The sequence below is a fragment of the Chamaea fasciata genome, unplaced genomic scaffold (assembly GCF_029207755.1).
Source record: "Chamaea fasciata isolate MVZ Bird 193981 ecotype frontalis unplaced genomic scaffold, bChaFas1.0.hap1 SCAF_19, whole genome shotgun sequence".
NCBI classification, from domain to species: Eukaryota; Metazoa; Chordata; class Aves; order Passeriformes; family Sylviidae; genus Chamaea; species Chamaea fasciata.
The window spans coordinates 11160869-11277210 of NW_027094104.1; the positions used below are offsets into that span (position 1 = coordinate 11160869).

The 116342-nt window shown below is 60.9% G+C and overlaps 5 protein-coding genes across 7 annotated transcripts; 4 read left to right on the forward strand and 1 right to left on the reverse strand.

Annotated features, from left to right (window-relative positions):
• The first annotated feature begins 12333 nt into the window (after nucleotides 1-12333).
• PIK3R5 (phosphoinositide-3-kinase regulatory subunit 5) lies at nucleotides 12334-54957 on the forward strand. 2 transcript variants are annotated; one of them, XM_066200544.1, is made up of 19 exons: nucleotides 12334-12441; nucleotides 32541-32650; nucleotides 39302-39402; nucleotides 40539-40607; nucleotides 41260-41398; nucleotides 43230-43299; nucleotides 43853-44027; nucleotides 44928-45081; nucleotides 45472-45555; nucleotides 46212-46974; nucleotides 47048-47198; nucleotides 47310-47435; nucleotides 47916-48041; nucleotides 48981-49074; nucleotides 50400-50476; nucleotides 50995-51088; nucleotides 52242-52324; nucleotides 52479-52591; nucleotides 53208-54957. In XM_066200544.1, exons 2-19 carry the CDS (start codon nucleotides 32548-32550, stop codon nucleotides 53347-53349), a joined length of 2664 nt encoding a protein of 887 aa, XP_066056641.1. In that variant the 5' UTR covers nucleotides 12334-12441; nucleotides 32541-32547; the 3' UTR covers nucleotides 53350-54957. The 2 variants fall into 2 exon arrangements, with proteins under 2 accessions (XP_066056641.1, XP_066056642.1); XM_066200545.1 differs by having other exon boundaries at nucleotides 52482-52591.
• A 3597-nt stretch (nucleotides 54958-58554) lies between these two features.
• PIK3R6 (phosphoinositide-3-kinase regulatory subunit 6) lies at nucleotides 58555-78854 on the forward strand. The gene is made up of 20 exons (XM_066200632.1): nucleotides 58555-58862; nucleotides 65367-65451; nucleotides 65593-65676; nucleotides 66410-66501; nucleotides 67154-67222; nucleotides 67731-67863; nucleotides 68471-68540; nucleotides 69145-69328; nucleotides 69953-70091; nucleotides 70808-70894; nucleotides 71426-71873; nucleotides 72379-72463; nucleotides 73216-73332; nucleotides 74460-74570; nucleotides 75794-75884; nucleotides 76053-76123; nucleotides 76344-76434; nucleotides 76818-76888; nucleotides 77149-77261; nucleotides 77882-78854. The coding sequence occupies exons 2-20, from the start codon at nucleotides 65439-65441 to the stop codon at nucleotides 78036-78038; spliced, it is 2226 nt and encodes a 741-aa protein (XP_066056729.1). The 5' UTR covers nucleotides 58555-58862; nucleotides 65367-65438; the 3' UTR covers nucleotides 78039-78854.
• A 3410-nt stretch (nucleotides 78855-82264) lies between these two features.
• On the forward strand, nucleotides 82265-94113 carry LOC136299080 (bMERB domain-containing protein 1-like). Its single transcript, XM_066200394.1, has 7 exons — nucleotides 82265-82472; nucleotides 86148-86268; nucleotides 88188-88261; nucleotides 90499-90613; nucleotides 90744-90817; nucleotides 91781-91936; nucleotides 92925-94113. Exons 1-6 carry the CDS (start codon nucleotides 82397-82399, stop codon nucleotides 91900-91902), a joined length of 582 nt encoding a protein of 193 aa, XP_066056491.1. The 5' UTR covers nucleotides 82265-82396; the 3' UTR covers nucleotides 91903-91936; nucleotides 92925-94113.
• CCDC42 (coiled-coil domain containing 42) lies at nucleotides 94026-97946 on the reverse strand. 2 transcript variants are annotated; one of them, XM_066200391.1, is made up of 7 exons: nucleotides 97468-97946; nucleotides 97096-97201; nucleotides 96892-96996; nucleotides 96534-96731; nucleotides 95675-95896; nucleotides 95095-95253; nucleotides 94026-94253 (listed from the first exon to the last, which is right to left on the reverse strand). In XM_066200391.1, exons 1-7 carry the CDS (start codon nucleotides 97530-97532, stop codon nucleotides 94185-94187), a joined length of 924 nt encoding a protein of 307 aa, XP_066056488.1. In that variant the 5' UTR covers nucleotides 97533-97946; the 3' UTR covers nucleotides 94026-94184. The 2 variants fall into 2 exon arrangements, with proteins under 2 accessions (XP_066056488.1, XP_066056489.1); XM_066200392.1 differs by lacking the exon at nucleotides 94026-94253 and having other exon boundaries at nucleotides 95116-95253; nucleotides 95679-95896.
• Nucleotides 97947-101628: 3682 nt separating this feature from the next.
• LOC136299281 (TBC1 domain family member 24-like) lies at nucleotides 101629-106824 on the forward strand. Its single transcript, XM_066200743.1, has 7 exons — nucleotides 101629-101765; nucleotides 102042-103077; nucleotides 103183-103341; nucleotides 103654-103717; nucleotides 104395-104490; nucleotides 104667-104943; nucleotides 105951-106824. The coding sequence occupies exons 1-7, from the start codon at nucleotides 101669-101671 to the stop codon at nucleotides 106094-106096; spliced, it is 1875 nt and encodes a 624-aa protein (XP_066056840.1). The 5' UTR covers nucleotides 101629-101668; the 3' UTR covers nucleotides 106097-106824.
• Nucleotides 106825-116342: the final 9518 nt, after the last annotated feature.

Consider the following 116342-nt stretch of genomic DNA (forward strand, 5'->3'; position numbering starts at 1 on the left):
ACGCGCACAGGCCTCGGGGAGGGCGGCGGGGGGGGGGGGGGGATGGGAGTGGGACGGAGCCCGCCTCGACACGGCGGTGATGGGCGCCAGCTCCGCCGCGGGGCTCCCGAGGCGCCCCGAGGAGCCGGGCAAGGGCCCTTCTGCCGCCCCCCGCCCCTCTGTGCCCCGCCGGGGCGGGGGGAGCCGGGGCCTCCCGCACCCCCCGCAGCTGGGGATGCTCCGTGGGCGTGGAGCGCCAAGGGGGGGAAGCGGCCGGGAGGAGCCCCACGCCCACCTGTGGGGACGCCGGGGGGATCAGGATGGGGACATCTCCCGCCTGGTCCCTGCTGGCCTCCCCTCCGCTCTCCACCGGGCCGAACAGGGACTGGCCCCCTCAGCTGCATCGGCCCGAGCGGGCTCCCGCAGCCTTCGCCCCTGGGACAGAAAACCCGGGCCCGGGGAAGTTTAGTGGGGGAAAACAGCACGGGAACTGCCGGGCCTGGCGAGGCTCGGCAGGTTGTTTTAGGGGGCTGGTCTGGGCCGAGAGGGGCAGTCTCTGTGTCACAGCCCCGGCACAGGCCGGGCACGGGGGGCTGCGCGGCGCCTCTTGCCGCCCCCGCCTCGCTCTGCAGTCTGTCGGCTCTCCCGTTAAGGGGAGGAAGGGGTTAAAGGGCGGCACTTGTCCCAGCCCCGGTGTCCCCCTCCCACCCACCCTGCGGACCCCCGGCCGCCGACGGCCGCTTCCCCCCGGACCCACTCCGGCCCCGCTCTTCCCGGGGGTCCCGAGACCCCGGAGAGACGGTGCCGGGAGGGAGCCGAGAGTTTCCCTCCCTGGGCTCCCGGCCGCCCCGCTGGCCCCCCTCCGCTCCCTCTTTGATTAAAAGGGCACTTTTATTTTTCCAACGGAGGTGCCCTCTCTCGGAGCGCTGCCCACGCCGTGTCACTCAAGCGGCCGGGCCCTGGCACGGGGCGCCGTCCCCTCCCCGGAGAGGCTCGGCCCGAGGGGACGGGGGCTGCCCGAGGGGACGGGGGCTGCCCGGGCAGCGGCGAGCCCCGGGCCGGCCTCCGCCCCCTCCTCTCCGCCCGCCCCTCTCCCCGCTTTGAATTCCTTGCCACCGAGCTGAATAAAAGTGGTTGTTGTAAATTGAATTAGTGCCTGATTAATCTGCTCCCGGGCCTGCTAGCCCAGCGGGGCGTCTTTGGCAATGCAACCGCCTTCCCTGCAGGGCAGCGGGGCTCCGCAGCCTCCCTGCCCCCATCGCTCCCCCCGGACGCCCCCCCAGCCGCCCCCCGAGCCCCGCCGCTGCCGGGATTTGTTAACTCTTCCCCGGGAAATTGCCCCTCCATCGCCGGGGGAAGGGGAGGGCGGTGTGCGGATGGGGATGGGACTGGGGGGGTCCGGTCCCACTAGAGCCACCCAAGGGCTCGGCCGCAGCCCGGCGCACCCGGGACGCTCAGGGACAGTCCCGGGATAACCCAGCCCCGGAGAAAGTTTTAACCCCGCTCCTGAATCGCGGCCCCGTTTGCAGAATTGGGATGGGGGGGTCTGTGCTCCCGTCCAGCTCCGGGAGGGCGCCTCAGGGAGGGGATAACTCAGACTGAGCTGTCCCGGGCCGTGGGGGTCGGAGGCTGCGGGAGGCCCCGGCACATCACCGCCCGCTCCGGGCTCTCCCCAGCTCCGGGCGGGCTGTGCGGACAACGGGGATGAGAATCCCAGGCCCAGAGCCCCGAGCTCGGTCCCACAGACCCCTCCAGACTCCTGCCACGAGCATCTCCGCTCGTCGTCTGTGATCCCCGCTTTACTCGCCCGGCGCTTTTCCTTGAGGCCACGCGTGTCCGGGACCATCTGTCACCCTGTGCGCCCGTGCCCGGGCCGTGCGGGGCTGCAGAGGGACAGGGGGACGGCTCCTGTGCCCGGGAGGGACACGCGGGGCCCGCTCGGGGCGCAGCAGGTGCCGCTGCCGGGACCCGGTTATTCGGGGTAAGATCCGGGTTTGGCTCCGGACGGCCCCGGACCCTCTCGCCGGCCCGAGAGCGACCCCGGGAATGCCCTCGGTGCTCAGGGCAGGGCTGAAATGCCACCGTGGCCTTAAAACCCGTGAGGGTCTCTAAAAAGGTGGCCCGGCGGCCCCTCAAAGCCCGCACGGTCCTTCCCCGCCTTCCAGCAAAACTTGGGGTGACTCTGAGGAAAGCCGGCCCCCGCGGAACTCCCCCGCGAAGCCGAGGTGCTGCCTAATCCCATTAGCGGGGTGTTAATTTAACAACCTCCGGCGCTGCCGAGCGCGGGGCTCCGCGCTGCCCGCCGGCGGCTCCCGGGGCTGCGGCTCTCGCCTCCCTCCTGCCCTGCTCGCTGGGTTTATTCGGTGTTTCCCAACCCCCGGGGTTTGTAATGGCTCTTGCGGTCATTAACGTGATTTACTGAGGCTTTCTCCTCTAATTGCCTCGCCCTCGAGCTATTAAACGCATGTAAGCAGCTCCGCGGGGACCGAGGCGCAGCTCGCCGGGCCCGGGCCCGAGTCTGCCGGGCCCTGCCGGGGCCGTCCCGGGAGGACGGAACGGGGGATGCTCGGGGAGCCCGGCCTCGTTCCCACTTCCAGTTTGATTTTCCTGTCATGGAGCACCAGCCAGTCCCGGCCCCGTCCTGCCTCGGGACGGGACGGATCCTTGCCCTTCGGTGAGACGCCGAAGCATCTCCGGTACCAGCACCGGGACCGGAACCTCGCTGGGACCGGCACCGGGGGCGGAACACTGCTGGGACCACACCGGAGTGTCTCCGGTACCTACACCGGGGACGGAGAATCGCTGGGATCACACCGGAGCATCATCTCCGGTGCCCCGGTCCCTTCCCGGAGCGTGGCTGGTCCCCGTGCGGGCCCGGGCCGGGCCGGGCCGGGGCACAGCGGAACCGTCCCCGTTCCCCCGCGTTTGGCCCGGGAGAAGCCCCCGGAGGACGGAGAACCGGGAAAGGCTTTATTTCAGCGGGAACGGCGGCCCCGGCGCTCGGAGCCTGTTTTAAAAGTCAAATGGCTTCGGGTGCCGGAGCTCGTCCTCCTCCCCGGGAACAATGCGCTGCTCCTCGCCCACCTCCCCCTGCACCGCCCGGGCTCGGGGAAGGGAGGGGGAAAGGCCGAGCGGCTCTTCTCCTGCTCGGCTCTCGGGGGGCCGTTCCCCGGCGGGACCGAGAGCGCCTGGAAAAGCAGAGAAGACCCGGGTTGAAATAATCAGGAGCGATTTATTCCCCTGGAGTGACAGTTCTTTTGAGCAGTTGCCGAATGGCAGTTTCTGTCTTTCTGAAAGCTTTTCTTCCAGATTCTGTTCAGATTAGGCTGGGGAGATGAATGAGGCCATTATCCAGCCCAGTAGCTATTCTGAAATGCCAAATTAATTACCAAGGGCTAAATCAAGGCGATGGGGGCTGGAGGGGAGAGGGGGGGTGGGGGGGCGGCGGTTTGAGGTGTGAAAATATCTCCTCGATCTTTTAAACACGGGCACGGCGGGCGGCCCGGGCTGCTCCCCTCAAACCCCCCAAACTTTGGTCGGCAAGCTCGGGGGCAGCGGCGGCCGGAGCCGGGCGGAACGACCCAGGAGACGCCGGGGGTCCCGCTCCGGGTCTCCTGCCCCGGCCCTGGCACGACCCCGCCGCTGCCGCGTCTCTCACCTCCGGCGGGGCCGCCGGGCACGGCGGGGCTCCGGGCGGGGCCGCAGCCGCAGCCGAGGCCGCTTGTGCCGCTCACGGCTCCTGGGGCCCCTCCGGGCAGTCCCGGTCACCTCCCCGCTCCCCGTCACCGGGACTCTCGGTCACCTGTGCTCCGGGGCGCGGGGAGGAGCGGCCCCGCTGCCCCCAAACCCCTTGGCAGCGGTTCATGGGCACCTGAGCGGCCGCGGGGAGAGCCCGGGGCATCCCCGAATCCCCTCGGCTCCCAAGGGCCGCCTCGGGGCTGTGAAAACGATCAGCCGGTGGTTTCTTTGCGATGGAAGAAGGGAGGGCGAGGGGTTGTGCAGGGATGCTGATCCATAACTCGGTTCCCCGTCCTCGGCTTGGAGGGTCATAGGAACACCGGAGAAAAGGGAGACAGAGCGGTCCCAAGGCAATTAGGGAAGAGGGCACGCTGGCTCCTCTTTCCGGACTGAGGTCCCTGTGCCAGCACAGATGACAACATTTGCACATGACATTTAATCCTCCGCCCTAACGCTCCGTGGCTCCCGGCGGGCAGTTATTGTTATTATTGTCGCTCTAATATTTACGCTTTGCTCCCAAACAAGTGTCATTTCCCCGATCGCTCTGTAGGTCTTCGGCCCCTAATCCAGTTTTCTCTTCAGCTCCCGGGAGACCACACCTCTGGCTCCTCTCATTCATGGAGGGGGAACTAAAAATGAACGAATTTGACGTGAAAATGTCACCGTTTAGGGAAGGGCGGGTGGAGCCTGACGGTCAGTTTGGGATGGGGGAGTTGGGCATGGGGCTGACGCTGAACCCCCGGCAAATGCCCGCGGTCAGCGAGGGGCATCCCGCCTCAGCCTGGGCAGCGGCGGCAGCAGAGCCAGAAAAGACTTCTCCTCGCACTCGACCGTCCTTGCAAACGAGGGATAAGCACGGAGGAGATTTCCCAGGGGCTGAGAAGTGGGCTGGGGAAGGAATCGAGCCTTTAATGTAAATTGGCCGTGGCTGGCGGAGACCACTGAACACTGGGCTATTCAGCATCTCTGTGAACCTCTAATGATCAGCTCGGTTTTCAATTACACACCCACAATTGCCACCAAGTGAGATAAGCCTCCGGAATACTATATTTTCCTCTTGCAAAATGTTTTCTTTAGGGCGGGCAGGCTGGGAAGCTCAGTGAGCGATATTTGATTTATTTTCAGCAGAGCTGCGGGATGCCCGGCAGCCAGGAGAGCTCCCGGCTGGCCCGAACAGGAACTCGCAGGTGGATTCAGCTGCACTGTGGGTCCCAGATATTCCCAGGAAAACAGGGGGGCTCCTGGATGGCAAAACTGTCAAACCCTTTGATTTATTTGTGTGCTCCTCGCCGGAAACAAACGGCTTCCTTTGTGTGGGTGCAGACGGGGCACAGCACAGACATCCCAGGCTGGGAAACACTTCCGTGTGCTGGACATGCTGCCGGGGGCTCATCCAGGGAAAAGCGGGTCCAGGAACACCCAAACGGGAGGCCAGCCCCTCCTGCACCCCGAACAAGGCTACCCGACATTGGGGAACTGCTTCCCAGTCAAAATTCCTTTTCTGAGCAATGCATTACAGGGATGGGGCAAGAGTGACCTCACAACAATGTTCTGAGCTCCAGAGGAAAGGAATCCCCGAACTGGGAGTTCAGACCACTGGGAATGGCCCAGCACAGCTGGAGAAACCCCCCTGTACACCAGCTCTGAACTGGTGGAGGCCTGGCAGGAGCCCTGCACTGACAGAGGGCATATCCCCGCGGGTTTCTGTGACCCCGGTTTCGGGGATCTGCAGGACGGAGCCATCTGCAGGATTTCAGGGATCTGCTGCCGGGTGTGGGAGATGCGGGAATGCTCTCCCCTGTGAAAAGGAACTCGATCTCCTTAAGCTGGTGTAAGGTAAAGGTGGAACCTGGGCTGGGCCTCCAGGGGCGAGGGAGGGAGTGTGGCAGAGGCCGGGCCAGGGCAGGCAGGGCTAGGTGGATTTCAGCTGCCTGAGGAGCAGGATTATGGACACAAGGATCCCCCAGAGGCTCCGGATTCCCAGCTCTGGGTAACTCCATTTGCCAAATAATGACTTTGTTTAGAAATAATTATATAAACATATATATATTCCAGAAAGCGTCCTGTTCCCTGAGGGCAGGAGGGGCAGATTTGTAGGGATCGAGCCAGCAAGGCTGGCGCGGGGCAAAGGGGGTCACGCAACAGCCCCATCCCCGTTATGGGTTTGTATCATCCTTAAGGGAATCTCTGGATATCGGACAGGGCTGGGGCCTTCCTGGCACCCCAAAACCAGGGGAGGGTGCTGGAAGCCAGCCCTGGGCAGAGCCCTGCCGTCTGTCAGGACGAGTTTTCCAGGACCTTCCCCAGGGCGCTGCGCAGCGTTCGGGCTCCTTTTGGCAGCCATCCTAACCTAATTATAATTAAGGATGTATTAAGCGGGGATGAAGTGGCCTTCGAGTGCCTCTAACCTTCTAATGGAGGGGACAGGCGGCGGGAGCGGCTCCGGCCGGGCGCTGCGAGCCCAGACGGGGATTTGGGGATGGGGCACAGCTCCATCCTTGCCGAGGAACCTTCCCGGGACACAGAGCGCTCATCCCGCCCCATCCCAGGGCTGGGTTCATGCGGAGCCATCCCCGGTGCTGGCCTGAGCTCCGCGGGTTGACCTGGGCGCTCTGTCCGTCCTTCCCGCACCACTCACCGCCCTGGTGCCCCTGGGTGGGTCTGAGCGAGGGGAGCCCAAAGCCCCGGCACGGCTTTCCCTGAGTGAGCATCACCCCTGAGTCCAGCCGGGACCCCAGCCCCCGGGGACACCGCACCGGGACCCCCAGCCCCCGGGGACACCGCACCGGGACCCCAGCCCCCGGGGACACCGCACCGGGACCCCCAGCCCCCGGGGACACCGCACCGGGACCCCCAGCCCCCGGGGACACCGCCCCGGCCCCCGCGGCCCCCGCGGGGCTGCAGCAGCTGCGCAGCGCTGGTTTGCCGAGGCGGATTCCTCCCTGTCGGCCGCTGCTCAGCGGCACCCCGGCCTGCCTGGAAGCCGATCCCGGCGTGCCCGAGCGCCGGGAAGGCCGGAGGAGAGCGCGTGGGAAACACGAAGGGGAGGGGATTGAGGCGGTGGTGGGAGAAGGTGAACGGAGCGCTCCGGGGCTGCCTCAGTTTCCCCAGGCGTTGAGCAGATGCTCGCACCCTTGGGGAAGCTCTTGGCTGTCCGCGGCAGCAAAGGCAGCTCCGAACTTCAGCCGGGGGGGGCTGCAGGTCTGTCCCTGCTCCCGATGCCTCAGGAAGGAGCGGGAGGAGAAGGTGAAGCTCTTTTTTCTGTCCCTTCCCTCTACTGCTCCGCTAACCCCGCGCTGGTTTTCACTGTTCATCTTTCACCAGAGAGAAGCAAACCCATTCTCCCGGCACAGCGGCCGCTTTGGATTCCCTTGGATCCTCGTCTCCCGATCCCGCCTGGCCCGGGCACCCCGCTGGATGCACACAGGCGCTGCCCCTCGGAATTCCAGCCTTCAAACGCCGCTCCAGGCCCGTGCTGCCCCGTCGCACAGGTCATTTGGTGGCACCGTTAACTAAATGGTGACAGAAGCAGTCAGGTGTCGCTGCTCTGAGGGTTAATGAGGGCTGTGAGCTGTTCTCGTGGCACCCAAAAAACTGCACTGCCTGACACCTGGAGACGCCTGTACACATCCACCCTGCCGGCTTCTGATAAACCACGGGGTTGGGTTTACAATCTGCTTTAAACTCACCAATTTGCAGATTTAAGCCCGGACCCACTGATGGTAGGTCACTGTACGATTCGCTATAACTGTGAATTAAAGCATCAGGACGAAACTGGCCGCTGGGAATGGATGGGCGTTTCAGAGATTACGGGCAGCAGAGGGCCTGGGGTGCCTCCTGCTGTAGGTCCGGACCTACAGCGAATCTGGATTTGCTTAGCCCTCACTCAGAACCACCTGTGCCCTCCTGGGCACCTCCCCTGGTCCTGCCTGCTCTGCTGCCCCCGAAGGAGGATTGAGGACGGGCTGCTCCAGCCCGGCTCTGTCCTGCTTCCAGCCTCCTTCGCCTGGCTTGGGTGAGATCCTTGTCCCGTTTTTCCCGTTTACCCGAGGCCGAGATAAACCCCGTCCACAAACCCCATTTTCTGCTCAGGGCTGATGCGGGCACATCACTCAGGTGCCTGCAGGGGACACCGGGTTTGTCACCTGGGTGAGGTGCAGGGCAAATGTCCCTCTCCCAGCCCGGCTAATCCCAAGGTGCGTCTGCAGGGGATTTGCGCGGGGTGATCGCTTTTCTTTAAAGCAAGCAGGGGACAGAGGAAATTCGCGGAGAGAAACGCTCGGCGGGAGCTCACCCTGAGGCCCTGCTGCCATCTGCTGGGGTCGCAGCGCCGAGCCCACTGCGCCAGCCCGAGACGGGGATCGGGGACGGGTTCGGGGGCAGGGACCCCTCCAGGGGGATGCAAGGGGACGGGATCCCCGTCATTGCTTTTCTGGGCCTGGCCCTCTCCTGCTGCAGCCTCATTTGGGAGCAAAACCCCTCCGGAAAGGCCAAACAGCCCCAAGTGTCCCAGCTGAGGGTCTTGGCTGTCCCTGGCTCCTCTGGGATGTCCCTGGCTGAAGTATTTCAGCCCCGGAATCTGGGAAGGCAGAGCCCAGCTCGTGAGGGGTGCAGGAACCTGCGGTTTCTCCTCGGAGTTTCAGATTTACATCTGATTTAAAAGGTGTTGTCATAAAAGGTGCATCCAAAAGTGGAAGGACAATGGCAATGACAGGGGTGGCACATGGCAGTGGCAATGACGGGCTGGCACATGGCAGTGACAATGACAGGGGTGGGACACGGCAGTGGCAGTAACAGGGAAGGGTCTGGAGATTCAGAGGTGGCCGAGACGGAGGGCTGAGGGTCACCACAGCACAGATACCAAGGGAATTTCAGCACCCTCACATCGTCCCTCCCCCGGGCTGTCCCAGGCAGGCTGCCAGAGGCAGAGCACTCCCTGGGAAGTGTTTTCCAGCGATTCATTGGCCCTGGTGGGGCACAGGGCCGGCGGAGCTGCAGCCCCCGGGGTGCTGAACCCGCTCCATCAGTGCAGTTCTCCGGCAGGACACAGGGTGGAAACCTCCGCTCACGGGAAACGCTCCCAGCCCGGCTCTTCCCAGCGCTCTGCCCCTTCCCGGGGCTGCCGCCGCTCCTGCTGTCCCGGACAGGGATTGGGACTGGGATCCGGACAGGGATCCGGACAGGGATCCCCGGCTGTCAGGGCAGGCAGCTCTGAGTAGTGAGGAGAGGGGCTCCAGCCTCGGCTGAATCCTGCCCGGAGCCGGCAGCCCCGGATCAGCGCTCATCAGACTCCAGCCTCGGATCAGCGCAGATCGGACTCCAGCCTCGGATCAGTGCACATCAGACTCCAGCCTCGGATCAGTGCACATCAGACTTCAGCCTCGGATCAGCGCAGATCAGACTCATCTGCCCAAAGTGGGACAGCTCTGGAGCCTTCCCAGCCCAGGACCGGCCAGAAAACCTTTGACACCTCAGCAGATCGGGTCACGTAAAGTTCCATTGTCGCCTCCTCCATGGGAGGTGGAAGGTCTGGTGTCAGATCTGCCCGCAGCGAGGTCGCTGCCCCAGTTTCATTTCTCAGGGGCTGCAGAAGAGTCTGTCAGGATCCTCTGAGCGTGCACTGAGAAATGAAAAACACAAGTTGTGGGGAAAACCAGAGACAAGAAGGTTCCCTTTTCAGTGACGCTGCTTCCCCTTCCCTCCGAGGGACAGGAGGAGGGGACAGGCTGCAGAGCTGCCCTGCTGGGGCTGGGATGCTCCATTCCTGTGGAAACTCGGGGAGAGGGAAGCAGCGGGCTCACCTGGAGCCTGTGCAGCCCCAGCAGCACGCAGCGGCCTCGGGGGCTGTGTGAGGACAGGGTCAGCTGTCCCCAAGCTGCTGGAAAGCCTCGGTGTGGGCACAGGCAGCAGCACCCCAGGGAGATGTGCTGGGTGCAGCCTGCAGAACTCGGCCTGAGTGTAGAGCTGGTGACTTTATGGCACTTTTGGGGGCTGAAATGCTCAGTTCCCAGTGTGGGGCTGGGCTGGAGTTGCTGTTTCAGGGAGTATGTCTGGGTGTGGAGCAGAGAGGAATGGGAACAAGGCTGTGATGAACTGAACTTCAGTGTAAGGTGAACTTCTGTGTCCAAGGCCAGGTTGGACAGGCCTTGGAGCAATGTGTTCAGTTCAAGGTGTCCCTTCACCTGCCGGGGGTTTGGGACAAGATGAGCTTCAAGGTCCTTTCCAGCCCAACCCATTCTTTGACTGTGGGATGTTCACAGAGAAGTGAAAGGTGTAAATGAGCTCATCAGAGTCCAGCCTCAGCTTCCTCCTCCTGCTGAGGCTGGTTGGCGGCTCCAGGGGCAGGACCTGAGCTGGGATGTGCTGGAGCTGCCGGTGCCCCATGGCTCTGGCTGGAGCTCCAACAGCTTCGGCATCGTCGTTGGGGTCACCACAGCCAGGCTCAATGCTCCCTCCTCGGGGGTGGGAGCCACTGGGGATCCCATTCCTGCTCTCCCTGTGATCCCAAAAGCCACGTGGGATCACTTCCCACTGCCTCCTGTCACCCTGGTGTGGCATCCCCAGGATCCCCTGAACTCAGACCAGCCAGCAACACAGGAGGAGGAACACAGCTCGCAGCTCCAGGGAGCTCCCAGCTGGTGTCGGCATCCCTGGGAGGTGCCCCTGCTCCAGAGCCCTTTCCCCGAGCTGCCTGTGTCAGCCTGGAGGCCCCACGTGCTGTTTGTCACCGCTGCAGCCCTGGCACGGCCCCTCCCTGCCCTCCTCCGCTTCCTTCCGCCGCCACGAGCCCCCCCAGCCCATGCTTGGTAACTTCCTCAGCTGCTCCGGGCCCCCAGGAGCAAAACAAGGAGCTCCCAGTGCCTCAGGTGGGGAGGGGAGGGGGCAGGAGGGGACATGCTGCAGCCCCAGCAGCTAGAGGAGTGCGGCCTCCGCAGCTCTGGCCCTTCAGACACGTCCCAGTTCCTCCAGCTCAGGGGTCTGCCTGAAGAACTGGGTCTGGAAGGAGAATGGGAATGCGGCAGAAGGGCTGGGAAAGGTCGGATTGGCATCCCACACAGGCAGTGAAGAGCTCAGGCCAGGAGGAGCTGGGACAAAAAGCTCCACCTGAGCCCTTGGCTGGTCCCAGGTCAGTGCCTCGGGGCAGGTGGCACCGTGACACTGACACCAGACCTTCCCTGTCCTGCTATTTTTGCTGCCCCAGGATTTCTCCAGAACTGCTGGTGGCCACTCAGCTGGTGAGGCCGAGCCCATGTCCCTCCAGGGGGGTTTCACCTGGCGCAGGTGACACAGGCACTCGGGGCTCCCGTCCCACGCACTCTGCACAGCGGGAGTTCATCTCCCTGGGTCACCAATGAAAGGGGATTTCGGCTCTGACTGCGTTTGCTTTTTTTGAAATTCACTGGAATTTCACTGCGGAACCCACAGCTATTTTGGCCCCCGAGCAGGTTTCGAGTCTCAGAGCGGCAGCGCCAGCGGTCACTCTCTCGGACAAACCGAAATCCGCAGAGGAACCCGCCTGGATCCCCGCCCTCAGCCCTGGCGACACGCCCCGCGTGCAGGTGGGGCAGGGGACAGGGGACAGGTGTGGGGACAGAAATCAGAGTGGGCTGGGCCTCGGCTCAGGAGCAGCCACCAGGGCAACAGGAAAAGGCCATTTCCAGGTGCCACCAGGGCAGACACCGGCAGCACGTCCCCAGCCCGGTGTCACCAGCCTGGGCTGGGCACCGGCACAGAGGGCTTGCCCAGCAAAGGTGAGGAACAGGGCAGGGCAGGGCAGGGAGGGAAGGAAAACAGCATGGACAGGACCGAGGGATGGAGAGAGGGAGGGAGAGATGGAGAGGTGGATGGGTGGGAGGGAGGGAGGGAGGGAGGGAGGGACGGAGGGAGGGAGGGAGGGATGGATGGATGGATGGAGGGATGGATGGAGGGATGGATGGATGGATGAAGGGATGGATGGAGGGATGGATGGATGGATGGATGGAGGGATGGATGATGGATGGATGGATGGATGGATGGATGGATGGATGGATGGATGGAGGGATGGATGGATGGATGGAGGGATGGATGGATGGATGGATGGAGGGATAGATGGATGGATGGATGGATGGATGGATGGATGGATGGATGGATGGATGGATGAAGGGATGGATGGATGGAGGGATGGATGGAGGAATGGATGGATGGCGGAATGGATGAGTGGATGCAGTGGCAGCTGAAGGGCTGGAAAGGTGCATGGATGGATGGATGGAAAGAAGGACAGATTGATGGATGGAAAAGCAGATGGTGAACAGCAGGATGGTGGATGAATGCACGGGCCGATGAGGGGCAGAATGTCAGGAGCAAGGTACAGGAGAAGGGCTGGATGAATGGAAGAGTGAAGGGTGGAAGGGAACGTGCCGGTGGTGCCACGACAAATGGACCCACGGACGAGAGGATTCCGGCCGGGCTCTGGCAGCCAGGCAGGAGCAGAGCGGTGGCGGGATGAAGGGAGGCGAGCACGGCGGGCTGGGCGGGCGGAGGAAGCGGGGGGCGGGGGGCAGGTGCCGGGGCACGGCCGGGGCGGGGCGGACCGCACCGCGCACATGTACGGGGCGGACCCGCTGCCAACCCCGCCTGTCCCGGTGGTGCCGGTGCCGCCCGGCGCGGAGCGGAGCGGAGCCCGGCGAGAGCCCGGCGGCGCCGGCCGAGGATGGGCACGGAGCCCCGGCGGCAGCCGCCCCGCAGGTGGGAGAGGCGGGGAACGTGTGACCGGGGCGGGGGGACCGAGCCCGGGGTGTCCCTGTGCCCGGGGCGAGGGCACCGCGCACACACCGAGCCCGGGGTAACGGGGGCTGGGGGCTCCGTGCACCCCGTGCACACGGAGGAAGAGCTCCCTTGTGTTCCCGGCGTGTCCGTGAAGCCCGTGGGTTGGGCGTTGGTGCGCTGGGCACCGCCGTGCCCGCAGGGGGCTGTGCCGTCGGCGGGGGGTCGCTGTAAATGGGGTAACGGGAGGGGGACAGAGGCCGGCGCCATGCGGCGGTCCCGTGTGACGGGGGGCTTCCTCTTAAACCCGCCTGCGGGCTGTCCCGACCCGGGCTGGGGGTTTCTCTGCACCCTTGGAAGGGGTCCCCTGGCACCGCGTCCCCCTGCAGCCCGTGGCTGGTGTCACCCCGCGGGTGGGGACAGCCCGGCTCTCGTGACTCATTTCGGGACTCTGTGTTTGTTTTCCTCCGCGTGGCCCCACGGAGCTGCTGCTCGGGGCCAGGTGTGGGGCCCTGCCCGCCCCAGGGGACCACCGTGCCGTGGCGGGGTCCCCGGGAAATCCCGGGGGCTCTCCGCTGCCCGCCCGGAGTTTTGGCAGGGCGGCAGTGACTCAGCCCCGGTCACTGCAGCGGGAGCGGGTCCCTGAAGGGACCCAAAGGTCACAAGTCGCCTGTTGCTCCCTCCGCTGGGTCGCCGCAGCCCCAGGGAAGGCTCTGCTTTGGCAACAGGATGTGGTTTGGGATGTTACAAGCTCAGCAGCGTCACCTTTCCAGCATGGGGGGCTGGACACGCGCCAGCCCCGGGCCGTGCCCGGGCTGATTGTTGTACTTCCAAGGAGCATCTTCCACCCGGTGATTCTGCGGCCTCCCAGTGTCGCCAGTGTCACCCGGGCAGTGCCCGGCCTCGGGCCACTCACCCCGCTGCACCCGGAGGATGCTGAGCTGCTTTGGAGGTTGTGAGCCTTGAGGGAGGAAAAGGCTCTGCTGATTGAAATCACCAACGAAAGCGGGAGAAAAGGGCTTTCAGCCCTTTGTTGTCATGTTTGTGACAATCCGGCTGCTGTCACCCGGCACCCGTTAGCTCTGCTACGGGCTGGTTTCGGGGCCGTGCTGCTCCCGGTGCAGCGAAACTGCCCCGGCAGCTGCGGGCTGCTGCTGCTCCTGCTGCCTGCCCTGCTGCCGAACAGCTGCGATTTCTTTTGTTTTCCCATTTAGGTCCGTCTTCTAAATCTCGGTCCGCATAAACTCCAGGGATTATGCAGGATGTCGAGGCTGTAATTTTCCTGGCGGTCAAAAAGGTCTCTTGGTTTGGTGTTTGGGGTTTTTTTCTCTCGTTCAAAGCACAGACTCGGATGAAGTTGCGGAGCGTTTCCGAAACCCGGTTGCAAAGCGGTTTGGAGCTCTGGGTGTCGCTCAGATTAGAGCTCAGACACAGAAAGGTGCGAAGACAAGGAGCCAGAGCTGGGCTGTGGTGGTGGCAGTGGCTCAATCCCTCGGTCGCGGTGACCGCGTGAGGCCTGAGGGCTCAGGTGATGCCGGGGCAGCTCCACGGGTTTCTGGAGGAAGCAGCTGGGCAGAGCCAGGTGTGCTGCAGCGGGAGCCGGGATGGGAGCGTGCCCCGAGGGCAGCTGCAGCCTCTCCCCCGGTCCTGCTGGGCTGAGGCGGGCAGAGCCCAGTGCTCTCCCTCTCCCGGCTCTGTGGGACCACCCCTGTCCTGCTCCCGGCAGTTCTGCAGAGCTCGGGGCACAGCAAAGGGCATGAGGCGTGTTGGAGGCTCTTCCTCAGAGGGAGAAATTGGAATCCTGGTGTGCCTGGTTGGGTGAGGGGCACCCCACACCTCTGGGCTGTGGGAAGGTGCCGCTGGCTCTTCCCCAAGGGAGAGCCGAGCATCCAGCTGGGACAGAAACCAAAACCGGCCCCGTCTGCCTTTCTGCTGAAGGTGGAAATGAAGATGTGAGGTTTGCACTGCGAAAGAAGAACTGAGAGCAGTGGGAAGTGTTGGAGAGGAGCAGAGGCTGCTCCGGCAGGCTGAGCTGCTCTGGCCTGGCGAGCTGCCCGTGCTGCAGCAGCCCCAGGGCTGAGGGATGCCCAAACCAGTGCCCCGGCTCTGCTGGGCACCAGGGACACCCCAGCATGGCACGGGCACCTCGCCGTGCTGCAGCTCACCTCGAGTAGTTTCAACTTCTCTTTTTTTGGGTGCCCGCTGAGCACTGCAGGGCTGGGCAATTTTTGCTTTATTTTTCTGCAAGTGGAAAATTGTGCCTGGGGGTGTCAGGGAAAAGCGCTCAGGTGAGAGCCCCGGGTGCTTTTGAGCAGTGAGAGGCTCCTTTTGTGTCTGAACTCCGCTCCCAGCAGCGCTTTGAACTTCCAGATGGGAGGATGGGGAGGAAGGATGAGGTTTTTATGGAAGCTCTGCTCCCCTGGGCCTGGCAGTGCTGCCCGGCAGGTCTGCCGTCATCGCTGGGCTGGAAATGTCCCTACTCAGAAGAAAACGGGAGCTGTGGATGCGATCCAGGCTCCGCAGCTCTTTCCCTCCTCTCTCCTTTGCTGCTGCTTCCCTCAAAGGCCCGGGACTGCCCATCCTTGTCCGCTGTGGGGACAGGATCCCCCCCCCCATCCAAAGCCATCACCGGGGGCTCAGGGTGACCTCTGCAGCCCACCCAGGGCCGCGTCCACCCGCGGGTGGCTCAGGGTTGTTTGGTGACGGGGGTTTGGTATTCCCGGGGATCCGGAGCGCATCTCCGTGTGCCGCAGCCCGGAGGGGAGGACGGGATCTGTCACCAGAGCTCCCCGCTGGCACCGAGCCCCGGCCGCGGCCTCCTGGGTGGGATCCCGGGGAGCGGCCGCGGCTCCCGAGCGCCTTTCCCAGCGCGGAGCCCGAACCCCGCCGTCCCCGTCCCTCTGATCCGGCTTTGGCCGCCAATTAGCGCGACGTGAGAACTTGTCTCGCCGCTGACGCGCCCGTGTGACTCCTCAGATGCTTTAATTGCGGTGTTTTGGGCGGCCGGGCGCAATGAAATGGTAATTGTTGTGATTGTGTGGCGGGCGGGAACTGAGAGATGCAGCTCTTTGGCGAAGCCTAATTAGGAAATAGGGACACTGTTGGGAACGGCTCTGCGATGTGATTTTCGTAATGAAAGCCGCTGAATAGGCCGCCTTGTAATGAAGAACAGCCTCGCAAGGGCACTGCCAATTGCTCTTCTCTAGTGTTAATTTTGTATTTCCTCCCCATTGTTTCTAATACCCTCTTGGAAAAGCTTGAAGATAAAATGCTTTATTTCCTCGCGCCGCGTATCCTGTTTGGCAAGCGGCGATTGGAGCATGTGCATCTGGAATACATGAGAGGCCAGGCAGGAGCTCCTTCAGACTTGTTCAGCTCTGATTTCAAGCCCTGCCACTGGGGAAAAAAAAAAAAATTAAAAAAAAAAATCAACTTGAGCTTGCGGCTGCACAGCGGGAATGCCCGGCCGGGAGGGCAGATGTGCGGCTGGACCGGAGCAGCCGGAGCACAGCGATGCTCCGGGAGCGTGGCGGGGAGTTTGGAGCCCCAGGCTGGGCTGGTTTCACCTCAGCTCTGTTGAACCTGCAGGGGCTGAGAGCTGACCCACATTCTGGCTTGGGAAAGCCGAGCCTAGCGGAGCTGCCGGGGCAGCTGTGGCTCAGCGCTCCCACCTGGGCCGCTCCTTCCCGGAAGGCTCCGGGTGCCCGGGCACGGCCCCGCCGCTGCCTCCCCGCCTGTGCCGGCCAGGGAGAAGGGCCGCACGTGTTTGGGGGCGGCAGATGTGAGCGCCAGGCGCTGGCCGAGTGAAAAGGGGAATAGGGAAGCGCTCCCTGGCTGCCGGGGTGGTGTCGCTGGTCGTGACAACTCTCAGTGACAATTATCAATGGCAGTCGTCAGTGGCAACTATCAGTGACAATTTTCAGTGACTCGGCGTGCCGCAGGGGCTCTGTTGGTGTTTGTAGGAGAGATGGGGGCTGCGCCTTGGCTTCCCCTCTGTGCCATCGCCCCAAACCCCCGTAGTGCCAGGGCCGGGAGCAGCTCGGGCGCTCCCAAAGCGCTGCCGGTGTTTATTTTGGGGCGGGTTGCAGCGGGAGCGAGCAGGGCTGGCACGAGCAGCCCATGTGATGGGGGATGCAGGACACGGGGCCCCGGTCACGCCGTTCCCGGCTGTGCCCGGCGCTGTCTGAGCAGGAAGGGCTCAGCTTCTCGCCGATCTTGTGACTGCCCAGAGCAGCTGCGGGCGGAGGGAATTTGCCATGATTGTATCCGGCCTCGGGGGGTTTGCTCGGCCGCTCCGGGGTGTTTTCAGTCCCGTGCTCGCCGTGCGGGGCGGCGTGGATTGGGCACGGCCGCTGCGCGCACGCTTTGGGAAAGGCGCCGTCGTCCTGAGCCTGCACAAGTGTTTTTCATCCCTTCCACAAAGGCCCATTCTTTGTTGTCTCAAATTAGGATGAAACGCTTCCCCTTTCAGCTGCTTCCCCCGTCGCCGTGTGTCTATTTAAACCCTCGGCCCAGAGGCTTCTCGGCAAACAAGCTCCCATCCTTTCAGGTGGCATTTCCCTTTTCTCATTGTTTCTGGCACTCTGTGCATGTGAAACTCCGCTGATGTTTCTCCATTCTCGCCGTCTTTGTGTTGATAAACTCACGAATGGGCACGAGACGAGCGTGCAGCTGCCTGGAGGAGTCACAGCATCGCTCAGGTGCGGAGGCTTTGCAGCGGGAGTGAGGGAATTCCGGCCTGGGAGAGATCCCTGCTGCTCCTCCTCCAGTCCTGGGGATCCCGCCCGAGGCCTCCCTGCATCAATTAGCTGGGTCGCAATCAAGGCCACCAAGGCTAATGTTCCCCCAGGGCTGCTCATTAACTGGGACTTGCCCCCAGGCTGAGCGGGTCTCGATGCCAGGGGTGCTGCTCCCTTGGGGAGCTCCAGGATGTGGGGGAATGGCCGCAACTCCAATTTTGTGACCCAGAGCCTGGAAACTCCACCACCCTGAGCTGCCAGATCCCGGTGCTGGGTTTAGAAGCGATGGAGGATATTGAGAATTAAATGAGATCCCACCTGCTCCAGGGGAGGGTTAAACACCTGAGATCCCACCTGTTCCAGGTGGGCTCCAGCCAGGGCCTCAGCATGAGGGTGAAGCTTTAGGATGAAGGAAGGGCCTTTGGGAATTGGGTGTTTGGGGATGGAGAGTCACGGACGGGTTCTCCATGCGCAGAAGGGGGCAGCTCTTGCCTTGTGTCCTCCATGGGTTTTGGGGGTGCCAGGGATGGAGCTGTGGCTGTACAAGGCCAGCCCAAAGGATGGTCCAGCCCAGGGGCTTGTGGTGGGACTGTCCCAACCTCCCCAGTGGCAGCAGCTTCCCTCTGTGCCGCCTCCCCCTCACCTCGGCAGGTCTGGGACACGGGCGTGGCCTCCAGCACGGAGCCTGCAGCTGAACACGGGGCTGGGAAAGGTGTCAGGCTCTGGGCGCGCTGTTGTCCCTCACAAGGAGGTGTGGATGCTGCCGTGGCAGTTTGAGGGTGCTCAGGGGACGGAGCCTGCTGGGCTTGGTCACTGCTGGATGGGTGTCCCCCTCTCCTTGGGCTGTCCTCCCATTTGGGGACTTCCTTTCTTCCCCTGGCAGTGACGGGGACGCTGCTGTGGTTGTGTCAGGGCTCACACCCTCCCGTCAGATCTGTGAATCCCAGCCCCGCTGGCCCTCGGCCTGAGGGCGATGGGGACCGGCTGAAAACATCCCCGCCATCATCTGTCTTTTGTGCTACCGCAGCCAGCGGTGCTGGGCGTAAACTGCGGGCCTTGGGCAACCGAGGCGGGGACTGAAAAGGCTCCTGGGTTCCCAGCAGGGCCTCCACAATGGCAGGAAGCAACTTGTAAAGCTTCCTTTGGATACACAGGGCCTTGGGGGAAAGATTTACTTGCTTGTTTATGCTGGAAGTTAATCTGTTTAGTGGGTCTGGCATTAGAGCTCACAAAAAGCCCTCAGAAATGGTCACGCTGCTCGTTTGTAGGGCTTTGTCTCTCGCTCACTTTGTCTCACAGCTGGAGGAGTTAAGCACAGACAGAGCCAATTGAAATCTCACGTGTAAACTTGTTTTTTTCCCAACAGCCAGAAGGAATTAGGAGCAGCTCTCCCCTCCTGCATCACGAGGGAGCTGCAAGGGGGAGGCAGCGGGGCAGGGGTTGGGGTCCCCAGTGGGGGGGGACCCTTGTGCCACCTTGCTGGGATGGTCCCTGACCCCCTTCGGGCTGGGAGATGTTTTCTCAATCGAAAAAACCCCCAGCAGACCCATCCCTGCGAGCCTGGGGAGGAGAGGAAGGAGCCACGGGACATTTGTGGGGCGCAGGAAGCGTTGGGAAGGGTTTGGAGAGGCACAGGAAGGCGCTGGGTGAGCGGAACACGGGGTGGGTGATGAGCAGCTTTCCTGGTATGGCAGTGCTGGTGTTTCCCCTGAGTGTGACAGTGCCACCCACGCGTTACCTGGCACACCGGAGAGGGATTTTCCCCAGGGGCCACGGCCAGAGAAGGGCCTTGGATGGGGCTGTAGGACATGTGGGACACGGGGCTGTGCCCTCCTGATCCAAACTCTTCCTTGGAGCTTCTTCAGCTGCCAGGAGTCCATGGGAGGAGCTCGGCACCTGCTCCCTGTGGGCATGGACCCCACAGGGGTGTCCCACAGGCTTTTGGGGGGGTCTCCTGAGCAGGGAAACACTCAGGGTTTTACCACCTTCACCAGGTGAGTGGGCACAGACCCCCTCCCAGCAGGGATGTTCCCTCGTGTCCTGGCCCTGGAGGGTGTTGGGAGGAACCCCTGGCCACTGCTGTGTCCTTCAGTTCTTTCTCAGCAGGAGCAGCTGCTGTACTTCGGGAAACACCTTTTTTTTTTTTTTCCTCTCCAAGTGATGCACTTGCTGAATTTTTTATTTCCTCCCCCCACCCACCCCCGTCTCTCCTGTGACACAGGAACTCCTGTGCTGAACTTCCACCTTCCCTGGAGAGGAGCCCCGGGCTTTCCATCACGCCCAGCTGGTGACACCTGCCAGGCTGTGACCCCACCGCGGCTGTCCCCAGCCTAAATCCTCCCGGGATTTCACCTGGGGCCAGGAATTGATTGAGATGTCGGGGTGGAACTTCAGCCCTCACTGTGGCGACAGTGACTGGTAGAGGCTAAAATTAACTCTTGCATCATGTGGCCAGGGGTTTTCAGAATTGCTGCCAGGAACAAGAGCAGTTTCCTCTCTGCAAACCCAGCTAGAAAACTGGGCTGCTCTTACTCACATCAGATCCGTGTCATTTCTGTTGCCCTCGGGGTTTTTGGGGAGGGAAGCAGAGGCTGCTCTTGCCCTGGCTGGGTTTGGCCAAACTCTCCCAGCCTGGTGAGTGGGGAGGGCTTGGAGATGTCCCGGGGGGCCTCTCCACCCCCATGGATGTGGAGATTCCAGGCAGGGCTGGAGATGTTGCTGACTGCAGGGTTGCTGTTGCTGATGAGAGCAGGAGATGAGTTTGTCTCTGTGCTCCTGGGCAGAAAGCAAAGCCCGGGCTGCTGGAACCTGCCTGGTGGGTCTGAGGGAGGGAAAAGTGCTGCTGGAGGGGAGAGGAAAAGAAGCACAGGTTAGGGCTGGATCCCCACCCACCCATTTGTCATTTTCAGAAAGCCACCCTGAGTGTCAGTGTGTTCCTCACCTGAGGAATTCCCCGAGCCCTGTGGCTGCTGCTCTGCCCCAGGCAGTGGAGGGAAGGCTGGGAGGGCTCCGGGGGTCCCTCCCTGACCTGGGGACAGTGACCACGGCCCAGCGGTCCCTCTGACTCTGCTGCTGCCTTTCTGCCCTCAGGGCCGTGGGCACAGCTCTGTCTCTCACAGGAGCCTTTCTGTGGGAAGTCACTCCCATCTCCCACCTCCTGCAGGCCAGGGCACATGTTCTCCCCACCCTTCGATGTGAACCTTGTCCTTCAGCATCTCCAGGAACGGGACTTTTGGAGTTTCCTTCAACAGCGGTCTCCAAAAAGTGACCCCAGCCCCAGGGCTGGCTGTGCATGGCCAGGTGCTCTGTGCTCCCTGAGGAGTTAATTCACAGCGTGGTTTGACAACTCAATCCAACCAATCCTTGTCAGGATCAATATTTTTTGGGCCAGTAGTAGCAGTTTCCTTCCTTTAGCTGGTGGTGAGTGTGGACTTTAATCCCCCAGGGGTTTCTCCCTCTCCGAGCAGCTGCGCTTTGGGGAGTTTTTGGAGGGGAACTGGGTTTTCCTGCTGAATCCTCTCCTCTGGCAGGGCTGTGCTGCTCAGCAGTGACAGAACCTGAGCGACCCTGAACCTTCTCTGGGCTGCAGCTCCTTGTGGGAGCTGTGGGCAGCCCTGTCCCAGCCTGACCCTTCCCGCCAGGAATTTGTCCCCAGTGGGAGGGAAGAGGCTGGGTAGGTGAGGCCAGGGCTTGAACTCCCTCAGGAAAGACCTAAATGGCTCAGAAGGTGAATCTGCCCGTTTGTGTGACCAACCAGCCTAAAACTCCCTGATCTCACCCAGCCTTTCACACGGGCAGCTCCAGCCCTCAGGTTCAGGTTACCCCAGCTGGAAGGCTGAGGCTGTGTTGCCTGTTGAGGAGAATCGATGGCCACTGAGGCCAAAAGCAGCCAAATTTTCATTGTGCTTTATCCCAGAAGAGCAAATGTCACCATCCCTTATATCTTCACCACCCCCTCCAACCCATCAGGACTGGACGAGTTTCCTTCTCCACCTGCCTGTAGAGCTCCCAGTGAGTTTTGCTGTCCCTGAGGACTTGTTCCATCTCAGAAAGTTGTTTTTGAGGGGGGATGGAAGCCCTCAGAGGTGGCAGACCTTGTGTGTTGTTCCCTCAGTGGCTCCCAAGGAGCTGTGGATTCTGGGTGTTGTGTTCTCACCTCGGGACTGTTGGGATGCTCTCCCTGCTAATTAATGCCCTGTAATTCCACTGCTCACGGATATTCCCTCTGAAAATCCCTCCAGGCGCCTCTCTGGTGAGGAGCTAAGGAAGGAACCTGTGAATGTGTGAAGGGCTGAGCGGCTTTTAGGTGTGCTGGAGAAAGCTCCTGGTAACGGGGCTTATCCCTCCTGGGGAAGGGAAGCAGGAGATGTTTCCCTTTAAATGGGGATGAAGTTTCCGTTGTGGCAGCAGAACTCCAGGCTCCGAGGGCTGCCGGGAGAGGAGTGATGATTGAGGCTGGGAAACAGAGCCAGTGGGGCAAACTCGGCTGATGGACGGTGGGAAGAGCCTTTCCCTCAGCTCTTGGCTGCAGCTGCTGGGGATGGAGCTGTCCTGTCAGCATCCAGGCGGGAAGATCCAGCTCCATGGGCACAGGGAGGAGCGGCTCTCTTGGCTCAGCACCAGCCAGCGCTGCCTGGAGGGGAGCTGACCCCTCCGACAAGGAGGGAAGGCCCCGGGATTGCCTGAGCCCGGCTTGCCCATCACTTAGGCGAGCTCAGAGTGCCTGTTTAACCCCGGAGCTGCTTCCCTGTGTGTGCGTGCCCCGTGGGCTCGTTCCCTGCCGGGGTGTCTGGTGAGTACCAGGGACAGCCTGGCTATTTCTGACCTCACCAGTTGTGTGTGGGGCTCATTTCTGCCTTCTCTTGCTCATGGCTGTTGGTGTTCCTGGAACTGCCGGCCCCAAACCCAGAGCTGCCCCTCGGATGTGGCAGGAGCCTGAAATCCTCCTCCAGGCTAGGAAAGGGTGCCACAACTTCCCCCCGGCTCCCAGCACTTCTCCTTTCGGCGGGAGGCGGGGTAAGAAGAGCTCCGAAATTGCAGAAGGAAGGGTCGGTTGCCCTCGGGAACCGTGTCCCTGGGGAGGGGCATCCACGTGGGGATGGATCAGGATCCCGGCCTGGGGCTTCCTCCTCAAGTGGAGGTGTTGGGATGTGGGGAGAGCCAGAGCATGGGGGGCTGCAGGGACTCAGGGAATTCCCTTCTCCCATTTTCCCACTCTTGGGAACCACCATGTCGTGTCCTTGCTTGCGCATGGGTTGTTTGGGGTCTCATGGAATGCTGTTGGTTTCCAGGGGATCGTTCCCACTTTGTGGTAATTCCCTGGTGCTGCTGGGGCGGGAGAGCCCTCAGCCAGGGCCCAGCTGTTGGATATACTGAGCCATTCAATATCTGTGCATAAAAGCATACAACAATTGCAAAAAAAGTATAACCAAACCCAAAGAAAAATCAAAGAAAAATCATAGTTAAATAATCTGTCTAGTTAGCTAAATCTTACATCGTTGTAGAAAAAGCTTTTAAAAATCAGCATCCATGTGTTGGTTGTCATCATAGTTATCATGGTATTTATGCCTTACCTGCCTCAGTATATCCAACAAAAGTTTAACAAAAAAAGTTTAACAAAAGCTGTCAAAAACAGTTTTCATAGTTCAAACAAGAAGAGGAGGTGTTGGAACCCTGGGCACTGAAAATGTTAGGCTTTCTGTGCTAACAGACCCCCCAAAACCCACTGCATTTGACCTGAGGCCTCAGAGAAGGGTGATGCTCTTGGCTCTTCCCACCGAGGCTGCCGGGGTTTTGGCTGGGATTTTCCTTGACCTCATCTGATTAGCGAGCGCTACGTGCTCGGCACCGGGGCAGAACATCCCAGGGAAAGTAGCTTACGCAAAAACACCCTGGCCCGCAAAAACACCCTGGCCCGGTGCGCTTCCAGAGACACCCAGGACTGCCCAAGGTCACAGCACCGAGCCTGAGCCTGGCAACAGCTCCCCAGGGCGGCTGAGGGGGGACAGGAGGGGTTGGACCACGGGGCAGAGCAGCAGCACCTGGGGACGTGCCGTGGGTGGAGATGGCTGAGGGGGGTCACCTTGTCCCTGTGGGCTCTGGGGTCCCTCAGCAGCTCTTCCCCTCCCGCCTGGGCTCGGGCTGGGGGCTTTGGGGGCAGGAAGGGGGAGCATCCCCAGCGAGGGGAGCCCCCCGAGCCCCCCAGCTCTGCTGCTGCTGCAGCCAGGAGTTCTCCTGCTGCTCAGAGAGGAGGGGCTGGAGCAAAGCCGGGAGGGCGAGGAGAGGAGGTGCCAGCACAGGGAAGTGTCTGTGCGGGCTGGCAGCGGGCACGGGCGGAGTGGGGCTGTCCCGAGGGGCACAGGAGCTGCTGCAGCCCCTCGGGGCTCTCCCCACATCTCCGGGGGTGGCCCTGACACCTCGGGTGAGTTTTCTTCTCTCTCAGCTTTTCTCAAGCCTTTCTCCTGGCGCAGAGGAGCAGCAGATGCATGCTTGGGGCCAGAGCTCATCTTCACTTGGGATGAAGGATCAGGGTCAGCAGCAGCAAGGGGCCAGTGCTGGATCCCTTTGATTTAACCCCAAATCTCTTGGTCCTGCGAGGGCCCCTCAGAGCTGAGTCCTCCTGGGCCAGGTGATGCCTTGTCCTGGGGGTGAGCAGCTCTCCCAGCCTGGGGGGTCTCCCAAAGCTCCGTATTTCCGAAAGTTTGTTGGGATTGTTTTCCCCTCCCCCAGCTCGGTTGGATCTGCGCTGGGGATCAGCCCTTTGAAGCCTTAATTGCAATTATGAATCTTCCTCTGTTGCCAGGTCTCCCCTAATTGGCTTCCTGTGCGAACTTCCAGGGCTGGTGACAGCAGAGCTGCAGTTTTAGTGGGGGAGCGCAGCTACAGCCAGGCTCAGGCCGTGCTGCTGTGCCCAGATGCTCACAAGGCTGCCATTATGGCAAACCTAAGCTGATTTACATGCTTGCATTTCCCAAGTGCTAATCTAGTGGGGTTTTTTTTTTTTCTTTTTCTTTTTCTTTTTTTTTTCTTCTTTTCCCCCTCCTCTCGTTTTTCTTTTCAGCCCCCTCTAATCTCCTGCTCTCCCTGCCAGGTTCCCAGCTCCTTTGGCTGGAATAGGCCCCAGCTAAATCCTTTATCTGTCTGTTTGGCAGCCCTGGGTGCAGTAGTTAGCAAACGAGTGACACTTTTCCTGGCTCATTAATTAGATTTACTGAGCTGAGTGCTCGCTGCAGCAGCGAGAGCCCGGACAAGGCAGTTCTGTATTTTGTTTCTTGGAAATTTGGGGTTTAAAAAAAAAAAAAAAGACAACAAAACAACAAAGCAGTTCCAAGGCAAGTTCTGGTCCCAGTGGTGAAATCTGCAGCTCCCCTGCCTGCACTGCTGCTGGGAACACGTGGTTTTCTCGTGTGCAGCTTCGTTTCTGCAATTTGCTGCTGCATGGGCAGTTCTGGCTGCGGCGTGCTGTTGTTTTTGCTGCTCACAGTTTGGGGATGGGTGGCTGGGTGCTGGGCTCGCTGCCCCAGCAGGATATCTTGGTTAAGGCAAGTGGTTCTTGCGGCTTACAAATAACCTCGCTGAAGTGTTGGGATGTTTTCGTGTATTTATAAAAATGATTTTTTAAAATTTTTTTTGGCGTGTCCTGCTCTGCCAAGTTTGTAAATGGGATTGGGAAGGAGAGAAAAAGTGAGAGGATGAGTGAAAATTCGGGTTCACCTTTACCTGCCACTGCTGACTGTGCTGGACAGGAGGGGAAAATGAGGCACGGGAGGGGCTCACCGAACTCCGGGCTTTGGTTGTGGATTTGTGGTTCCCTCTGGGAGCGCTGGACAGCACCAGCTTTGCCTGGCTTTAGGGGCTGGGAGGGTGGCGAGTGTCGGGACTTTGTCACTCCCTGGGACACCCTGGGGGACGTTACAGATGGAGCTGGGAGAGGAAAAAACCCAACAAACTCTTGGAAACACGGAGCTTTAGGATACCCCCCCACCCCCAGAGCACCACGGGCAAGTCACGGGTTTCAGTTTTCGGTGCCAACAAAGTGCCCTGCCCAGGAGGGGCTCCAGCAGAGCTCAGCAGGTGTGCGGGGACAGAGCTGCTGCAGCGCCGGGAGGAGGTTTGGGGGCACAGAGCTGGGACAGGAGAGCAGGAATACCAGAGCAGGAATACCCGCGAGGTGTCCCAGAGCTGTGACAGGGCAGCAGGAACACCTACCAGGTGTCCCCGAGAGCACTTTGCGCCTCACCCCCGTGGGACTTGCCCTCCCGGAGCAGCAGCCAGTGTGTGTCCAGCACCGCCGGGACAGCGAATTGTCGCTAATTGGCCGCCTCTAATAGCACAGGGGCCAGGCCGCCTAATTAGCCGGGTCTTTACACCCCCCCCCGGTAATTTGGAGAGCGCGGGATGTTCCCGGAGGGAGCTGGACTTGCCGGGAGGTGATTCCCCAGCAGCTCGCCGAGCGTTTGATCCGTGCCGGCGGCTGCAGCTGGGAGCCTCAGCCTGAACTCCGGCAAAATAGCCTCGCAGGGTTTTTTGAAGTTAAAAAGCACAGGAATGACGTGGGGTCTCCCTGGAGGTAAGTGAGAAGGGAACTGGGGATGTGCCCCGAGCCTCCCTCTGTGCTGGCCGTGCTCTCACTTGGCTCAACCTGAGCTGTTTCTATTTTTTTAGAAAAATTAAATGTTTAAAAAAGTCCATCCAGGCACCTCACAGAGCCGGCCCCGAGCTCCCAACCGAATCCAGGTGTGAGCTGAGCTGTGAGTGCTGCAGGGTAAAACAGAAAAGGTGATAAAGCTGAGAGGGGCACAGGATAATAATTCTGGTGAGTGGGTTTCATAGCAGCTCCGAGGGGGAAATGCTCAGGGTTTCAGGTGCCCTCAGGATCCCAGGATGGGCCAGGCTGGGAGGGATCCCCGGGGCTCATCTCCAGCAGGGCCATCCCAGCGCTCAGGACTGTGCCCAGGCACCTTTGGAATTCCCCAGGGAGGAGACTCCGGCCCTGTCTGGGCTCTGCCCGGGGCAGGGGGATTGTTCCCCGTCCTGATCCGGGTGTTTCACCTGCCCTCACACGGGCAGGTGATCCCAGGAAGCCACCAGCGCTCCCACAGGGAGGGGCAGTGATGGGAGCTCTGCAGACACAGCAGCACAGTCAGGATTTTGGATGTCTCGGGGGTGCTGCAGGAGGGCAAACCAGCACAGGGGCATCCTTGGGGGCAGGTTCCCCCCTGGGTGCCACTTCTCCAGCTGGTGCCGGGCAGAGCTGGGGGCTTGTGCTTTGCCACGGGAACCTAAACTGGTGTGTGCAGCAAAAGGTCTCCTTCGATCAGAAGTTTCATTTATTCGGGCCTGACTTTTTTGCCTTTTGAATCACAGTCAAATGAGGTCAAACACTGTGTTGAGATGATGAGTTGCAAGGTTTCGTTCTGACTCCCTGAGGCTCTCCAGCTCTCCCCTGTGCACCCCTCAGGCAGATTCTTTCTTTTTTTTTACATCCTCTCCATTCACTGAGGAATTCCCTCACTCCAGAACAGTTTCTTGGATTATTTTGTCCTTTCTGCTGAGTCTCTGGTAGCCCTGGTTGTGCTGCTCCTGTGGTTCAGTTTGCTGCTCTGGCTGCACGCCCTTGGGACGACTCAATCCTAAATTTCAGGTCAGTCATCACCGAGGCTGCTCCTGAGGCAGGAGGGCCGAGGCAGAGGTGCCTCCCTGGCAGCAGGGCTGTGGTGCTGGCAGCCCCCAGGGGCTGGTTTTGCCCTGGGAGGGCTGTCAGTCCTGCTCCTGGTGCTCCAGCAGCGTCCCTGTGAGTTTTTCAGCTGGAGCACGGCTCGTCCCAGAGCAAAGGGCAGCTGAGGTGGGCGGTGCTGGGATCCTGCCCCTGATATTTGGGATTTTTTCCTTCCTTTCAGTGGGGCCTTTATCTCCAAATGTCCCAAAGAGCTGTTTTGGGGCTGTGGTTGTTTGTTTGCACCTCTCGGGTTTGGTTTTTTTGGGAGTTCACAGATCCTTCACCTCCCAAGCCCAGCCTTAAGCTCTGGCTGGGAGGGCAGGTAAACCTCAGGGCTGGGATCTAGGAAATCCCATTGAATAACTGCCCTTTGCAGGCTCGGATGGAGGGCTTTGAGTGGGGCTGACTCGTCTTAGGCTTTTCTGAGCCTCCTGTGGGTTTCCTGCTCTGGGCCTGGGCCCGGGGCTGCTGGAGGCCGGGAGGGGCTGGGGTGATGAAACCACGGGTGATAAACGAGCTCTGCCCTCCCGCAGCTCCTCTCTGCCCCACCGGGCTCACCCTCCCCTGGCCGTGCGCAGGGCGGCGGATTTGGGGCTTTTAAGGCGGCGTTGCTGGGGGTGACACCATGCTGACACCGCCGGTGTCACACACGTGTGGTTGTGCTGGCCCCTGTCCCCTTGTCACCCTCCCCGGGTGCCTCTCAGAGCTCCCTGGGCTGGTGTTCTCTGAGACGGGAGCACCGGAGAGACCCCGAGGAGGAGAGGTCAGTCCTGCTGCTGTGGGGTGAGGCCGTGTCTGGATTTGGGGTTTCGCCCCTGCCTGGCACCCAGGGCACAGAGCTCTCCCCATCCCCAGATTTCAGCTGGGGTGTGACGCCTTGGGGGTGGGTTTGCTGGTTAGACACAGCTGATGGCCAGAGGCTGCTCCCCTCAGGCAGAGAGAGCCCTTCCTAGATGTTGTTTCTGCCTTTCCCAGATGTTTCTACCTTTCCTAGATGTTTTTTCTGCCTCTCCCAGACGTCATTCTTCCCTTGCTCGGTTGATGAGCCATCCTTTGGTCACAGAGTGTTTTGAAGCTCTTTCCTAAGCTGGAGACCTTCCCCTGGGACTGCAGATCTTTGTTTCTGCCACATCCCTGTGCTGTGTGGGGCCGTGGTCAGCCTGACAGACAGGGCAGGGCAGGACTGACCACACACCTGCAGGTGTCAGGCTGGGCTTCAGTTCCCCCCCGTGTGACAGGGATCGGTGTCCTGGCCACGGAGTGACCATGGGGTGACCCTGGCCATGTCTGTGCCTTCCCACAGAGCCTTCTGCTTATGGCAGTGGGAATTCTGAGTTAATTTGGGTTTCTTTGGGCATCTCAGGGCTCAGATCCATGCTGGGCTCACCCAGTCCAGCGCAGCTACCAGCTGGGTAGTGTCGCCTTTGGTGGGGAGGAGCAGACAGGGCACGGTGCCCACCTTGCAGGTCCCTCAGAGGAGCTGAGCAGCCCCAGGGCCGGCCCACAGAGCTGTGTCACTGTGGCTGGTGGCAGTTTGGATGAATCATAGGTCACCTTTCAATTCCCGGGGCTGGGCTCATCCCCGTTCCTGCACTGCTGCTGAGGTGGGAGTTTGGATGAATCCCCTCTCAGTTCCCGGGGCTGGGCTCATCCCGATTTCTGCACTGCTGCCAAGGACACCCCCAGCCCCCCGTGCCCACTGTGGGTGCCCAGCTGGCGCAGGGGGAGCAGGCAGCCAGCCCGGGGTGTCAAACCCGCTGTGCCCCTGTTGTGTCACGTTCTGTCAGAGCTGTTTGACACTCAGAGAGCTCCGAAACTGCTGCGTACGTTGGGTGCTTTCCCTGCCCCGTGGTGGGAGCCTCTCCTGCAGCCTGGTTCTCAGAGACAGCCAGGGCAGGGAGTGAGCTCGGGCTCTGCACTTGGGGCTCTTTGGGAGCTCCCCAATCCTCACATTTTTGGTGTAAATGAGGCGCTGCAGCTCAGAAAGGCAGCCTGGGTAGGGCTTGGTGCTGTACTTTCTCCCCAGGTACCTCTCCTCTTCCCAAAACGCCATTTCCCACTAATAACTCCAGATTTAGCTTCCTCCTGTGAGCAGCGGGCTGTCCTGTGCCACTCCTGCCCCTCAGCACCGTTATCCTGCAGGCACAGGCACTCTCGTTACTCCAGAAGTAGATCTTCTTCTGGTGCCAGGAGTTTTGTCTTCTGCTTTAAGGTGAAATCACTGCCCGAACCTCACCTTGGGGGCGATTCTGTGTCCCTGCTCTGCTGCCCCTTGCCCTGTTGGCTCCGGGAGTGGGGGCTCAGGGAGTGAAGGTCCCTCTTGGTCCTTGTCCTCGGTGTCACAGCAGCCTCAGTGGGACAGGAACCCGGCCCTGTGAGGGGTTCGGATGGCACAGCCTCCTCTGCAGGCACCCCGGGAGGATGTTTGTCACACCAGCTGCCTCCTGGATGGCCTGGTACCTGCCTTGGTGTGGTTTGAGCGAACATCTTATCAGCCTCATCTCCTGCTCTGCCTCAGCAGCGCACCGGGACTGGAGCTTTTCTTGAAAAATCGCCGCTCTCTCCCCGCCCCGTGTTCTACAAAGGCTTCCTCCAGCGCTCCCTCCCTCGCTCCGCGTTTCTATCTTGGGCTGCTCTCTGGGGTGGAGGGGAGGCAGTAAAACCTCGCAAGCAAACAGCTGAAACTCAAGGTTTTCTTCTGCAATCTAAGAAAAAGCAGTTTCGCTGGAGGAGCAGGTAGCCCAGGGCACAGCGCCAGATCTTCCTCCGCAGTGAGGATGCACTTCCCAAAGCTCCTGTCCCGCCCCTCGGAGGATGAACTGGACGAGCAGAAAGCTGAGGAGCTCAAAGGGTTTGATGGCCGGCTGGGGAGCTTGGGTGAGGATCTTATCTTGTAAAAAGCTCTGGGTAGGATCGCTTTGTTTTAAACCAAATTAAGTGATTTTTTCTTCTAGTGCAGCATCAGCCCAAGCTCCCGTTTCCTTCAGCCTCATCAGGTTTCTTGTTCTGGTCCTCCCAGTGCCCAAAGTCCTCCAGCAGCAGCAGCAGCAGCATCGATCCGGGCGCTGAGCCACGTCCTGGCACCCCCTGCCGCTGTCCCCGAGCCCGGGCAGCGCTCAGAGCCGCTCCCGAGGGCCGAGGCCTTTGTCTTTCCTCTCCTGTGTCCTGCCAGGGATGCTCAGCCTGGGCACAACCGGGCAGGAAAGGGCGTTGTCCAGCCCCGAGGGCACCCGCCGCAGGATTCCCTCTGGAAAAGTCTCCGGCGAGTCCTTCGCTGCCCTCGGGCATCCCAGGGAGGTGCTGCGGGAGGGGAGATCTCAGCTGCTTCTGCCGGGGTTTGCTCTGTTCCAGGAGTGGATTTTGGAGCATTTTCTGCCCCCGGAGGAGCCCCCCAGCCTCGGGGGTTTGGGGGATCAGAGGTGTCCTGCAAAGGGGAGCTCTGATCCTCTTCACTCCTGAATTTTGGATCTTTGAGCTCTTTTCTCATCTTTTTTTTTCTCTCTGTTCTCATCTCCTGAGCTGCAGAAGGAGCTCGGAGAAGTTGTTGAGTGTTGAAGATGGGACTGAATAGGAGAAAAGGGATTTTCCTTGCTGGAAAGGCAGCTCTGTTCCCAACTGAGTGGAAAATCCCTGCCAGGGAGCTGGGATACCCCAAGGGCTTCCCCTGACCTCCAGTGGCTTCACGGCTCAGCAGGAAAAGACTTTTTTTAGTAATTCTTTTTCATGCTGTTTAAAACCTCTCTTTTTTTTCTTTTCCTTTTTTTTTTTTTCTTTGTTTTTCCCTTTCCCCCCTTTTTTTTCCCCTTTTTTTTCCCTTTTTCTTTTTTTACACATTTACAAACTTTTTGCCTCAAGCAGGACAAGGGAAAAATCTAAAACCAGTGGTCAGCAAGTTCCCATTTCCCACCAAGGAAGTAAATGTTTACCAGTTTGGTGTTAATTACCAGAAATGTTTAATTTGTCTGTAAACCTTTGCGACCCACAGGGATGAATGAAGTCTGTTAATTAAGGAATCTTGGGTGGAAATTCCCCAAGGATCTGGCACCCATGCAAGGACAATTTCCCAAATAATCTCGGGATAATTCCCAAGCTGAGCTTTGGTGTGTTGGACCTTTTCTCATTCCCTTTAATCAGTGCTTTTTTAGAAAATCATTTGTTAGAAAATGATTTAATTTTTTTTTATTTTAAATTATTTTAATTTAAAAAATATTTTAAATTATTATAAATTGCCCTTTTGGACACTCACACCTTCAGAGGGGATGGGTTCAGCCTTGCCCTGAGCCCTGACTCTGGGAATTGTTGAAAATGGGGCAAAACCTTGAGGCAGATGGGTTTCCCTGAGGGCTTGGGGCTCTTATTACCGGGTGTTGTCCCCGCAGTGTGGAGAGGGCTGTGCCACCACCGGGGTGCTCAACGCCCTCACGAAAAGCAAAACATTTTCCAAACCCTTGACCTCAGCACTTGTTTTTTCTTGGTGTTCTCAAGATGCTTAACGGAGCTGCTGAAAAGTCAGATTTTTGTTCTCCAGAACTGTCCCCTGCCCTGTCACCGTGCTCAGCGTGGGTGGGTGGCAGGGAAGGGGCAGCTGAGGGGAAAACACAGCAGGAAAGGTTTGCAGAGTTTGTGCTGTGGATGAGGCGAGGCATTTCCCACGGAAAATGCTTCCCCAAGCACTGCCCCGGGGGAGGAGGGCCGGCTTCATGTGTGGCCTGTGGCAAAGCAGGAAAAAAACCACCCAGAGAGTGTGTTCGGTGGTTGGAAAGGCAATCGCCAGGTGTATTTTATGGCCATATCTCAGTGTATTTTATGGTAATATCTCTGTGTATCTTATGCCAATATCTCGGTGTATTTTATGGCAACATCTCGGTGTATTTTATGGCAATATCTTGTCAATATCTCGGTGTATTTTATGGCAACATCTCGGTGTACTTTATGGCAATATCTTGTCAATATCTCGGTGTATTTTATGGCAACATCTCGGTGTACTTTATGGCAATATCTTGTCAATATCTCGGTGTATTTTATGGCAACATCTATCTTGTCAATATCTCGGTGTATTTTCTGGCAACATCTCGATGTATTTTAAGTTCCCTGCCTGTTGTGTGCTGGCGCACGTGGGAAGGGGTGCTGGGGCTGGTGTGGGGTGAGGAGCCCGCTCCCCTGGCAGCCCTGAGCTGTTTTCTGAGCTGGCCGTTGCGGAGGTGTCCGTGAGTCACTCGGGGCTCTCACTCACTCACCGCCTTTCTCCTGCCCCCAGTGTGCTCAGGGGAGGTGGCAGCGGCATTCCTGCTCCTGGTGTCCCAGCCCCGTGGGTGTGGGTTGGGTGGGATGAAATCCTCCCCAGCACGGGCTCTGCCAATCAAGGCTCCTGGGCCCCGGAGGAGAGGTGGGATGTGACAGGGCTGTCACGATTTCACAATGTCCTGGGCTGACGTCCCCTCGGTGTTTTCCCCCATTGCCACAGGGGCACGTGGACCTTTCCTGTCCAAGGTGTGGCAGCAAGGGGACAGCTCTGCAGCCTCCCCTGGCCACTTGGCGTGGGTTTGTGGCCACTGCCAGCGAGCCCCGGAGCCATCAAGGGCGACCCTTTATTAACTCTCCTCCTCCTTTCCTCTCGAACGCAGGAGATGAATGAAAATGCAGCACACCACGTGCACAGAGGACAGGATCTACCACGCTCTGGAGAGGTGTCTCCACGGGCTCAGCAGGGACGCCGTGTCCAGCAGATGGGCTGGTAGGTGGCCTTTCATTTACGCGTGGGTAAAGTAAATTAATTTAATCTGCGATGCCCCTGCTGGGCTGTCTCTGGGTTACAGGGAACTGATGTTCCTGGAGGCCTTTTCCCTCCCAGTGGGCAGAGTCAGAGGTCACGTCCAGCCTGCCCAGGCCTCCTGGAGGTTTTGCGGGGACGGGGAGATGTCCCTGAGCAGGTCAGGCCAGGTCTGAGCCGTGTCAGGGCTCGGCAGGGCAGTCGTGCGTGCTGCCAGCCGTCCCCGGGCAGAGGAGGAGGCTTTGTTCAGCACCGGGAAAGGCTCCTCTGTGCGATCAGCCGGCCCTGCCTGTGCTCAGAGCCCCCGGGGCAGGGCTGTGAGCCGGGCTGCATTGTCACACACGGATCAGAGGGGTTGTTATCGTTTAACCCCGGCGCAGATACCGTGGTGGCCATCAAGAGCCGAGCCTCGTTCAGGGGGCTGTGCAGGGACTGGGGCTGACTGGAGAGAGATCAGAAATGATTTCTGAGTGTCGTTTTGACCTTTCTCCCTCATAGCTGTGTCTGTGAGCTGGGATTAAATCACTGCCAGACCCTCCTGTGGATGGAGAATCTGGGGGCAGTCAGATTCTGATTCCTTTTGCTCTGGGCAGTTCTTCCAACCCTTCCTGCTTTTCTTTTTCCCTACAAGATCCACAAAGAGATGCAGACGGACACGAAAGAACCACACTCACACTGTCGGGTTGTCAGGATAGAAAAAGAGGAAGTTTATTTAGGATTTTGACTTACATAGTTTTTGGAGTTTGATCAGGAATTGGAGGACAAGGCTGACACTTCTTTGACCTCACTGGTCAAACTAGAAGCCGGTCAATTTGTCTTTCCCCCGAGAAGGAACCCGCAGCTTTCAAAACATTAATTCTTGTTTATGTTGCAACTGGAGAAAACTCCAGTACAAAAATGTAAACATCAGAAGGCTGAAAAAAATCAGAGCAACAACGCGGGCAGGATCCTCCTGCTGCCCAGCCCCAGAGGAATCCCTTTGCCATCCCCTCGCAGCCCCGGGGGTGACACCTCTTCCCGGCTGTGACATCCCCCGGGGGCTCGGCTGGGGCGGCTGTGCCCGTGGTTCCCGTGTCCTCTTCCTTCCCCCCGCCCTGGGAAGCGGGCCCCGGTGTGTGACCCACATTGCTGGCTCCTGGAATGGCCACCTCGTGCCTGGCACGGTGACAGCTCGTGGCCAGAGCTCACCTCCGCTGTAATTACCGTCAATCAGCCCCCGTGTCACTCAGCTCCAATCCCAGCCCTGGGCACTGCTCCCCGCCTTGCGGGAGCCTTTCAACAATGACTCCATCGCTTTTCCAGCTCGTCAGCAAAGCCTGGGGTGCGCAGGGCTGGGGCTGTGCTGGGACAGCCGTGTTGGGGCCCCGGGGTCCCGTCCCCAGTGATTCCCTGGGGTACCGTCCCCAGTGGATTCCTGGGGTCCCGTCCCCAGTGGATTCCTGGGGTCCCGTCCCCAGTGGTTCCCCGGGGCCCCGTCCCCAGTGGTTCCCCGGGGTCCCGTCCCCAGTGGTTCCCCGGGGTCCCGTCCCCAGTGGTTCCCCGGGGTCCCGTCCCCAGTGGTTCCCCGGGGTCCCGTCCCCAGTGGTTCCCCGGGGTCCCGTCCCCAGTGGTTCCCCGGGGTCCCGTCCCCAGTGATTCCCCGGGGTCCCGTCCCCAGTGGATTCCTGGGGTCCCGTCCCCAGTGGATTCCTGGGGTCCCGTCCCCAGTGGATTCCTGGGGTCCCGTCCCCAGTGGATTCCTGGGGTCCCGTCCCCAGTGGATTCCTCGGGTCCCGTCCCCAGTGGTTCCCCGGGGTCCCGTCCCCAGTGGATTCCTGGGGCCCCGTTCCCAGTGGTTCCCCGGGGTCCCGTCCCCAGTGCTTTCCCTGGCCCCTTCCTGCAGATCTCTGGGCTTTGGCAGAAGGGCCCGACACTCCTGGGAGGATTTTGGGCGTTTTGCACCTCAGAGATGTCCCCGCTCTCCTCCCCAGAGGGTTGGTGCTCTGCCAGGAATCTCCGGCGTGCCCTGGGGTGACTGTGGTGGCTTTGCTCTGCCCCAGCCCGGGGCTGCTGCTGGGGCCCCCAGGACCCCCCAGGAGCAGTTTGGTCGCTGTGGGGACAGGAGGGATCCAGGGAAAGCAGAGCTCGGTGCCCACAGCCCAGAGCTGTCCCCTCCTGCCTTTCCACACCGGAGCAGAGATGTTGTCACATCCTTCCCCAAGCCCCAATGACAGTTTCAGTCTTGCTGTCCTCGGCTGTTTGTGGCAGGGCTGACCTCACCAGTCACTGAATCCTTTCATCTTGCTCTTGGCTGGGCTGGAACCTTCACCTTCCTCATTTTTCACTTCTGTTTCCCAATTTCTTTGCTTTCCCCTATTTTTTTTACCCTTTCCATGCACCAAAATAACACAGGCCACGTCACAGCTCTTTGGGCTGAGACCTTGCTGAGTTTTGTTCGTTTTTAAACCTTTTAAAGCTTTATTATTTTTCTGTGCTGACTTTCACTCAAGGTTGCTCTGGAGAGGGTGAGTAATCGTTTCCAACACGTTGCATCCCCTGAGTAAGGGATGAGGAGCTGAGGGCTGTGAGGTCAGCAGGAAGGAGTTATGGCCATCCCACATTTACAGCCTGGTTGAGCCTGTGGCCAGCTCAGGGGTGGAAATAGATTTTTCTGCAGAATTTATTGGAGAAACCAAATCAAAATGAATTGTGTGTGACTCAAAAATCCCCTTTAGAAAAGGGAAGGGAAACCTTTTCCTCGTGGAGGAACCTCTTCAGGGCTGGCCTCGCTTTGTGCTGCAGGAGGGAGAACATGGTCAAATTAGAGTGTGAAAAACAAGAGACATGTTTTATTTCTTGCTGGTGAGCAGGAAAAAAAAAAAAAAAGAGATTTTGGTGAAGGAGAGCTCTGGGCTCGGCTGTGGTGGGGATGCCGGGCTGTGGAGTGAGAGGTGGGAGAGCTCCAGAGGTTCCTGGTGGATGGGAGATGCTGGAGAGCCTGGGGGGCTCCAGGGATGGACTGGGGGCACCCAGGGCCTGGAATGTTCCAGGGATGGACTGGGGGCACCCAGGGCCTGGAAGGTCTCTGGGATGGAATTGGGGGTACCCAGAGCCTGGAATGTTCCAGGGATGGGCAGGAGCTGCCGTGTCTCACTGCAGGATGCCGGTGAGGGTGGGACAGGTCACTGGGAGCTGGAGGAGCTCCATGGCCTGTCCCACCTGGTGCCCAGGGCTTGGCTCTGCTCAGCTCTGGTGGAGAGAAGCTGAAGGTCCTGGCAGTCCCTGACCACCCTGACAGGGGAGGGGCAGGATCTGGTGTGGGGCTTTGTCACTGAGCAATGTCTAAAGCACATCCCAGGATATTCCCAGCTGGAAGGACCCACCAGGAGCAGGCAGTGCAGGGAGTGGCTCCTGCAGGGGTTCAACCACAGCCTGGATGTTTCTAGCTGAGGCTCCTCTAGCTCTGGGTGCACAGTTAGGGCTCCTGGTCGGTAAATCTGGCAGGTTTTGGCCCTTGGGCTGATTTCTCCAGGTTTATGCCGGGTTTTCCTGTTGACGTCTCTGCCCAGGCTGGGTGGAAGTGCCGGGAGCTGCTGGTCATCCACACCCACACTGCAGCTGGGTTACTGCATTCCCAAGGGATGCTGTGCCTGTCCTGGGGCACCTCCAGCCTCCCTGTGCCAGCTGCCCCTTCCCGGGGGCACTCCTGGCACAACCACGTCCCTCTGGTGAGGGGATGGTGGCAGCGGCTCTGGGGGAGGAGGAAACGGAGTCTTCTCCTTTCCACGCCCGTGGGTGGCCGTGTCCCTGCTGTGGGTGGCTGTGCCACTCCTGGTGACAGCAGCAGCCGTGCCCAGCGCCGTGGGCAGCTCTGCCGGGGCCGTTCCTGCCTCTGCCCTTGCCACTCGGAGGGGAAATGCCACCCCCTGAGGCCAGGAGGGAGCTGCTCTGACAGGAGGAGGAGGAAGAGGGGGAAGAGGGCGTCTCGGGGCACTTCTCGGAAAAGAAATGGCAAAGCCTCCCTCCTCCTTCCGAGGCCGCCCACGGCGCTGCCGTGCCGGCTCTTGGCACCCTCGGGGCCGATAAGGATCAAAGCCGAGCCCGGGCGCCCCGAGCGGCCCCTGCCCGGCCCCTGCCGCCTGCTCGGGCCTTTGCCCTGCTCGCAGGATGCCCTTCGGCTCTGCAGAGGCTTTGCCCTCCCGAAAGGAGCTTTTGCTGGGCGTCACTCTCAGGCTGGGTTTAGTCCAGTCGTGCTCTGTGGGGTGCTGGGGTGAGCCCAGCTTAGTCCTGTCTTTGCCCCAGGTGTTCCCAGGGCTGCTGGCAGATAAACTCGACTCATCCTCTGTCTTAAGAAGGAGTAACTGGCGCTGGTTTAGTGGAGCAAAGCGGGATGGATGAGGAGGAGGGCAGGGGGGTGGCAGCAGCCCCTCAGCTCTGCTGCTCCCACTGCGCTGCTGGGGTGTCCTGGGCCTCCGGGGGCAGATTCCTTGGATTTAGGGACTGGCAGGTGCATCTTTCATGGTGATCTTGGCCCCTCCAGAGCTGTGGGCTGCTCTCCTCTCTGCTCCCCCCAGCTCCCGGGGGTCCTGTGCCCACAGCTGGGCTCTCAGAGGTGGAAGGATCCTGGAATGTGTTGGGAGGGACCTTAAATCCCACCCAGTGCCACCCCTGCCCTGGCAGGGACACCTCCCACTGTCCCAGGCTGCTCCAAGCCCAGTGTCCAGCCTGGCCTTGGGCACTGCCAGGGATCCAGGGGCAGCCACAGCTGCTCTGGGAATTCCATCCCAGCCCCTCCTTGCCCTCATGGGCGGATTTTTTTCCTCAATATCCCATCTAAATCTGCCTTCCTTCAGCTTCCCCCTTTTCTTGTCACTCCATGCCATTGTCCCAGGTCCCTCCCCAGCTCTCCTTGTGCCACTAGAAGGGGCTCTGAGGTGAATCCTCCTCCCAGCTGGAGCAGGATGGGTTTTCCAAGGCACCACACGAGTCCAGCAGCTCCTTGAGGAGGTCAGCAAAGCTCCCAGCAGCTCTGACCGCTCCTGCTGGGCCAGTTCTGCCTCGGCTCCCTGCCAGGGCCTGGGGCTTTCCCTGGAGGGTGCAGCGGTCTGGGACAATATTGATTTATTTGGACAATTTATTTGGATTTATTTGGAGCCATCCCACGGCTTCGTGCCACCGTGCTGTCCTGTGGAAGAGACCCAAAGGAAAACTGGAGCATCACGGAATTCCTGAATGGATGTGGCTGTTCCCTCACTGACAAGACACCCCGGGGTCTTGGGGGATGGCAGCAGGGCAGAGGAGAATTGAGAATTGCATCTGTAATTAGCAGCGAGTGCATCTGAGCTGTTTGGAAACCCTCCAGCGGGATCTTTCCCTGCTGGAAAACGTTGATTCATTGAAGTGAGGAGTTGTGTGGCAGCAGGGGGCTCTCCCTGCTGATTCAGCTGCAGGCCTGGCACAAGGCCACAGCCCGTGTCCCGCTGAGCAAACGCTTGTCCCCGCTGGGGGACGAGTGTGGCTTTGCAGCCTCAGCCCTGGTTGTGCTTGCCTTGCCTCTGGCCTTGTCCCCCGGGGCCGTGGCAGATCTCTGCGCTGGCTGGAATTCACCTTCCTCAGCGCCTGGACGGGGTGTAAAGGTGTCGGTGTGGCATTCCTGTGTCTGCTGAGTTTGTGGGCTCTGCAGCTGAAAGGACCTTTGAGTTGAGGCAGGGTGACCCGGGGGTTTGTGCTGAGTGTCCCCTGGCATTGTCCCCTCCTGGCTCCAGAGTGACAACCAGCACCCCTGGGAGTGTCCGTGGGGCAGTGAGTGACCCTGGCCATGGCAGTGACCATGGCTCTGTGGATGACCATGGGGCAGTGAGTGACCCTGGCCCTGACAGTGACCATGGCTCTGTGGATGACCATGGGGCAGTGAGTGACCCTGGCCCTGGCAGTGACCATGGCTCTGTGGATGACCATGGGGCAGTGAGTGACCCTGGCTGTGACAGTGACCATGGCTCTGTGGATGACCATGGGGCAGTGAGTGACCCTGGCTGTGACAGTGACCATGGCTCTGTGGATGACCATGGGGCAGTGAGTGACCCTGGCAGTGACCATGGCTCTGTGGATGACCGTGGGGCAGTGAGTGACCCTGGCAGTGACCATGGCTCTGTGGATGACCGTGGGGCAGTGAGTGACCCTGGCAGTGACCATGGCTCTGTGGATGACCGTGGGGCAGTGAGTGACCCTGGCTGTGACAGTGACCATGGCTCTGTGGATGACCATGGGGCAGTGAGTGACCCTGGCCCTGGCAGTGACCATGGCTCTGTGGATGACCGTGGGGCAGTGAGTGACCCTGGCTGTGACAGTGACCATGGCTCTGTGGATGACCATGGGGCAGTGAGTGACCCTGGCCCTGGCAGTGACCATGGCTCTGTGGATGACCATGGGGCAGTGAGTGACCCTGGCCCTGGCAGTGACCATGGCTCTGTGGATGACCGTGGGGCAGTGAGTGACCCTGGCCCTGGCAGTGACCATGGCTCTGTGAATGACCGTGGGGCAGTGAGTGACCCTGGCCCTGGCAGTGACCATGGCTCTGTGGATGACCGTGGGGCAGTGAGTGACCCTGGCAGTGACCATGTCTCTGTCCCCCTGCAGCCGGACTGTGCCTGAACTGCTGGAGCCTGCAGGAGCTGGTGAGCAGGGACGCCGGGAACTACCTCATCCTGGTGGAGAAGATCCTGGGCAAGACCAAGGAGGTGTGTGGGGCTGTCGGGGGGAGCTGCAGGCTCTGAGGCCGTGGCAGCCCCGTGGCTCGCTCAGGATGGGCCTTGGCAAAGCTGGGTGGGGGAATTTGGGCTCAGGAGATTTTGCTGGGGGCTGGTGCAGGGCTCTGGTGGCACCGGGGCTGCGTGTCCCACAGGGACCAGCCCGTGCCCATGTTTGGGCGGCCCTGAGGGTCCCCAGGGATGGGGTTTGATCCCCCAAAGCGCTGCTGGGCTCTGCAGATCCTCCAGCCTTCCCCAGCCCTGCCCATGGAGCTGCTGCTTTCCGTTCTCCAAATGGAAAACTTCCTGTTGTTTTTGGTGGGGAATTCTCTGCGGCTCTGCCGGGTTTCCTGTGGGGCTGGGGACCAGGGGCAGGATTGGCAGTGCACAGCAGCCTGGCAGGTGACAGTGGGCTCACAGCCAGGGGACAAAGCAGCAGCAGGGACAATCAGATGGACCTGCCACGGTCCCATCGTGTGCCAGGGGAGCTCGGAGCTCACTGCTCAGGCAGGGTCACCCTGGGCTGCAGCCAGGAGGGCCTTGGAGGAATCCCTGGATGTGGCAGGAAGTGGGGATGTGTTTCCCAAGCCCCCAGTGCTGGGATGGGTGTGAGGGGTAAATGCTGGTTTCCATTTTCTGGGGGCTGAGAGCAGTGCAGGTTATTCCTGCTTGTGTTTCAGTGGCTGGAGCCGCTCTGGGTGCGGAGTGCTTTGGTCCAGGGGGGTTTCAGTGAGGGTTTAGTGCACTTTGGGCTGTGCCAGGGTCTCCTTGAGCCCCCAGTGAGGGTTCTGCTGGCTGTTCCCTGGAATAAAGGCTGGGATTCCACCCCCTGGATTCCCGTCCTGCCCAGCCTCCCAGTGCCTGCCTGCTCTGAGCCACGTCCATGGAATTTTAAGGATCAGGAGCCCCAAAGGGTTGGGCCAGAGCTGGGACAAGGCAGAGCAGGAGGTTGTGCTGCCCTGCCTGTCCCACGCTGTGCCTGGGGGGGCTTTGGGGGCGGTTTTCCTGTGGAGATGAGGGAATCTCCCGCGTGTGGTGATGGGATGGTGGGGCTGGAGTCTCCCAGCAGCTCCAGGGGATTTTGGGCGCTGCTCCTGGCCAGCAGCTCATCCCTGTGCCCTCCACAGGTGCAGGAGAGGTGTGACTACGACCTGGTGACGCCCCTGGCCCTGCTCTTCTACTCGGCTGTGCTCTATGTAAGTGCTGAGGCTGCTGCCCCAGGCCAGCCCGGGGCAGGCACCAACATCAGCCTGGCTTTGGCTGGAGCATCCCAGATTTCATCAGGTCACCCCCAAAGGAAAGATTCTGGATGAATCCAGAGGGATCAGGATCGAGCACCCATTTCACGGACAGCTGAGAGACAAAGAAAACTGGCTTTGGGGTTTTTGAAGCAGTTTCCTTAAGGCTGGGCTGATCAGAAGGGGAGCTGGACAATAAAGGGGAATTTTTTTCTTTGCCCTTTACAGCTGGGCCAAACACACGGGCAACGTGAATGAAAAGCAGCAGAGCCTCCCCAGGAAATACTTTTTTTATTGTTATTATTTGCAGCACAATGCATCCTCATCACGAGGAAATCATTGCTGCCAGACCCTGCACAAGCACGGCCTGTGTGCAGTTCAGCCGTGGAGCTTAGAAGGGAATTTATATTTAGGCTTGGGCACGTGAGCCCAGCTTGGGGAGGTCGGGAAGGAGCTCCTTGGGGGGATCCTGGGGCCCTTCCTTGGGGGGAGATGGGGGGCACAGGGGGAGCCTCTGCTTTGCTTCTCCTCCTACACTTCCAGCCTGAACCCCAGAGTCCTCCCACGGGGGTGTCGGCTCATCCCGAGCCTCCTGTCCCTGTCCCCGCAGGCTCCTCACCTGCCCCCCGGCTCTGAGCTGCTCCTGAAGGCTGCCAGTGTCTACCACAGCTTCCTGACGTGGCCCGTGCCCTACTGTGACACCTTCCGCGAGCTGCTCACCTTCATCAGCAACGAGCTCAAGGCGCCAGGTGAGCGCTGCTGCCGCGGCCCTGGACTGTGCCAGCGCCAAACCCGGCCCTGGGCTGTGCCAGCACCAAACCCGGCCCTGGACTGTGCCAGCACCAAACCCGGCCCTGGGCTGTGCCAGCACCAAACCCGGCCCTGGGCTGTGCCAGCACCAAACCCGGCCCTGGGCTGTGCCAGCACCAAAACCCGGCCCTGGGCTGTGCCAGCACCAAAACCCGGCCCTGGGCTGTGCCAGCACCAAACCCGGCCCTGGCAGTGCCAGCACCAAACCCGGCCCTGGGCTGTGCCAGCACCAAACCCGGCCCTGGGCTGTGCCAGCGCCAAACCCGGCCCTGGGCTGTGCCAGCGCCAAACCCGGCCCTGGGCTGTGCCAGCACCAAACCCGGCCCTGGGCTGTGCCAGCACCAAAACCCAGCTCTGGGCTGTGCCAGCACAAACCCGGCCCTGTGCTGTGCCAGCACCAAACCCGGCCCTGGACTGTGCCAGCACCAAACCCGGCCCTGGGCTGTGCCAGCACCAAACCCGGCCCTGGGCTGTGCCAGCACCAAAACCCGGCCCTGGGCTGTGCCAGCACCAAACCCGGCCCTGGGCTGTGCCAGCACCAAACCCGGCCCTGGGCTGTGCCAGCACCAAACCTGGCCCTGGCAGTGCCAAACCTGGCTGTGCCAGCACCAAAACCAGCCCTGCCCAGGCTCTGCCAGTGCCAAACTCAGCTCTGGGCTCTGCTAGCTCCAAGCCCAGCTGTGCCAGCACCAAGAACAGACAGCTCTGGGCTTTGCCAGTGCCAAACCCAGCTCTGGCACTGCCAAACCCAGCCCTGGGCTCTGCCGGCACCAAACCCAGCCCTGCCCCGGGATCTGTCCCCCTGCCGCTTCTGTGGCATTCCCCCCTTGCCTCCAGAGCCCTGGGAGCGCAGTGTCCATCCCAAAGCTCGGCTTTTCCCGGGGTCAGGGCCCTGCCCTCCCCACCCCCGGCTGGTCCAGCCCAGGGTTCCCGTGGTGGTTCTGGTGGGTCCCTGGTGCGCAGGGAGCGTCCCAGGCTGTCCCAGCTGTGCTCAGAGGCAATCAGCCTCACGGGTAAGCATTTCCTGGCAGGTTTTCAGGCTGGGGGGCTTTTCCCCAGCAGAGCAGCCCCCCAGCCTGCCCTTTGTGCCGGGGGGACAGCAGCGGGGCCAGTCATGGGCATCAGGGGGGCTGGAGCCCCTCGGAGCCTGCTCTTCCATGGAGATTTCCACACCCTGGGTTGTTCTCTGCAGCCCAGACCCTCCTTGTGACCAGCTCTGGGCACAGGCACGGGCAGCACCAGTGCTCCTCTTAATTAGCGGCTCCTTGTGCATGTCCTGTGGTTCCCACTGGAGCAGCTCTTCCAATTATTTCTCAAAGCCTTTTTTTTGTTGGTTTTTTCCCCCTAATCTCCCTGCCTTTTGGGGGCTTTTGAAGAGCTGTTATCACACAGAGCACATTGCTGCCCGTGTTTAATCCTGGGCAGGGTTGGGGAGGCCCGAGAGGGGGCTGTGGCTGTGGCTGGGGGGGTCCGCACCCCCTCAGGCTGGGAAGGGCCTTGGGGAGCCCGGGGGGGTGTGAAATGTGGGGTCTCTGTCAGGGCAGCAATTCCTGCGAGGTGGGAGCTCAGGGGTGGGATGAAAGGTGCTTTCAAAGGAACAAAAAGATGGAAAAAATATATTTTTTTCCCCTTCCTGGTGCAGTGGGAGCTCTGGGCTGGCTGCTTTACCCCCAGCACGAATGGCCATGGTCACCAGGCCAGCTCAGGATTGCCCTGGGGACAGAGCAGCCTGCAGGGGTTCTGTGCCTCAGTGCTCTGCTCTCTCCGCAGGAATCACGTTCCAGAGGCTGGTGAGGACGGAGCAGGGGCTGCCTGTGAAGAACTACCAGAGCTCCACGGTGTAAGTGTGGCCCCGGGCGGTGCTGGGGGGTCCCTGTGGCATCCCGGGGGCTGGCACTGCTGCAGCACCACCCGGGGCAGGGCAGCCGGGCTGGGGAGCCGGGCTGAGCTCTGGGAAGGGCGAGGAGAGCGGCTGGGCCGTGTCCAGAGGGCTGGGACAGGGTCTGTGGGTGTGCCGGTGACCCTGCAGGGCTGCCGTGTGGGGAGGGCAGAGTCTCCTCCCCAGGGAGCTGCTGGTCTCAGCACACGCTGGGAAATGCTGTGATCCCTGATTTTGGGAGCCACCACCCCAAGAGGAGGCAGAAGTGAGCCCACCCCAGCCCCAGCGCAGCGAGGAGGGAAAGCTCTGCGCAGTCAGACTTTGCACCTTTGAACCTGCCCTGCCATCCTCAGTTGTAAACAGGGAAATGAGGCTGGGAAAACAGACCTGGGCCATCCTCAGAGCTTCTCCTCAGAGCTTCCCCTTCCAGGGGGGAGATGTTCCGGGTTCCCCGGTGCCCAGAGAGGCCCGTGTGGGCGCAGTGTCCCGGCCTGACCCGTGTCCCTGTCCCCAGGACGGTGCTGCTGCTGAACCGCTCGGAGGTGCAGAGCGAGTTCCTGTCCATCGCCCGGCGGCTGAGCTCCAGCGAGCCCCCCCAGCACTCCACGCTGGTGCTGCTCCTCCAGCACCTCTACCAGGCCAACTTCGGCACCTGCTGCGACCTGGACAGGCTGCAGCTCCTGCTCAAGGTGGGCTGGGGCAGAGCCCACCCCGGGCTGCCCCGGGAGGGGCGCAGTGCCCTCGGCTGATGGGCTTCCTACCCAAAACGGGGCTGCCTTGGCAAAGGAAAAGAGTCTTGGAAACGCTTCTTGGAGGGAAAATGCGCATTTTGCCCTTCTTGAGTTAGGCCTGAGGTGGGAAGTGTTTTGTGGAGTGCGTGCAGAGGGCTCAGTCCCCTTTTACCCTGTCACTCCTCTCCTGTCATTGTAAGGGCGGCCACGACACACAAAGTGACCCCATAAAAGTTCTGAAAGCTTCTCTTTATTATGGCCCCATGCTGTCCTTTATACAGCTTTTCCAAACCTCATGGGCAGCTTTAATTGATTAACAGCTTTCTTGTTAATTATTCTGTTGGTCAGTAAAAGGTATTTTACTTGTCCATCAAATCTATCTATTCTTGGCTTGTTCACATATTTTCTTTACTGATTCTCATGGGACAAATCTCTTGTTATTACAGGTGCATTTGTTTTTCACCCTCAGAACAGATTGTTGTGTTAAAGGAACTTCTCATTCTCAAAACAGCTCCATGTGGGAACTTGCAAATTCCTTGTTAGCTGCCCTGCAAAGAAATGACAGGCTGGATTTTTGCCCCTTCCCTACACTTTCCCATCCCAAAGTGGCGAGAGGAAGGGCTGATTTGAAAATCAGCAAAAGTGTTTGTTTGCCCAGAGAAACACTCAGGGGAGAGGCAAAAAAAAAAAAAAAAAATCATGAAGAAAAACCCCTGGAGTGTTTTTATTCAAAGTAATTTTTATTTTATTTGGAAAAGTTTGGGGGGGGACTCGAGGGGAGGGGAGAGAGTCACCCCGTTAGTGATGCTGCCCATGTGGAGGGAGCCCCTGACCGTGTCCCCTGGCTCTGCCCCGCAGTCCAAGCCCCTGGAGGAGCTCTCGGAGCTCTACGCCAGCGCTGCCGATGCTCAGGAGGCGGCGGCGGCCAGCAGCGACCCCGCGCTGGCCCGGGAGCGCCTCCAGGCCGTGCTGCGGGACATCGCCGGGGCCGCCTCCTTCCCCGCCATGGCAGGTGAGCATCGCCCGTCCCTCTCCTGCCCAGGGGTTCTGCCAGCTCGGCCCCTGCAGCAGCAGCAGCAGTTTTGCAGAGTCTCAGCCCAGTGCAATGATTGTGATAAAAAGGCGCCGGCCCAGGGTGTGTTTAATAACCACACCACGAGCCACGAGTGGGTTCAGTAAACAGCGCCCAAATGAGCTGTCCAGCCTTGGAACAGCCTAAGGGTGAGATGAAGGCGTTAAATCAGAGCCTGTGGTGGCTGTGACATCAGGTGTGAAGCGTCCCCGTGTCCCAGTGGCACCGCCTGCACCTGAGGACAGCAGGGGCTGGGTGGCACCTCCCAGGCTGGCAGGGGTGGCCCTGGGGGACCCTGCAAACCAGCTGCTGTGCCTCCTGTCCCCCCAGGCGAGGCCCAACCCCGCAAGCTGCAGCCCATCCCCCTGCCGCCTGCCCGCTGCTACACCTACAGCTGGGACCAGGACAACTTCGGTGAGTCGGGCCGTGGCCCAGCCCTCGGCAGCCTGGGACAAGTGGAAGGTTCCCCTTGTGCTGAGCTGGGGCAGCTTCCCCGCTCCTGGGGGGACCTTATCTGTTCTTGGGAAGGCTCCGTGTCCCTTCCCTGCCAGCCCCAGCAAGAGGGAGCAGAGCTCTGGCCCAGGCTGTGCAGTGCAAAGGAGACAGTGAGGCAGGATGGGCACTGTGGGGTTTGCTCAGCCAAAGGCTCGGCTTTGCCCCTGGGGCACTGTGGGATTTGGTTTGCTCAGCCAAAGGCTCAGCTTTGCCCCTGGGGCACTGTGGGGTTTGGTTTGCTCAGCCAAAGGCTCAGCTTTGCTCCTGCCCTCTGGTTAAACTCGGATCAGACGTGAGGATGTGGTGCAGGCTGGGTGGGAAGGAAGGAAAAGCCCAGCTGGAGTTTGACTTTTGAGAACGCAGCCAGAACCTCAAAGAGAAACACAGTTTTCTCTGCATTGCAATCGAGCCTTTTGGGGAAATCTAAAAACCCCGGGGAGGTTTCCAGCTCCTTGCTTGACAGCAGGATGGAGGAGAGCTTTAGCCATGACTGGCAGCGCTGTCTGGGGTCCCCACATTTGCCGTGGCTCTGCTGGAGCCCATGGCAGACACCTTCTCCCTCTGGTTGTTTCCAGACATCCTCAACGATGTCCTCAGCAAGGAGTGCAGCATTGTCGAGCCCCTGGCCTCAGAGAACGAGGAGGAGGATGATGAAGAGGAGGAGGAGGAGGAGGATGTGGAGACTGACGGCGGCTCCCCCGAGCAGGACTCGCTGCTGTCCCCTCTCTGCGCCATCTCCAGTGACTCTGTGTACTCCGAGCTGTCCGAGGAGGGCTCCAAGCCCTCGCGGGTGTCCCTCTTCACCTCCTCCAAGGAGTCCATCTCGGAGCTGACCGTGGTCTCCAGGAAATCCCTGAAGTCGTTCGTGTCCAGCCTGAAGGACTGCATGGACAGCGGCTACGCCGAGGACAGTGACGAGAGCTCTCTGGACACCGCGGGCCGGCCGGAGCTGCGGGCGGACCGGCCGCCCCCCAAGCACCGCCAGTCGCTGACCAACAGGCTCTACAAACTCCTCAAGAGCAAGAGCCAGCAGCTGGTGCTGCGCCGGGAGCTGCGGGACTGCTCGGGGCCGTGCTCGCTGTCTCTGCGGCGCGCCGAGAGCCTGTGCGCGTCCCCGGCGCAGCCGCGCGTCCCCGCGCGCTCCCGCCGCGCGCTCTCGCTGCCGCAGCACGGCCCGGGCCACCTGGGGCCGGCCCCGCTCGCCCCCCGGGCCCTGGGGCTCCCCCGCCGCCCCTTCCTCAGCTGCGACGAGGACGCCAAGGTGGGCACGCTGCGTGTGGTGGTGTTCGGCTCGGACCGCATCTCGGGCAAAGTGGCCCGCGCCTACCGCGACCTCAGGTGAGCCCGGCCACGGGTGGCTCGGTGCCAGCCCTGCCAGGAGCCTCTGCTGAGCCCCTCTGCCCCTCCCCAGGCTCAAGGAGAGCTCCTGCCCCTCGCTGACACGGTACTTCAGGCTGCTGTTTTTCTACGTGCCCGTGAAGAGGAGCTGCGCCGCTCCGTCCACCCCGCAGATGCACCATCACCCCTCGCCGGCCCTGGGGGACCCCCCAGCCCGGGCACAGGTGGGTGTCCCCTCCCCACGGGGTCAGTGGGGCTCTGCTCGGCCCGGGGGGGCTGTGTGGGGCGGGGCAGGCTGACGGGACCCTCGGGGTGACGGCGGCGTCTGGTTTCAGGACCCCTCTGTGGCCGGCATGGAGGGCAGCACCAACGACATCTCCCACTACATCGGCCTGCTGGACCCCTGGTACGAGCGCAACGTCCTGGGGCTGATGAAGCTGCCCATGGACGTCCTGTGCCAGGTGTGTGGGTGCCACGGGCAGGGCGGGGGCTGCCCCTTCCCCAGGGAGCTGGGGGAGATGTTTGGAGAACCTTCTGCTGTGCCACAGGGACACGGGATGCACTTGGGGCTCCTGGTGGTCAGTGGGAGGTTCCTGTCCCCAGTGGGGTGGGGTGGGCTGTCGCTGTTAGGGACACGAAAGAACCACACTCAGGTTGAGAGGTGAGCAGAGAAAGAGGAAGTTCATTATGATTTGGGGTTTAAATAGGGTTTGGGATTTGATCAAGGACTGGGAGATGAGAGGAACGCCTCCCTGACCCCAGTGGTCAAGCCAGCAGTCCATGGCAGACTGGAATGGAAACAATCTTCTTTGTAAGGGACTCCAGTAGAAAATATGTAAACACTATCAGAAGGCTGAAGAATCAGGGCCACAGCGGGCAGTTGTGGCTGGAGGTGCCACCCACCAGAAATGACCCATCTCTGCCCCGTTGTGCCGCCCCAGTGTGCCAAGCCCGAGGCTGAGCCCCAGGAGGACGCCCAGGAGCAGCTGCCCATCCTGGCAGACATGATCCTGTACTACTGTCGCTTCGCCACGCGCCCCGTGCTGCTGCAGCTCTACCACACCGAGGTGGGCAGGGGGAAACAGGGGTGGCCCTGCCTGTGGAGCACGGGGAGGTGGCACAGCCACCAGGGGCTGCCGGGGCACAGCTCGGTCCCCTTTGTCCCCTGGGTGGCCGTGGTGCCCTGGCTGGTGCTCGTGGCTCCGAGACTGAGAGCAGCTCGTGCCCAGACCGTGCAATCCCGCCCCAGCACAGCAGTTTTCCACCCCAGTACCTCTCCCCGTGGCACAAAGCAGTGCCTGGGAGCGCTGCCAGGTTTTCCACAGCGCTGGAATCTCTGCAGAGCTCTGCTTCCCAACCCCAGCCCCTCCATGAGGAGAGTTTTCCCCACCCCGCTGTGTGCCCGGGGCAGGTGTGCTGGGGAAGGTTCAGTCTGGGGCTGCAGCCCCTGCTTTGGGGCTGGGGACCAGCTGAGCAGAGCTGCATAGGAATTGTGCTCCCAAAGCAATTCCCAGACCCTGCTGTTGGGTCATTGTGGGTTGTTTTTTTTTTCCAGTATGAGTAGAGTTTTAAGTGAAAATGAGAGGTTTGGGTTATTTAGGGTTATTTATATTATTAAATATAAATATAATACTGTTATATTTACTAATATAAATATCGGTAAATACAATAATATTTATAAACAAATATATTTCATATTTATTTTATATTTAATATATAAGATATATTATTTAGTTATAATAATAACCCTAAAGAACCAAACATTTTGGTTATTTAATAATATTTTTGATATAATAATAATAAATATTTGATAATAATCCTAGTTAGTTAGGACTTTAGGCTTAGCAGTCAGAAGTCCAGCTAAAGGCAGGTGCCCTGCTGAGAGGTGCTTTGAGAACATGGAAGGGTTTTCCCAAAGTGCCCCATTCCCTAAGGGCTGGGAGGGGTGAAGCCTGGCCAGGCCGGGTCCCCTCACCCCCGCACGTCCCCTCGTGTCCCCCTGGCAGCTCACCTTCATCGGGGGGGAGAAGAGGACCGAGGTCTTCATCCACTCCCTGGAGCTGGGGCACTCGGCAGCCACCAGGGCCATCAAAGCCTCAGGTCTGTCACTGCTCCTGCTCCCACACCTGCCCTGGGGGGCTGAAACGGAAGGGAAGGGAAGGGAAGGGAAGGGAAGGGAAGGGAAGGGAAGGGAAGGGAAGGGAAGGGAAGGGAAGGGAAGGGAAGGGAAGGGAAGGGAAGGGAAGGGAAGGGAAGGGAAGGGAAGGGAAGGGAAGGGAAGGGAAGGGAAGGGAAGGGAAGGGAAGGGAAGGGAAGGGAAGGGAAGGGAAGGGAAGGGAAGGGAAGGGAAGGGAAGGGAAGGGAAGGCTGCAGGAGATGGCTGAGCCAGGATCCAGACAGCCCTTCACTGGTTTGGGACAGAAACATCCCAGTTCTGTATTCCCTCTGGAGTGAAACCATGGCAATGCCTGATTGTTTGTGCTGCTCCTAACTCTAGAATGGATTTACAATTAAACACTTCCAAGCCCGTTTCCTTCCTCTCATCAGCACCTGCCAAATGCAGCAGCTCCTAATCTTTCCTTTTTGCTGCTTTCTCTTTGTGCTTTGTCCAAAAGCGTCATTGATAAAATCCCTCCTTTCGTCTCCTTATTTTACTGGGCAAAGCCAGGTCTGTGTGTGTGCTTGGAGCCTTCTGCGTGTGATTTTTTGTGCTTTTACCTCCCGAATTTATAACATTGGTGGTATTAAGGGAGCAGGAGCAGCGGCAGGGACTTCTGGCTGCAGTTCCTGCCGGCACGGGAGGAGCAGCTCACACAGACACCTCATGGCCAGCCCCCAAAACTGCACCTGAGCACGTCCTTCTTGGCTTTAACCAGCGGCTTGGCTGTGAGCTCCACTTGTCCTTCGAAGCAGAGCCCAGAAAATACCCCCTATGAATACCCTGCTCCCCCAAAATCTTGGACAAAGAAACCACCAGTGCTGAATCTGACTTGTTCCCTTCGGCTTGTCTGGCACCACTGCACAGCTGCAAAAAAATTACTCAGGGGTGAAAAAACCCCCACAACAGTTAGGAAGTGTCAGGCGCAGTGTTTCAGGGGTGATTTAATGTGGGCAGAGATGTGCCTGAACAAACAGGAGCAGGGGGAGCCCTGTGCCCCTCATTGCTCTGTGTTTTCCCTGCAGCTCTGACCCCTCTGCACCGGCTCAGCCAGAGCCACTTTGAGTCCTGCAGGGCGGTTTTGTGTTGTCATTCCTCTCTGCTTTCTGCAGCTTTTGGCAGCTTTTAAGCCACCTTTTATCTTTTCTTTTTTTACTTTTTTTTTTTCCTTTTGCCCCAGAGCTGTGCTCAGCAAGGCCTTTCCCCCTTTCTGCAGGTCCTGGGATAAACCCCCCCCCGTGTGACATTTGTTCCTTGTTCCCTGCAGGTCCAGGCAGCAAAAGGCTGGGCATAGATGGAGACAGGGAAGCAATCCCACTGACACTACAGATTGCATACAGCAAGGTCTGTGCTGGCACTGCCGGGGCACCTCCAGGGTGGGGCCAGCTCTGGGACACTCATGGCAAGGACACCGAGGGGCTGGAGCGTGTCCAGGGCAGGGAACGGAGCTGGAAAAGGGAATGGAGCACGAGGAGGGGCTGAGGGAGCTGGGAAAGGGGCTCAGCCTGGAGAAAAGGAGGCTCAGGGGGGACCTTGTGGCTCTGCACAATTCCCTGACAGGAGGGGACAGCCGGGGGGTTGGGCTCTGCTCCCAGGGAACAGGGACAGGAGGAGAGGGAATGGCCTCAGGCTGCACCACAGGAAGTTTAGAATGGATATTCGAGACTATTTCTTCACTGAAAGGGTTTTCCAGCCCTGGCACAGCTGCCCACTGAGGCAGTGGTGGAGTCACCATCGCTGGGGATGCTTAAAAGGTGTGGGGTTGGTGTTTAAGGACTTGGCAGGGTTAGATTGAGGGTTGGACTTTTCCAAGCTGAACGGTCGTGTGCTTCTCTCCCCTGGGCTGTGGCTGGTGCCTGCAGACAGCTGCCAGTGGCAGGAGTCACTGGAATGACGTGGAGAAGGTCTGCACCTCCGTCAACCTCAGTAAGGCCTGCAGGAGGCACGAGGAGCTCGGTGGGTGCCCAGGGAAGGGTGGGAGGCACTGGGGGAGCGAGGGAACGGAGTGGATCTGGAGCAGATGGGGGAGCTGAGAATGCAGGAGACACCTGGGAGTGTCCTGGTGCTCCCTCAGCTGTGCTGCAGTCCTCACCACAGCAGGGACAAGGGACATGTCCTGTCCCACTGTCCCCAAACACCCGCTGGGGATGGGGCTGGGATGGCTCAGCCCCACTGGGGAGTGATGCTTTCCAGAAAAACGCTGATTTGGCTGGGAGGAGCAGCAGGTAAAACTCTTCAGATAAAGCAGGAGCCAGGGCCAGGTGCTTGTCCTGCACCCACAGCAGCCCTGCCTCACATGCAGCCCTGCCCAAGCTGCTGCTGCAGCTCAGACACAGCTCCCAGACACCTGCCTTGCCCTCAGAAGCCTTTTTTTTTTCTAATCAGGTTTCCAATTAATCAAGATTTGAGCCTTTGAACAGCTCCAAGGCTCGTGGTCCGTGTGTGTATTTGGTTTGCTCTTGTTTAAGAGCTGCTGGTTTGGCCATCAGTCACATCCTAGGAGACTGAGGGGCTTTGGGTGCTTTTTCCTCGTGTGCCTGGCAGGTGTTTGTCACCAGGATAATCAGGGGGATGGCTGCTACGACAGACAGGAGACATCCCTGCATGACCCGTGGAGCTCCCACTCTCCCTCCCCATCCATGGAGCTAATCCGGGGAGAAAAACATCAGGAATGGGATTCTCACCCCCTGTGAATGTTGAGGTGGATGTTGGTGCTCCAGTTCAGGGTTTGCATCAGGGGTGGCCTCAGCTCCTCCCCGTGAGTGAGGACTCGGATCCCCTTGGCTGCGCTGCTTTTCCCGTTCGGCGCTTCGGCCACAGGATGTCACTGTAATCCCAGGCACGAGCGGGCGCCTTCCAGGGGGCTCAGGACACTCGGGCTCTCCTCACGCCCCTGGGCGATGCTTTTGCTCCCATTTGCAGCCCAGGGTGCTCCAGCATTCTCTCCTGCTGTGTTTGGGAAGCCTCTGGAATTACAGAGGACGTTTAGCAGGATTCCCCCAGCGATGGGATCCTGCTGCAGCTCCAGCTCTGGGGTGCTCTGAGAGGTGCTGGGACCTCTTGTGTTCCCAGCAGAGCCCCAGGTCACGGCAGTTTCCTCCTGTTGCAGCCTCCAAGACAGAATGTCTCAACTTAACCGTGACCGAGGTGGTCAAGAGGCAGAACTCCAAATCCAAGAAAAGTTTCAATCAGGTAACTCCAGTCCTGGAGCTGTCACGTTTGGGGAGGTGAGGTAGGCCTGGCCCAGCTGGGAGGGGAGCAGGGCTGGAGAGAGCAGCTCCCCCCAGTCCTGCCCCTGGGGAATGTGCTGGGGCAGCAGCTCCCTCACTCCAGCCTTTCCTCTCAGCAGATCAGCGTGTCCCAGATCAAAGTGGACAAGGTCCAGATCATCGGGGTCCAGTCCTCCTTCGCCGTGTGCCTGGACCAGGACGAGCAGAAGATCCTGCAGAGCGTAACCAGGTGGAGTCTGCAGCCAGAGCTCCTGGGACGGGGCATCCTGACCTGTCCCTGAGCTGTGGGTGGGAGAGGGGCCGTGGGTTTGCAGCCCCATTCCCATTCCCTCTGGGTTTGCAGCCCCATTCCCATTCCCTCTGGGTTTGCAGCCCCATTCCCATTCCCTCTGGGTTTGCAGCCCCATTCCCATTCCCTCTGGGTTTGCAGCCCCATTCCCATTCCCTCTGGGTTTGCAGCCCCATTCCCATTCCCTCTGGGTTTGCAGCCCCATTCCCATTCCCTCTGGGTTTGCAACCCCATTCCCATTCCCTCTGGGTTTGCAGCCCCATTCCCATTCCCTCTGGGTTTGCAGCCCCATTCCCATTCCCTCTGGGTTTGCAGCCCCATTCCCATTCCCGCTGGGTTTGCAGCCCCATTCCCATTCCCTCTGGGTTTGCAGCCCCATTCCCATTCCCTCTGGGTTTGCAGCCCCATTCCCATTCCCGCTGGGTTTGCAGCCTCATTCCCTCTGGGTTTGCAGCCCCATTTCCATTCCCGCTGGGTTTGCAGCCCCATTCCTGCAGCCCCTGAGTGTTGTCAGCCCACAGCTCACCCAGAGCTTGTCCCCTTGTGTCCCCTGCAGGTGTGAGATCTCCGTGTGCTACAAGCCCCGGGACAGTGACCCGCTGGCCCCCCGAGGGTCCCCAGCGCCTGCCCAGGACCCCTCCGAGCTCCACTCCCTGCTGTGTTTGCCCATTGCCACCTTCAGCGGGGCGCTGCCCTAGGGGAGCCGTGTCCCTCCAGACCAGGCTCCGTCCCACGCCCGTCCAGCCTCAGGAGGAGGAAAAGGACACCCGGCCCTGCCTGGCCGAGAGCTCCTGCAGCTGCAGGGTCGCTGTGGTGTCAGTGGTGGCTGAGCTGCTCCGGCTCCAGGCTTGGCCCCTCCTCAGGAAATGGGATCGTTGTGCTCGGGTGTCTCTGGGGCTCCAAGCGAGGGGAGGAAGGATTCCTGGATATCTCCCTGTGGATCTGCAGATGCCAACACCTGGGTGGAAGGGCAGGGCAAGGACAGGGATGTTCCCTGCTGGAAAATGGTGCCAGGGGGATATTATTTGGGAAAAGCAATGTCCTTGGCTCAGTGGTGCCAGGTGTCTGTGGGAATTACAGATCCCATTGTGCTGGTGAAATACCCACCCCTGTCCTGGTGGTGTTTCACCTGTGACAGGTGCAGGATGCTCAGGGCAGTGTTTTGGGATGGGGACAGGTTTCCCAAGGTTTCCCTCCCCTTCTGGAGGTCCTGCAGCAGGGGCTGGCTGTGTCCCAGGGAACTGAGTGCAATAGGCCATCCATGTATTTCCTGTGCATCCAGGAGAGGAATTCCCATTCCTGCAGGACTCCAGCACTGAGCCGTACTCCCTGGTCTCACATCCTGCTCCCAGCACCGTGTGCCAGAGCCAGCCCAGGGCTGGACCCTCAGTGGGTGCTGGAAACCCCTCAGGGGCTGTGCTGGACTCCCAGCAGGGAGGAAAGTTCTGGGGAAAGCTCCAGGATTGCCTCAGGCCCAGCTGCAGAGTCACACTTGGAGAAGGACCCAGCACCAAACCCACCTGGTGACACCTGCAAGTGACAGCAGGGTTTGAGCTCCTCCCCCCACAAACATTCCGACCTCTTCCCCCTCTCTGCAGGGCTGTGGGTCCAGAAAGGTGCAATATTTGAGGATATTTAGGGGTCATCTGACCCCACGAGCAAAGCAATAGGACTGGAAAAGCCTCAGGCTGTTTCTGGGATGTTTTTGGGGATTGTGTCTGTGCTGGCAGCACGGGAGCTCACTGCCTGCAGCAGGCTCAAAGGAACTTGATCCCAAGGTTCTGTGTGCCCTGGATGTGTCTGGAAGGGACCCTGGCCCTGCTGGGGGCTGCAGGGCGCAGTCACAGTGGGGCCAGTCCAGGGCGTCCCTTGGTCCTCCAGCAAACAGGACCTGGTGACTCTCAGCACTGTCCCCAAGGGCTGCTGGCACGCTGGTGATTTTTTACATTCAGGGCTTTTAAACTGCACCTTATCCTGTCAAACTCTCTGGGATCTTGGTATCCGTGGCTGAACCCGTGCCAGGACATCAATCCCTCTGGGTTCAGTTGGCCCTACAGCAATCCTGGGGAAGAGAATTTCCCTCCCATAGAGAAAACCAAGCACAAACTCCAGGGACTCATAATCCTGGCCAAGGTTTTGACCTCTGATGCTTTCTGGAAATGAAAGAATTCCAGGGTTCTCTGGGGTCGTCTTTGTACATTTGTGTAGCCTCAGCAGATCTGTGTAAAGTCTGTGCTGACCTGTAAAATACTGTGCAGAGAACTTTTAAAGTAATTGTAAAATATTAAAAGTTGGTTTATTTCCAGTACAGGAGTCAAGGAGTTTGGTCAAGGAATTCCTGGGTGGGTGGGAGGAGGCTCCGAATCTCCCCAGGATGACCTGGGAGCACGAAAAGGCCCAGAGAGTGATTGGGACAAGACAATTCCAGCGCCCACCACAGGGCTGGGATTTTTTTTTCAGGTGCTCCAAAGTCTCCTGCTCACAGGTGGGTAACCTGGGCTTAACCAGCAGGTAGAACCTGCACAGTCTTTATCAAATGAGTTATATTTTCCACCCTCACAGGACACCCTGAGATGCTGCCCAGCAGCAAAAATTGATATGATAAATTATTATCATACTTTTATCTCCTTAGCGTGATTTTTTCAAGAAAAAAAAAAAAAAAGATGAGAAGGGTTGGAGATGACTCAGTTTAAAGAAATGAAAAAGGCAGCTTCAGCGCCACCAAACTCAGCTCGGCTTTCCAGATCTCCTCATCTTCTATATTTGCTGGAGCAGGACCAAAAATAGCTCTGGGCTGAAGGCCAGGGCAGAAAATAGAACCGCAGCATCAAACGTGTTTGCTTTGTGACCTGTTCCTTCCCAACTGTAAGGAAATCACCCGCGGCTGGCTCTGGCCGTGTGCCAGGGGCAGCTTTCCCTGCAGGACGGGCGCGGGGCTGGGACAGCTCCGCTGGCTTTGGCCAAACCCCGCTGCTCCCCTGGGAGCCCGACAGCCTCGTTGTTAAAGCAGCCCCGGAACGACGGGAAATAAAACTGGGGAAAGCGGAGTGTCCCTGAGGAGCAGGAGGGGCTGGCCCGGCTCCCCCCGCCGGGAGGGTGCGGGGCAGGGGCCGAAATTGGAACCGGGAGGAGGAGGAGAAACAGCCCCAGCCCTGCTGGGCACTGCCACTGCCACCCGGGCACTGCCACCGACCCCCGGGCACTGCCACCGACACCCCGGCACCACCAGCGACAGCCCCGGGGGCGCTGGTGGCAACTGAGTGGCTGCCACGGACACCGAGGGGCGGGAGTGTGAGCCCCAGGGGGGCCCAGCCCCGTGTGGGTGTCACAGTGGTGTCACCTCGGCCAGGAGCTGCCACTCCCAGCACGGGTTCAGGTGGCAGCGGGATCTGGGGAGCAGAGGCAGCTGTGGCTGCTGCCATGGCAGGACAGCCCCGTCCTGGGCCCCAAGGGCCTCTCCGGGCAGGACACCCCCTCGGGAATTAGTGCTTCAGGTGAGCTTTTTGTGTTTCATTGAATCCCACACTGGGCTGGGTTGGGAGGGACCTCAGAGCCCACCCAGTGCCCCCCCTGCCATGGCAGGGACACCTCCCACTGTCCCAGGGGCTCCAACCCCAATGTCCAGCCTGGCCTTGGGCACTGCCAGGGATCCAGGGGCACCACAGCTGCTCTGGGCACCTGTGCCAGGGCCTGCCCACCCTGCCAGGGGACAATTCCTACCCCAGATCCCATCCAGCCCTGCCCTCTGGCACTGGGAGCCATTCCCTGTGTCCTGTCCCTCCATCCCTTGTCCCCAGGCCCTCTCCAGCTCTCCTGGAGCCCCTTTAGGCCCTGCCCGGGGCTCTGAGCTCTCTCTGGATCTTCTCCTCTCCAGGTTAGCACCCCCAAGTCACCCAGCCTGGCTCCAGCCCTTGGAGTATCAGGAGATCACTTCAGGAGACAGAATTTTTCCATGTGAGGGAGATTCCAACTGCTTCAAAACCTCTCTGCACCCCACCCATGCACAGGCAGGGCTCCAAAATACCTGTAAATCCCAGAGCACGGCGTTTGCAGGGACAAAGAGCTGCTTTGTCCCCGGCCTGCCGCACAAGAGGTTCTTTCTCTGCTCCACTTTGGTTCTTCCCTTTTTTCCCCCCCAGTTTTCTGACTGAAGGCTTTGTGTGAGCAGGGTCATACCTGGCTCTTCCTCTCTCCGTGGCCGGGAGCTGATGTTATCTGGGGGGACCTGGCAGTTCCCTGGGCTGCTCTGAGGGTTTCTGTCAGCTGTGCGTTGGTGTTTAATGACATCAGGAGATACGGGGAACCAACCTCTTCCTCCCCCTTCCATGGGCTGCCGCGGGGAAATGTCACCCCACAGCAGGTCAGTGGTGCTCTGAGAGATGGAAAAGGCAGCAGGGCTGGGCTGAGGCTGAAGGCTCCCAGCAGGGCCCTGCAGCGAGATGGATTTTTTGGGTTGGGATCCCGAGCTCGGTGGCAATGAGGGGTGTGTGCTGTGGGCAGTGCCTGAGGGACATCTCTGGCCTCCTCAGAGTCCAGTTCTGGGGCAAAACAGGGGCTGGTGAAGGCTTGGGGCTGCAGTGACCCGCTGGGAGGGGAATGCAAATACCGGGAGCAGGTGGGAGAGCCCGGCCCCGGCAGGTGCAGCAGGGCAGGAGCACACCCGGCACGGAGCCCTGGCCCCGCTCCCGTGCCATGCAAAGCGTGGGGCTCACCCCAGTCCTGCCGGAGCCCTCTTCCCTCTGGGATTTGCATGGAAAACTGGAGAGCCTTGCCACAGCTCCTGCACGGTGCGACACTCCTGCCGAGGAGGGACAGGGCAGGGGGACAGGCACGGGCCAATGCACTCCCGGGCAGTGACACCCCAAACCTCTGTGACCCTGGCGGGGACAGCCGGCCTCCCGCGCGTGCCCCGCGGGGCCGGGAACGAGCACGGGCGGGGAAAACGGGGATGTTCTCATTGCCGCCGCTGCTCCCGGGGCCTTCCTGCCCGCGGGGCTCGGCACCAGCGCAGCGAGAGGGAATTGCCGGCGGGGGATGCCGAGAGCCCGAGCTGCCTCCTCCCGCCGCGCTGTCCCCTCAGGAAGGAAGGAAGGAAGGGGGTTATTTTTGGAGCCAGGTACGGAGCGGTACCGACGGGTTTTCCTCGTGCCAGAGAAATGGGAAGTGATGCAGCGTCAGCTGCAGTTCCCACGCCCCCCTCCAGAAGGATTTTCTTCCCCAAACTCCCCTTCTTCCCCTTCCCCTCCAGCAAAGCTCGAGGTACCAGGTGGGGCGAGGGGCTGATCCAGCAGGGCCCTGGCCACAGGAGGGGACAACTCACACCTGGGGGCACACACACCTGGGCACACACAGAAAATACCGGGGCACACCTGGGCACACACCGGGGGCACACGGGGCTCCAGCAGAGCCCAGCTCGTCCCATCCCCCCCTCACCCCGCAGGGAGCAGCGCTGCGCTCATCTCCGTATTTGGGCTGTGCGCTCCCGTGTGCCCGCCCGGGTTTGTGCCAGCCTGCAAACCGATCCCCGGGCACCGCCGGAGCCCTGAGCAGCCCCAGGCCGGGTCCCACAGGCGACAATGACACCCTGCAGAGCACGGCCGGACCTGCTCCAGGACAATCAAACCCAGGAGCGCATTCCCGAGGGGCCGGCCATCCCTGCCCGGGCTCTGAGCTAAGGCAGACGTGGGAGATGCTGCGGGCGGGAGGCGCCGGCGGGGGCACAGACACCGCGCCTGGAACGGGCGGCTGGAAAAGTGTCTTTGGGCGGACTCCCGGTGTCCCCGAGCAACGCTGTTTGTTGGGAGCATCCAGAGCGGGGTTGTCCCTGTGTGGGGTGGCGGTGCCAGGGCCGGGCCGGTGCCAGGGGCGGTGCCAGGGCTCGGAGACTCAGCCCACGGCAGCCCGACCTGCGGGGCTGGTTTGAGGGGATCGGAGCCAGGGCAGGGCTGAGCCTCCCTCCCTGCTCCCACCCTGTCACGGGGCGCCGGAGACGCTCACGGGGACAGCTCTGTCACCGCGGCACTGCTCCGCCAAAGAGGAAGTTGCCTCGAAATAACTCGCGCTTCCCTTTCTGCCCCGCACGCCCCTGCAGAGGCTGCAGAGCCCGGGAGCCGCCGATGTCCCCGGCGGGACTCCGCGGTGTCCCCCGCGCTGGCCGGGCCCCCGGGGGGGGCTGTGACTCCCTGGGCCCCCCGTGCCCGCCCTGAGGAAGGTGAGAGCCCCGGTGGGCGCGGTGCTCCGGCTGCGGGCGGGGGGAGTCCTGCGGCTCAGCCGCTCTCGGGGCTGCGGGGAGCTTTGGCTGGGGCTGGCACCGAGCGCTGAATGCCGCGGGTGGAAGAGCCTGGAGGGCCGTGGATGGGGGCAGAGCCATTCCTTTTCTCGGGAAGGATCGGGGGAGGGAACAGCGGCGGTGCGGGAGATCGGGAATGTGCTGCTAAAGGGGTTTTTGTGCCAGCTGCCCTGGCTGCCGGCGGGTGCCGCAGGGTACGGGGTTTGCCCTGGAGCCTGTCCCAGGCAGGAGCGGGGACGGGACACGCGGTGGGTTTGGTGGCGGCCCCTCGGCCACCCCTGCACGGCCGGCGGAGTCAGTGAGGGGGTCGCACCCCATCTCCCCCATCCCGGGGGCTGGTTGGCCTCGTTCTGTGCGGAACAAGAGCTGCAGAGGACAGCCACCTGCCCCGTACCCGGCGGGCTGTGCCGGGGGTTTCGGCCGGGCCGGGGGCGATGCACACCCTGGCCCCGGCTGTGTGCGCTCTGTGCCCGCCCAGCTCCCCTGCCCTCGGCCCGGCCGTCCCCCGGGGCCCCGAGCAGCGGGGACAGGGCCGATGGCAGCGGCGATAACGAGCACAGAGCACAGCCCCGGCCAGATAGGAAGCAAAAATCGGCGTGCTCGGGGCCCGGGCTGTGAACAAACGCAGGCAAGTCAACTGCAGCGGGCAGGACTCGGTCCTGCTGCCCTGAGCGCACCCTCGGTGCCCCCGGGCTGCTCGGAGCCGGCTCACCGTGACCATTTCCCTCCCGCGGGAGCTCTCCAAGCGTCTGGGCAGCTCAGCAGCCCCTTTTCCTTTCTGCCTTTCACTTAAAGCTTTGGCTCAGTGATCCTGGAGCTCTCTTCCATCCTAAACGATTCTGGGATTTTTTCTTCTTGTTGAGGCCTGAGCACAGCGTGCCGTGGTCACTCTGTGGTCACTCTGCTCATCCTGGTCCTGTCACCCCCAGGCCACTCCTCTGTGCCCTCCCCGAGTCACCCCTGCCATGGCCACCTGAGGGCTGGAGCTGCTCCGCTGTGCAGGGGACAGTCCTGTGACCCTGCACAGAGGACGGGACACTGTTCTGTGTGCAGGGGACAGTCCTGTGACCCTGCACAGGGGACGGGACACTGTTCTGTGTGCAGGGGACAGTCCTGTGACCCTGCACAGGGGACTGGAGACAGTTCTGTGGGCAGGGGACAGTCCTGTGACCCTGCACAGGGGACAGGACACTGTTCTGTGTGCAGGGGACAGTCCTGTGACGCTGCACAGGGGACAGGACACTGTTCTGTGTGCAGGGGACAGTCCTGTGACCCTGCACAGGGGACAGGACACTGTTCTGTGTGCAGGGGACAGTCCTGTGACGCTGTACAGGGGACAGGACACTGTTCTGTGTGCAGGGGACAGTCCTGTGACGCTGCACAGGGGACGGGACACTGTTCTGTGTGCAGGGGACAGTCCTGTGACCCTGCACAGGGGACGGGACACTGTTCTGTGTGCAGGGGACAGTCCTGTGACCCTGCACAGGGGACTGGAGACAGTTCTGTGGGCAGGGGACAGTCCTGTGACCCTGCACAGGGGACGGGACACTGTTCCGTCCCAGCCGGTGACACAGAGATGGCTGTGACAGTGCAGGGCTGTCCCCGTGCCCGTGCTGGTGACAGTCCTGCCCAGGGGATGGCTCAGGAGGGAGCCTGGGAACAGCCGTGCCACCCCACAGCCCCACCCAGCAGAGCAGCCCGGCCACTCCCGGGTTGGCCACACTGGGAAGTCTGGGCTCTCCTTGCTTTTATTTCCCTGCAGGTGGACGGTGCCTGCCTGGGTTGTTTGTGAGCACAATCCTGGCAGTGGCTTTCAAACCACACATATTTTTCCCCCCTGTGATTGTTTTTCCAAAGGCGACTCCAGGGATGGAAAGAGATGCTAAATGTAAGAAGCTGCTGTTTCCGGAAAACCCTTTCCTTTCCTTAGGGAGAATGAAATGTGACGTTGGCAAGGAAGTCTCCAAACAGTCGGTGGTGTCCAGGAAGCTGCTGGACTTCCACAGCTTCAGCAAAGGCCTGGGCGCTCCTCCGGAGCTGCTGGGCTGATGAGCGGGGCCAGTGAAGGTGTTTCATTGCTGAGCTGGCCCCAGGAGCTCTCCCGGTCCGTGGCAGGACTCCCCTGGCAGGGCTGCGGCCTCCCAGAGCAGCCAGCAGGCACATGGAGCCTCAAAGAGAAGCTGGAAAGCCGAGTCTGGGCTGGAGATTCTTCTCCTCGGCCGAGAGAGCCCGAGGGAGAGCATCTGCTTTCATCTCAGGGCTGTGTGCAGGCAGGGCCCTGCCGGGGCTGGAGTTAGAACTGGAAATCAGGAGTGGAGCTGGGGCTGGTGCTCCCAGCTCTCCTCAGGTCTGTCCAAAGGGGCAGGAAAAGGAGGAAAGGCACCTTTCTGTGGGCTTTGAGTCCCACACCCCGAGTCTGGCCTGGTTTTCACTGGAACTGAGAGCCCTTGGAGCCGGTGGAAGGGAGAGGAGCAGAGCCTGCCCTCGCTGTCCATCCTTGGCCAGGCTCCTCGGGGGACCCTGAAGCTGCTGCTGCTTGCCAGCCAGGAGGGCTGCAGGGGGGAAAGCTGCCCCTGTCCTGCTTCCCTTCCTGGGCTGGAGCTCGGGATCCAGGCCAGAAACTGCGGGTGCTGCACTGGCAGACGGACAGGCTGTGAGAGGAGGGAGCAAACAGGATCAGCACCTGCCCCTGCTGGGCTCCCCTGCAGCTCCAGCCTGGCCTGGGCTGAGGCTGGGAGGGGTGTGAGGGCTGGAAAGGATTAGGGGACGCGGGGCGTGAGGGATTAAGGGGCATCAGGGATGCTGCTGGAGCCATTTCTCAGCATTTGGGAGCCACCAGCTGCAGTCTGGGGCAGGCCAGAGGACGGTGACACCCGGGGCGGTGACAGGGGTGGGATGGGGACAGGGCACAGCCGCCCCCCTGTGCCGGAGCAGGTTCTTCTCTCTCTCTCTCTGAGTGTGGTGCAGCTGATATACAACGCCAGGAAAGCTCAGCCGTGCCCGGGCGGTGAGTTTGTGACTGAACACGGGCTGCAGAAGGTGTGGGGAGATGGTTTGGGAGCGGGTAAACAGAACCGGGAGAGGGCGAGGGGATGTGCCCCGTGTCCCGCAGTGGCACCGCTGTCCCCGGGCACACCGGAGCGGGGACAGGGACGTGCTGTGGCCAGCCCAGCTCCAGGGACCGGCGTTTGGGATCCAGGCAGGCTGGACGGGGAGCAGAGAGAGGATCCTGAGCGTGCTGGAGCCCCGTTTGCTGCCAGCCCGGCTCCCCCCGCCCAAGGCTTTGGGGTTAGGTTTTCTTCCGTGGCTTCGGCTATTTCTGCCTCGCTCCGGCTATTTCTGTGCCTCTCGTGTTTCACCTGGTGGGGGCGGTTTGGGGTTTGGTGATTTCCGACCGTGCTGACAGCATGTGAGACAGGGCAGGGGTGTTTTGTGGTGCCTGTGAGACAGAGCAGGGGGTTTCTGGGGAGCCTGTGCAGCCCCACACATTTCCAGGGGACAGCCCGAGTCACCACAGTGGGGCTGAAGGGATGGATGGATGGATGGATGGATGGATGGATGGATGGATGGATGGACAAGTCCCTGCCCCTCTCAATGGGATTTTCAGTCTCACCCCAAAGGTCTCACAAAGGGCTGAGCTTCAACCCCTGCCCCGGGGCTAAGGGGGAAATTCCCTTTTGTGGGGCCGGGGCTGTGCTTTCCTGCAGGGCTGAGCTGTTCCTCCAGCCATTCCTGACAGGGAATTCCTGTTTTCCTGGATCCACCTTCGGATCAGCCCAGCCTGGGCGGGGTGTGGGGACAGTGAGGGACAGTGACCTGCTGGCTGTACCTGCCCAGGACCCTCCAGACACGCCCTGAAGCCAACAGGATGATGTTTGATCTGCTGGAACTCACCTGGTGGCCGTGTCTTTGGTGCTTATGGTCAGCCCTTGGAGAAGGGAGAGGCCGCTTGGGGTGGTGCCCCTCGCATTTGGTGTCCTCAGCACTTGGGATAGTGTCCCCAGCATTCAGGCTGGTGTCCCCACTGTCCCCCCCTGCCTGTAAGGATTAGGGAAGGGACAGCCCTGGAGGGAGGTGACAATTTCCCTGAGCCCCCCTGGGCCTGAGCAAACAGGGATCCTGCTTAGGGGGAAGAAGCTGCAGTGGGCTGAGCAGGGGGAGGTGAGAGGGAGGCAGAGGTTGGGGGATCCCAAAATGGGACAGAACTTCACCTGGGAAACGCTGGGCTGAGACAGAGCGGGGGTTCAACAGGGCAGGAGCAGAGCCCGCACGGGGCTGGGGAGGCTCCGGGTGCTGCAGGAAACCTTTAACCCCCTTTGGGGGGTACAAACTGCTCCCCACCCTGCGCCCCCACGGCCGCTGCTGTGAGGAGGGGCTGAGGAGGGGTTTGTGGGTGCTCAGCACCCCGTGCTCAGCCAGGGCCTGCTCCTGCTGTCTCCAGCACCTGTAGTTTGGGACAGGAGGATTCCCTTTCACCCTGCAATTCCCTTTCACCCTGCTATTCCCTTTAACCCGTCAGTTTATCTGCCGGTGCCCAGGGTGAGCTGCACTTTCACTGCCAAGTCTTTCCTTTTTCAGAACAGAGCCAGGTGTTCCCCAAAACCACCCCAGACTCTTGGGGAAGGCGGCTTTGGGGTCATTTAGGGTTTTTTTGCACCATGAGTCTCAGAATTATTGAAACCCAAAGGGAGAATTGCCACTTCTCTTCTTGCCCTTCCTTTTTCATATTTATTTTTCCTCTGCAAAAGGAATCAAATCCAGCTGATGCCATGGGTATTTTAAGAATTGCAGAGGGGAAGTGGAGACTTACAGCTCTGCAAAGGAGTGGGATGAATGCAGAGAAGGCTCTGGCCTTGCTGAGCTGGCAGACGGCGAAGTCCCCGGTTGTGGGATGAGCTGTGCCTCGTGTCTGCTGCACGGGAGGGAGGAGATCCAGAGCAGAGAACCCTCCTGGTGTGGACCAGGGAACCTTCCCCGCCTTCTGGGGAGCAGGGAGGGGCCCCCAGGGAAAGGGGCTGAGCCCAGCAGGGCCTCAGTGCAGGCTCCATCCCCAGAAATGGGGACAATTCCCGTCCCTGGTGCCAGGGATCCGTTCAGGAGAGCTGTGGCAGACAGAGGGGCTGGCTGGAGTGGGGGGCTCTGGTGCCCAGTGCTGCCCTTCCCCTGGGCTGGCATCACCCCTGCCTGCCCTGCTGGGCCCTGGGGTGGGGCACAGCCAGGGTGGGGGGCTGTGCCCTCACCCTTGGGGGACACAGCCGCACAGAACATTCCCAGGGAAAAGGGGAATTTCTGCTCATTTGGGTTCTTCTGCTGGTCAAAAACATTCCTGGGAAAAGGGGGAGTTTCTGCTCATTTGGTTCCTGTGCTGGTCAGAAACATTCCCAGGGAAAAGGGGAATTTCTGCTCATTTGGGTTCCTGTGCTGACTAGAAACATTCCCAGGGAAAAGAGGAATTTCTGCTCATTTGGTGCCTGTGCTGCTCCCGGCCAAGGGGGATCCCGTGGCTGGACCCTGCCTGACCCCACTCTTCCTCAGGAGCTGTTCCTGTGCGTGTCCTGTCACCCTCTTCTCCCACGACACCTGCCCGTCCTCCTCTGGGCAGCGTGACTGGGTTCCCAATGTGCTGGGGACCGGTTTTTGTCACTTTATGTTGAATTTTCCCGGGACACCCGAGCACCGGGAGCCAGCAGGCGCACCGTGGGCTCGGCCTCAGCTGCTCCTGGCTGCCGGGGAGGAAGAGGAGCCTGTCGGAGCAGACAGGTGGAGCGAGCAGCAGTTCCTCAGGCAGTCGGAGCTCATGTTGGTCTTTGCTAAATTTGGCAGCTCTGGCAGCGCTCGCCCCCACAGTGCCAGGAGGATGCGGATGTGGGAAGCCACCGACACCTCCAGCCGCATTCAGCTGCTGCTTCCTCCGGCAGCGCGGCCGAGACGAGTCCCGGGGCAGGGCCGGGCGTCTCCCGCCGCTCCAGGGAGCCTGGAGCGTTCCCGGCAGGAATTTCCCAGCCCCGGTGTCCCGCTGCTGGTGGCCTTTGGTGCCTTGTGCAGGGCAGGGATTAGGAGACCATCCCTCTCCTTCTGCAGGCGGGGATTTCGGGGCGATCTGTGACTCTGGGGGTGAGGAGGATTGATGTTCCGGTGTGTCCCAGGCCGGCGCATCCCCGCGGGCTCATCCCGATGTTCCCGGCCGTGGCAGCAGCCCCGGGGCTGGGCTGAGCGGTGCCCCGGCTGTTGGGGCTCCTGTCCATGCCCACCGCCCTGCCCATGGGATCAGCTTGGAGCTGGGCGTTTCTGCCCCACACACAGCCTGTGCTCCCCCCGGGGCTCTGCCGCTGCCCCTCGGGGGTCCCGGTGACTTTGTGCCCTCCCAAGGTCCGTTCTGACTGACGTCCCCCCCACCTGAGCCAGGTGTGTCCTCATGTCCTGCAGGCACCATCCCGGAGCCGGGGCCATGCCCGAGCGCGGTGAGGAGCTCTGTGCAACTGCAGCCTCGGCCCGGCCATGGAGAGCTCAGGTGGGTGATGCTGAGCCCCCCGGGTGGGATGGAGCCCCTCTGTGCCTCCCCTCGCGGCTCCCCCGGGCTCTGGGGAGGGGGTTCTGTCCCCGTGTCCCCTCGGGGGGCTGGCCCGGCTCACGTCCCTGCTGTCCCTTGCAGAGGTGGAGTCGGACATCCTGCGGCGGGTGCGGGCGCTGCTGCGGGAGCTGGACGGGCACCACCCCTCCTGCCAGAGCGACAGAGGTGAGGGGGCCAGCCCTGCCCGGGCCGCGGGGCCCTGCCCGCCCCGACAGCCCCAGTCCCCTCGCAGGGGACACGGTGGGGACACGGTGGCTTTACTCTCCTGACCCTCAGGTGCCAAATCCTAAAGCAGCTGCATTCGTGCCCCAGCAGCTGCTGTCACCCTGCCTGTATCACCCTGCTTGTGTCACCCTCTGTCACCCCTGCACAGCCCCAGCAGCCTCTGTCACCCTCTTGTCCATCCTGAACAATCGATTTTACTCGGAACTCTCAGGGTATTTTACAGTTAATTAAATTTGATTTTCCCTGGAATGAGCTGTGGCACTCTCAGGGCTGGGAGGTTTCGTGGTCTCCACTCCAAGGGGGAGCTGGTGGCCGCCGGGGAGCAGCGCTGGGACCAGCGGGACCCCAAATTCCTTGGGGCAGGGGGGGAATGCAGCTGGGCACAAACAGAAACAAACTTCACATCCCTGCTTTTCTCCAGCCCCCAGCCCTGGGACCTGCAGGAGCCATTCCCAAGGGTTTCCCCTGTCTGGTTTCCCAGAATTAGGCCCCACACAGCAGCGCTGTATCCAGAGCCAGGGCGGGCCCTGCAGAGGGTCTCAGGTGCAGGCAGAGGGCAGAGGGCAGAGGAGGCTGCTTTGGGATTTTGGAACTCCAGGTCCCTGATCCCCCCGTGAACGTCACCCCGATCCCTCCCCTGGTGACCCACCCTTCCCCGGCTCTCCCTGCCCAGGAATGCTGCGATGGACCCTGCACAAGAAAATCCAGCAGAACCCCAGCACCAGCTGTGTCCTGGTCAGGATCCTGGTGAAGGAGCTGGAAAGGGTGAGTGTCACCTGAGAGAGGGCACTGTCACCTCAGGGAGGGCAATGCCACCTGAGAGACGTGCCCTGGGTGCAGGGCTGGCCCCTCTGTGCTGGGAGCTGGGTGAGGCAGAGGGATGGACTCAACTCCACCCCAAGCAGGGGTTTTAGGGTTTTTTAGCCCCCAGGCTGCTCCCCGCACACCAGCCCAACCCTCACGCTGCTGAACCCTCCCAGGCACCCCAAAGCTCCCCCACCCCACCCTGTGTGGCCTCAGGTAGAGCGGAAATTCCTCCCCCGCAACAGCTGAGGCTGTTGTTAGAGCAGGCTGCAGGGAGGGGCTGCAGCATCCCTGGATTCCCGTGGGGACACGGGATGGGAGCAGCTCCCTGTCCCCTCTGCTCCCACCCCACCAAACCCGAGACAGGCTTTCCCCGGGGGTTTGTGCTCCCACAGGAGCGGGAAGGAGCCCCGCCATGAGCTCACTCAGAAAGCTGTGCCCCTCCCCAGGGCCACCCTGCCCACCCTAAAAGCCCGGGGAGGATCCCAAACCCGGCTCTGGGATCAGCCCGGATGGATCCCCGTGCTCAGGGACAGGACCTGGCACACCTAGGGGGCTCTGGGGCTGCTCCTGCCAGGACCTGAGTGTCCTTCCCTGCCCTCTGCTCCCGCAGGCAGAGCGAGGGGACCTCCGGCACTACATCATCCCCCTGCTGCACACGTTGATGTACACCCTGATACAGGTGAGCTGTGCCTGGGTACAGGTGAGCTGTGCCTCAAACCTGCCCTGGGCCTCCCTGGGGCAGCATCCAGGGACACCGGGGAGGGTCCAGGGACACTGGAGGGCATCCAGGGACATCAGGGGCCACAGGAGAGGCCACCTGAAGCCCCTCACAACCTGGAACAGCCGCTCAGCACCACCCTGAGCTGGCGCCGGGTGCCTCAGTTGTGCACTTCCCATGTCCCTGGGACACCCAGAGCACCAGGTCCTTCCACCTCACCTGTTCTCTGGAGGGCTTTCACTGCCTGGTGGTGCAGGAAGCCACAAAAATGTCCCCAAGCTCCAGAGGGTGTTGCTGGAGGTTCCCAAACCACTCCAGGGCCTGACTGTGCCCCATGGTTTGGATTTAAATCCGTGCTGAATTTGGTGCAAGGGAATTTGGTGCCAGGAATTCGGTGCCCTCCCGGCCCCGGGGCTGTGTTGGAGCAGGTTTAGGGGTCACTGGCTGTCCCCTCCCTGTCCCCCTGCAGGCTCCCTGCATCCCTGACGAGCTCTGTGCCAGGGTCTATGACTTCTGCAAGAGGCTGCTGACCCTGCCCAAGCCCTTCTGCACCATCGGGCTGGACTATGCCAGCAGGCTGCAGGTGGAGAGGAGAGCCCCAGGTAAGGGGGGGCCAGGGGAGCCCCAGGTGAGGGGGGCCAGGAGAGCAGAGCAAGGTGCAGACACCCTGTGAGGGGGAGGCGGAACAGGAGAAACCTGGTGGGGGATTTTGGTGTCGTTTTGGGGGAGTCTCAGCCCTCCCCCGGCACCCCAAACACTCGTCCCCAGCCCTCCAAGGGGCACCTTTATCTCCCCTGATTTTTGGTCCAGGGATGGCTCAGTGTGCAGGGAGTGGATGTCCAGCAGGGCAGGATTCCCTGGAGGATTGTCCCCGAGCAGGGGCAGGGGATGGAGCCTCACCCAGGACAGGGGGAAGTGCCTCCCTCCTGATGCAGAGACCCCTGGTGCTCTGCAGCTGCCCCCAAACACCGTCCCCACGTGGTCCTGGGGACAGAGCTCCTCCTGCTGCCCCCAGCTCGGCTCCCAAGCTCAAAATGCCCTAAACAAAGGAAGGTTCTCGGCTGTTTTTAGCTCTGGCCCGATTCTTGGCTGTTTAACCTCATCTCAGTGGGTGTTCCCCGAGCTGGCAGAGCCACCTGAGCCTCTCGAGCCGGGAGCAGCCCCGGTTATTCCTGCAGCCCTCACTGCAGGTGTTTGTGCCCTCCCCAGGAACGTTGTACCACAGGATGGTGATTTCCGAGCACGGCCTGCCCAGCGCCCCCTTCCCGTACCGGGAGAGGTGAGTGCTGCCCCCGGGGAGGGGCTGGGGTTTGATTTCCTGCTCTCCTGGGGAAAGCCGGCCTCTTCCAACACTCGGAATTGGTCCTGGTTGGGATCGCCTGGGCCTGAGCCACGTGGGGGACGCAGCTGGGTGACATCCAGCACCTCACTGAACCCTGCACTGGGAGGGCACGTTCCTCCTGTGCCCAGAGTTTTTTGGGAGGGAGGGAGCTGTCGCTAGAGGACACTCGCCCGTCGGGATGTGAGGTGAGAAAAGGACTTTGTTTTTGGGTTCAGGGTTTAAATAGGGTCTGGACTTTGACCAGCGGCTGGGGGACAAGGTTAACACCCCTCTGACCCCACTGGTCAAGCCAGGAGCCCATCACAGAGAGGGATGAGAAAACAATTACTTTATGTTACAAGTGTGACAAAACTCCAGGAGAAATGAGAAACAATCAGAAGGCTGAACAATCAGGGCGACAGGAGCTGCCCCTGGGGGGGAGACAGGCTGGAGAAGGGGAATATCAACAGCATCAATGGAAAAAGTGAGATGTGAGCTGCTCCCGCCAGCCCTGATGTCGGTGATGTGAGTCTGCATCTTTCCCTCCTCTGCCTCCCCGCAGGATTTTCATCTTTGCTGACCCGGAGCTGCTGCCCGAGGCCATCTGCAAGGCGCTGCTCAGCGACACCGAGGCGGCCCGGGGGTCCCAGAGCCCCGGGGGCTGCATGAGCTGCGTGGTCTCCCACGCCCTGCAGGCGGCCCTGGGCGACTCCTGCGACATCCACGGCCTCAGGGCCCGGCTCCAGGTACTGCAGCAGCTGCTCCGGGGCTTTTCCAGTGCTCCTGCTCTGGCTGGATGCCTTGGAGAAGCAAAAGGTGGTTCAGCTCCTCAGTGCTGGTCTCCAGCCCAAGGACTGGGCTGGGCTGGGCCTCAAACACCCTTCTGATGGAAAGCAGTGGTACAGCAGAGCCAGAGTTTGGGGCCTTTATTCTGAGTGTTGGTTTTGCCCAGCAGAGCTGACACAGAGCCTCTGTTATCTCCTCTGAGCCCCCGGGCACTGCAGGAACCTCTCAGGGGAAAGGTTTCCATCAGTTTTCTCCAAAACCCCCTGGAAGGAGCTGTGGGGCCACAAATGCCTGGCCCAGAGACTGTGCAGAGGCTCTGGGCGATTTCCTCTCCCGGGACACCTCTGTGTGCCTGCTGTGCCCATCCCCGAGGGTCACTCCGAGTGCCAGCCCTGCCGAGGATGCCCCAAGGGACATGGTGCCCATCAGAGGCAAAAGGAGCTTTAAGCAGCCAGCGTCTCTCCCGGGGACAAGAGGACATTTGTGTCCCCACAGAAGCATTTTTTGCAGGGCTCGTTTGCTCTTTCTGCCCCTCCCGCGGCTCATTCCGCGTTTGCAGGGTCTCACAGCCGCTGTCCCCACAGGCGCTGTCCCCGGGGGACGTGGAGTGCTGGTTCCAGCAGGTGGTGGTGGCCGTGGAGGGCACGGCGGGCTCAGAGCGGGGCCAGCGCACGGAGCGGCTGGAGAGCATCTACCGCGGCCTCCTGGGCTCCGTGCCCGCAGGTGAGCCCCGGGCAGGCACCGCCACCCCCTGCCTCGTGTCCCCACCGTGTCCCTGCCAGCAGGAGCAGCCTACAGCGACCCCGCGGCCGGCACGGGGAGCTGGCCCTGGCAGGGAGATGTGTCACTGGGGAAAGGGACAGTGGGAATTCCTGCTGCTGGTTCAGCCTGGGTCTGGGTGGGCTTTAAAGTCCCTTCGTGCCCAGACCTTGCTCTGATGTGCTGAACGGTGGCACTGCCACCTCCTGCCACCTCCTGCCACCCCCTGCCATCCCCTGCCATCCCTGCCATCCCTGCCATCCCTGCCATCTCCTTTTGCCGTCACCTTTTGGGGCGGTGAGTGTTAAATTGTCCCACCATTGTCACGGAGCTCTCTGGGGTCAGAAGAGGCGGTGCAGGCGTGGTCAGAGGGTTCAGATCCCCGCGTGCACCGCGGGCCCAGGCCTGGAGGGATGTTTATTTACTCTACAGTCCCTCTGCCGGCTGCCAAGTGAGGTCCTTCCCTCCTGCCCGTGCCTCAGTTTCCCCCTTTTCATTTCTCCCTCCCGCCAATGGTGCAGACACCTGGCGATGGCTCCGTCTGTGGGAGCAGAGACCTCCCAGCCTCACACCTGGGCAGGAGCAGCCCCGAGGCTGCCTCAGCAGCACCCAGCACTGGGGGGCCGTGCCCCTGTGTGGGGAAACGCTCCCATGGGCTCCAAGGATCCTCCTTTCCCCAGGAAATGCTCCCCAGGAAGGGCTGCAGGGCACCCCCCTGCCCGACCCCAACATCAGCTTCCACCTGTGGACGGAGGACGAGCAGCTCTGTGAGTGCCCCGGGGTGGGGGTGGCTGGGGGGTCCTGTCCCACAGGGGTCCCCAGGACAGGGAGTTTGGGAGCCGTTGTCCCCAGGCCGGGCTGGTGGGATTTGTGCTGCCTGCCCTCGTCCCTGGGGGCTGCTGGGGCCGGCTCGGGGGGTCTGGGCTGGGCAGGGCTGAGGGAGGAGCTGGGGCGGCAGCAGGATGTGCCCAGACGTGGTTGTGGGTGCCCCTGGAGCCCCGAGGCCGGGCTGGATGGAGCCCTGGGCAGCCTGCTCTGTGAAAGGTGTCCCTGCCCAAGGCAGGGGGCGGGAACGGGATGAGCTTCAAGGTCCGTTCTAACCCCAAGCAGTTTGGGATTCTGGGATTCTGGGATTGGAGCGGCCCTGGGCTCTGTCCATGGGAAATGGGGCTGAGGGACTGACTGCCCTCGGGCCCGCTGGCAGAGATCTCAGCTTTGCGGTTCCCCGGGAGGAGGGGAGCCGGGGCAGGGCCGGGCTGTGCCCCGCTGTCCGTGCTGAGGCTGCGCCGCACCCGCAGGGAAGGAGCTGGTGCTGTTCCTCCGCCCGCTGTCGCAGAACTGCGAGCCCGAGTGCCCGGGGCAGGAGCCGGACGGCGCCGCGGAGGTGCAGGACGTGCTCGGGGACTGTGAGTGCTGCCGGCACAGCCGCTTCTCCGTGCTCTCCACCGACAGCGGCATCGAGCGCGACCTGCCCGCGCAGGACGAGCCCTGCGGGCCCTGCGCCGAGCGCTCCCGGCTCCACAGGAAGGGCGGCATCAAGAAGAAGCTGTCCCCGCTGGACAGCGTGGCCCTGCTGCAGGCTGGCAGCGCTGCCCCCGCGGGGAAAGGCCCCGGGAAGGCGCCCAGAGGGTCCGGACCGGCCCCGGAGCCCCCGGCCCCGCCGCAGAGGCTGCACACCGCCCGCGTGGTGCTGCTGGGGGACGATCGCCTGCTGGGCCGCCTGGCACAAGCCTTCCACTCCCTCAGGTACCCGCGGCTCTGGGGACAGCGGCACAGCCTGGCTGCTCTGCCCCTCGGGCTCTGGGTGGGGTTGGGCTCGGCCTCACCTGGGGTGGGCTGGGACCCACGTGTCCGGCTCCCAAACACACCGGACTGTCCCCCTGACTGTCCCCGGCTGTCCCCGGCCGCTCTCCCTGCCCAGGTGACACACACACAGAGTCCTCCCCTCTGCCCGTGGGCTCCCTTCAATGAACAGCCAGCAAGGCAGGTGTTCCCTCATGCCAAAGGGAAAAGCTCTGCAGAGAAGCTGTTTCCCGGCGTGGGCAGCCCGGGGAGCAGAGCTGTGGCTGCACAGGGACACCAGGCCCTGCCAAAAACCTCTCGGAGGCTCCCCGTCCCCTCGATGGGATTTGGGAGCCAGGGGCACGTCCAGGGAAAGGAGGCGGCGAGGGCCGAGCAGCCGCGGTGTCCTGGCACTGCCCGGGGCCGCGTCCTGCCCCTTCCCCCGGGGACATGTCCTTTGTCACCGCAGGAAACGGGAGGCCCGGCGGGTGTTCCTGACGGCCAGGCTGGACCTGCAGTTCTACCACATCCCCGTGGTGCCGGCACAGCCCCCGGTGAGCGCCTGGGGACGGGATTCTGGGGGCAGAGCGGGGGAATCTGGGAATCCCTGCCCATCCCTGCCCCGTTCCCACGGCACGGAGCTGCCGGGCTCAGTCTGGGGTCCAGCTCTGCCTCCAGGCCTCCGCTGCAGGAGGATCCGTGAGGTTTTTCCCTGCCTTTCCCACTTCCCCGAGGCTGAGGGGAAGCAGTCGCTGCTCACTGAGGGCTGTGCCTCCTTGGCCACGGCCCCGGGTTTAGGTCTGTGGGTCTTTCCTTGTGCTTTATGTCAGGCACATCCCTTCCCCTCAGACAGCCTCGAGGCACAGGCAAATAAACAATTGCATTTAGGATAGTTTAGAGCTGGCCCAGAGCTGGCTGGACCCCTGACAAACGGGCTGTTAAAAAATCAATGATCCTTCTTTTCAGTCCTCACTGGAGTTTTGTGCTTGAGCAGCTGCTAAATGAGTTTGCCAATTCTCTGGATGGAGCAGGGGTGGGGTGGGATGGGGTGGTGTGGGGTGGGGTGGGGTGGGATGGGATGGGATGGGATGGGATGGGGGAATGTCAAAGGTCTGATACAGGGAACCCCCCTGTTCCCCCTGGGCTGCAGGAAGCCACCCAGGAGTGTCAGCCAAGCCCCCCAGGAGCTGGATTTAGGGCTGGGAGTGGCTGGGAGGGCTTCTCCAGGACCTTCCCTTCATGTTTTGCTCCTCCCAGGCCCAGGAGAAGCAAACCCCGGTGACTGTGAGCTGTGTTTGCCCTGCAGGAGCACGCCGGCCCCGAGGAGCTGTGTGAGGTGGCCGGGTACCTGGGCAGGGCCGACCCCTGGTACGAGAGCAACATCCGCACCCTGTGCCACATGATCCCCAAGCTGGCCACCATGGTACGGGGAAAACCTCTTCCCATTTCCCAAAAATGCCTGCAGCACCTGAGGGGGGATCTGTGCCCCGCAGGGCTCCCCAGACACATTTTCCCTACAAACCCTCCCCAGGGCTCTCCATCCCCAGATTTTTCCTACAAACCCTCCCCAGGGCTCTCCATCCCCAGATTTTCCCCTACAAATCCTCCCCAGGGCTCTCCATCCCCAGATTTTCCCTACAAACCCTCCCCGGGGCTCTCCATCCCCAGATTTCCCCTACAAACTCTCCCCAGGGCTCTCCATCCCCAGATTTCCCCTACAAACTCTCCCCAGGGCTCTCCATCCCCAGATTTTCCCTACAAACCCTCCCCAGGGCTCTCCATCCCCAGATTTTCCCTACAAACTCTCCCCAGGGCTGTCCATCCCCAGATTTCCCCTACAAACTCTCCCCAGGGCTCTCCATCCCCAGATTTTCCCTACAAACCCTCCCCAGGGCTCTCCATCCCCAGATTTTCCCTACAAACCCTCCCAAAGCTCTGCCAGGACGTGCCCGTGTCTGGCACTGCCCCAGCCCACAAAAGCCATTTGCAGTGATGGGTTTTTTTGGGTTGTTTTTATTTTTGACCAAAGGGACAGGAAATGGCAGGTTTCGAGAAAGAAAAGTTTGCTGAAATCCCCCCCAGGTCTCATTTCCCGGCAGTTTGAGCCACCACTGGCAGCCCACACAGACAGGGCTCCTGTCGCTAGGACAGGAAAGAACCACACTCACCCGTCAGGTTGAGAAGGGAGGAGAGAAAGGGGGAGTTTATTATGATTTGGGGGTTTTATAGGGTTTGGAATTTGTTCAGGGATTGGGGGTCGGGAGTAACACCCCTCTGACCCCAGTGGTCAACTCAGAAGTCCATCAGTTTGTCCTTCCCCCTGGAAGGAATGTGTATTTACAAAACATCAGTCTTTACTTTTGTTACAAGTGTGAGAAAACTCCAGTCCAGGAATGAAAACATCAGGAGGCTGAAAAATCAGGGCCACAGGCTCCCACTGCCTGAGCAGAGCACAGCTCACCCCTCACCCTGCGCCCAGCCAGCTGTGGGGCTCTGCGTCGGGGTTTTTGGGGAGTGCCAGGGCTGAGCCAGGCTGTGCTTCATCCCCAGCCCTCGTCCCCCAGCCGGGCCCTGGTCACCGACCTCTTCCTCACCGACGTCATCGCCTACTACGCCCGCATGGGCAGCCAGCCCGTCGGCTTCCAGCTGCACGCTGTCAAGGTGGGTGCCACAGCTGCCACTGCCCCCAGCCCTTCAGTGACCCCACCAGGGCTGGGAGAGCTGGGCACGGCCAGCGGGCTCTGGGGGCTTCCTGCAGTTCCAAGCCTGGATCTCCATTCACCCTGCCTGGCCCTGGATCTGCATCCCCCCCACCCCATCCCTGGATCCCCTGAATTCCCCCACCCCATCCCTGGATCCCCATTTCCCCCCCGGATCTCCATTCCCCCCAGCCCTGGATCCCCATTCCCTCCCCTGGACCCCCATTCCCCCCTGGATTCCCCCCAGCCCTGGACCCCCATTCCCCCCTGGACCCCCATTCCCCCCGGGATCCCTGCCAGCCCTGGACCCCCATTCCCCCCCGGATCCCCATTCCCCATCCCTGGATCCCTGCCAGCCCCCAGAGCTCAGCTCAGCTGCAGCCCGTGGTCCTGGCCAGGCCATTCCAGGACCCCAGCTCAGCACAGGGAGCCTCGATGTCCCCGCAGGGTCACGGAATCCCTGCTCTGCTGGGTGTGGGCTGCTCAGGAGCCCTCCCTGGTGCCTCCTGCCGCTCTCGGTGCCGGGAGCGAACGGGGCTCTGCTGAGCAGCTTTGCCCGGAGCTCCCTGTACCGGCAGGCCTTTGCAGGGTTTCCTGCAGCACCCTTTGATTGATTTCCTGCCAGCTCTGCTCGGCACTGGTATCAGAGCCGCGCCTGGCGTTTGTCAGGGGGGCAAAGCAGGGCTGAATTCGGGCATGCAGCACCAGCCCTGCCCTCCCCGCTGCTCCAGCAGCAGTCCTCCAGGACCTGCTCCTCACCTCTTGCCCAGCACAAGCCCGTGAAAAGAAAATAATCCCGAGGGCTGGAGTGACCTGGTGATTTGGGTCGGATCAGAGAGAAACGGCGTCCCCTGGGGCTCGGCAGCGTTCCAGCCTGGCCGAGGGAGGTGGCGGGGAGCTGCCACATCTCTGAGGGCACAGTGACATCCAGTGGCAGGGGACACTGCCCGTGCCTCGGCTGGCCTCGTCCCTGGGGCTGCTGGCAAGGTCTGCCTCGCTCCTGGAGCTCGGGAGCAGAGCCGGGGCAGTTCCCCCATCCCACGGGAACCCCGAGTGCCCCGAGAAGGTCCCGGCTCCCCTGGGATGGTCTGGAGGAGCTGCCCATGCCACAAGCCTCGGGTGACACCGCAGGGGACAGAGGAGACAAATTCAGGGATGTTCCCTGAGGGATTTTCTCTCTCCCAGGTCCTGTTCCAGGACCCGGCACAGGACCCAGCTGAGGACGTGTTCCTCACGGAGCTGCTGGCCCAGGTGCAGGACAGCCCCTCGCACAGAGGTGTGTGTGTGTCCCCACAGAGGTGTGTGTGTCCCCCCAGGGGACAAGGTGGGACAGGAGGGACAAGGTGGGACACAAGGCCACTGTGTGAGCCCGTGTGGATCCCTCTCTGCTGAGCACAGACGGTGGGATGAGGGGAATTCATCCCTCCCTGTCCCCTCCTCGCAGAGCTGAGCACGGCCAAGAGGAAAGGCACCCTGGATGGCCCCGGCATCGACCTCACCGTCACCTACAGGAAGGTGAGTGGGGTTCCCTGCACCCCAAATCTCCTCTCCCAGGGATACCCAGCAGAGCACAGATCTCCTGAAAGGAGGCTGAGCCTCCCTCTCCTCTGGAACTGCTCTCCAGGCAAGGACAGAGGCTGTGGGGAGCCTGTTGGCTCACCCTGTGTTTGTGACAAGCTGTCCCCGTGCCCAGCCCTGCCAGGGGCACTGACAGGACCGTGTCCCTTGCTCGCAGGTTGTGCTCAGTGACCGGCAGAAGGAGCTGACGCTGTCCCTGCGCTCCACGGGCCTGCTGATGAAAGCCATCCCCGCTGAGGAGGCTCCAGGTGGGCTCCTCCTGCTCTGCTGAGGTTTCTGGTGCTCCCTGGGGCAAACCTGCCCACGGTCCCTGGTGCCTGCTGTGTCTGGGCTCTGGGGGTGGGATCAGTGACAGGAATGTTGGTGTCCCCACGGTCTGGTGGGGGCTTTCTCAGGAATGACGTGTCTGAGGCTCAGACAGGATTTGAGCATCTTCCCTCTGCTCCAGCCTTCCTCTTTCACCTGGCCCTTAGCACAGCCTCTGAGCTTCCCACCCCGAGCACGACCCCACACAGTGGAGCCTGCTGGAGCCCTGTGTGCCCAGCCAGTTCCCCCAGAGGTGGGGCAGGCCCCCCGGGGCTGAGCTGAGCTTGTGCCGTGGCCCCAGACCAACCCTGAGCTTCTGTCACAGGCCTGGGCTGTCTGAGCGTGACCATCACCGAAACCATCAGGACCAACCACCTGGCAGGGCGGTCGTTCGCAGTGAGTACCCGTGGGGCGCTGAGGGGGCAGGATCCCTCACAGCAGCAGGGAAAGGGCAGCCCCGCGGGGAGGAAGAGCCTTTGGGGACACCCTGGATGCCTGGGCTGCTGCTGGGGTTACCCTGTGACCACAGGGAGCGAGGGGAGGAATAAATCCTGGCCCCACCTGGGCCCGGGGCAGGGTCTGCAGTTCTGCCATCAGCTCCACCAGCTGCAGTGGCAGGGAGCCCTGAGCAGGCTCTCCCTCCTCTCCCCATCCAGGCTGTGGCAAACAGGCTCAAAACACGGAGTATCAAGGTCAGGAGCCCGGAGCAGAGACCCTTCACGGTGCGGCTGGACAAGGACAGCAGGAGAACCTACAGGGACGTGATCGGGTGAGAACCCCGGGGCTCCAGGCCCTGCACCCCCTCCTGTCTCCCTCATCCTCTTCCAGGACAAAAGTTCCATCCAGGGCACACGGGGCCTCCCCTACATTTGTATTTTTGGGTGGTGGTGTGAGGAACAAAATAGTTCTTTACACAAAAGGTGCTGCCGGTGAGACAGCAGGAAACCAGGCACCTCCAGGGACAAACAAAGCTCAGAACTCCTGAACTGTGACTTGTATGGTGATGCTGATGCTCTCTGCACTGAGGGCATCCCTCACCTGGGGGGCTCCAGCAGGTGCAGGTGGGGGAGAGGGCCCGGCCCTGTGGAAATCCCGGGATTAACGTGCCTGGAGCAGCTGCAGGGATGTGGGCTGTGCTGACGGTTCAAGGCCCAGCCTTGAACAAACTGAATCCCTGAGTCACGCTGAGCCAGGCTCAGGACCTCGGGGTGTGACACACTGACACACAGCAGCTCATCTCTGCAGTCAAGCCCAGCTGGGGAAAGCATCAAAGCAGCTGCACCTGGCAGGGGGAGAGGCCTCCCCCAGCGCAGGGTGCAGTGCAGGGAGCTGGGCTTCTCTGGGAGTTCGGATCTGAACGTGCAGGAAATGTGTTCTGTGCCCTTGCAGCCTGGAGGTGTCCCCCTGCCTCGAGCCCAGCTACTGCCTGCAGAAGAGCAGGACCATGAAATTCAGCCCTGACGGAACAGAAGACGTGGGGCTCGTGAAATACCTGCCCAAATCTCTGCTGCTGCCCATCAACACCTTCGCAGGAGTGGTCCAGTGAAGGAAACGGGACGAGGTGCTGTGAGCTGTGGCGTGGGCTCAGCACAGACGACACAGGAGAAGAAAGCGCACTGAAATCCACCAGTGGTGACTTTAAATGGCAACGGCTTGAAGAGCTGCCCCAGCAGAGTTGGGTGGACTCAGGGCACGGCCGTGCCCTGCTGGTGACAGTGTGACAGCCCTGCCAGGGGCACGGCCATGCTGCAGGACTGAGCTTTCCCTTTTGCACAAGTCAGGAAAAGCCCGGAGCTCCTCAGCTCGGGAGGATCCATGGCAGGGGTGTTGGCTGTCCAGCACAGCCCAGCACAGCCGGCTGCACCAATATTCATTTTGGAGAAGTCCCACAGCCCAGCGGGGATCGGGTTTTCACCTCACACCCCAGACACTGTTGGTGCTCCCCAGTGCCAGGCTCGGGCAGCAAACATCCTGGCCCTGAGGGAAGCAGGAGGGAGGCAGGAGCTCGTGGGGAACCCCTGCACCAGCAGCTGTTATTGTTGGGATAATGTGGGGTTTAGGGGTGACCACGGACTCTGCATCCCTCTGCCTCTTCGGGGCCTCCCTGTGGGGTTTGTACACACAAGGAAAATGCTCAGAAAGCCAAAAGGCTTTGAGCTGGGCTGGAGTGTGGGCTGTGCGACCAGAGTTTGTTCTGTACAGCTGTAAATTATTTGAATGGATGATAAATTATTTGTATAGGTGTGTATAGGTGTCAGGGATGACTTGTACCAGAGGGTGTGATCCTTTTAATGCCAGTGGAGAGAAACGAAGACAAACCCAAGCTGAAACTGCCAGCTGGTGGTTGTTGTGTGTTTGCACGTGGCGGGGGGGGCAGGTGCCCAGGAGTTCCACCTGAACACGATGTTCGGTTTGCTCCCTGTGCAGTGCCCAGCCCTGGGCAGGCTGTCCAGAGAAGGGCTGGAGTGTCCCATGTGGGACACTGCCATGTAAATACGGGATATTCCAGATCCGCCTGGGCACAATCCCGTTCCGTGTGCTTCCTGTCCGTGTCCCCCGTGTCCCCGGCGGGCCGGGATGAGGGTGAGCCCGGGGCTGGTCCCCTCCGAACCCGGCGGGACCGCAGCGGCCGCTGCCCGGCCTGTGCGGGGCGGAGGGGCCGGGTGAGCGCTGCGGCCGCGTCCAGCCCGAGCCAGCCCGGGGTCCTGCGGGACGGGGACCGTGCCGGTCCTGGGCCATTCCCGTGTCGGTCCCGGGCTATTCCCGTGCCGGTTTTGGCCCATTCCCGTGCCAGTCCAGTGCTGGTTTCAGGCCATTCCGGTGCCTGGCCTGATGACCATCCCTGTGCCACACCTGGGCACGGGTGCACAAGCAGAGAGCAGCACTCGGTCCATGCCAGAGGATCTCCTTCACTCTGAGGTATCCCAGGTTATTCCCAGCTGGAAGTCGCTGGTTCCCAGCCTTCCTCCTCTATCGCATTCCTGGGTTAAACCTCCTCACCTGCCCTGCCTCCACCTCCAAGGCGCAGGTTTCAGCCCCTCTCCAGGAGGTGAGTTTTGCTGATCAAGGAAAAACCGGTGGTCTGGTGTCACCACAAGCTCTTCAGTGGGGTTTAAAGGAGCCTTGTATTCCAAAGGCTGGTCAGGTATTCCTCGGTCAGGGAATCACATCATTCCTGTGCGGAGGGACGGATTTGAGTGGCTCACAAGCCCCGAGACAGGCAGCTGCAAAAAGCGGAATATTTATGGAAATGCCTATTTAATCCGGCACATGCAGATGGCCTGGCTGTGTCACCCTGCCGCGCCGCGCGCCCGCCAGGAAGCGCTGGAGACCAGGAAAGGACTCCCGGGCGGTAATTCCTTTCTCTGTATGCACGGATCCCGCATTATCTGCGCATCAGATGCACTCAGGGTAATTAGCTCCCTCTCCTCCTGGCACCGGTGCTCTGTGCCAGCACAATGCTCCGCTGGATTGGCTCTATAGATAGAATTGTCCCCGCGCCAAGAATAGCTGGAAGTTTTTATTAAGATGTTATCTTCTCCCAGGAATTCAAACGCGAGCGGAGCAATTTTGATGTCAAGGATTTTCTCCCGGTCTTATTGTCATGCAATACCTGAGGAACAAAGGGCGTTAATGGGGGATCTGCCTGCAGCCGGGCTCATCCCCCATTCGCAGCACATCCAGGGCCTTTGTGAGAGGCGCAGAAAGAGCTGGAAAGGTTTGAAATGCAGCTGCTGCTTCAGCTGCCAGCGCTGCCCTCGTTAGGAGCCGATTACCTGGGAGAGCTGTGCCCTTTTCATCCGCCTCGGCACAGCAGCAGCTGCTGGATTCCAGTTTCAGCAGGAAGGAGAAGCTTTGGAGTGACAAGTGCCGCCTGTCCATCCCGGAGCTCCGGAGAGGGGTGACTCCCCTGAGTCAGCACCGGACGTGGTTAATGGATTGATAATCTTTAAAAAAAAAACGACCAAAACCCTTATTGTGCAAGAAAATGACACCGACACTGAGCTTTTTTGGGCATTCCCCTAAATCCTGCCCCTTCACAGCACGAGCACATCTCCCTAAGGAGGAGCAGGGGAAGATCCCATTGAAACTTCTCAGCCCCAGAATTCCGGGACCTGGGCAGGGGAAGAAGCCCGGGCTGCTCCTGTCCCTGATTTTCCCTTCCCTCTGCACAGCGGGTTTGCCCAGGAGGCTTCCGTCCAACCCAGCAGATCCAGTGGTGTGTGAATTGTGACTCTGGGCCGCCTGATTTACGCCCCTGGTTTGATCAGGGATCAAGTGAGCGTATAAACTGCGTTAAACTCAAGTTCAGCCCCCAGCAGGTCTGGCTGCTCACAGTGAAAGTCATCCTGGAGGGTGTTTGCCTGCAGGCCTGATTAAAACATTTACAGGTTCATTTTCTGTGCGCTCTGGAGTGGCCAAAACAAGGTGAGTCACTGCAGCCCCGCTGGTTCCGGGGCTGCTGGGTGCTCATCATTTCATGAGTGAGAGGAGCCACGTCATGGCTCTCCTTCCCTGCACATCCAGACACCCAAACCAAGCCCGGGGTGGCCCTGTCCCCCAGCTGGGAGCTCCTTACAGACCCAAGGCGCTCCTGATCAATTCCCTGGAATGCTGGAACTCCCGTTTGTCATTCCAGCCCACCTCCATGGCCTCCTGCCCTTGTGCTGCTCCTGGGAGACGTGCTCCTGCATTTTCAGAGGAGTTCTGGAGCAAGAACTGCTGCTTTTCCATCCCAGAGCAGCAGCTCCCATGTCCTTTTTTCTCCCGTTTTGACATACAAACTCTTAATTTTTGCCTCCTCAATGTGTTTATATTCCAGTTTCCCCCAAAGAATGAAGCACCCTCTCTCTGGCACGTGCTCTGCTTCAAATCACTCGACTGGGTCAAAAGTCAGGAGCTCCTCTCTGGCTGTTGGAGGTGGGAATTCCAGGATTTTGCTCAGGTTTGTGTTTCACTGGCTGGAGATGAGGCTGCTGCCAGCAGAGCCCAGGGGCTGGTTCTGGGCTGGTCGCCCCACCCTGTCCCTGGTGTCACTGTGCCCCTGCTCCGTGACAGTGGCACTTCCCAAAGTGTCCCTGAGGCCCTGGACCTGTGCCTGTCACATCGGTGTCACCTAAAGGCCGAGAAGTGTCCCAGCGGAGGACACCCGTGCGTCCCCTCGTTGTGACTTGGGGAGGGGGCGCTGAGGCGTGTCCCTGCACAGCTGTGACTCCTCAGCCAGGTGCTCGGGGAGCACAGAGCCCTGGGAGCAGGAGCCTTTGCAGCCCCCGCCCGTCCCCACCAGCCCCCAGGACAGTGGCACTGTCACCGCTGTCCCGGCCAGAGGGAGGAGAGGCCACCAGGGTCCCGCTCAGGTGAGCGTCCCCCGCTGCTGCCACCCTGCTGGCTTTCAGCCCTCGGAGCGAGGCTCAAACTCTCGCTCTTGGGTTTTTCCGTGGGGAAAAGTTGCTTCTACAGGGAAGAGCAGCTGCCCCGGCTCACAGCGGGTTTTGGGGGGCTGTTGGGTGCCGTGCCTCGGCCCTGGCACCCCGTGTCCCACCCCCGTGTCCCCCAGAGCCGGGGCGCCTTCAGCGCTGCGCGTTTTGGGGTGAAACGGCCCCAGAGGGGTCGGGACGAGCCGGGGGCACGGCCCGGGTGGAGCCGCGGGGGTCGGGGGCTGCAGGCGGGGGGCGCGGAGGGGAGGGAGCGGCGGGAGCGGCGGGAGCCCCCGCCCCGGCGGAGCGGTGAGAGCGGAGGGAGTGGTGAGAGCAGCGGGAGAGGTGGGAGAGGTGGAAGCGGAGGGAGCAGCGGGAGCCCCCGCCCCGGCGGAGCGGTGGGAGCGGCGGGAGCAGCGGGAGCGGAGGGAGCGGAGGGAGCGGCGGGAGCCCCCGCCCCGGCGGAGCAGAGCGCGCTGGGCTGCGGATGGAGGGCAGCCGCCCTTCTCCTCGCTACGGATCCATGGAATCCACCCGCTGGCCGCCGGCCGGAGCGGGCCCAGGTGAGCGCGGCGGGACCGGCACCGCCCGAGCCCAACTTCCCCCGCCCCCGGGGCTCCGGGGAAATCCGGGCACCCGAGCCCCGGGAGCTGCCGGGGGACCGGCGGCTTCATCCAGCAAACGGAGCGCAGGCGGGGGTCCCCGGAGCGGCACCGTGGGGAGGGATGGATGGATGGAGGGATGGATGGATGGAGCGAGTGGCTGGAGCAGAGAAAGGACGGGGAGAAGGGGCTGTGTGGGAGGAAGGGGGGCACGGGGCATGTCTGGAGGGACACACCGGAGGAGCGCCGTCACATCCCGCTACTGCTGCCCGGCCGGACACGGCGCTGCTGCGCTGCCACGCGCGGCCCTGGGGGACAGGGGGCCTCGCCCTGCCCTACACCGCCCGTGCCCATTCTGTCTGCCCTGCTCCTCCAGCAGAACCCCGGGTGAGAAGAGCGGGGGATGCCGAGCAGGGGAATTGCCTTGAGCAGAGCCCTCGACCTTGGGCTGGGAGGAAGGGTCGCAGCGCCGGGCTGTGCGGAGGGGAGGCGCCTGCGGTTCCGCTGCTCTGCCACCCCTCCGACCTCTCCCCTTCCCTGTCCCTCCCTGCTCCCGTTTAGCCCCTGTCACATCCTGCTCGGTGCTCTTTGGGGGGCGTGTGGTGCCCACGAAGCTGCTCAGCCCCTGGGTGAGCTGTGGGAAGTTTCGCTCCTTTTCCTTCGTGCCTCTCCTGGCAGTGCGTATCCTCCCCTTCACCTCCCGTCGGGCTCTGAGCACCTTCATCACTGCTCCAGCAGCTGGTGACGCCGGGGTGGGCCAGGGGCTGGGCTCAGGGTGCTGGGCACGTCCTGGACACCCGCCATGGGTGCCGTGACCCCCATGGGTGCCTGTGAGCAGGGCTGTGTGGCTGTGATTTCGCCCGTTCAGTGCAGTTCTGTGAGCTCCCAGCTCCGGGGGACCTGGGCATGGGGTGAGAACTTTGGGACAGGTAAGAACGTGGCGACGACAATCCCTGTGTGCTGCTCGGGTGCTGCTCTGCTGCTTTGCTCCCAGCCAGCAAAGCTCAGACTGAACCTGTGCAGAGCTGAGCTCCTGGAGCCTCCTGTCCTGCTGGGGGTCAGGCTGGATGTCCCCTGTCCCTGCTGTCCCCTGTCCCTGCTGGCAGGAGCAGGAGCTGACTGGGACAGGCTGGATGTCCCCTGTCCCTGCTGTCCCCAGTCCCTGCTGTAGGAGCAGAGGAAAGCACACGGCTGAGTTCGAGGCTTCTCGGTCTGGTGCCCCCACAAAGAGCCCAGACCCCTCCACAGGGGGCTGCCAAATGATTGCCCAACTTCAATCACGAAGAAAATTGCCTGAAGCTCAGCCTGCCCCGCTGGCTGCGGTGACTCACGCCAGGCTGGCTGCTGCCTGCCCAAATGTCTTCCCAAACCGCCTGCAGTGGAAGTCTCTGGCCATCGCACTCCTCACCAGTGGAGGCCCCTCCCTGGGCTGCGTGTGACGAACAGAGCGTCTCCAAATTCCTGCCAAAGCTTTCTCCCGCTCCTTGCTCTGCCAGGCTGGAATGGTGCCAGGCAGGATCCCTTTGGCTCAGGCACCGGGGGGTTTCTCTGGGGAGTTTTCTGTATGGCTGTGCTGCTCTGGGACCAGAGGGACTCCTGGGCAGTGTAGCCACACTTGGGGCCGTCCCTGTCCGCCCCCAAAGGGAGATTTGGATTGGGTTTGATCCCAGCTTTAATGAACACCCTGCCCTGGGTGTCCCCTCCTCCAGGTGAACCCTCCCAGGGTTTGTGGGCATCATTCTCCAGGAGTTTTCTCCTGGCACTGCCCTGAGTTCAGCAGCTCCAGGGACACAAAGGTCCTGTCAGAGCTTCTTGTCCAGCACTGACTGCTTTGGGGAGCAGTTCCCTGGAATTCCTGAGGGATTCAGAGTGCCAGGACCTGACCACAGCAGCTGAAGGCACAGCCAAGGTGAGCTGAGCCCTGGGGCCCTGGCTGGGCTGTGACCTTCCCGCTGTCCCCATGTCACAGGACACTCCTGACCTGGTAAGTGTCCAGCAGAAAGGTGACTTGGGAGCGGTGTGTGAGGGCAAGGTGGTGTCCTCTGGTCCCTCGGACACAGCCTCTGGTCCCCTGGCAACTGCCTCTGGTCCCCTGGCAACCACCTCTGGTTCCTTGGCAACCGCTTGGTGATGCTGTTGCCACCACAGCCGGTCTCTTGGCAACCGCATCAGGAAAGGAGGCAGAGGGAGGGAGGGGCTGTGCAGAGGCCGCCCACCCAGCGCTTTGTCCGTCTGTCTGTCCTGGTCAAGCAGCGGCCCCTGGGAGCAGCCCAGGAACAGGGAAGGAGGGACGAATCATGCCCTGAGCGTGGCCTTTGCGCCTAGGGAGGGGGAGAGAACCTCTGGGAAATCCTCATGGGTTCCCAAGCCAGAAACAGCAGAAAACTCTTCTCCAAACCTCTCACACGAATCCAAACCATTGGATTTCCAACAATAAACCTTCCCTGCTGGAAGTCTTGGAAATACGTCCCACTCTGGGAATGGTTTCCTGAGCAGTGTTAGGTGACGGGGAGAGGACAGAGAGTGCAGAGTGTTCGGCCTCGTGCCTTCGGGCTTGTCTCCTCCTGCCCTGGAACCCTCAGCGCTGGCCTGGCTGCTGTTTGGAATGCCCACACCACACACCCAACATCCCTGCTGGGAGATTCCTGCTCCTGGAGCAGCTCCATGGCTGCGCCTTCCCCGCTCCGTGCACAGAGAAGGCCCCAGGGCTGCGGGAAGGCAACACCTCTGAGGGGAGATGTGTCCTGTGAAGGTTCAGAGGAAGCAGACTCAGCCCCTGCAGGCCTGTTTGGAAGGGTTTGGGATGTTCTCCCACAGCCTGGCTCTGCTGCAGCCCCTGGCCTCAGCACACCCCGGGAATGTCGGATGGGGTGGGATGAAGGTGCTGCTGCCTCCACTGGTGACAGGCTCAGCATCATGTCCGAGAGCCAGACCAGGCTGGGAGCTGGCCTGGAGCAAATCCTCGGCTTTTCCCATGGAACTGGCTGGGAGTCACTGCAGGATCCACACAGCCCCCACGGGGAAATCCACGGGACAGTCCGGAGCACACGAGTGGGATCTGTGTGTGTCACAGAGTCATAGAGGGCAGGCAGAGCTGCTGCTCAGAGCCACGGATGGAGGCAGATGGGATTTCACCCCATCCATCCCTCCAAAACATAAATCATTGCCCCTTTATCCCACATTTCCCTGTGAAGCTCCTGCCTCTTGCCCTGAGCAGGTGACCCTCCTTTCCCGGCCTCGGTTTCCCCAGGTGGGGGCTGGATGTGGTGCTCAGCACTGCCCAGGGTGAGGGAGCGGAACGGGGGGCTGGGAAGGTTGGGGGGTGTGATGGAGGGGGAGCAGCAGCAGGAGTTTCACCCCTGTGACTCTGAGCTTTGTGTGCCCGGGGTTCGGAGGGTGCTGGGCAGGCTCAGGTCTCTGTGCTGGACATGCTGGAGTATTCCAGCTCTGGAAAACAAAAGGGACAGTCCCATCCTTCCCTCCAGCATCTCCCTCCTGCTGCTCGGGGAGGGGGAGACCCCCGGGGATGAGGGGCTTTGTCCCAGCACAGTGCCATGAGCAGGGCGCGTGCTGCTGCTCCTCCTGCGGTCCCTGCTGCTCTCCCACCACCTCAGGCGCCTCCCGCTGCTTTTCCAGAGGAGGAGATCGTGTCCATGGCCGACTCCACCGCCACCATCGACGACATCGAGGGGGAGCTGTTCAGGATCGAGCGGATCCGGGAGATCCTGGTGCGTCGGGAGTCGGAGCTGCGCTACATGTGAGTGTCTGTCCTCCCTGCCAGGGCCAGCCCCGGGGATGGGCAGGGCTGGGGCTGCTCCTCGCCCGCTTCCATCCCAACAATCACACAAGTTCTGGAATAAGGTTCTCCAGACCTAAACCCCTGTGTGGAAATGGTGCCCAGCAGCACCTGGGGAAACACAGGCCGTTTCCCATGGGTGTGTCAGGAGATTCGATGTGTTTGGAGGAAAAGGCCTGACTAATATCCACAGTTTGGGTTGATTAGGTTTTTTGATAGGGCTGTAGTTATCCCAGCCCTCAGATCCCACCCTGCCAGCCCAGCACAAACCGGGATTTTGGCAAAGGTGATGTTTCCTGGGCTGAAGCACTTCCTGTGCTGCCTTTGTCCTGCACTGAGGGACCCGCAGCCTGGAAATCCCCGGGGAAATCCGGTGTGAGTGGGAGCTTTGAGCTGCTTCAGAGGCTCAGGTCTGGAGCCCCTTCGAGGCACGGTTCCCCCTGAGCTCATTGTTGAAAAGGATTTTTGGACATCATCAGAAGTGTAGTTCTCAAAGGCTTTCCATGGCAGCAGTGCCTGATCCTCCCAGGTGCTGTCAAACCCCAGCCCTGGTGTGCCTTTAACCCTTAGGTTGGTTCCTCCCTCGGGAACCAAAAGGAAATCTGCTGCAGAAATCTCCTGGTGGGCTTGGCTGCAGAAACAACCCCGTGGGTGCTGGGACACGCCAGGACTGCCCGGCTGGGAGGATTTGGGTGCCGTGGGAGCTCCAGCTCAGCCCTGCAGGGCCCAGGAGCGAGGCTGGGAAGGCTGAGGAGCATCCCAGGGCTGCTGGAGAAGGGGGATCCCGGAGCTGGGCTCCGCAGGGCAGGCTCCGGGAGGTGGGATGCAGGGGTTGCAAGGCCTTTTTGGATTCCCCAGTGCAGGGAAAAGGTGCTCAGGGTGGTTGGACTGCAGGGCTGAGGGAGATGGAAACCTCCTGGGCTGTGCAGATGAGCAGAGCAGTGACCTCGATAAAAACCAGGGTTTGCTCTTTGTTGGAAATGTCAGACCAAACCATTCCTGCGTTTCTGAGGTGTCTGCGCTCTGGAAAACAACAGGGCCCCAAACCCTTCTCCTTCACAGCGCAGAAGGAAAGGTCTGGGATTCCTGGGGGGGTTCAGCTCCACCCTGGTCCCTCAATGCTCCCTGGGACCAGCCAGGGACACCCGGCTCTGGCTGATGCTGCCACAGGTGTCACCAGCAGGGCTGGCACCAGCTAGGCTGGCACCAGCTGGGGTAGAAGCAGTCCGAGCCTCCTGGGTGCTTCTCCCTGCAACCCCTCCTAATTTTAATTGAAAAGAGAATTTATTATTTTTTATTCTCCCTATCAGGTCGTCCAGAATTAATTTCCATTTAAATGCAGTAATCATTCAGCCCTCATCTGGCTGTTCATTTTCATTTTAATCAGTGCAATCAGTTTAATCCCCAGCAGTCTCTGCTGTCCCTGCGCCCCCCCCCCCCCCCGGTGCTCTGCACACCCCCTGTTACATTTCATGGTTCTACCTTTATTTAATTCTGCAGGAAGTCAGGATAAAAAAGATCATTTTCTACGGCAGCAGCTTGCACTTCTTTTTGGATTTTGGGGATTACCTGGGGATTCTTTTTGGGGATTTTTGGGGGGGGGGGTATTTTCTGTGGGACCAGGAGAAACACAGCGGCTCCTGACTGGTGGATGGGCCAGGTTTTGATAAGGCTTTGTTGTCGGGAAGGTAATGAATCTTTCTCTCTGCCAATAAGCAGCGCCCCAAAAAACCTCTGGGATGAATTGGACTGGCATTTCCCAGGGGAAGGCAGGGAAATCTGGGATCCCCAGCACAGGCACTGCCTGGGTGTTGCTCCGGGGGTTTTGAAGCTCTTCTCCCCCAGCTTTCCCCTCAGAGGCTCCGTTTGTGTCCCTGCAGGATGGACGACATCCAGCTCTGTCAGGAGATCAGCCGGCTGAAGACGGAGCTGCAGAAGCTCCTGGCGCTGCCAGGTGAGGCTTCGGGCAGCTCCCCGAGGGCCAGGGCAGGCAGGGCCCAGCTGTGTCCCCTCAGTGCTGTGCCCGGGGCCACCCCAGAGCCCAGGGTGACCCTGGCAGGTGCCACTGCCGTGCTGGCCGTGCCAGGAGCCTTCAGCACGGAGAGAGAGCCCAGGTGCTGCTCACATTGACACTCGGGTCCTGCTCACTTCAGTAAAGCTGCCTCGGAGGCTCAGCCTGGCAGGAGAACATCCTGCCATAAAACCAGGAGCTCCTTGAAAAACAGACCCAAATCTCACGGGGGTTTTAATTCCAGCACCTTCCAGTCCATAAACCAAGACTTTCCCTAAGCCACGACTCAGAGCAGAGAGAAATCCGTCTTTTCTGCTGCTGGAGAAACGAGCCTGGCTTTCCTTCATCTGCTTTGGGCTTTCGTTTCTTGCCTTTTCAGCACTCCCAGACTCAGCTGAGAGCAGAAATTCCGCTCTTTTTGTCTTCTTTATGAGTTGACTCAGACCAGCCTGTGCTGGAAAAATCCTGCCCGTCCCTGTTGTTGTGAGACAGTCGCGGCAGCCTCGGGTTTGGATAAAGACGGGAACACGTCAGTGCTTACTCAGAGCCCAGCCAGGGCTGCAGATGTCCCCAGCCAAGGTGCCTCGAATGATTCACATCATCACCGTGCTCGTGCTGGGCTCTGACACCAGCTGGGGGAAGAAAGGGGCTCTGTTTGTCCAGCGGGACCCTAACCCTGCCAGCTTCTTCTTCCTGATTGCAGGCTGCTGATTAGCCGGTGTTAATTAACCCCAAATAGCCGGTGCTGGGGGCCGGTGCCTCCCCTTTGTGTGGTGGCCAAATGAAGCCACACGGAGTGGCCCAGGCCCAGCGGGCAGGCGACGGCCGCTCGGACACTGCCCGGGTGTCTCTGCACCGGTTCGGGGGGTGGGAGATTCCTGCTCCTCCAGCAGCTGGAACCTGCATCCAGCTGCTGCTTCCTCTGGGGTGGCTTTGCCCCCACACTCAGAGCAGAGCGGAACAGAGCAGGCCTGGCCTTGGCCGGGGGAATGGCCCCTGTGGGTGTGAGCTGTGTGAACTGTGAGTGTGAGTTGTGCTCTCTGTGAGTGTGAGCTGTGCTCTCTGTGAGTGTGAGCTGTGCTCCCTGAGTGTGAGCTGTGCTCTCTGTGTGTGAGCTGTGCTCTCTGTGGGTGTGAGCTGTGCTCCCTGAGTGTGAGCTGTGCTCCCTGAGTGTGAGCTGTGCTCTCTGTGAGTATGAGCTGTGCTCTCTGTGAGTGTGAGCTGTGCTCCCTGAGTGTGAGCTGTGCTCCCTGAGTGTGAGCTGTGCTCTCTGTGAGTGTGAGCTGTGTGAACTGTGAGTGTGAGCTGTGCTCTCTGTGAGTGTGAGCTGTGCTCTCTGTGAGTGTGAGCTGTGCTCCCTGTGGGTGTGAGCTGTGCTCCCTGTGAGTGTGAGCTGTGCTCTCTGTGAGTGTGAGCTGTGCTCTCTGTGAGTGTGAGCTGTGCTCCCTGAGTGTGAGCTGTGCTCTCTGTGAGTGTGAGCTGTGCTCTCTGTGAGTGTGAGCTGTGCTCCCTGAGTGTGAGCTGTGCTCCCTGAGTGTGAGCTGTGCTCCCTGTGGGTGTGAGCTGTGCTCTCTGTGGGTGTGAGCTGTGCTCCCTGAGTGTGAGCTGTGCTCCCTGAGTGTGAGCTGTGCTCCCTGTGAGTGTGAGCTGTGCTCTCTGTGAGTGTGAGCTGTGCTCTCTGTGAGTGTGAGCTGTGCTCCCTGAGTGTGAGCTGTGCTCTCTGTGAGTGTGAGCTGTGCTCTCTGTGAGTGTGAGCTGTGCTCTCTGTGAGTGTGAGCTGTGCTCCCTGAGTGTGAGCTGTGCTCCCTGAGTGTGAGCTGTGCTCCCTGTGGGTGTGAGCTGTGCTCCCTGTGGGTGTGAGCTGTGCTCCCTGAGTGTGAGCTGTGCTCCCTGAGTGTGAGCTGTGCTCCCTGTGGGTGTGAGCTGTGCTCCCTGAGTGTGAGCTGTGCTCCCTGAGTGTGAGCTGTGTGAACTGTGGGTGTGAGCTGTGTGAACTGTGAGTGTGAGCTGTGCTCCTCTCTGTGAGTGTGAGCTCTGCTCCCTGAGTGTGAGCTGTGCTCTCTGTGTGTGAGCTGTGTGAACTGTGAGTGTGAGCTGTGTGAACTGTGGGTGTGAACTCAGTTCCCTGTGGGTGTGAGCTGTGTGAACTGTGGGTGTGATCTCTCCTCCCTGTGCTGCAGAGAACCAGAAATCCAATGAGGAGAAGCAGAGGGAAGAGGAGCTGGTGCAGCAGATCCACAAGCTGGTGGAAACGCGGGATTTCCTGGTGGATGACGTGGAGTTTGAGAGGCTCAGGTAGCCGGTGTCACCTATTGCCAGTGCTGGGGACAGTGCAACCCGTCCTCTGAGCTGTGTGCCACCCTCCCAGAGCTCCTGGGGGCCTTGCTGCTCCTTTCCCGAGCAGTAACTGAGCTCTTTGTCACAGGGAAAGGGAAGAGGACAAGGAAATGGCCGAGTTCCTGCAGAGCAAGCTCTCCAAAAGCTACCTCCAGAGAGCAGGTGGGTGCTGATGGGGTTTATTCCTTACCCTGAACCTCCCTGGCCTTTGTCCCCTTCCCCAGCACTCTGAGATTTTCCTGCCTGCTCACCTGAAGGAGGGTGGGGAGATGGAACAGGGGGACGCTGGTGCTGGAGATCACAGCGTGGGAACACCTGGAATTGGGACAGAGTCAGGAATCCACTTCCCTCCTGGCACTTCCCACCACGTCCTGTGAGAACGGGGCCGGAGAGGGGCTCCCTCGGGGCCGGCAGACTTCAGCTGCCCCTTTAGCGTTGGCTCACAGCTCAGGGGGATGCAGCATGGGCACCACGTCCTCTGGTGACAGCCACCCCCTTCCCTGGGCTCTGTCACCTCCCCAGGGTGCTGGGAGGCATTCCCAGCCCTGGGGACACCCCAGAGCCCCCAGGGCAGTGTCCCCATGGTTCAGGAGCTCTGAGGGGACACCCCAGGGCAGTGTCCCATGGTGCAGGAGCTCTGAGGGGACACCCCAGAGCACCCAGAGCAGTGTCCCATGGTTCAGGAGCTCTGAGGGGACACCCCAGGGCAGTGTCCCATGGTGCAGGAGCTCTGAGGGGACACCCCAGGGCACCCAGGGCAGTGTCCCCGTGGTGCAGGAGCTCTGAGGGGACACCCCAGGGCACCCAGGGCAGTGTCCCCAGGGTTCAAAAGCTCTGAGGGGACACCCCAGGGCACCCAGGGCAGTGTCCCCGTGGTGCAGGAGCTCTGAGGGGACACCCCAGAGCCCCCAGGGCAGTGTCCCCATGGTTCAGAAGCTCTGAGGGGACACCCCAGGGCAGTGTCCCATGGTGCAGGAGCTCTGAGGGGACACCCCAGGGCACCCAGGGCAGTGTCCCCGTGGTGCAGGAGCTCTGAGGGGACAGCAGCAGCCCCAGAGGAGCTGTGAGCAGCAGCCCTGGGCTGTGCCCTGGCCCCCAGGCAGCCCCAAATCCCTCTCCCCGCAGCTCCTGTCCAAGAGAAGAAGAAGATGACATCGAGGGGACAGCAAACCTCGGCCCCCTACATGACCAAGACGGGGCTGACCCTGCTCAAGGAGTGCTGTGGCTTCACCTGCTCCATCATGTAGGCACTGCCGGCCCCTGGCACAGGACACAGCCGGGGTAAGGGCACATCTGGCACATCTGGCACGGTCAGGAGGGGCTGCCTTGGTGCTGGCCCCTCCTTGGAGCTGGTTGGTTGTTCCTGGAGAGCCCAACAGGGATGAGCCGTGATTTTGGGAACAGGGATTGCCCCGGGCAGTGGCACAGGACAATCGTGTGGCTGCTGAGCCAACCGAGCAGTTCCCATCCCCTGCCATCCTGAATTCCCTGGGAATGGCAGAGGCACAGAGGTGCTGCCTGCCCGTGCAGCCTGCCCTGGCCTCCCCAGGACACCCCAGGGGGAGGCTGAGGAGACTGACAGAGAGGGGCCTGGGATCCATGTCGCAAATCAGGACACGAATGAACCACGCTCAGTCAGGTTGGGAGGTGAGCAGAGAAAGAGAAAGCTCATTGTGATTTGGGGTTTAAATAGCATTGGGAATGTGATCAAGGATTGGGAGACGAGAGGAACACCTCTCTGACCCCAGTGGTCAACTCAGGTTTATCACCTTGTCCTTCCCCCTGGAAAGAATGTTCTTTACAAAACCGTCAGTCTTGTTTATGTTTAAATCGTGAGAAAGCTCCAGTAGAATGAGAAACAACCATTTGGCTGAAGGTCAGGGTGACACATCCCCCCTGGAGCACCTGTGCCTGTCTCTGCTGCACAGCGCCTGCTGCCCCACCTGGCCTTGGAGGTGCCGCCAGGGCTTGGGCAGGGCCTCACCCCGTGGGTGATGAGCACAGAGCCGCAGCCCCCCCGGCCCCGTGTGGGATGAGCTCTGCGGGAGGGGAAGGTGGCACCGCCGCAGGTCCAGGGGGCTGCAGCCCCGGGGGGAGGATTCATCTCGTGCCAGTGGAGATGTCGCTGTGGCCAGGGGCAGCCGGAGCCCATCCCAGGGCAGAGGGTGCTCTGGAAGGCAGGGCTGGCTCCGCGGCCCCTGCAGAGGGAGGCACTCGGGGATCTGGGGCTGGAATTCCTGCTCTGCCACCCGCTGCCTTTGCTCCCCAGGTGTGCAGCCAGAGTGTCCCCCCTGCTCTGCTCCGAGGGATCCAACGTCCAGCCCTGTCCACAGTCCCCTGCAGCAGCAGCACCGAGGGCCCAGGCTGGTCTGGCTGCTGGAGCAGGTCCTGGTGGCCCCACATCCCCCAGGGCAGCTCAGACACCACATCCCACCTTGTCCTGGGAGCCGTGACAGCAGCGGGGAGCCCAGGGTACAGGATGAAGCACCCCACACCGGGGCTGAGGGAGAAAAACCACTTGGAGTTGCTGTCTGGAGAGCACCCTGCTGCACCCGGGGGGTGTCTATGGGGTGGTCCCATCCTGGAGCTGATCCCATCCTGGGCCTCTCTGCTCCTCCAGAACCTCCCCAGGGCTGCTCGGCTTGGCCCACAGGGATTTGCTTGGATCCACGCACAGCAAAGGCTCCTCCCTGTCCTGCCCTGCCCGTGAGTTTGGTGGGGCTGGGAGGGAGCCAAAGGCCAGGAGGAGCCCTGGATTCCAGACCTGCCCCCTCTGGAGCCAGCCTGGGCTGGCAGCAGCGCTGGTGTGGGCAGGAGCAGGGGCAGGCTCTGTCTGTCTGTCCCTCCCGTGGCCCCCGGGCTCCTGGAGGGGGCTCAGCTGCTCCCCTGGGCACAGGGAACTGCTGGAGCTGCTGGGGACGGCGCCCAGCCCACAGGAGTGACACTGGCTCGTGTGCACTGATCTCAACCCAAACCAATAAATGTCTGGTGGGAGCTCTGCAGGTGTTTTCCCTCAGGAGGTGGCTCAGGTGCCTTTTCAGGAGCTGTGACACGGCAGGGTGGGCAGAGGGACAGGAACCTGACCCTGAGCGCTCAGGCTGGCCTTTGGAGCTCCTGGAATGCCCAGAGCAGCTCCTGCTGCTGCATCAAGATCCCAAACCCTTCCATTTCTGCCTCTGAGCCACATTTCACTTCTGTCCCTCACAGGGCAGGGGACAGCCGTGTCCCCAGTATCCCTCACAGGGCAGGGACAGAGTGCTCCTGTCCCATGAGCTCCTGTCCCCTGCTAGCACTGAGCAGGCAGCAGCCCTTGGTGGCACCGTCAGGGTCTCTGACACCTCTGAGACCCCCCCCCCCCGCTTCCCCTCTCTTCTGCTCCTGAGTGTTCGGGCTCACAGACGAGCAGGGAAGATCAGCAGGAAATGAAAGATGCATTAAAATATTTGTTCTATTTTTCAGTCTGCAGTATGTGCGGGGTTCTCTCCTTCCCCTGCCCGCCCCGCTGCTCCCTCGGCGGCCGGGCAGGTGCTCACAGAGCGCGGCTGCGCTCCTTCATGTCCTCCGTGAAGTCCTGGAGGTCGTGGATAAACTGCCGGATCTGGGGCGGGAGAGGGAGGGCTCAGGACGGGGATGGGGACAGGAGGCAGCGTCTGCCCGTCGTCCCTCCTGGAGGGCAGGTGTCCCCAAGCCAAGTGACGGGACAAGGGAGCACGTGCAGCGCCAGGGTGTGCCTCTGTGGGGGAATGAAAGCAAACCCTGGCCGTGGCTGGACCTGCATCGCCGCACCCCCGAACCCCTGCGTGCCCTGTCCCTGCATCCCTACATGCCCTGTCCCTTGCATCCCCACATCCCTGCATGCCCTGTCCCTGCATCCCTGCGCCCCCACATCCCTGCAGCACCTGTCCCTGCATGCCCTGTTGTCCCCGCATCCCTGCGCCCCCACATCCCTGCATGCCCTGTCCCTGCATCCCTGCGCCCCCACATCCCTGCAGCACCTGTCCCTGCACCCCTGCATGCCCTGTCCGTGCACCCCCATATTCCTCCAGCACCTGTCCCTGCATCCCTGCATCACCTGTCCCTGCATGCCTGGGTCCATGCATCCTGGCAAGCCTGGACGCCCTGTACCTGTATCCCCATATTCCTGCACCCCTGCTCCCCCTGTCCCTACATCCCCTCAACCCTACATCCCTGCACCCCCACATCCCCAAACATCTGTCCCTGCCCCCCACACCCCCCTGTCCCTGCCTGTCTCCCCCTCCTCCTGCCCCACAGAGCCCCATTCCCTTCTCCACCTGCTGGGAAGGGCCAGGTTCTCCTGGTGTCCCCAGGGAGCCCAGGGGAGAGGGGAGGGTGTGCTGGGGCTGGGGGCTCCCGCTGGCCTGGGGAGAGCCATTGCTGCTGCATTTCCCGGGCGGGGAGGGGGCTGTGCTCCGGTTTACCGTGTCCAGCTGCCCGTGGCTGTCCCCGGCTGCCACCCTGCCCTGAGGCTGCAGCTGGGCGCTGGCGGCCTGGAAGAGCCTGTGGATGGCCATGCTGAGGGACTTCAGCTCCAGGGCCTTCCTGGCAGCCCTGTCCTGGGCCTGGGCCCAGCGCTCCTCCTGGGGGACACGAGGGCAAAAGCTGCTCCAGCACCGGGACCCCGCCCTGGAGCCCCCACATTCCACCCTGAACCCGGGCTGGGAAGGAGCCTTGGCCAGCTCCAGCCTGGAGTGGTGGGAGCAGATCCAGGCCCCACCCAGCTGTTTGACAGTGCCCAGCCCGGCACGTCCTCCCTGCCAGCCCCCACGGCAGGGACAGACCCTGCAGCAGCACTGCCACTGTCACCTCCTGGGTGACAAACCCGCCCCGCGCCTGCGCTCTCACTCCTGCTGCTGCAGCCCCTGGAGGGGTGGATCAGGCATCTCCTCCCATCCCAAACCCTGCTGCTGGGGCCTGCCACGAGCCCCCGGCTGCAGGAGGAGGCACTCCTGACTCTGCCAGGCCTTGGGGAGCTCCCCTGCCCACCCCAGGGCTCCTCACCCACTGGCAGATGTCCCTTTGAGCCTGCTCGAGAGATTCCTGGAGCTGCACCAGGTCATCCTTGCACTGGAGCATCTCAGCTTCCTTCTCTGCCCTGATCTGCTGCTGCAGGACCTTGCCCTGCTCCAGCAGCTGCCGGTGCCACCACTGGGACTGCAGCAGGTCCTGGCGGGTCCTCACCAGGGCCTTGTAGTAGGTGATGACGTCGTCGATGTCGTGGAACTGCAGCGCAGGGTCCTGGGGTCAGTGACACCCTGCCCTGCCCTCCCCTGCCCTCAGCAGGGCCAAGGACGCCCCAGCTGGAAGATTTTCCCTTCTCTGTTGTCCCTGCTGGTCCCTGAGCACCAGGGACGTGTCATTCATTCCCTGGTGACACGCTGGGACTGGCAGCGGCACAGGGGAGGTGTCCCAGCTCTGCCCCAGAGGAGCTGGGAGGGAACACAACAGCTCCGTGTCCCTGGGAGGCAGCAGGAGCATGAGGGATGCATGGAGAGGTGTCCCAGCACCCTGGAGGGGAGGCCCAGCTTTCCTGACAACTGCCTGGGGCCCGTTCCTGGGCAGTTGTCACCTCTCCCAAACCATCCGTGTGACCTGGGGTGGTGACACCAAGGGGGCCCCTTCCCCTCAGCGCTGAGCTTTCTCCCCTCCTCATGGGTTTTGTTCAGTTTTCTCAACCCTCCATCTGTTCTGGTTCTCCTCTCCTGGCCCTGCTCCCTGTGGCCCACCTTGGTTGCAAGGGAACCCTTCCCACCCTGCCTGGAGTCTCTGGGTTTGGGCAAGTGTTCATTTCCCTGGCCTTACCTCGTCCCCTCAGGTTCAAACCCAAGTGAGGCACTCCCTGAGCCACGTCCAAGCTCACCTGGGAATTCTCCACCACCTCCTCCAGGTACCTCTTGAACAGGGAGTACTTCCGCAGTTTCTTGGAGAGTTTCTGGTGCTGTTTTCTGAGAGATTCCAGTTCCCTCCTGGCCCTCAAGAGCTCACTCTCCTTTTTGGAATTCTCCACTTTCTCTTCTTTGGCTTTCTTCAGGGCTTGGGTTTGCAGCCTCTCGTTCTCCTGGTGAGGTTTTCTCAGCAGCAGAGAGGGGAGGGAAGGGGGGGAAGGTGGAGCTGGGTCACTCCAGGGCACTGGGAGGAGACACCTCCCACCTGGCTGAGCAGGGGCACTGTGCCAGGTGTGCCAGGACTATCAGGTGTGCCAGGTGTGCTGGGGGTACCTTCACAGTGGTCCTCGATGTCACCACGTGGGCTTCCAGCTGGGCCCTCCTGGTGTGCAAGTCCCTCCAGTGCTCAGCGCGCGCCTCCATCCTCTTGGTGAAGGCCTGGCAGCACCGGAGCCAGGGTGACACGGCTGCCACAGCCACCCCCTGCCACCCTCCAACCCCCCCAGCCACGTCCCAGCCCCCTCCCAGCTTCCTCACCTCCTTTGTCTCTTCCATAACCTTCTCCATCAGCTGCATCTCTTTCATCTTCTTCAGGAGGCAGACGAACGAGTTCGTGGAGTCCTCCTCTCTCGGCCGGAGCTCCCTGCCGCACATTCCGGAGGTTTCCCCGGATCCCGGCAGCACGCTGGGCTGCTCTGGGAGCTGGGCTGTGTCCCGGGGGTGGCCAGGACCCCCAGCCCCACCTCAGAGCCCCTCTGGCAGCGTGGGCTCCCCAGCCCTGCCCTGCAGGGACCCCCGGCAGGGCCAGGGCAGCTCCAGGGAACGACGGGGCGGGGAAAGGGAGGCACGGGAGGGAAGGGAGGAGGGATGGGGGCTTGTCGCGGCAGGGGAGGATGGAGGAGCCCTCACCTGAGCAGGGGCAGGAACCTCTCCTTGTACTGTCCCCGGTAACAGGTGATGTCCTCGTGCGCCATCGCTGCGGCCACCGCCTGTCCTGCCGCCGTGCCCTGCGGCTGTCCCGCCCCGCCGCTGGCAGCCCCGGGGCTGCTGCCACACCTGCGCAAGCCCTGCGGCTACTCCAGGCGGCCAGGACCGGCCCTGTGGCTCCTCTCAGTCCCGGAGAGAGGCACTGTGGCTCCTCCAACCGTCGGGGGCTGCTCGCGGCGCTCTGACCGTTCCAGAGGTTCCTCCGCCCATAGTGACAGCTCCCCTAGCTGCTCCCGGCTCCGTGACAGACCCAGGGGCTTCTGCCAGCACTGTGACAACTCCTGTGAGCCCCTTGGCGTCAGGGGAATGACCACTGTGTCCAGGACATGGAAAGTTTTCATTCCCTTCTCTTTCTGATTCAGCTTCTCTGCTTCTTCCTCTGCCCAGATTTGGCCCTTGTGCCCTGGGCTGCCCTGGGGGTCTGTCAGAGCCCCTGTCCCCACATTCCCCTGTCCCAACCCCCTTTCCCCACATTCCCCTGTCCCAACCCCCTTTCCCCACATCCCTGTCCCCACGTCCCCCTGTCCCCCACCCCAGCAGTCCCCAGCTCCTTTCCCAAAGCCCCGCTGTGACCCAGAGCAGACCCATCCTCACGGAGATCTGAGCCCTGCCCTGCCCGGGGCTCCTCTCCGGCTCAGGCTGAGCTGTCCCGATTGGCAAAAACCAGCTGATTGTGCTTAATTGATTTAATTTCTCCCTCCTAAGGGGCCCCGTGGCCAAGGACGGCCCAGAAGGACGGGGTGGGGCTGATGGGGGAACCCAGGGGTGATGGAGCCTCGGATTGCTGCTTCCCCGGGGATTTTACCTCTCGTGCTCCCTGCCAGCCTTGGCTTCCCCCCGGCTGAACCCAGAGCAGGGCTTAATATTTTTATAATTTTTAAATATTAAATTATTATTATTATTTACAAATAATTTTATAAATAAATAAATTTATTTATACATAAATATATAAATCTAGTGAATTAGTGTAAAGTATAAAAACCTCCCAAACTGCATTTTCAATATCCCCCCCTTAGGAAATACTGTAATATTGGTATAACAAATACTAATGCTAAAGTATATTAAAAATGCAGATTTATTTGAATATATAATAACATTTAATAGATTATATATGATACAGCGTTATAGGAAATGCATAAAATATAAGAAAAAAATATGGCATAAAAATATCTAAAGAGGCAGATTTGTTGACTTCATAAAACTTTTGCTTGCTCTTCCCCAAAGCACTCCCACAAACAGAAGAAGTGGGAGGATTTTCATTTTCACTCTCAATTCACATTGAGAGAGTTTGAAAGCTTTTAGGATCTCTCAAATTCTCGATGCTTTTTAACTACACCAAGAGCTGAATTTGAGTGTTGCAGTTGTTTTGGTGTTTTGAATTGAGGTTTTGAACTGAGTTTGGAAAGGAGTTTTGAGCTGAGTCTGAGCTGAGTTTTGCCGTGCCCAGTGCCCACACCTGCTGGAACCCCCGTGTGTCCCCAGGCCGGGGCAGGAGGTCGCTGTGCCCGGGGGCTCAGGGCCCTGCGGGCACCGGGGGGCTCGGGCCGGGCTCCGGCAGGAATCCCGGGCAGCTGGGGACATCTCCTGGCCGTGGGATGGAGCAGCACTGCTGGAGAATCCCCCACACGGCACGGAGCTCTGCAGCTCCTCTCCCTGGCCGCTGGGATCCCTCCAAGAATCTCTCCAAGTCCCTTCCAAGATCCCTCCAATCAACCGACCTGGACAGCACAAAGGGGACACAGCCAAGAAAATCACTGAGCACAGACCGCACTGCTGGCTCCCACTGCAGGGAGAGAACAAAACATTTCACTTCCAATACAGAAACAAACAAACAAACAAACAAACAAACCCTCAGTGGAGGCTTTAAGATCGGCTCAATGGAGCAGAGTTCACAGATGGCAAGTGCTGGATTCTAATCTTTCCCTACAGGTTTTTTTTTTCCTATTTTAGATTTGATGTTCTATTTTTGGCTCAGCAACAAGCAAGAAGTCTGTCAGCCATGCTAATGGCAAAATACTATGAAAATAAAACCCTGTTTACATTCTCCCTACCAGGCCAATGTTGTCCAAAGACATTTCCCTGCACTGCAGCCCTCGGGAGGCACGGGACACGCGCCTGCTCAGCCGTGGGTTTCTCAGCAGCATTTCTGTTATGAAAACACCTCTCTCCTCGCTGGAAACTTGTTTAGAGTAGAATCAAACGCTGCCAAATATTCCCCTTCACCTGTTAATGGATTAAAGGGAGCTGGAAAACACAGGGCACGGGACAAATGACTTTATGGGGAGGTCAGTCACCCGTGCCATGTTTCCATAAAACACAACCTCGGAGAGTTCCAGCCCCAGAAAGGCTCCGAACAACACCAAGCCCACGTTTCACTGGGGTTTGGACTCCTCAGAGGTGGCAATAGAGGACTTTGCCCTCCATAAATACAGACAGATTGAGCAGCAATCTTTTTATTGGCCTTCTGTTGTTGAGGTGGATCTGTACAACTGTGATACTTCACCATCCTGAAAGCAGGGATTTAACCTGCACCTCCAAACTCTCCAGAGAACACACTGCCCTCAAATCCCACTTACCTCTGGCCGGGCAGGGCTGGGGACACGCTGGGCTGGGTGGGGTGACACGTCCTGCCCTGAGGGGCTCTGAGCCCCCCGCTGGCCCCGGCAGCCCCCGGGCTGGGCTCTGTACCCCGGCCTGGCTCTCCGCAGCCCCGCAGCCGTGCCCATCAAACATTCATGGCTGCTCAGCCCGAGCCCCGCGGCCTCTACATATTTAATATTTCACCATTAAAAACTCATGAAGCGACATTTCCTCTCGCCCTGTCCCTGATTCACTTCCATCTCCATCTCCGGAGGTGCCGGAGCTGCGCCGGGCTGGCAGGAGGAGGCGGCCGCTGCCCTGGAAAAGGCAAATGAGGATGAGGTGGCCCGGCAGGGTCCGGGGAAAGGCAGCGGGAGCCGCTGTTGCCAGCGCCGGGCTGGGGCAGCAGAGAACCAGCGGGCCCCGGGGAGCAGAGCAGGGTGCGGGGTGGGGACGCCCGGGCCCCAGGAGTGGGGCTGGGGCCGGCCCTGTCCCTTGGGGAGCAGCCTGTGGGGCAGAGCTGTCGCCAGGGCCCCGGGCAGGCTCCGGGGCGGAGAAGGAGATAAGGATAAGAAGATAAGAAGGATAACTCCTACTGGGAGACCCCCTCGCCCCCCTCCCAGCCGGCACAGCCCGGGGGTCTTTGCTGCCCCTCGCCCCCACTCCCTGGGGCTCCCTGCTGGTCAGGGGCAGAGGCGGGGAGGGGTGACGGGACAGCTGAGCTGCTCTCGAGGCCCAGCTCGGAGAAGGTGAGGACAAGGTGGAGGAGGAGGAGGAGAGGCTCCTCAAGCAGGGGGGAGCCTCGCCCGGGAGGTGCCGCGGGGCCCGCGGGTGCTCGGGGAGATGCTGCAGGTGCAGCCGGACCTGCGGGCAGGGTGGTAGGTCAGGAACACCCTGCAGCGGCTCTTACCGCAGCAGAAACAATCCGATTTTTACAGGCCAATAAACATCCTTTAACATGCTCGGATGCCAGTAAAAGTGCCCGCCGAGCGCGGCCCGAGCCCTGAGCCCGGCGGCAGCACTGTGGGCCCGGGGCGATGTCCCGGGAGCCTCTCCCGGCTGCTGGAGGCCGCTTTCCCTGCGGCTCAGCCCTCGTGTCCGTGAGCGCAGCGCTCGGTGTGCGGCTCCGCCGGGCCCTGAGGCTGAAATCGACGGGAACCGACCGTTCCCCGGGGCAGGGCAACGCCGGAGCCCCCCGGCCGTGCCCGCAGCAGCCGCAGCCGGGGCGGGCTTGTCCCCGCGGCCGCGGTGTCCCCCTGGAGCGAGCCCCAGACGGGAACACCGAGGTGATCCTCGGGCCAATAAAGGCTCCGTTCGGGGCTCGTGCTGCCGTTTGATGGGATCTCAGCCCACGGGCTGTTTACAGCCCCCAGCCCGGCTCGGAATTGGGGCAGGAAGGGGCGATGCGGGCGCGGAGCCGCTCCACCCCTGGCCGTGTTTACCCCAAATAAACCCCGGGGCCGCGGGCTCGCCCTCGCCTTAAAAACCACGGCGGGCGGGTGCGGGGCCAGAGGGGACCCGGCAGGGGTGGCCGAGCTGGGACATGCTGCAGGTGGGGCTCAGCCTGCCCCGCTCCCCCGGGGCCGCGGCCGCCGCCTTCCCCGCGGCCGAGCCGGCCCAGGACTCGGGCACCGGGCCAGGTGAGTGCGCCCAGCCGCGGGGCTGCGGCTTTGGAGGGGGGAAAAGGCCCTCACGGTGTGAGGAGAAACCCCGACACCCAGCTGGGACCCGGCCCCACTTCCCCGGGGCCCCGAGCGATGGGAGCGGGCGAGGGCAGAGCCCGGAGCCCTTCCCTCGGCAGGGGAGAGCAAGGAAACCCGGGACGTGGCTGCGAGAGCGCCGAGCGCGCCCGGGCAGGGCGAGACGCCGTCGGTGGGGCGGTGAAAGGCGCTCAGTAAAAGCTCTTTGTCCCGCAGAGGCGCTCGGCTCGTCCCCGGTCACCATCGTGGTCACGGCCGAGGCCGACACGTGGGACATCGACACCTCCCCGTGCCCGGGCCGCGGGCACTTGGTGGACTGGGACAAGATGCCGGAGCCGCAGCCGCCGGCGCCGCTGCCGCGGGACGTGCTGGGCCGGTCCCCGAAGGAGCTGAAGAGGCTGGCCAGGGAAGGCTGCTGGGCCGGGAGCCACGCGGGCCGGGCCCGGCTCTACCCGCGGCTCATCCGGCAGGTCTCCTGCCGCCTGGTCACCCCCGACGCGCTGGTGTACAGGGACGTGGCCGCCCGGCTCTTCGGGAAGCCCAGCGTGAGCTCCCACCCCCTGCCCGAGTTCCTGGAGGGCTGCCCCATGCCCACCTACTGCCTCAGCCCGCACGGCGTCACCGCCCTGAAGAAGATCCTGATCTGCGTGGGCGCCCTGTTCCCCGACATCACGCACAGCCCCCTGCTGCCGGCGCTGGCCGCGCTGCTGCTGCACTACAGCCAGGACGAGGCGCAGTGCTTCGAGAGCCTCTCGCGCCTCATCGCCAGCAACGCTCCCCACGCCGCCTACGTCGACCAGTCCTTCCTGGCCCACCAGGCCTCCTGCATGACCTTCGGGGACCTGGCCAACAAGCACTGCCCCGCGGCGCACAGGCTGATCGCCGGCGCCGCCGACAACGTCCTCGAGGTGTACTCGGAGTGGCTGTGGTGGCTCTTCCCCGGGCTGCCCTTCGCCTACGCCGTGCGGGTGCTGGACGTGTTCCTGCTGGAGGGCCAGAAGGTGCTCTACCGCATCGCCCTGGCCCTGCTCAAGCTCTTCAGGCTCTCGCTGGGCCCGGCCGGGCCGCAGGGCTCCGACATCAAGGCGGAGCTGCGGGCTTTCGTCAGGAACATCGCCCAGCACGTGACCGCGGACAAACTCCTGGAGAGAGCCTTCGGCATCCGCCTCTTCTCCCGCAAGGAGATCTGGCTGCTGCAGATGGCCAACAGGAAGGCCTTGGTGGAGAGGGGCATCACCGTGGTGCAGAGAAGGTGAGGAGAGCCCTGCGTGCCCCAGCCCTGGGAAGCTGCTGCAGGGGGCCGTGCCCCCAAAAGCAGAGGGGCCCCACAGCCCCCCCGATGTCCCTCCCCTCGCAGGCCGTCCTTCCACCTGGCTGTGGACATGCAGAAGTTCAGCTCCAGCGCTGTCACGGCGCAGGAGATGCGCCTCGTCTGGTCCTGGATCCCCGAGCGCTTCTCGCTCTTCCCCCCGCTGCTGCTCTTCTCCACCTCCCGGGACGGCTGCAGCCTGCAGAGGTGAGGCCTCCCCTGCCCGGCGGGGCCGGGGCACGGGGACACCCGGGCAGGGCCTGGTGCTGGAGAAAGGAGCGGCACAAGTGGCCCGGGGCAGCTCTGGGGCTGCCGGGGACCCTGCTGGGCTCATTCAGGGTCCCCAGCGTGGCTTAGGGGAGAGGGCAGGGGCTGGGCCGACACCTGGGCACTGCCTGGGCACACGGAGCCCTGTGGATGTGCCGGGCAGGGATATCCCCGAGTGCCACCCTGTGCCAGGGACAGCCAGCACAGCCTGCCCAGGGCTGCCCCCGAGCCCACCCTCGTCCGCCCCTGCAGGTTCTACACGTGCTGTGAAGGCTACGAACCCACGGTGCTGCTCATCAAAACCACCGAGGGGGAGGTGAGCGTTTCCCGGGCAGGGCTGGGGAAGGGGACAGGCTGCGTGACCCCACAGGCACCTCCCGGAGCACCCACGGGCTGCGTGGTCCCTGCCCCGCCCCGGGTCTGTCCCAGCTCCCAGGAGAGAACAAACTGCACCTCTGGCCACCAGGACACCTCAGCCCGGGGTGCTGGGGGAAACAGGAGCGGTGGGTGAGGGGGAGAGAGGCCACGAGTGAGGCTTTGATTGCAGATACAGGGCAGGAGGGAGCTGGCACTGCGGGGTTTGGGGCTGCACAGCGGGGTTGGGGGCTGCACAGCGGGGTTTGGGGCTGGCACAGCGGGGTTTGGGGCTGCACAGCGGGGTTTGGGGCTGCACAGCGGGGTTTGGGGCTGCACAGCGGGGTTGGGGGCTGGCACAGCGGGGTTTGGGGCTGGCACAGTGGGATGGAGCTGGCACAGCGGGGTTTGGGGCTGGCACAGCGGGGTTTGGGGCTGCACAGCGGGGTTTGGGGCTGCACAGCGGGGTTTGGGGCTGCACAGCGGGGTTTGGGGCTGGCACAGCGGGGTTTGGGGCTCTGATTCCCCAGGGGACGGGGCAGAGCCCCCGCCCTGCTGAGCCCGGGGCGATGCCCGGCGCTCCCGGGGCTGGCTCCGCTCCCGGCCCGTCCCCTGACGGCTCCTGTGCTCTCTCCCGAGGTGTGTGGGGCGTTTCTCTCCTCCGACTGGAGCGAAAGGAAGAAGAGCGGAGCCACATCGGGGTTTTTTGGGACGGGGGAGTGCTTTGTGTTCACTGTGAGTCGTGGTTTGTGTCCGGCTCTGTCCCCTCATTTCCGTCCTGCCGGGACACCCCGTCCCGTCCCTGCCCCGCCCCAGGCCCGGACGCAGCTCTCGGCCCCAGCCCCCGAGCAGCAGCAGCAGCACGTTCCCCCGCGGTGCCCGGGGCTCACCAGGTGTGTCCCGCTGCCCAGGTGCGCCCCGAGGCAGAGAGGTACGAGTGGGTGCTCATCAAGAAGCCGGAGCTGGCCAAGGCCGTGCCGCGCTCCCGGCAGCGCTCGCCTTCCCCCGCTCCCGAATCCCCGCCCGGCTCCTCCCGGGGCAGCCGCGGCTCCAGCCCCAACCACCTGGCCGTGCCCTCGGCGCACACGAGAGACCGCCTGTCCCCGTTCCTGGCCGTCAGGCACTTCCTGCTGCCCTCCAAAACCGCCTCCATGTTCATGTCCGGCTCCCGGGACGGCATCGTCATCGGTAAGGGGGGGATCGGTATTGGTAAGGGGGATCGATATCGGTAACAGGGATCGATATCGGTAAGGGGGGATCGATATCGGTAATAGGGGATCGATATTGGTAAGGGGATCGATATTGGTAATGGGGATCGATATCACTAACAGGGATCGATATCGGTAAGGGGGGGATCGATATCAGTAACAGGGATCGATATCGGTAAGGGGGAATCGATATCGGTAACAGGGATCGATATCGGTAAGGGGGGATCGATATCGGTAACAGGGATCGATATCGGTAAGGGGGGATCGATATCAGTAACAGGGATCGATATCGGTAAGGGGGGATCGATATCAGTAACAGGGATCGATATCGGTAAGGGAATCGATATTGGTAATGGGGATCGATATTGGGAAGGGGGATCGATATCGGTAATAGGGGATCGATATTGGTAAGGGGGGATCGATATTGGTAAGGGGGATTGATATCGGTAACGGGGATCGATATTGGTAAGGGGGGATCAATATTGGTAAGGAGGATCGATATTGGGAAAGGGGGATCGCTATAGATGAGGGGAGACCTTTATCAGTAAGAGGTGATCACTATCGATAAGGGGTGATCGCTATCGATAAGGGGTGATCACTATAGATAAGGGGTGATCGCTATCGACAAGGGATGATCGCTATTGATAAGAGGTGATCGCTATTGATAAGGGGTGATCGCTATCGATAAGGGGTGATCGCTATCGATAAGGGGTGATTGCTATCGATAAGGGGCGATCGCTATCGATAAGGGGGGGGTCGATAAGGGGTGGCCGCTCTCGGTGGCTCCCCAGGGTGGCGCCCACCCCGCCGCTGGGCCGGGGTCTCTGTGCCCCCGGGCCCGGGGCTCGGCACAGGAGCCGCGGTGGGTCGGGGACCCCCGCGGGAACAGCCCGAGCCCCTCCCGGCCCCGGCAGCGGGACAAGGGACAAGGGACAGCGAGCGGGGGGGCCGGGGGGAGCAGGGCCCCACCCTGCGCCCGCTCTGCAGGTGGAGGCGGAGGCCAAGCCCTGTCCCTGGACGCCAGCCTGCTCTGGGGACACACGGAGCACTGCGAGACCTTCGACAACCCCCCGCTCTGCCAGGAGAACTTCCAGGTGCAGCTCTTGGAGGTGTGGGGCTTTCAGAGAGCGTAGTTCCCGGGCGGACACCGCTGGTGTGCCGGGCACAGGGACCCCTCCCCGCGCTGGCCACCCCGGCCGGGCTGTGGCCACCAGGGCGGCAGCTCCGCTCTCCATCGCCCCCTCTGCGCTTGGACCAGACCAGCTCGGATCAGATCAGATCAGATCGGATCACCTCGTGGTGCTGTGCGGAGGGTGAGGCAGGGCCAGCACCGGGACTGCGGGTGCTGCCCCTGGGAACATCAAAGGTCCCGTCCCGCCCGCTGCACCCAGTCTGTCCCAGTTTGGGGTGCTGGAGGCGAGGGCAGCCAGCCTGGAGTTTCTCACACCTCCCTGGCCTGTCTGCGGCGTGGGGCTCGGCAAACCAGGGACAGCACGGGCAGATTTTGTGGGAATCCTGAGCCCAAGGCAAAACCCAACACCGAGCTCCAGAGCCCACCAGAAACACTCTCGGATCCACTTCCCCCCAGCCCCAAGGCCAGCAGAGCCCTTGGAGCCATCCCCGGAGCTCTGCAGCCTCCGGGGTTGTCCAGGACTGCCCGGGATCCACCAGTCCCCAGAGTCTCCTCTTGTCCCTGGCTGGAAGTGCTGCCAAAGCCCTGCCTGCGGTTTGTGGGGTGTCCGAGCTCTGCCGAGCCTTTGCCGTGCTGAAAGAGACCCTGAAAGAAAGGGATCCTTTCTTCTTGCCCCTTATTCCACTGCTGAATAAAGTTCAAAACTCTAGGAGAATTTAAAAAAAAAAATCCGGCACAAAGACACGGTGGGGGAGCAGCGGGGCCGGGAGGCGGAGGGGATGAGTGATGAGGTATGAAGATGTCTGTGTCCTGCTCTCACTTCCCTGGAGAGGGTCAGCACCCCAAAACCTCACCCCGTGGTCCCACAGCACCCCAGCTTCTCATCTCATATCCCCACAGCACCCCAGCCCCTCACCCTATAGTCCCAGGGCACCTCAACCCCTTTACCTTACAGCCCCAGGGCACCCCAGTCCCTCACCCCATGTCCCCACAGCACCCCAACCCCTCACCCTACAGCCCCAGGGCACCCCAGCCCCTCACCCTACAGCCCCAGGGCACCCCAACCCCTCACCCTACAGCCCCAGGGCAGCCCAGCCCTGCCACCCCTTAGCCCATTTCCCTTGACTAAGAGTCTTTACGGAAATCCGAGGAAACTTCAGCTCCTCTGAAAGGATCTGGAATTTCCATCAGCTCCTCCCTTTGGGGCATTTCTGCTCCTCGTCCCCACAAGGTGCTCTCAGAGCAGCACGGGGACCCGCCTGGCTCACCCCTGTTCCCTGGGCAGGGTTCTGGGCTCCTCTGGAACATGGAGCTGCCGGTGCTGGCACCAGAGGAGCAGCCCAGGAGCGGCTCCGGACAACGGGGGATTAATGAGGGGACAATCCCATACTGCAGGGTCATCCCCTGCCCCGCCCGACGTGAGGGACAATCGGCCGCTGGCTTGTGACAGAAATCGCTACAAAAAGCGCATTTTGTGGCGGTCAGAGCCGATTTCCCCGGGGATCCGCGGGGGCTGTGGGTGCCCTTGTCCTGCCGGGGGCCGGGCTGGGCAGCTCCCGCACGTTCACACGGGGTGGGCAGCGCAGAGGCTCGGCCCTGGCCCCCAGCACAGTTACACTGTTACAGAAAATGGCTCAAAGCGTCCCAAATCTGCCCTCCTCATCCCAGAACGGGCTCCCACGGGGGCTGTGTCTGGGAAGGGGAGTGACCACTGATGGTTTGGGGTGAAGGGACAGAGGAGGAGACACAGGGGAGTCTGTTGGGGTGGGAGCAACAGGCAGTGCCTCCAACCTCCTCCTGCTGCTGCCTCAATTTCTATCCAAAGGCGGGATTCTGGAGCAGACAAATGCTCACCCTTCCTCCCTTCTCCTCTCCCTGCCTTCCTCCCTGCCCTCTCCCCTCACTCTCCCCAAATGCAGCTTCCAGAGCCTTGAGACGGGAAATCCATCAGGCCCGGGGTGTTGCTGCAGTCAGAGAGAAGGTCCTGGTACGTTTTCATCTCCCGTCACTGTCAGATCCATTTCCATCCTTCCCATTTCCCTTTCCCAGCTCCGTGCAGTGATTCCCCTCCCACCCACATGCTGCACACACGAACAATTCCCTGTCACCACACTGTCACCAGCTCCTGCTGGAACTCACATCTGATGTCTCAGGGCAGAAATCTCCTGTAGCAGAGCCTTCAGTGCCACAGGAGGGGGTTTGCAGATGGGTCTTTCCCAGTCAAACCCACAGCATTTATGGAAACAAACGTGTTTCCATCCTTGTTTCCGCACAATTGAGCCCCTGGAATTGCTAACCCTGGGAGAAGGGTTGATTTTGTTTCCCCCCTGCAGAGCTGGGTGATCCCACAAGGCATCTCTGGACTTTTCCTTGGAAATGCAGCAGCCCTTGGGACTCCCATGGAAAATTCCCCCTGCGGAGCCCTGCGGAGCAGAGCTGCTAACCCTGGGCTCAGCAGGCTCTGACTGCCCCAAAGGGGATTTGGGATGGGCCCTGCCTGTCCCAAGAGGGAATTTCCCCTCCCTGGAGGGGAGCTGGGCCATGCAGCCACCCTGGCCTGTCCCTCCCTCCCTCCCTGGGGGATTGTTTTCAGCACCTCGTTGTATTTTATCTGAAAAATACAATCCCAGACTGGTTTGGGTTGGAGGGGACCTCAAAGCCCACCCAGTGCCACCCCTGCCATGGCAGGGACACCTCCCACTGTCCCAGGCTGCTCCAAGCCTCAAAGTCCAGCCTGGCCTTGGGCACTGCCAGGGATCCAGGGGCATCCCAAAGAGGCATTTTAGCGAACAAACATCACCCTTTGTCCCTAAAACCTTGCTCACACTGGGAATTATGAGCCCCTGGCTCCCCATGAAACTCCAAACCTGGAACCCACAGCCCCCGGGAGGAGTTTATCTCTAAAGAAAGGCTTTAGATCTCCTGGGGGAGGGGAAGATGTTTATTGAAAATAAGTCGGATCAACCTTAAAGAAGTTCTGCCTTTAAATACAGAGGAACGTGTTTATTCCCTCAGCCTGATCTGAAGATTCCTTTGTTTCTGTTTTGAGAAGGAGTGGCAGAACACTTCGATGGGGTGATGATGATGCTCCTTGTTTTCCACCTACATGGAATTATCTGTGAGTGCATTTCTGTGAGCTCCAGCAGTGCTGGGATAAACAACAAAACTCCTTCGGATCCCTGTCACAGCTGAGCAGCTCCCGGGCTGCCGAGGCAAAGGGGGATGCACCCCTGGAAATGCATTTCCAGAAAGGGTTGATTTGCACTGAAAGAAAATTTAAAAATATATTTAAAGGAGGTGAGCTGGAAGAGTTCACAGGAGATTGGAGCAGGACAAAGAGCAAATATCCCTGCAGGGGAAGGGGTGGGCAGGCGAGCTTTCTGATGGTGTTTTTATTTATAATCACACTTCAAAGCATCAGGTTCTTGCTGTAAGGAGTAAATAATGAATGGAGATATTTTTAACCTCCTACACAGACTCCGTGTTTCATCCACGAGAGGTCTGGCAGCAGCCAGAGCATTAATGGAGCTGCCGGGATAACGAGAGCAACCCGAGCAGCTCCGCTTACTCCGGGGGAATCAAAGCACGGCCCGGGTAGGGCAGAAGGACAATTGTGGAGTTCATGTGGAAATCAAACCCTGGGGAGCTCTGTGGGGGCAGGCTGGGAGGGCTGGGGGTGCTCACCTGGAGAGGAGAAGCTCCAGGGGGAGCTCAGAGCCCCTGCCAGGGCCTGAAGGGGCCCCAAGAGGGACTTGGGATGAGGGATGGAGGGACAGGACACAGGGAATGGCTCCCAGTGCCCGAGGGCAGGGCTGGATGGGATATGGGGCAGGAATTGTGCCCTGGGAGGTGGGCAGGCCCTGGCACAGGGTGCCCAGAGCAGCTGTGGCTGCCCCTGGATTTGTCCAGTAGCAAGGACTGCAGCACCACAGTGCACTGAGGGTTCATTTGTAACCTGTTCTTGGCCAGAGCACATCCCTGGTGGGGAAACAAAGCCTCGATCTCCCATATCTGGCTCACTTCAGGAGACCTGAATTGCTGCTGCGCTCCTGCTTTTCAAAGCACCTCACGGGCTGGGCTTGAAAGGGTCCCCCCCTTTTGTTGTGCCACTTTTCCCTGCCCTGCTTCATCTTTGTGGCATTTAGGGGATGTTGAACAAAAGCCCGAGGTTCTTTCTAGATTCCCTTTTCTGTCACATCCCTGGGATTTGTGCGCTTTGGAGCTGATCTGAAAGCATCAGCCCCGTGGCAGCTCTTTTTTTATTCCACCTAGCAGAACAAGGCAGCCAGGACCAGGAGGGGCCGGGGGTGGTTGCTGGCTTCCAGCTGAGGGTCTGGGAGGTTGGTGGGGAGAGGCACAACCTGCGGGGAGCTCTGCGGTGTCCTGTGTGCTGAGTGCTGATGGAGGGACAGCCCAGGGTGCCACTCCAGCCCTGGTGGAACGTGCAGCATCTGGGATCTCCTGGGGGATTGCAGAGGATTTAAAGTGCTGGGAATGTCCGTGTTGGGCCGCTGTGTCCTTTTTTGGGACAGCTTGCAGGGAGGAGGAGGAAAGAGAAAGAGAAAGAGCCATCAGCTCCAGGAGGGCAGAGGCCCCAGGGCTAGAAATACTTCAGGAAAGTACGACGGAGATTTATCTCGAGTTGTGTTCCCCATTGGATCCCGCTTGGCCAAGGGGGAGGAGCAGGGGATTTCCTGAGTTTCAGCTCCGTTTTCCAGGACTTTATGACTCTTGCTGAGCTATCCCAAACCTTCTGCGTTGTGGTGAGGACCAGGAGGGACCCACGGAGCTTCTGGACTGAAAATGTCACTTCCTATGAGAGCAGAGCAGAAGTGTCACAGGGCAGCCGAGATGGGTGGGAGAACTGACACCCCAAAGGCTCCATGGAACCCTGATCTGGGACCAGAACCCAAAAATACCAAAGTGGAAAAAGAAATCTGATGGGCAGCACAGGCAGAGATCGTCCAGGCACTCAGAGCCCGGGGTCTGATCCTGCTGATTTGTCCTGATTTGGAGGCGTTTTGCAGCTCTTTTATAAGAACACACGTTTCAGTTCAGGGCTGTGTTCCCGTGAGGGGCACCAGAAATCCCCCAGAGAAACGAACAGAAGGGAAAGCAAAACTGCAGGAATTCTGTTTGCAGCAACTCCAAGACACAAAGTCTGGGGCTTGTGATGTGGTGAGAGCCCAGGGGTTGTGTTCCCAGGCAGGGCTGGAATCCTTGCCCTCCCCAGGCTCTGGGAACTGCCGGGTGCCTCTGCAGCCAGGGAGGGGCAGGGGCTGCTCAGGGCCACCAGGGGTGGAGGGACATCACTGTCCCAGGTGAGGGGGGAACACCAGGCAGAAGGAGGTCACAGCAAACCCAGGAAAAGCGAGGAGTGAGCCCAGGGTGGCAGAAAGAAAAAAAAAAAAAGAAAAAAAAAAAGGGTCAGCTAGAGGGGAAAACAGAATGAATCTCTGAATGACAGCAGTGGGAGAGGGGCTGTGACCCAGCCTGGGCAGGTGCTGCACTTCAGCCTTGCAGGTGTGAGGTGCAGGTGGAGACGAGGGTCAGATGTCCCCTGGGAGCACAGGGAACACAGGGAACAGGGCCTTCCCCTGCCCCGCTCCTGGGTCAGCTCTGCCGTGCTCTCCTGCCCTCGAGTGTCCCAGTGCCCTCCTCCAGGATCCTGGCAGGCTCCGGGGACAAGCAGGAATTGCTGCAGGCTCCAGGACAAGTGTTAATGGCTGAAGGCTCCAGGGACCAGCGGGAATGGCTGCAGGCTCCGGGGACAAACAGGAATGGCTGCAGGCTCCAGGCAGCCCCAGGCTCTCGTGTTGCCACTTGTGTGACATCTCCTCTGGGAGCTCCCCAGGCACAGGGGAGCCGTGGGCACCGCCTGGAGCTAAATCCGTGGATTTGCTGTCGGCTTTTTTAGCCTAACCTGGGGAATGGATGCTGGTTAAGAGCCTTTTGAAGGCTCTTTGTGTCACCGGCCCCATTTCTGGCCACAGCTCCCTGGGAGCAGGCTCTGAGCTCTGCTGGGCACCGACTCTGCTTCAGCTGAACAGGAGCAATTGTCACAATTCCCTCAGTGATTATCCCACCCTGCCGAAATCCAAGGGATATCTGAGCATTCCCCTGCCTGTGGGGAAAACAGCAACAGGCTCAGGAAGAAGAGGGAAAGTTTAAATTAGAAATTAGGAAGAAATTTTTTACTACAGGGCAGATGAGGTCCTGAAACAGGGGGGTGTGGATTCTCCATCCCTGGAAGTGTCCCAGGCCAGGCTGGACAGGGTTTGGAGCAGCCTAGGACAGTGGGACGTGTCCCTGCCATGGCAGGGGTGGCTCTGGATGAGCTTTAAGATCCTTTCCAACCCAAACCATTCAGGGATTCTGTGATTCCAGGTGCTGCCAGCCATGTCTGGAATTCCCCAGGCCTGCACAAGCAGCTGGAGCAGGAGCTGTGGGGCTGCTGCTCCCTCAGCCACTCCAGGTGATCCTTCTCCTCACAGCTCAGGTTACTTCGAAGCATTTTTACAATTAGTAGAGACTCTGTTTTTATATTTCCTGTCATGCATTTACCAGATCCCCCCAAAGCCCCCACAGCACGGATAAAACGCGTCTGACTCCTTCAGGGGGACCAGGAGCTTTCTGTTCCTCTCAGACTGGCATGAAGGATTCGATTCCTCACTTCTGAGAATCATCTTGGCTGTTGTTACAACACTTCCATGTTGTCGCTGCCACCTTTCCCGAGATGCTCCCGGCACAGCCGGGCTGGGATCTGCTCGCTTTGGAGGCTCCTCTCTCTTCCCTCCCCCCTTCTGCCCTGCCTTTAATGAATGACTTGTTGTGTAAATTCAGTCTTCTGTGTTTATTTTAATTTGTCTGGTCCTGATTAAGGAAAAATCCCTCAGTTCCAGCTCCTGGCATTTACTGGGAAGCTCTTTCCAGCCAAGCTTTTAACCCCACATTCTCAAAGCAATTCAGGATTGAAGCAATTCTGGGGCTGCTTCTTTCTGCAGTGTCCAATTCAAGGCTTCTTCAGGGACCTGGTTCTGGAGAGTGCAGCCACTGCTAAAAACGCTGGGGTGTTTCCAGCCAGGCTCACTCAGATTCCCGGGAGCTGGCCTGATTCTTCAAACAGCCTCCCGATTTCCATGGAAGAAGTGCTCATTACTAACTCGGTATCACAGCTTGGATTAAAAGGCTCCCAAGTGCTGTTTGTGTAAAGATCAGTGCACGCAGCAGCCTGGGGAGGGATGCAAGGGAAGGAGTTCTCCTGCAGGCCTTGGGGGCCTGGGAGAATTCTGTCATCAATTGAAGTGCAGCCGAAAGCTGCAGCCCTTAATGCTGAGGATCTCAGGTGTTTTAGCGAATGGGGATGATTTATCTCCACACCCGCACTGACAGTCCTGGTAGGCACTGGGGGACAGGCATTTAAAGGTGTCCTTGCTTGTTTTTCCTCACGTGCCACTAAAAGGGTTTTGGGCTGTGCCCCTCTGCTGCCCATCAAACCCTGAACAAACCCTCCTCCTTCCACCTGAAAATTCCCTGCTGTCATTACTGGAGCCTTCAGCACAGGAATTCAGTCATTCCACCCTCTCTTCCTCTGGAGCCCCTGGTGCTCTGAGCCATGGAGGCTCCAGCAGGTTCCACAGGCTCTGCAGGCTGGGCTTGGGATCCAGGAGCCGACCGCGGGAATGTGGGACAGGCTGGCAAAACCCCTGTGCTCGTGTGGGGGGGTGAGGAGGGCACTGGGGCCTGTCAGAGCCACCCAGGGGTCCCAAGGAGCTCTGTCTCCCCGTGGGGCACTCTGGAGGTGCAGAAGGGGCAGGGTGTGAAGAGCAGGGCTCTGCCTGGCACAGCCCTACCCCAGCAGGGCCACTGTGTCCCCAGGGGTGACCCCAAACCCGTCACTGCTGCAGGGGGAGGCTCCAAGGGCCCACTGGAGAGGCAGAGTCCTGTTCTGCTGCGGCTGATCCCGGAGCTCTGCACTCTCCTCCTGCCCCGGCTGCTTCTTTGTGCCCGGGAGAGAGGGAGGCAGCAAAGTGAGATGTATGTCCCTGAATCTGTCACCCTCTGGCCGCTGTCACCCTCTGGCTGTGCAGAGGGCAGCACAACTGGATCCCTGCTCAGCACGGCTGGATCCCAGCTCAGCACAGGCGGATCCCCGCTCAGCACGGCTGGATCCCAGCTCAGCACAGGCGGATCCCCACTCAGCACAGGCGGATCCCTGCTCAGCACGGGGGGATCCCAGCTCAGCACAGGCGGATCCCCGCTCAGCACGGCTGGATCCCAGCTCAGCACAGGCGGATCCCCGCTCAGCACAGGCGGATCCCCGCTCAGCACGGGCGGATCCCAGCTCAGCACGGGGGGATCCCAGCTCAGCACAGGCGGATCCCCGCTCAGCACAGGCGGATCCCCGCTCAGCACGGGGGGATCCCCGCTCAGCACGGGCGGATCCCAGCTCAGCTGCCCCTCCCCAGCCCTGGGCTCAGCTCCGGCCGCAGGATCACATCGTCTCAGCTCCCAGGGATAATGGGTGCAGAGACCCTGCAGACACCTGCTCAGGGGAGCAGCCAGGGGTGGATGGAGCAGACGCCTCAAAACCCAAGTGAAATTGCTGCAAACAAAGCGCAGGAGCTCCCGCAGCTCGAGGTTACCTGCTGCTCTCCCATTCCAAACCGACGGGGCATGGCCAGCTCTGTTCATCAGCCCAGAGCTCTGGAAAAGCAGAATTTCCCTGCCTCGACGCTGTCCCTCCTCAAAGAGACTCCCAAAAAAGGCAGGCCCCATGCATCTTTCATGGGGCACTAAATAACTCACTCTGCTATCTATAATTTAATCCTGAGCTGCAGAGGCTGAGGAGGGAGAGATTTGGAGGGGGGAGATTTCTCTGCCTGCCTGGAGCCCTAAAACTGCTTCGGGCAGGGGGAGGGCAGGGAGGGGGCAGGGGAGGGCAGGGGGAGGGCAGGGGGAGGGCAGGGAGGGGGCAGCCCCAGCCCAGCTCCCCCAGCCCCACCCCGGCCGCCCCCAGGCCGGCAGAGCCGGGGCTGTTGAAAGCACATTTCCACTCCACAGCACAGATGTTCCCAGCCCGTGCCAAGAGAGCGGGAGAGGCTCAAAGAAAGCAAACATTGTCCCGGGGCAGAGCGGGCAGGAAGGTTTCCTTGGTTTGACTGTTGTTATTATTATCACGATGATTTGGCAGCGTAGGAATGGATTTCTCTCTGGCCTGAGTCAGTCCAGCTCAGAGCCAGTCAGGATTTTATCCCAAAATCCAAGTCCTTCCCTGGCACAGGGACTCATGCTCAGCCAGAGGGAACATTTCCAGTGCCTGTCCTGTCCCCGTGTCTCCCTAATCCCACCCAAACTGTCCGTGTTTTCACACCACCCCGGCTGTCTGGTGTCCCGGGCACCTCATGCCGTGACAACAAGGAATTTTCCATCATAGTGACCAAGCCCTTCCATCCTTCCCTTGTATTTGACACTCGGCTTTTGCCCACCCCACGTTTGCTCCGAAACCGAAGCAGGAAATGGCAGCTTGAGAGGCAGGAGCTGGAGAGAGCCAGGAGATCCCAAAAAAGGCATTTTAGGGAGAAAGTGCTGACGCAATCCAGCAGTGCCGGATGCTGCAGGGTTGATAAATATTTGATTTAGCCTGAATAGGAAGGCATCACGTTCAGAATGACCTGGAAAAGAGGGAAGATGACAAATACAATGCCACTGAAAGGCAGATTCACACGGTGAGCATTCCTGAGGCTCGCTCCGGTGTGCAGATCACCTCCAATTGGAATGAACTGGAGTTACCTGTGGGAAAGGCACCTCTGCCTGCTCCAGGCCGGCCGGGATGCATTGCCAGCCACGGGATGCCTCTGCCTGTGCTTGGAAAGGCACTGATTCAGTTTTCAGTGGTGTGCTGTCAGAATTCCTGCACTGGCATCTCGGGGGAGGGGGCTGACAGGAGCCCGGGAAAAACGCTTTCACTACCCAGCACTTGCCAATCCTGGCAGGTCTGGGGTTTTTGACATGCCTGAGTTTCACTCTCTCGTTTTAGACCATTTCCCTTGGCTGTCTTTGTCAGCTCTCCCTTCCCATCCACCCCCCTCCAACAAACACCAGGTTCTGATCCCGCTCTCAGTCCAGCTCCTGCCTCTGGACTCTCCACTCCCCTCGCTTTCCTTCAGGCTTTTCCCCACCCTCCTTAAGGAGTTGCTTTGGAGTTTTTGTTTCCCCCAGCTCAGCACGAGCCCTGCCCGGGCTCC

Excerpts from the sequence above, each read along its gene's own strand:
- PIK3R5 (XM_066200544.1), top strand. The coding sequence starts at position 32,548 with ATGAAAATGCAGCACACCACGTGCACAGAGGACAGGATCTACCACGCT. Across the intron at positions 32,651-39,301 it reads CGTGTCCAGCAGATGGGCTG|CCGGACTGTGCCTGAACTGC; the intron begins GTAGGTGGCCTT and ends GTCCCCCTGCAG. Across the intron at positions 45,556-46,211 it reads CTGGGACCAGGACAACTTCG|ACATCCTCAACGATGTCCTC; the intron begins GTGAGTCGGGCC and ends GGTTGTTTCCAG.
- PIK3R6 (XM_066200632.1), top strand. Across the intron at positions 68,541-69,144 it reads CCCTTCCCGTACCGGGAGAG|GATTTTCATCTTTGCTGACC; the intron begins GTGAGTGCTGCC and ends GCCTCCCCGCAG. Across the intron at positions 75,885-76,052 it reads GGACAGCCCCTCGCACAGAG|AGCTGAGCACGGCCAAGAGG; the intron begins GTGTGTGTGTGT and ends CCCTCCTCGCAG.
- CCDC42 (XM_066200391.1), bottom strand. The coding sequence starts at position 97,532 with ATGGCGCACGAGGACATCACCTGTTACCGGGGACAGTACAAGGAGAGG. Across the intron at positions 97,202-97,467 it reads AGGTTCCTGCCCCTGCTCAG|GGAGCTCCGGCCGAGAGAGG; the intron begins GTGAGGGCTCCT and ends AATGTGCGGCAG. Across the intron at positions 95,254-95,674 it reads AAAGGGACATCTGCCAGTGG|GAGGAGCGCTGGGCCCAGGC; the intron begins GTGAGGAGCCCT and ends CGTGTCCCCCAG.
- LOC136299080 (XM_066200394.1), top strand. The coding sequence starts at position 82,397 with ATGGAGGGCAGCCGCCCTTCTCCTCGCTACGGATCCATGGAATCCACC. Across the intron at positions 90,614-90,743 it reads GTGGAGTTTGAGAGGCTCAG|GGAAAGGGAAGAGGACAAGG; the intron begins GTAGCCGGTGTC and ends TCTTTGTCACAG. Across the intron at positions 90,818-91,780 it reads AAGCTACCTCCAGAGAGCAG|CTCCTGTCCAAGAGAAGAAG; the intron begins GTGGGTGCTGAT and ends CTCTCCCCGCAG.
- LOC136299281 (XM_066200743.1), top strand. The coding sequence starts at position 101,669 with ATGCTGCAGGTGGGGCTCAGCCTGCCCCGCTCCCCCGGGGCCGCGGCC. Across the intron at positions 101,766-102,041 it reads GGACTCGGGCACCGGGCCAG|AGGCGCTCGGCTCGTCCCCG; the intron begins GTGAGTGCGCCC and ends TTTGTCCCGCAG. Across the intron at positions 103,718-104,394 it reads TCAAAACCACCGAGGGGGAG|GTGTGTGGGGCGTTTCTCTC; the intron begins GTGAGCGTTTCC and ends CTCTCTCCCGAG.